The sequence below is a fragment of the Aotus nancymaae genome, unplaced genomic scaffold, assembly GCF_030222135.1.
Source record: "Aotus nancymaae isolate 86718 unplaced genomic scaffold, 86718_ANA_hifiasm-v0.15.2.pri h1tg000020l, whole genome shotgun sequence".
NCBI classification, from domain to species: Eukaryota; Metazoa; Chordata; class Mammalia; order Primates; family Aotidae; genus Aotus; species Aotus nancymaae.
This window is the reverse complement of record NW_026988432.1, coordinates 26,268,742-26,389,593: the sequence shown is the minus strand read 5'-3', so window position 1 is coordinate 26,389,593 and position 120,852 is coordinate 26,268,742. Positions and strand designations below refer to the sequence as shown.

The following is a 120,852-nucleotide window of genomic DNA, read 5'->3' as shown; positions in this document are numbered from 1 at the left end:
TATCTCCATCTAGAGCAGTGCCTGAAACAGTAGAAACTCAATAAATTTTTGTTGGATGAGAATTTTCATTTACATTTTAGGAAAAGAAAAATTTGAACAACTGTTATAATACCTACTTTTATAGCTGAAGCAACTGAAAGTGAGATAGGTTCAGTAACTTGCCAGGAGGGCACACAGATATAGCCAGGATTTGAATGCTTGTCCATTTGACTTCAAAGGTCATCCATTATCTTAGCCTCTATGCTACTGTCTCATAATGAAGTGGAATACATACACAAAAGACTACAAAATCAAGTGCCAGTGGAGTGGCTTGAGGTTGTTTGGATGAGATGAGCAGAGATGGAGTCATCAGAGGGAGGGGAGTTGGCCTCATGCATGAGTGAGATTTGTAAAGATGGAGGCAGGAGAGAGGGCAAACCTTGGGCCTGTGCCTGCAATTGTCCACTGTGGCTTTGTCCTTGGCTGAAGAAGCCAAGCCCATCTTCTCCTGGGAGAGCAGTGAGGATGGAGGGCCAGCTGTGGGGTCAGGACTGTGTGAGCCGCATTCCTGGGCCTTTGCGTCAAACCTACCAACAAAGAACACTTTCCGAGGAGCTTTTGTGGACCGTGGTTAGGCCTGCAATCAGGACCTGCATTCTAACTAACCAGTGTAGCCTCCAGCAAGTTCAGAGCCACTTTGCAGCTCCCTGGCAATGGGGATGATCTGTGTGCTGGGGAAGGCAGCTAGGCTGAGAGGGGCTTTTGAACCACAGCATATTTTTTAAAGAGAAGGGATGTTATTGTTGAACCAGGTAGGAGGTGACCTGGGAACTAGCCTCCCTGAAAAGGAGGAGGGAGGGAAACAGCTATGGCCAGGGTTATGTGGGACTCTTATTTCCTTCCTGATTAAAGATGTAGATGCCTTGGTACCCGAGTCCTGGAGGAGGCTCCCTCAACCTGAGAAAGCTCTGTGCCCCAGCTCATCCTGGGAGCCAGCTCCCCTGGGTGGTGCAGCACAGAGGGAAGGAAGGAGGTGGCAGTTCAAGGGCAGCAGCTGGGAGAAGCGTGTCAGGGTGCCAGGGAAGTGAAAGTCAGCCAGGAAAGGAAAGGGGAAGAAGGAAGAGCAGAGAGGCTGCAGCAGCCCTGGGAAAAAGGGACAGCAGACCCTCAGAGGGGCGGGATTTTCCATCTTTCCTTGGAGGAGGGGCTGGGTCTTGGAACACCCTCCCTTCGCTGCCCCTCACACACAGCTTGTCCAGAGGAGCAGATGTGAGGTCTGAGCCCACTCAAGCGCTCACAGTCTCCTTCTCTCTTCAATACCCATCTGCTGGGCCTAATTCTTACCTCAAAAAGGTAACTCTTGATTATCCTTGAAGTTCTAAAAAATAGGAACTGTGATTTTGGTCTAAGCTAAAGTTAATTATTTTTCCTCAAGGTTGTCTCCCAAGGAAAATGCTAAAAAAGTATGAAAAAAATTTGGTGTTATTTAGGTAGACTGTAAGCTAGAAATATTCATTAGATATTCATTAGATTTTATCACGGAAATGACACCATAGCACAAGTGCCAACTCTTTTTTTTGAACATTTAGTTTTTTGCTTTTTAAAAAATGTTAATTTTTATTTATTTATTTTTGAGGTGGAGTGTTGCTCTGTAGCCAAGGCTGGACTGCAGTGGTGCAATCTCAGCACACTGCAACCTCCGCCTCCCAGGCTTAAGTGATTCTACTGCCTCAGCCTCCCGAGTAGCTGGGATTACAGGCGCATGCCACCATACCTGGCTAATTTTTGTATTTTAGCAGAGGCGGGGTTTTGCCACGTTGGCCAGGCTAGTCTCGAGCTCCTGACCTCAAATGATCTGCCTCAGCCTCCCAAAGTGCTGGGATTACAGGTATGAGCCACTGCACCTGGCAGGTTTTTTGCTTTTGATGAACTTGTCATTTCCAGCACTCCCTGCTTGCAATGTTCTCTCTTGTACCTGTGACACTGAGGGAAACTGTTAGATGCCATCAACTGTTCACTTGATGGACTAAAAACTGTGTAGATGTAAGTCTGATCTGGAGTCTACTGGGGGAAGGGAAAGACTGGGTAAACCATAACCATTTCAGTTCATGTCCATTGCCATTCAATTCTTAATTCTAAGATATGGCACCCAGTAGGCTTACTCTACATGTTTATTGAATGGAAACAATGTCTGAAAAGTTCAACTTTTATCAAAAAGCCTTTTAGGTGGGTAGAATCATGACTGTGGACTGTCTTCCAAATAGTTTAGTGTTCCATTATTCCCCTCCCCAATATATTTTGGATTTTAGGCCCTACACAGGTCTGGGCCCTGAAGTCTAGGGCTTTGCCTCTGGAACCAGCAGTATTGGCCTCACTTGGGAGCTTATTAGAAATGTAGTCTCCAGCCCACCCTCAGATCCAAGGAATCAGGATCCACTTTTTAATATGATCTCCAAGTGATATGTGTGCATAAGTAGGACAAACACTACTCTGAGGCATCTGATCAGGAGGCCCTCCCAGGCCCTGGCTTCAGAGTAGAGCTATTTGCGTTTCAGGGTAGCACCACACCACACACTGGGCAGAGTTCAAATTCCAGCTCTGCTGCAAACTTCATCACAGGGACAAATGACCCAAAAACAAAAACCAAACTCACAAGGATAGTACAAAGAATTTCTGTATATACTTTACCTAGATTCATCAACTATTAGCATTTTGCAATGTATACTTCAATTTTTTTTTCTCTCTACCTATGTATGATGATTATTCCTGAATTCTTGGAGAGTTAATTGCATATACCTGCATGTCTTTACCCTCAATACTTCAGTGTGTAGCTCCTAAGACAAGGACATTTTCTTCACAACCACAACACCAGGGACAGAACTAGAGGGAGGCTAACAAGGCCTGAGAGTGGATGGCCCCTCAAGGGGGCTTCTTTCAACTTTGTACCTTACGAGCCTCTGTTGCCTCACCCTAGTTCTGGCCTGCATGCTATAGTTATCAAAATCAGGAAATCTAATGCTGACTCAATATTATTATCTAATCTATAGTCTATTATATCTATAGTCTAATCCATAATGTATTATATATGTATAGTCTAATCTATAAGCTATTTTCCAATTGTGTGTATTGTTCGATAAGGTCCTTTATAGCAACATTTTTTCCCCAGACTCAATTCAGTATCATGCATGACATTTAACTGTCCTGTCTATTTAGTTTCCTTCAATCTGGAACAGTTCCCCAGGCTTTGCTTTTATGACATTGACATTTTTGGAAATTACAGACTAGTTATGTTATAGACTGTCCCTCAATATGGGGACAAGTTACTTTTTAATCTCTTAACATCACTTGTAAATTGGGAATAGTCCCTCTTTCATGTTGAATCAAATAGGTGAAGACATGTAATGGACTTGACACATGGCAGGTGCAGGTGGATTAAACAAGAAGCTGCCACCGATCAGGCCCTTGTCAGCACCATGCCAAGTGCTCACACGTATTGTCTCATTTCATTTTTACTACAACTCCATGAGATGGGTTGTATTTCTACCCCTACTTCAAAGAAGAAGGATCTGAGACTTAAAATCTTTTGTCCGAGGTCTAATAGCTAGTAAGGAGTGACATGGGGATTTGACTCAAGTCAGACTGCAAAGATTATTCACTTAGTGACATGCTTGTGATGCTTGCTAAAATCTAACTTTTTAAAACGTAAAATTTTCCTAAAGTTCACCATTTTAACCATTTCAAAATGTATAATTTAGTGATTCTTAATATATTTACAATGTTGTACAACTCTCAGCACTAATTCCAGAACATTTCCATCACCTCATGAAGAAACCCAATACCTCCCAATTTCCCACTCCCCCATCCCCTGACAACCACTAATCTATTAATCTACCTCTGTTTCTGTGGATTTGCATATACATAAAATACTACTAAGCAATAAAAAGGAACTAATTACTGATATACAGTAGCATTCCAGATCTCAAAAACAATACAGAGTGAAGAACCCAAATACAAAAGACTGCATATGGAAAGATTCCATTTATGCGAAATTCTAGAAAAAACAAAGCCTTAGGAACAGACAGCATGGCAGTGGTTGCCTGGGGACAGGAGCATACGGTTGGGAGGTGGCACTGACTGCAAAGAGGCACAAGGGAACTTTTTGGAGGCAGAGAGGTGTTCTAATACTTGATTGTAGTGGTGGTTGCACATTGGATATATTTGCCCAAATGCATCAAATTGTCCACTGTGTAAAGTTTGTAATATGTAAATTATACCTCCATAAGATTGTAAAAAAGGAAGAAAAAAATCCCAAGCATATCTGGTCCTGAATGGAGTTCAATTCATCAGCATGGCTTCCTTCATTGTCTGGCTCGGATCTATCTTCCCAGCCTCATCTCCTGGTTCTCTGATGCTTGCCATGGGCAAGCCCAGTGTTGGGCACTCAGAGAACATGGGGGAAGGGGAGCCTCTATCTTCAGGGAACCCACAGCCTAATCTGAAAGCAGAAAGGGTGGCCAACTCTGACACAGCAGGGCACCATTCCTAGAGGACCACTGAGTCTTAAAGGACAAGAATAAGAATATTCCTGATAGGGCCTGCATTGCAGTCATTTTCAATCTCAATTTTGAATCGTTTCAATCTAAAATTTTGAATAGGTAATAATTCATTTCTATGGCTGTATACTTTAAGCCAAAAAGATGACAGAGTTTATTTTATTGTTTTTAGAAATGTGGGAATCACTTGTAATGTTCAGGTTAGTTGATGTTAAGTAATTTTCAGGAGCAACTGGGATTATTTTAAAAATCACTGGGTTAAACTGGGTGTGGTGATGCATGCCTGTACTCCCCAGCTGCTCAGGAGGCTGAGGCAGGAGGATCACTTGAATGCAGGAGTCTGAGTCCAGCCAAGGCAAAACAGCAAGACCCCATCTCTAAAAAACAAAACAAAACAAAACCTAAAACATTGGGTTGACACTAAAATACCACGATGCTAACTTGTGCCAGGAGGTCCTTTGCTGGAGGGAAGAGCATCCCACCCCTGGGATGAAAAGGTTAAAGTTCTATATTCTCCTCACCCTTGGAAAGCTCCCATTCATAGGAGGTGGAACCATTAAATAAAACAAAAGGAAAATAAAACCTTTCAAGCCTTTGCCTGCCCCTATCAGAGATGTATCTGAAAACTGGCAGTAGCTTGGCTCCCTTTGAGTGCTTTGAAACTATGGTCTTCAAGATTTCTTGCTTTTCTCCTAAAAGAAATTTGAAAAACTGTATTTTATTTTTCTTTCCTTCTTCCTTCCTTTCTTTTTTCTCTCTCTCTCCTTCCTTCCCTCTCTTTTCTTTCTTTTTTTTAATAACTGATCGGATTTTTCTGTCACTTAGGCTGGAGTGCAGTGGCATGACCATGGCCCACTGTAGCCTCAAACTCCTGGGCTCAGGGAATCCTCTCACCTCAGCCTCCTGAGTAGCTGAGATTACAGGCATGAGCCATCATGCCTGGCTAAAACTGTGTTTCTTCTTGTACCTTTTTTTTTTCAAAGAAAAATTTTTTTTATAGAGACAGGGTTTCACTATGTTAGTCAGGATTGTCTCGATCTCTTGACCTCGTGATTCGCCCGCCTCGGCCTCCCAAAGTACTGGGATTACAGGTGTGAGCCACCGTGCCCGGCCTCTTCTTGTACTTTTAAAGGTCATATCTAAAATGTTTCATCACAAGTTTAAATAATAGTAAGGTTTGTTATTTCTGGCATAAGTATTGGCATTTTAAAATAAGATTGTTACATCATTCTTTAAATGTATCCAAGGAAATTTAAAGATCATAATGCATCTATCATCCATTTAAAAAATACATGAACAAGCTTTTCTTTAAAAGAAATTTTACATCACTCTTTTTTTTCTTATCTTGTATTTCCATTCCACTTACCCCTGAGCATTTTAATATAATATTTTAAGCTGGAGAGTATTTTATTGATCAACCTAAAACATTTCCCTATAAAACAATTAAAAAAAAATTCTTGACTGAGTCTGATAAGCTTAAAAAGCTCATTTTGATTGTATAATTTTAATATCTAATTGATCTGAACAACATAAAATATTATATATTTTGGTATCTATTAAAATTCAAGTACAGGATATTTTTGTGGAATGAAATAGAATTGAGTCAAACCTAGTCCTAGTTTTCATTTCTATGGATGGAAGCACAAAACACCTTGTTCATTCATTTAACCAATATTTATTTAGCACCTCCTACATGTCAATAGCTACTCTAGGTACTTGGGATACATTGGTAAATACTACAGAGAAATCCTTGCCCTCATGGAGCTTACATTCTAGTTGGAGGGTAACAGGCAAAAAGCAATAAACACAGACATAAGTAAATCATATAGTATGTTACAAGTGCTACAGCAAAACAGAAAGCAGGGTAAAAGGGCTTTGGGTGTAATGAGAGAGTTAAGAGTCGGCTGCGATTTTTAAAAGGTCAGGGTAGGCTTCAAAGAGGTAACTTTTGACCAAAGGAGGTGAGATAGTTGGCAATGCAGATATCTGGGTGAAACATGTATAAGGCAGAAGGCACAGCCAGTGCAGAGGACCTAACTTGGGAGCATGACTAGCATCTTCTAGGGTCAAGAAAAGAGGTCAGGAAGGCTAGAACATATTGGAGAATGACTGATAGGAGACGAGATTTAGAGAGGTAATGCTGAGGGGTGGAGTGGTGGTGCTGATCTTACAGAACCCTTTAGATTATTGTAAGGATGTAGATTTTCACTCTAAGTGAAATGAGGATCATTTAATGCAGGAATTTAAGCAGACAGAAGACATCTGACTTACATTTTAAAAGGACCACTCTAGCTATCATGTTGGTAAGAGGAAAGCATGAGAATAGGGAGAGCTTTTAGAAGATGAATCCAAAGATGAGATGATGGTGGCTCAGACCAGGGAGTAGTAGTGGAGGTGGCTCCGACTGTGGACTAGACATGGGTGTGAGAAAACAAGGGAGTCCACAATTGCTGGACAGCACCAAGGATTTACTTGAGGTTCATGGTGATGAAATTAAAGACAAACTACTCAGGGTTTTTGGTCTGAGCAACTTGAACAATAGTTATCAAATGAGAGGAAAGCTAGTGGGTTCAACAAGTTTGAGAAAGAATATTGCTCAGTTTGTGACATGTTTGAGGATATCAGAATCTGGAGTTCAGGTAAGAGGTCTGAGCTGGATATATAAATTTAGGAGTTGTCATCATATATGATGATACCATATATCTTAGATGGTACTGAAATTCAGGAGACTGGTGACATCAAGGAAATGAGTATAGATTAAAAAGAGTTCAAGGGACTGGGTGTGGGAGGCTCACACCTGTAATCCCAGCACTTTGGGAGGCTGAGGCAGGTAGATCACCTGAGGTCAGGAGTTGGAGACCAGCTTGGCCAACATGGTAAAACCCTGTTTCTACTAAAAATGAGCCAGGTGTGGTGGCAGGCACCTGTGATCCCAGCTACTTGGGAGGTTGAAGCAGGGAGAATTTCTTGAATCTGGGAGGTGGAGGTAGCAGTGAGCAGAGATTGCACCACTGCACTCCAGCCTGGGCAACAGAGAGAGACTCTGTCTCAAAAAAAAAAAAAAAAAAGAATTCAAAGAATGAGCCCTGGTTAAGGGGTCTGAGAGAAGAGATGGAACCCAGCAAAGAAGACAGGGAAGGAGGAACCATGAATGAAGGAGGAAAACCAAGAGGATATGGTTAAAAAAAGTGAATTAAGTGATTAGCTGTGTCAGCTGTTACAGATATGTCAATCAAGACGAGAATTGAGACTAGATGATTGGGTTTAGCCAATGTGAAGTTCATTTTTGGCCTTCACAAGAATAGTTTTGGTAAGAGTGGTAAGGACAAAAGCACGAATGGAGTTTAAGAGAGGGTTGGAGACCTACCACTCAGCTGATGATCTATAATATGCCACGTATGTAACCTGGTGTGTAATGATTCTACTGCATATATATGGAGTCTTAAAATATGTATCATGCGTGACATGTTTTTGAACTTTATATAAATGGTGTTGTATGGTATGTATTCTGCTGTTGTGGAATGGGAGAACTGCAGACAAAGTATGGAAAACTCTTTTAGAAGGTTTGTTGCAAAGGAAGTAGAGAAATGGGTGATAGTTGACAATAGAAATAGGTCAAAGAGAAGAATCTGTAGGACTGGAAAAATCACAGCTGCTTGTAAGTTTATCAGAATGACCCAGTAGAGAAATACTGATAATATAGAATAGGGGGATAATTACTGGAGTGACGGTGAGGATCTTGATTAGGCAAGATAGGACTGGCATCTGTGTCTTGGTGACAATGCTCCTTTAGCTAGGAGCATGGCAATTCAACAATGTGAGGATGGGAAAGGCAGAGCAGAGGCTGGAATATGGGTGTGGGTGATGTTGAGATTCTGTGGAAGTTTTTCTCTTATTGCTTCAGTTTTCTCAAACAAGTGTATTAATTGAGGATGATCAAGGGGAGGACATGCAAGTTAGAGGACAGAGAAGGTACAAAATCCAGAAGAATGGAGGAGGGAAGTAGAATTGCTGGACAGCACAAAGGGTCTACCTGAGGTTCATAGTGATGAAATTAAAGTGAAAGTACTCAGTGTGATTGTGTTCTTCTCTAGCCACATTCAGATGCATGAGTGCTAGCTTGAATCAGGATCGTGGCTTTGCAAACAAGCAAACAAAACAAAGGGAGACAAAGGCAACAGGGCTGAGGGCATGTATAAGAGTGATTGTGATTGGCCAGGGGTTGAGGCTGGGTGAGAGCAGATATGAGGGTTCAAGAATTGTTGGAATTAGAGTACTACAGGGAGTGACCTGGAAGACTGAGGTGATGACTGGGGTGTGAGATGTTTGAAACCGAGATAATGAAGAAGTTGCAGTTTGATAAGGCTAATGTGATTATGACCATGGGAGTAAGTGGCTGAGTTAGGGTATGTGCAAGTTAGAGGTCAGAGAAGGTATAAAATCCAGAATGATCAAGGGGAGAATGTGCAACTTAGAGGACAGAGAAGGTACTAAATCCAGAAGAGTCGAGCGGGATGTATAACAGAATTGCTGAACAGCATTAAGGGTCTACCTGAGGTTCATGGTGAACAGCAAGGGTCTCCAGCCAATAGCCAGGAAGAGACTGAGGCCCTCAGCCCTGCAGCCTGCAAGGAACTGAATGTTGCCAATCACCACATGAGCTTGGAAGCAGATCCTCTGTCCCAGCCTCACTTTGTGGAGGACACAGCTAAGCCATGCCTTGACTCCTGACTCAGAGTAACTGTAAGATCCCTGAAGAAGAAAAGGAACTGAGAGCCCAGGGTACTAGGAAGATCTTATAACCACCTAGCACTAGGACAGAAGTGGCATTACAGTGACTGACAGGAGCAAATTGTGCAGAGATGAAGGGGAGTGAGGTCAGCGATAGAGGTACTGGATAGCAAGATTTAAAGCTGCTGGTTTAGAGGAGGAGGGGGATGATTTGAAAGCAATGTTGAGGAGCAAGAAGGAAACCTACCTCACCTCCAGGCACCGAGAGGCTGAAGGCTGAAAACACAGTTGCCACTACTTGAGAGGTGGAAGGAGGAGCAGTGTTCCAGGGCAAAGCTGGGGTTTCCCTTAAGTAAAAAGGTGAAGGGAACCTGAAGAGAAATTCTGAAAAGAGGCTGAGCTTATAGGGAATGCCATTTGCATAAATAAATAGATAGTGTTGTAGACAGAATCTAAAGGAGCCCCATATGATCCCCACCTCCTGGTGTTCATGCCTTTGTGTGTCTCCTTCCCCTTCAGTGTAGGTGGTGCCTGTGATTTGCTTCTGGCTGGCAACGTATGGCAAAAGTGACAGGGTATGAGTGACACTGTGTATGTGATGATGTTACATAAGATTGAAACCAGTGTCTTGCTGAGACTCTCCCCATTGCTGGCTTTGAAGAAACAAGCTGCCATATTGTTAGCTTCCCTATGGAGAGGACCACATGGCAAGGAACAGAGGGGGTCTCCAGCCAATAGCCTGTAAGGGACTGAGGCCCTCAGTCCTGCAGCCTGCAAGGAACTGAATGATGCCAACAACCACATGAGCTTGGAAGCAGATCCTGTGTTCCAGCCTCACTTTGTAGAGGACCCAGCTAAGCCATGCCTTGTCTCCTGACGCACAGAAACTGTAAGATCATAAATGTGTGTTGTTTTAAGCTTCTATATTTGTGCTGATATTGTTGTACAGCAATAGATAACTAATACAGACGGAATGGAAGAAGTTTAGTTATAACAATGTCTCTCAATTTTTTTTAAAACTTCTGAGGTGTATTACCTAAGAATCACATATTGAACTATTATTAAATCATGTTTAGTAATCTATTAGCTGACAGATCTTCCTTCAGTTTTGTTGACAGAAAAGATTGGAAAACTATCCGACTTGCAAAATAATTTAATGCCCTTCGCCTAAGGTCATTTACTTTCTCAGCATAGATACCGATATTTGAATTGCCCCTTTTGGATTCCTGGGGAGGTTCTGCATTGACTGAGTGCACCTTAGTAATGGGTGAGAATTCTGACTTTCTTTTGTAAGGTGGGAGGGAGAAGGACAGTTTTGAAAACAGGTGCTGTGTCCTTAGCACCCTTCTCAAGCTGGGCAATTTTAGAAAATAGAACATATAGCAATGAAGATATGGAAATGAAATCCCTTAAAACTGGTCTTCATAAACCCCAGTGGTAAGAGAACACCAGTTTGAAGCTTTAGGGACTTTCTGGTAAAAAAAGGGAATGGCCCAGGATGTGGAGGACAGAATGAGGCACTGAGGATACGTGGCGAAGGCGTGCGGTGGGTGTAGAGAGTTTCTGGGCTACGTGACCTAAGAAATGACTTTAGAACTGGCTCATCATTAGTTTTGGAGGGACTAAAACTAGTCTCAAAGTAGTTCCTGCTTGGTGAAAATATATCAGTAATGCGTTTTAAATTAAAAAAGAAATGCATGCGTCTTGTAAAAAATGAAATAAAAGAAGCATAAAGCCAAAAAGCAGAGCCTATGCCTTTCCCCACCGAACAAACAGATAACCTAGTTAATAGGTGTGTAGTAGGAGTCGAAGCTCCAGCTCCGAGAGTGCTCTACATCTCTTCCAGCAAAACCACTCACACTTGCAACGCCTGGCAAGGCTCTTCAGTAAGGGATTCCTTGACTGTCCTGTGCGTCTCTCGAGTTTAAACACCTCTGGGGCTCGTGATTCGAGGCTGCCGGAAAGGGAAGGTGCGGCCAGCGTCTCTGTCTTCCCGAAGTGAACTCCTACAACCTAGCCACTTTCTCCTCCGAGCTGTCGACTAGCTGTTGAAGGCCAATTTTTGTGCCTACGCAGGTCCTCAACACAAAACAAAACAAAAAAACCAACAAAGGCTAATCACTGTTTATAAACACTTACTGGACGCCCACTCAACGCCGAGCTCTCCTGCGCAGCTTAGGTACTTTTTTGCAAAGGGATGCCAATGTCCCCGGCGACCACTCCCTCAAGCAGGCCTTCGCCCTCCGCCCACGTCGCGGCCCAGGCCCAGGCCCTGGCCGAGACCGGGACGCAGAGCCTCCCGCCGGCTGGCGCTGCCCTGCAGGCGCCTGCGCAGAGCGACCCTCCCCGTCAGTCGGGGCGGAGGACGGAAGGCGGGGGCAGCCGGGAGAAAGGAAAGCTGCGGGGGAAAAGGGCCAAACCCTGAAATTACCCGGATGTGGTCCCCGCGCGCGCATGCTCAGTGCCCTCTCGACAAGTTGGCAGCAACAACACGGCCCTGGTCGTCGTCGCCGCAGCTGCGGTAACGGAGCGGCTCGGGTGGCGGAGCCTGCGTTCGCGCCCTCCTGTTCTCCTCGGGAGGCCTTTCTCGCCCTCCCCTCGGCTCTGCAGTCGCGCAGCGGGTGGGAGCGGGTGAGGGGAGCCGGGTGCCTCGCGAGAGAGGCCCCCCGCCGCGGGGCTGCCCGGGAGCTCGAGGCGGTCAGGTCGGCGCGGGCAGCGGTGCGGCGCTGAGGAGAAGCGGCCTGGACGGGACGCCTCGGGGCGGGGGCCGAGGAGCTCTCCGGGCCGCCGGGGAAAGCGACGGGCCCGGAGCGTCCGCGGACCAGCAGCGGCGGGAGAGTGGACTCCCCTCGCCACCGCCCGAGCCCAGGTAACCGCGCCATGTCCCCTCCCCTTCCCCCGGCCGGGCCCGCGCACCCCGCCCGCGGCTTCTCCGCCCCGGGGCGGGCTCCCGGCGGCGGCGGGGAGCGCGCGGATCCGCTGGGAAGGCGACCGCGGCTACCTGACGAGCCTGGCCGGGCGGGCTGGGTGAGTGCCGGGTGGCGGTGCCTCGCGTCCCTCCGGTCCCCAGCTCCGCTTGCAGCTCTTGGGAGAATCAAGTTAAACTCGGACGGGACTCCTGCCTCGGCCGCCGCTCCTCTTTGTTGTTCTGGAGTAGTTTCTCGGTCGCCCCGGCTGAGCGCGTTGGGTTGGCTGGAGTATGTTGCCTTACGGTCTAAATGAAAGTTGTAAATTGTCTGTCTTAATTTATTTTCTCCAGCCAATTTCTGTTTTCTCTTTGTCCTTTACTTTCTCTTCCTAGTCGTGTTAATGCCACTTTACGCTTCTGTCTTTGATATGTTTAGTTTTTGAGTACTGAGAGTGACGGTGGTATGCCGGACACATTCTTAGCACCTAACTGAACCCTTTCTTCCCCTTGTATAACATGCTTCCTAATAAAAGACACAGTTGATCTTACTGTTAGCATTACATGTACTGAGAGTGAAATGGGTGTAGGGTGGAGGGCGGTGGCTCCATCACTTACCCCAAACTGCTGTTAGGATCTCTCAAACTAGATTTTCAAAGACACGAGTGTGTTTAATTAACCTGAAAGGTTTATTTGCTGGTGCAGAGGTTTTACAAAGCCCTGCTGAAGATTGATAGCTGTTTCCCCTCAAAAACCTAAGTACATTTGTTTTTAATAAGACACACACACACACACAATTTATTTCCAAATTAGTTTCTTAATGCATTTAGTTTTTGCACCGTAGTTTAAGATGGAATTGCCAGTTATTTAGGAATAATAAATATAACAAGATAATAAGGGAATTAGCCTGAGTTGACTCTGCAGACATACAATCTTAGCTAATTTTTGTTAATAACTTTTGACTTTTGTCGGAATTAGAATCCTTTTAGTCTTAGTAGCAGCTTGGTTACTCGGGTATTTAAGAAGTAGGTTCACTACTTTTTGCTGGCAAAAAACATTTAGAGCCTCAAAAAAATGAAATGCATAATGTTGTAATTAGGTTTAGAACATGACATTTGAATAATTTTTATGGTGGATTTCATAAATTACTTTGCCATACTCTGCCGAGACTAGATATATATTTTTTAGTTGAAATATAGGAAGTTCTAAAGTATAACTTTTTTTTTTAATGCTAAGGACTTATTTTCTCTATATTGGAAAGTTCTGATGTGATTAGTACATAACATTCCAAACTGTAAATGATTAACATTTAAAAAAAACGGATTTTTTAAATTAATGTTTCTTCCATAATGCTGTCATGATTTTGTATACTTAAATGGGTTCCTTACAGAACAAATGTAATAGAGATAGGCCAAGCATTTGTAATTTGGAGTAGCTTTAGATCTAAAGATGGTGATGAATTATGTAGGCTTAAGTTGTTGGAATTAAAACTAAAAGCTTCTTTAGATAAAATTGTTATAACATTTAACTTTATTAATAGAAGTGGCTTTTTCTTTGCTTTCCAAGCTTTCGGGTGAGTTTTAAAGAAGTATTGCATCTTGGCTTTTTTATTTTTGAAGTGGGGGTGTATGTCTCTGTTTGGGTCAGTGCCTTTAGTGTAAATCTTGAGTTCAGAAAAAAACAAACTGCAAATCTGTTTTTCAGACTTAATGAAAATTTGTGCTGAGAAAGTCACTTTGAAATATTTTGGAATAAGTTTTACGTGGATGATTGACTTTTTATGATCGTTTTGCTCCTTGAAGCAATTCTGCCTATACTAAGAAGCAGCAAATCTTATTTTAGAAAACTTGTGCTTCACTTTCTTAAGCTACATTTTAGTCGAGTGATTGTGTGTGAATTCCTTTTCTGTATTCCCCTTCAGTTTTTCTTTTCCCCCCAAATTAAGGAGCAAGCATTAACCTAATTTATGCTGCCCAGTCACACTGCAGCTCTTCCATTTGGAAGCAGTTTCTTTCTGATTGAGCCAGTGTTATAGTAACATCATTAGACACTATTCTAATTGAGGTGTGAATTTCTGAGGCCTCTACTAGGGAGGTTAACCCTATAGAATCTGCAGGGTTCATTATATATAAAATTATATTTAGGTTTGTCTAAATTTTGCCTATTTTGGTGAAAACAGTTTTTGCTGATGTTTAAACTTAGTGCATTTTGTCCCTCTCTATTTCATACCTAACCTTTTTTTCCACTTTTAAATCAGTGATTTTGTTTTAGAGTGACTGGTTCTTTAAGCATCTTGTAATAGCCATTTCAGTGCTCATTATATATGTTCGGATTTCTTTTTGTTGTTGTTGTTGACCTGGAAGACTGTAGTTACGAAGAAATTTTTTTTTTTTTTTTTTGCTTAGATCGATGATGAATGGTGGCTCTGAGATGACTGTTAATTGTGTATAAAAGTAACCTGACAAAAAATCTTTTGTTATCTAGAGTTAAAGGACTTAGACCAGAATAACACAGCATTTTTTTTTTTTTTTGAGATTGAGGCTCGCTCTGTTGTCCAGGCTGGAGTCCAGCGATACAATCTCGGCTCACTGCAACCTCTGCCTCCCAGGTTCAAGCAGTTCTCTTGCCTCAGCCTCCCAGGTAGCTGGGCTTATGGGCATGTGCCACCACAGTGCCTGGCTAATTTTTGTATTTTTAGTAGAGACAGGGTTTCACCACGTTGGTCAGGCTGGTCTTGAACTCCTGACCTCAGGTGATCCACTTTGGCCTCCCAAAGTGCTGGGATTACAGGCATAAGCCTCTGTGCGTGGTCATAACACAGCATTTAATACAGTTTTGTAAAATTATCAAATTTTGGACTTTTTGTTCAACAGTTGATGAAGTCTCAATTGTTGCAAAATGAGAAATTCAGTTGACAAATATATCTAGATATATTCATTTGAGCTACTTGTAGAGTGATGCTCTTTGCATATGCCAGGTGTACACAATTGATCATAAGTCAGATTTAGAATTTTTGGATTTCTTTTTCTCTTTCTAAAATGTGTAATTTTGGTGATGGGAAATTTGACTGAATCCAGTTTCTCAGGAATAAAGTATTTTAGGTTGTGTCACCTTGACACTACTACCTGGTGTATTCGGCATCTGAGAATATTTGTTTTTAACTATGAAAGTGAGTGAAACCTAGGGTAGTGCTTACATATGTAAAACTAAGATGGTAGATAGTTGGATTCTTATAATTCTTATAAGGTTCTTATAATCTAAGTCTTGATAAGTTGCTACTGCAAATTATATCATAGATCAGACAGATAAGTATCAAAGACCAATCATAAAGAGGGTCTGTTGTTAACATTTTAATCAGCTTAAAATTAGCGATAATGGTAAAGACCTTTCGACTCAAAGACTATATTTCATTATTTACATTTCAAATGAGAATTTTTTGCAGTTTGGAAAACTTGTAAATGTGTTGAATTTATCTTTTTTTGAGACAAAGTCTCGCTCTTGTCCCCCAGGCTGGAGTGCAGTGGTATGAACTGAGCTCACTGGAACCTCTGCCTCCCGGGTTCAAGCCATTTTTCTGCCTCACCCTCCCAAGTAGCTGGGATTACAAGCACCTGCCACCACGCCTGGCTAATTTTTGCATTTTTAGGGGGGAAACGGGATTTCACCATGTTGGCCAGGCTGGTCTTGAACTCCTGACCTTAGGTGATCTGCCGGTCTCAGCCTCCCAAAGTGCTGGGACTAGACGTGGGAGCCATCTTGCCCAGCCGAATTTATCTTTTCATTGCCTTTTTTATTCCCAAGGTTTAGGGCAATGGTCTCTCCCTCTCTTTCACTTTCTTTCTCTCCCTTTCTTTCTTTCTCTCTCTCTCTTTCTCTTTCTTTCTCCCTTTCTCTCTCTTCTTTTTTTTTTTTTTTCTTTTCATCTTGCTCAGTGCCCCAGCCTAGAGTACAGTATTGCAATCATAGCTAACTGCAGCCTTACCTCCCAGGCTCAAGCAATCCCACCTCAACCTCCCTAGTAGCTGGAACTCCAGGCATGCACCATCACACCTGTCTAATTTTTTTGAAATTTTTTTTGTAGAGACAGGGTCTCCCTGTGTTGCCCAGGCTGGTCTTGAATTGTTGGGTTCAAGTGATCCTCCCACCTCGACCTCTCAAAGGTGCTGGGATTACAGGCATGAGCCACCATGCCTGGCCAGTAGTTTTCAATCTTGGTTGTACTTTTAGATATCTTGGGGAGTTTTACAAAATACTGATGCCCGAATTCCAGCCTCAGAAATTAATGTGATTTGGTTGGTCTGGGGTGCAGCCAGGTTAGCCCTCCACAGTGATTGTGTCATTAGGGTCCTCTGACTTTCTTTTGAACTGTTTCACTCGTGTTAGCTTTACATTCTTTAATACGGTGATATACACATGCACAGTATAGTCATTTCACACTTAATGGGTCTTTTGAGAGTATTGCCATATTTGTTTTGCTTCTGTGTCTGTCTCTTTTCTTTCTTTCTCTCCCCCTTCCTGTCACATACTCCTTTCTCCTCTGTTTCTTTCTTTACTTTCAGTTTATTTGAACCGTCTGGTAGTAAGTTTTAGGAAACTGTATTTCCCATTATGAGAAGTTAGTATATCATCACTCTTTTAAATAGAAAGTTGGTCTTCTTTTAAAGTATATTCTCAAATGCTTACTTGTACTCCTTTTGGAGACTAATTACTTTAAGTCCCTAAGTTAGCATCTAACTCCCGGTGGGCTTGATGTAATGGCTTACTCTTGTAGTCTCAGCACTACCTGAGGCTGAGGTGGGAGGATCACTGGAGCCCAGGATTTCAAGGCCAGCCTGGGCAACAAAGTGAGACCTTGACTCTTAAAAAATAAATAAATAAATAAAACTCCCAATGCAAATTGTCTTCTTAGGGGGTTAATCTACTTGGAAACCATAATGTTTTCTAGCCACCAGTTAACTAGTCACTTAACCGGTTTCTGAGACGCAGGTTGCATTGGGCTTTTTCTGTCAGGGCTTAACTTACACACTGCAAGACAGTTGCTCAACTAGGCCAGCTAGCTAGTACGTCTTCAGAGATCATGTAGGGCATGTTCAGGTCTCCATTTACATCACCTGAAGTAGGTCCCAAGTGCTGGGCTATGGAGTAGTTTCATCTCTGTCTCTGGAAAAGCTATTTTAAAAAATAAAAATATTTTTTCCCTGCCTGATTGCGACGCACATGCTGCTTCAGAATGGGAATGGAGTGGAGGAGACTTGGGAATCTGCATTTTTTAAAAAGTATCTCTTGATTCTAAAGGCTTTGTTTATTTTAGCATGCTTATCCTTGTTGCTTTATTTATCCATTTGTCTGTTTTTTTAGGACAGTTCACTCAGGCTGGAGTGCAGTGACACCATCATAGTCCACTGTAACCTTCAACTTCTGGGTTCAAGAGATCTTCCCGCCTCAGCCTCTAGAGTAGCTAGGACTACAGGCACGTACCACTATGCCTGGCTGATTTTTTAAAATTGTTTTGTAGAGATGGGGGTCTCGCTTTGTTGCCCATGCTGGGCAAATCTTATTTATGATTTACAGCTAGGACTGCTACTGAATATTTTTATAGTAAGGTATTATTTCTGTAACTTAATATAGATGAATGTATGCTATTCAGGTCTTTTCAAGTCAAATGTATTTCTAAATGTAAACTGAATTAAGGATATTTGTCAGTGATATTCGCTAGTGAATTCTAGAGCATATGATATCAGTAGATGGTCAGTCATTGTAAAAATTGAATCATCTAGTGAAAGGATGACCGGAAATAATATTTAATGGGGTAAGCTAAGCCAGGAATCAGTGTACATAAACATATTAGGTGTGTCTTATGTCGTAAATATGCCTTATAAAACTAGTTGAAGGAAGAATGTGCATAGATGTTGAAATAATGAAAGGGCTGGCTGATTGTAAAGAAAAATGATACAACTTGTATGTAATTAGTCTTTTTAATCAGTTGCATATATTCATAATATTTAATTTGTAAAGTAAAGATTGTAGACTAGATCAGTGCTTTGTAAAACTAACAGAACCTCTGACTTCCATAGTACTTTTTAAGGGTACAGCCCCACCCTTGATTGTAGTTAGTGGAGCTCGCCTAACCTGCAGGGGATTTTGATTCATCCCCTTTGAAGGAATAAGCTAGATGGCTTGATAGTCTCTTTCATTTAAGTTTTATGAAACACATTTTTCAGTTATCACTTACTAAAATTCAGTTTAGTTTCCACCATCTTTTAAAACAGTGGTTCCCAAAGTATTGTCCACAGACTCCTGGAGATCACTAGGATCTTTATATTTAAGGGGTTCACAAAATCAAAATTATTTTCATAATGAAACTGAGACATTATTTGCCCTTTCACTGTGAGGACATTTGTATGGATGGTGAAGGAGCAGTGGTGGGTAAACTGCCAGCACTTTAAAATGTATCTAGGCAGTTGTACCAACGGTATGAGTTCTTACTTTGTTCTTTATAGTCAAACACAATGTTAAGCATTTGAAAAAATGCCGGTTTCACTTAATCCCCTTTCTGCAGCAGTAAAAAGGTTTGATTTTAAAAATCTCTACCCTGGAGTACATCTCTTTTTAATATTCAGTGTGATTAAATGGGAAGTATGCATAAAGCATTTCTGCACATTGAAGTACAGTGTTCTTTTCTAGGAAAAGCACTTGTGTGATTTAGCTGCAAGCTGAACTAGCTGCTTTTTAATGGGACGCCATTTTTGTTTTTATATAACAGAATGACAGATAAGCCATAGCTATTTAGATTTGAGTATTTGGCAGGTAATTCCTTGGAAATGAAAAGTGAGACAGCCACTTCAAGGAAAACATTTATAGCCAGTGCTAAAATTAGATTTTTGGAAACACCTATCTGTCACTATGAACTTGCCAGTTTCTTAATACTTAAAGACTTTTCTGATAAGATGGGTGGTGATATTAAGGAATGTGATCCCCAAAAAAAATATGTTGGGCTGGGTACGGTGGTGCACACCTGTATTTCTAGCACTTTGGGAGGTGGAGGTGGGAAAATTGCTTTTGACCAAGAGTTCAAGACCCTGTTTCTACAAAAACATATAAAAAATTAGCCAAGTGTAATGGCATGTGCCTATAGTTCTAGCTGCTCAGGAGCTAGAGGTGAGAGTATTGCTTGAGCCAGGGAGTTCAAATCTGCATTAAGCTAGGATCATACCACTGCACTCCAGCCTGGGCTACAGAGCGAGACTGTGTTGTGTGTGTGTGTGTAAGGGGTGGAGGCGGGGGTGGGGGAGTATGAGGAAGTGTGTCAACATTAGGAAAATCTGTATAACTAATTGAACCAGTATTTTCCCGAATGACCAATTTATGTTACAAAATCATGAATGGGTAGGCGATCCATTCAAAGTACAGCATAGACAAATGGATTTTTATGTATCAGAGCCAAAAAGTTCATTGATACAGGTTCAGATTCCACATTGTAACTAACCTTTCAGAATTGCCACTTGAATTTTGGTGTTGAATAAAAGATGAATATCCATTATTTTCTGAAAAGGCTATTAAAATACTCCTCCAGTGAGCTATCCATGCTAGACACATTTTCTTCATGTACTTTAACCAAAACAACATATCATAACAGATTGGATGGAGAAGTAGATATGAGAATCCAACTGTCTCCTATTAAGCTAGGCATTAAGAGAAACTTGTGAAGATGTAAAACCATGTTACTCTTGATTCCTAACTTTTGTTGTAGAAAATTCTGTTTTTCATAAGATACATTATTTATGTTAACATGTAATGGGTTTATTATTTTAAATGAATTAACAAAGTGAATACCAAAAATTTTAGTAGTTTTATTTGTAATACGATAAATATCAATATATATAGCCCACATAAACAAAAGCTATTTGACGTCTTTAATAATTAATAATCCCAGCACTTTGGGAGGCCAAGGTGGGCGGATCACGAGGTCGGGAGATGGAGACCGTCCTGGCTAACACGGTGAAACCCCATCTCTACTAAAAATACAAAATTAGCTGGGCATGGTGGTGTGCTCCTGTAGTCCAGCTTCTTGAGAGGCTGAGGGAGGAGAATTGCTTGAACCCGGGAGGCGGAGGTTGCAGTGAGCCTAGATTGAGCCATGGCACTCCAGTCTGGGCGACAGAAAGACTCTGTCCCCAAAAATAAAAAATAAAAAAAATTAAGAATATAAATAAAGACTCAATTTGGCCAACATGGCAAAACCCTGTCTCTACTAAAAATACAAAAATTATCCAGGCATGCTGGCACATGTCTGTAATCCCAGCTACTTAGGAGGCTGAGGCACAAGAATCATTTGGACCCGGGAGGCGGAGGTTGCAGAGAGCTGAGAACATGTCACTGCAGTCTAGCCTGGGCAACAGAGTGAGACTGTGTCTCAGAAAAAGAATATGAATTAAGGGGTCCTGAGATCAGAGAGAGACAGGTGCTGTTTTAAAGTAACTAGTTCTAAATTACTGATTGATTTCATTATTTATGTAGTTTGTACTATATTGCTATTTTTTCTAAGGATGTTAGTCATTCAGTTTTTGTTCAGTTGTCAGGGAGCATGTAGCAGTCAGACTTAAGTAAAAAGGGAATTCATTGGCTTGGTCTGGAGATAGAGCTGGTCTCAGATTGCTGTATCCAGGGTTTCAAGCAGCATTACCAGGACTCTTGACTTTGCTTCCTATCTGTTTCTCAGGTAGTTTCCAGTCTAACTACTCCTAGCTTCAAGGAAGCATGAAGAGGGCTTTTTCTTTTCTCTGTAGTTCCATCAGAAGTGCTGGAGCTATGTCACTGGCCTGCCTTGGTTCTTTTTCATCTCTTAAACAACATTGTGGTCAGGGGGTGGCTCTCGTTAATTTGGGAATTGTCCCATCTGGTCAGATAGGAAGATTCTCCTTGGAAAATCAGACTGCGGTGTTACAAATGGGGAAATATATGCTGGTACACAAAAACTGATGTCCACCTATAGTACTTTATTGTTTCTTCTTTTAACAACTTTTAATTTATTAATCCAAAAAGGATAATTTTTAAATAAGATCATTTAAACTGAAGGTGTTATACCAAAATGACATTTAAATTTAAGACACATGAGTAAACAAGAAGCATACTTCTCAATTTATCCTGTGCAGTTCTCTTAAAAGTTAAAAAAAAATCTTTGTGTTGTTTTTATTGCTTTATAAACTCCTTGTGCTCTTGGAAGTTCTCCAACTGCCCTCAGTTTGAAGAACCTAAACTTGCTGTCTAGGATTTAGTGTTGAGCTTGTGCTACAGACTACCCCTTTTTTCCTGTTGGTAAACCTAAGTTTAGAGTTTCTTCCTAGTGATGTTTTACCAGGCCCAGCTTTTTTCTCCCTCCCCTAGATAAATTTAAGCACTTTTCTCAGATATTCCCAGAGTAAGTAGTTTATTGATCACTGACCAAAACACGTAACTTCTAGAAAATATATGTTTGACACATACAGTACAGTTAATTCAGAGGTAAACTAACATCTGAGAAATAAAAAATACCAACAATCATTACCTAAAATATATGAATTTATATGAGAGCCTCTCAGGCCAGTATTCAGCTTGTTTAATTTTAGAGAGTATCTTAATTAGTTTGGTTCTTTGGCTTTCTCGTCCACTGATTATTATACCTATGGTCAACGTTAGGTGACAGCTTACAATTAATAGCAAGGCTAGAGGAAAAAACAATAGGTATGTACAAGAATCAGCTGTCTCTTTTTCCTGACTCTTTACCTCTCATTACTCTTTACTTGACTGGATCTAATACCTGTATATGTTAGTGCCTTTCAGATAGGCTTCTCTACTAATCTCTTCAAACTCAAGATATCTAAAACTGAATTTGTTACATACCTCCTTTTAATTTTTTTGTTCTTTTTTAATCATTGAGTTAACTTATCTAGAAATGGGTCATCTTTTGACTATTCTCCCTTTTTCACCCTTCATATTCAGTTGGTTAAAGACACCAGTCTTTTCTACCTAGAAATATCTCACTGATTTTCTCCTCCTCTTCGTGGCCCATTGCCCATACCCCTAGTTTAGGATCTTATCACTATTCTGATAATTGTTTCCTAATTGGTTTTCTATTTCCTTTTCCAAAGCTATTTTCTATGCTCTCACTGAAGTTTTCTTTCTAATACAAATCTAATGCTGTTACTTCTCTTTTTCTACCATGAACCTACTGTAGACAAAGCTCATTCATCTCTGCTTTTCTCCATCGTTTTCCTTCAGCCTGGCAAATTCTTAATCACGTGTGGTAATCCATTAATACTATTCTACCACAATTCTGATAGTTCTCCCCTGGCATATGGTAGTATTGTGCTTCTTTGTCTCTCTCATCCCTACCTTGAAATTAGGTATGGCACAGAGTTTCTTGCATTGGCACTGTTGACATTTTAGGCTGGATAATTTGTTTTGGGGGTTGTCCTGTGCATTGCAGGGTACTTAGCAGCAACCATGGCCGTTAGCCACTAGCTGCCCAGTAGTATCCAGTTGTGACCATAAATTGCCTCCAGATATTGCCAAGTGTCCCCCTGATGGACAAAGTTGCTCCTGGTTGAGGACTTCTGGCATGGCCATATGACGTTGGCCAGTCAAACATGAGCAGAAGTGGTAGCCTTTAAAAGAAGATATATGAACTGTCCTGTCCCTTTTGCTGTTTAAGGACATATGTAGAAATGGAGCCCTTGTCAGTCTAATTTCTGAGAGATGACAGTTAGCAGTGCCCCCAGTTGATCTGTGATGAACGTGTATTATATCTTAAGCAGAAGATAAGCTTTTTTTTTAAAGTTACTTATCTTTTGGGGGTTGGTTGTCACTGCAGCATAGACTAGCCAACCCTGACTGAGCATTCTGCCAGGACTTAAGTTACCTATGAACTTTTCATGCTCCCTCATTTATAGTCCCAAATCACTTTATACCTGCTTCTTTTAGCATCTGTTACTTATGTAATAATATGTTTGGGTCTTCCAGATTAGTAGTTCTCAATGGAGTAAGTACTGCTCTTTAAGGGATGTTGTGGAAATTTGTGGATGGGTTTGGTGGGTTAGGGGCCAGGGATGCCATCCTGCAATGTGAGAGACTGAGTAGTTATCTTGCATCCCACAAGACTTTCAGATGCCTCAGAAATTTATGTAGGAGGAAAACATAATTAGCCCAGAACCTAACTCTATAATATATATTCACTTTACCAGGAATTAAATTTCTCTTAATTTATTTTTTTTCTTCACTGCCTGACTCCCTCCCTCCCTCCCTCCCTTCCTCCCTTCCTCCCTTCCTTCTCTTTCCCTCCCTCCCTCCCTTCTCTCTCCCTCCCTTTCCTTGGGCTCTATTGCCCAGGCTAAAGTGCAGTGGTGTGATCTTGGCTCATTGCAATCTCTGCCTTCTAGGCTCTGGCCATCCTCCCACCTCAGCCTCCTGAGTAGCTGGGACCATAGGCATGCGCCACTATGCCTGACTAATTCTTTGTATTTTTTGTGGAGGGGGGGGTCTCACTTGGTTGCCAGGCTGGTCCTGAGCTTAAGTGATCCAACCATGTCGGCCTCCCAAAGTGCTGGAATTACAGGCATGAGCCACTGTACCCAGCCTTTGTTTTTTTTTTTTTTTTTTTAACCAAATCTTACTCTGTCACTTGGGCTGTAGTGCAGTGGCTCAATCATAGCTTACTGCAGCCTCGGTCTCCCGGCTCAAGCAGTCCTCCTGCCTCAGCCTCTCATTAATTCATTTTCTTAATTGAAATTGTTTAAGAGTTCACCATTTGGGAAAATCCATGTTACTGACTGCAGTGCCAGTATGCTATTTGAGTTGCCAGTATAACACATTTGTCTTGGAAGGTCTGAATTTGTAGCTGTCATATTTGTGATGAGTCTATATATAAGTGCAAGCATCTAACTTCTATATTATACATTCTAACTTAGTTGGCATGCCTGAGTATTTATAGATGGAAATACACATTATATATTAAGGTTTTTTCTTTTTGTTATAGTTAGGGCATTGTTAAATTTTCAAAATATATGTAAGTAGTTTAGAATTTTGTTTCAGTAAAGCTAAGATGGTGATATAAATTATTTGTCAGAAAAAAATGGGATGTTGGTCTGAGAGAGTCCAGACCCACTTTCTTACTATGCGCCACCTGTTTTTGTATCTGTAGTGCTATGTACATACATTGTTTGTTGATTGATTAATTTATGGTTCCCAAATTGCTTTTATGTACATTGTTGCATCTAATTACCACAGTAAATCTGTAAAGTTGGCAGGGCAGGCGTTCCCATTTTATAGATTAGAGAATTGAAAGAGATATTAACATTCAGTTATGCTGCTAGACCTTTAATCAGAATATATAATTTTATTTATGTTGGTATTATGCCCTTGCCTACCATACTTCCATAATCTAGAACCATTTAATGTAGGAATACATCTGTATATTCCTCCTAGTATTATTTTTTATATGCAGAACTTTTAATTATGTTTCAGGCACTGTGCTCATAGGAATACAATAAAGAGAGAGATGAGAAAGCTATATTTGTTTAAGAAAGCAAGGTCATTATCATTTGTATTCAAAACAACTGGGCCTTAAAACAAACTTTGAGATACTATTAAGGCCACAGAATAGCATAAATTTTAGAAATGGTGACATGGTGAGATTGTGGTGAAATAGTTACACTTAAACAGTTTAATCGCATTGTAGATTGAGACACATCTTTTGGAATATATCAGAAAATGACTTCAAAAGCATCTGCACTCTTCTAATTTGTTTTAAGATAATTCCATAGAATAAAAAGCTGTAGTCAGTCCACAAATACTTGCCTGGTATATGTCAGGAACTGTGCATGGTGCTGGGAATTTCTAAAATGAGAGGGTTTTTGCTGTTTTCTTGGATTTCTAATTTGTGGCAACAATGTGGGACAGATATGTAATCAGATAAATGACTACTGTGAAAGCTGGAATTCTAATCCAGAGCTCTGACTCCAAAATCTCCCATGCAGGGAGTTATCAGATGTGTAATTCAACACATCTTTCTTTTTCCCTCTTTCCTGATTCCTTTTCTTTCTACGAGTCTCACTCTGTTGCCCAGGCTGGGGTGCAGTGGTAACTCACAGCAGCCTTGAACTCCTGACTCAAGCAATCCTTCTGCCTCAGCCTCCTGAGGAGTTGGGACTGCAAGCCCACACTACCATGCCTGGCTAATCTCCTACATTTTCTTAGACAGATTTTAATAGGAGAAAATACAGAAAAATGAGTAATGTATTTTAGGAAAAATCTCCTTATAAAACTATTACTTTTTTTTTTTTTTGAGGTAGAGTCTCACTCTGTTGCCCAGGCTGGAGTGCAGTGGCAAAATCATGGCTCACCACAGCCTTGACCTCCCAAGGCTCAGGTGATCTTCCAGCTTCAGCTCCCTAAGTAGCTAGGACAGCAGGTGTGCACCACCACACCTGGTTAATTTTTTTTATTTTGAGTAAAGATGGTGTTTTGCCATGTTGCCCAGTCTGGTCTCAAACTCCTGGGCTCAAGCGATCCACCTGCCTCAGCCTCCCAAAGTGCTGGAATTACAGGTGTGAGCCACAGTGCCTGGCCACAATTAAGCATTTTAATATTTTGACGGTAGCTTTTTTACTGAACACTGTGTGTCAGACATATTACGTATAATTTTTCCTTTGAGCTTCTGTAGACCCTCCTTTTAATCCAGATTCAGAGTAACTTCATTTTCTTATTACTGTGAAAGCTAGAATTCTAATCCAGATCTCTGACTCCAAAATCTCCCATGTAGGTTAACCTTGGTTATTCGGAAAGTATACCTTCAGCATATGTGTATTGAGCATGGGCAAGTGCTATAAGACATGAAAAACTGCTTCTCTGCATGGGGTTTATGAGTTGAGACAAACATTTGTGTAAAAGGATAACAGGGAGAAGCAAGTCTTAAATATCAAGTGATTGATGTGCATTCTCAAGAGGCTCAAAACTACAACAGTGGCAGGGAGAATGGGAGGAGAAATAGAAATGACTGAGGTAAAGAATCTTCTAACTATGAGGGAATGAATGTAGGGATAGTGAAAGAAAGAGGCAGAGCAAAGATCTTTTTTGCTAAGTTTTCCAAGACTGGGTAATTGAGTGTAATTGATACTTTAACAATAAAGGTCTTCAGAAGAGGAAGAGATTTTGGTAGAATGATGAGTTTTATTCATCTTGTGGGAGGGTTTAAGGATTCAAGTATACAGCAAAAGAAAATGAAAACAAAATAAATCTGGAATGCAAGTTCAGTGAACAAATAAAATACAAGCTAGCACATGAAGTACAGGCTTCAGTCTTGCTTTATTTTCTTTGTTCTTAGGCTAATGGCCTTTTCCTATTCTGTGTGGAGTCTTGGGATCAGATAAGTTACTTTAGTTTTCTACTTGTTGAATGGATTCTTTATTAATCTTCATTTATTTTATTTTTTTTTTTTGAAAGTAATTTACCCTGTTGCCTTTACAAATCTTTTGAGGAATTTAGTGATCTCTTTAAGAACAGCTGTATTGAGATATAATTCCTATACCATAAAATTAACTATTTCAAAGTGTACGTTTCAGTGGTTTTTACTATAGTCAGTTGTGCAACCATCACCATTATCAATTTTTAGGACTTTTCATTATAACAAAGAAACACCATACTCTTTAGCAGTCATTCCTCATATCCCTTCCTGCCAGGCCCTGGCAACCACTGATTTACTTTCTATCTCTGTGAATTTGCCTATTCTGTGTATTTCATATAAATGGGATTTTATAATATGTGACCTTTTGTGACTGACTGCTTTCACTTAGCATGTGTTTTTGAGGTTTATCCATGTTGTAACATGTATTAGTACTTTATTTTTTATGGTTGAAAAATATTCCATTGTATGGAATTTTATTTATACATTCATCAGTTGATGGACATTTGAGTTGTATCTATTATGAACAGTGTTGCAGTAAACATTCATGTACAGGTTTGTGTGGACATAGGTTTTCATTTCTCTCAAGTAGAATTGTGAAGAGGGGAATTGCTGGGTCATATGGTAACTGTGTTTAACATTTTGTATTAATACCAGACTGTTTTCCAAAGTACCTGTGCCATTTGTAATCCCAGCAGCAGTGAATGAGGGTCCAATTTATCTACTTCTTCAATACTTATTATTGTCTCTTTGATTTACCCATCTCAGTAGGTATGAAGCAGTAGCTCATTGTGGTTTTGATTTTCATTTCCATAATGACTAATGTTGAGCTTTCATGTGCTTATTGGCCATTATCTTTGGAGAAATGTCTTTTAGAATAAAAGAGACCCTTTTTTTAATTGGTTTCTTTTAACAAAGGTCAGCGTTAACTGCTAGGTAGCATTTCATACCAGGCGATGGTAACTTTTTCATAAATATTAGTGATAGACTTTTAGGTTTAGCTGGTTGTTAATCAAAACTATTTTAAAGTGCTAATCCTCATAAGTAATCCTTTAAAAAAAGTCCTGGTAAGATTTCCCGTTAGGGTGACTAGTACAGTCAGTAAGACTCAATTGAGCGTGACACTATCATAATGAGGAGACCTAATTTTTATAGTTTTGGAATGTCAAAAACAGTGACATTTTGATCAAGTAATTTTATTTTTAAAAATTATTTTTAACGGTTAATATTTTATAAGAATTTTAAGTAATTTTCAACTCTGAGCATCAAATTTTAATTATGTGCATTGAATCTCTGACTTAACCAGAGCAACTTCATCTTTTTCCAAGTATATTTAAATCTACTTTGTGAAATGTGTTCTGATGTGTGTCTTTTTTTTTTCTTTTTTAGGTTATCTTGGATACATGTGTAACAGTTTTACTTGCAACGTTACCTGTTGTTTTATACTGTTTCCAAAAGATCAAAATTGTTCTGGAAATTGGAGACATATTTGATTTAAAAGGAAAAACTTGAACAAATGGACAATATGTCTATTACGAATACACCAACAAGTAATGATGCCTGTCTGAGCATTGTGCATAGTTTGATGTGCCATAGACAAGGTGGAGAGAGTGAAACATTTGCAAAAAGAGCAATTGAAAGTTTGGTAAAGAAGCTGAAGGAAAAAAAAGATGAATTGGATTCTTTAATAACAGCTATAACTACGAATGGAGCTCATCCTAGTAAATGTGTTACCATACAAAGAACATTGGATGGGAGACTTCAGGTTAGTCTTACAAGACTTTTTATATACCCTCTATGGTGGCAGATTTAAAAACTTGCTAAGTTTCCTTTCAAGCCTCTATAGGGTAATTTAATGCATGCTTCATCTCTTCAGATACTGTCATCCAGTACAAATATGCATTATGGGAATATATGGAAGAATATGCAAAGATAAAATTTTAAAGTTTTTTATGTTCTCAGAAAAATGTTCAGTGGATGAAATTTGGAAAATAAAAATAAAAAGAAGAAAACCCACACTTTGCAAGAACTTCCTTTAGCACTTTGTTATTCATTTTTGTAGTCTGTTGTTTTCTTTTTCTTTCTTTTTTTTTTTTTTTTTTTTTTCCCGAGGCGGAGTCTCACTCTGTCACCCAGGCTGGGATGCAGTGGTGCAGTCTTGGCTCACTGCAGCCTCTGCCTCCCAGGTTCAAGCAATCCTTCTGCCTCAGCCTCCTAACTAGCTGGGACTACAGGTGAGTGCCACCATGCCCAGCTAATTTTTGTATTTTTAATAGAGATGGGGTTTCACCGTGTTGGTCAGGCTGGTTTCAAACTCCTGGCCTCAGGTGATCCACCCACCTTGGCCTCCCAAAGTGCTGGGATTACAGGTGTGAGCCACTGTGCCCGGCCATGTTTTCTTTTTTGATACTGTATGTACATTTAAACAATTGGATTATACTTAGTCCTTTTATAATTTAGAAATCTGGTATGTTTCACTGATATCAAATGTTTCATTGGTCACGTTTTTCATGTAGAACTTCGTAATACGTCTCCCTTGCTTAAGTAAATCTCATAGAAATTTTATGTCTTAGATTTTAAAGTTTTATTTCTAGACTTTATGTAGTTTCTACAACACAGTCTTTTTGCATATTTATTTATTTATTTCATTTTATTTCTTTGAGACATGGTCTCAATCTTGCCCATGCTGGAGTGCAGTGGTGCGAACATGGCTTACTGCAGCCTTGACCTGCTGGGCTTATTCAGTTCTCCTGCCTTAGCCGCCTGAGTAGCTAGGACTACAGGCACACACCACCATGCCTGGTTAATTTTTTATTTTTTGTGGAGACAAGGTCTTGCCATGTTGTCCACGCTGGTCTTGAATTCCTAGGTTCAAGAGATCCTTCCTTGGCCTCCCAAAGTGATAGGATTACAGGTGTGAGCGACCAGGCCCACCCACTTTTTGCATTTTTAAAACCTGAGCACAGACCTTGAAATTATACCAGTTTTTAAATTCTAGGTCTGATGTGTGACATGACCAAGTTAGTTATTTTGAATTTTAGTGTTCTCATTTGTAAAATGGGGATTGTAATACTGACTTGGTAGGATTGTGAGGATTAAATCAGAATATATGTAAAGTATCTTGCATAATGTGACACACGAATAAATGGTCATTTATTTTTCTAGGTGGCTGGCCGGAAAGGATTTCCTCATGTGATCTATGCCCGTCTCTGGAGGTGGCCTGATCTTCACAAAAATGAACTAAAACATGTTAAATATTGTCAGTATGCATTTGACTTAAAATGTGATAGTGTCTGTGTGAATCCATATCACTATGAACGAGTTGTATCACCTGGAATTGGTAAGTAGACTTTGCTTTTATCCTTAGAAACATAAAGGAAAAATGATGTCAGTAGTGTTTTAATTTTTGTAAGTTAAATTATAAATTTGGAAGATAACCCAGGACTTTAAATAAGGTTAAAGAATGAGATATTTTTAATATAAATATTTAAATTTGAACTCAGGAACAAACTTATATTTTGACTACTAAAACCCAGTATTATAGTTGACATTTTGCCCATTTAAAACATTGTTTTTGAGAAATAAGATGGAAAGCATTATAAGTTTGAATACTTAGTGTATGTATTGTTAGATAGCGTTTATGCTACTTCTGAATTGAAATGGTTCATGAACTTTTGTAATCTCTGGCTTAAATTTACATTCTCTGTTTTTAAATGGAAAATATTTTCATTGTAATGATTAATGTTTTATTTTTTTCCCCTCTTTAAACAATTAAGATCTCTCAGGATTAACACTGCAGAGTAATGGTAGGTAATCTGTTTCTTATTACATTCTCTTTCACGTGTTTTATCCTCTCTGTTTTTTTGTTGACCTAGAATTAATTAGTTTGTGTGAGTGGCAGTAACCTTAACAAGAAAATAACTTACTGCTTTGGAAATTTAGATTGGGGGGGGTGGCGTGTCAGCGTTTAAAACTGGATTTAAATTGACTATTTGCTGTTTGTATTTGAACTGCAATTTATGAATTAAAGTACTCTAAAAAATATGATAGGGGAATGAACCAAAAACAAATACAAAGACTGTTTTTGAAGTTAAGCACTGTTTTTGAAGAAAATCTCACAGAGCCAGTTTAAATGGATGTTAAGTACCCAGAATGTTTGGTAATTTAGAATCATGTATAACATATCCAGTAAAAATACCAGTATTCTAATGTTTCTCATTTCAGTCTAATTTATTTTTATATAATGTTGAGAATGGTTTAAAATTGCACTCATTTGTGTTTTTTCAGTCTTGTTACATTTTGAGTAAATAAATCAAGGCTACTTTAAAGCATATGCCCATCACAGCTTACCTTATTGAAAAAGTGTTTTAAGGTGAGAAAATGAAACACCAATGGGGGTGTATGTTTTTGTTTTTTAGTGTAATGTTTGAGAATGGAGTTTTATTAAATCTTTAGCTCTGTTACTTAGAACTTACTAAAATTTCTGTAAGAACTAATTAATTTGCAGAGAAACTCTTATAAAGAACCACTGTGAGCCAGGTGCAGTGATTCATGTCTGTAATCCCAGAACTTTGGGAGGCTGGCGGGTGGATCATGTGAGGTCAGGAGTTCAAGAGCAGCCTGGCCAACATAGTGAAACCCTGTCTCTACTAAAAATATAAAAAATTAGCCAGGGTGGGTGCCTGTAATCCCAGCTACTCAGGAGACTGAGGCAAGCGAATCACTTGAACCCGGGAGGTGGAGGTTGCAGTGAGCTGAGATCATGCCATTACCTGGGCAACAAGAGCAAAACTCCATCTCAAAAAAGAAGGAACCACTGTCATCTTAGAAACGTGTGCTATTGTACTGGAGGGAAATGAGTAGTAACTTGGAACCTTTTTTGTTTGCAGAATTTTAGAGATGGGTCAGAAATACTAGGTGACCTTAACCAAAATTTAGGAAGAGTTTGCAAGTCTTCTTGTTTTTATTTTCCACCTTTCTCCCATATTACTAACAGAGGAAGGAAGACTTAGTGCCTTGTGGTGCTTGTTAGTGATTAGTAGGTTTATGAGAAGTGTAGGTTTATTATTAGGAGCTGTTGTGGTGGTCTGGGAAGGGTTGCTTTAAGATTGGTTAAAGCTCTGCCTCTTTGCCATGCACACATTGATGTCATATAACTTCTTTATTTTGAAAGTAAACACACTTCATATCTTCATTTTCCATCCATGTTTTTGGAGAATTAAAACATTTGGCTGAGTAGGTATTAAAGGTTGGGAGACTGCAATGATAAGTGTATCTGAATCTCTCTATGGGGCTGTTTGTGAGGGGGTTCAAATTCTGAATGCTTATGACACACCTCCCCTATCCTAAAATTATTGATGCACTGTTATCAATGGGATTGTATGGGTTGATAGCCTTTCTTTAATGACTCTAGAGCTGTATTCAGCCTTGTAGATCCCCCTAGTGGTGGTTTTGTAAAGGGTGTCTTCAGTGTCTTATTTCCTCAGAAAACAAGGGGTATTTCTCACAGCTCCTTCTAGATTTCGACAAAGGAATAATACAAGACCAGGTAACTAAAAAGTTAAGAAAATGGGACATTTCCTTCATTTTTGAGTTAAAGTCTTGTGGTAATCATTTACAGCCTGCCTTTTATCTTTCATGAAACTTTCTATGACCAAGTTGACCTGTGTATTCATTTTAACAAATATTTAATAAGCATGTGTTGTTTGGTACTAGGTTCCAGGGATGCTAAGATAATAAGGTATGTCTTGTCTACTTAAGTGAGCTTATAGTCTAGTGGAGGAGAGAAAAAAATAGATAAGAGAGTGATAATACCATCAGACAAGTGCTGTGTCTTACCTGCTGGTGATGATAAAGAATACAGATGTAGGGTGGGCCCAGTGGTTTCAGCTTCTTTGTCACCTATAGAGAGTATATTATTTGACCTTCTTAGGACTTTTTTTTTTTTTTTTGAGACAGAGTTTCACTCTTGTTGCCGAGGCTGGAATGCAGTGGCACAATCTCGGCTCTCTGCAACCTCCACCTCCTGGGTTCAAGCGATTCTCCTGCCTCAGCCTCCCGAGTAGCTGGGATTACAGGTGCTCGCCACCACACCCAGCTAAAATTTTTTTTGTATTTTTAGTAGAGTTGGGGTTTCACCATGTTGTCCAGGCTGGTCTTGAACTACTGACCTCAGGAGATCCACCCACCTTGGCCTCCCAAGCTGCTGGGATTACAGGCATGTGCCACTGTGCCCAGCCCTCTTAGAACAGTTTGTGAACACTATATATATGTATGATTACTCTAAGAATATGGTGAAATAACCATAGGTAACACTTACTGAGTACTCATTTTGTGTCAGGTCAGATTGAGCTAACGATTTCTGAGTATTGTGTTATCATTCTCATGATACTTCTACATGGGAGGTGGGATTATTTATACTTTAACAGATGAAGGGACTGATACTTGGAGAGGTGAGGGAACTTGCCCAAGAATAGACAACTAGGAGAAGCTGGAGTAATGTTTGCTTGCTATTAGATATTTAAACAATGGAAAAATACTACAAAAGACTGCAAACTCCATGACAGCAGGGGTATTTGTTTTGTTTATGGGTGTATCCCAAGTACTAGAACAGTACCTGGAACATAGGTGCTTAGGAAATATCTTTTCAATGAATGAATTTGTTCAATGCTAGCCCATAAAGAGAAATATTTAACAATTTGGTGTCTGTTTTTCTGGACTATAAAAAATATATACTATATGTTTTTTTAATTTTATTTTTTTGAATAGGCAATACATGGTCCATAAATCAAAATACTATAAAAAGGTATACAGTGAAAAGAAGTGCTCCCACCCCTGCCCCCATTCCCCCCTACCTCAGGTAATCACTTTTATTAGTTTCTGGTGTTTCCTTCCAGGGTTTCTATATGCAAAAAATACATACCTCCTTTCTTACACAAAACGTATACTGTGCATACTATTCTGGACCTTGCTTTTTTACTTACAGTATATGATTTTTTAAACATGCATATGATTGTAGTGTACAATAGTGTTTTGTAACTTGTTTTTTTCTCTTGGCAAAAATATATTGCAGACTTTCTATTCTTGTTGATACCTTCAGTTTTACTAAAAAAGAGTTATTATAGAGTATCTGGTTAAAGAGATCTGTACACCAGTAGAAGTTTCAAACTTACATTTGGGAAGTTTAGCCGGCATATTTAAGGCAAGAAAAATTTATGAGTCATTACTGTTTAAAGGCAAAATACAGTTGGTACTTAAAGATGTTATGATTGCTGATAAAGCTGAAGAGTCACCTGAAAAGCTGAAGCAGTGAGTATCAAATTGACCAGCTGTATCCTCAGATCAGCTAGCAAAGCCAGTAGGTTGGTAAAAAGATCCCAGTCATTATAACAACAACAACAAAAAACCCTAAAATGTCCAGAAAGTAATTAGAGATGGCAGGATTTATATGAAGAAAATCATTGAACTTTGTTGAAGGGTATAATACAAGGCTGAATAAATGTAGACATACTGATTTTATGCTCCAAACATTTTTTTTCTTTTTAGCATTTTTTATAATTTGGCCAATGTTAGTGATGAGTGATTGGGTTCAGTTTTTTTTTTTATTGACACATAATTTGTTAAGCATCCTTTTGATTATCTTTTTGTTTCCATTAAATTCTAAAGAGGAACTTTGGAATGGGATTTATGGGTCTTCAGAATATCATCTTCATGACTTTTGATGCATGAACTTTTAAGAGGTTTTTAAGAAACTTGCACAATGGATGATTATTATGGCTGTGAAGTGTCTCAATTTAATAAAAAATAGCCATATAACTTAACTGATATTTTCATGTAGTAGATTTGTTTTCAAAGGTTGACAAAGGGAAAGGTAAGGGAAATGATAGGCTGGTTCTTAATGAATGCCTTTTTGTGGTCTACTAATTGACTGCTTTGTGAAGAGAACCTACTGTTAGTTCAGTGGATTGTTAAGTTCTGGAGTAGTGTTAGTTCAGAAGCAAAAAAGGATTGGTTGCTAAAGATAAAAAGCAAACCTTAAAACAATAATCTAAAAACAAATGGGAAGGTTCTGGGCAGAGAATTAACATTATTAATGCAATTCAGTTTCTAGTTTCTTTTTTCATACAACAGAGCAAATATTTCCTGGTTTGTTAATGGAAAGGTGTTATATCAGCTGGAATCTAGCTTTGCTTATAAAGGTGTAAGCACATAGGTGAAAGATATTGATTATTGAGTTTTCTCACACCATGTATTTATCAAATATTCTTATTTGGGTTGGGTTTCTAGAGGGAAGTTTCAGTTTGACTTTTCATTTAGAATTTTACCTTTTGGTTCTAAATCTGTAGGGGACATTTAATACACTTCATTTTTAAAGTGTATTAAAATACTGCTTAACAGTAATTCTAGATCATGGAATTGGATATCTATCAGATCCCAGTCATATCTCCACAGTGTGAAATTAGCAAAAAGATACACTTAAGTACCCATTCTCAATTTAGACTGAATAATTGGTTTTCTCAGCTGGATACACATTTTCCAGCCATTTGGTTTTTGCTTGCCTTATGTATTTAGGTGATTATTATTCAAGGATTATCAAAAAACTGAGGAGTACCTTTTAGGATTGTTGCTGGAGGCTGTTGGAACATAGACTAGTTTCAAATTTGAGAGTCAGATTGATTGATAAAATATATCTGATGCTATTACTGCTAAATAAGTGACTTTTGCTGGTAAAGTAGTATGCTTTTAAAGTAATATGAAAAAATTCTGAATTAAAGTTAGTTATTTACACTGTAATTGATTTTAGATGTTGTTATATTGCTAATAAGATTTTTTTTTTCTAGGAATAGAAGCTTATAAAAATTTAAAATATGTTTAATTTTCTACATAGCTCCATCAAGTATGATGGTGAAGGATGAATATGTTCATGATTTTGAGGGACAGCCATCGTTATCCACTGAAGGACATTCAATTCAAACCATCCAGCATCCACCAAGTAATCGTGCGTCAACAGAGACATACAGCACCCCAGCTCTGTTAGCCCCGTCTGAGTCTAATGCTACCAGCACTGCCAACTTTCCCAACATTCCTGTGGCTTCCACAAGTGAGTTCTAGAACCAGATGTAGTCAGCAAGTTGAGTTGTCCAGTCACTTGGAGGGACATGCCAATTAAGTAAACGTTAAAAGTAACTGTGGTATCTTTCATAGGTAAACAGGTATTAAATAGACGTATACAATCACTTTGAGTTTAAGTAATGGCTTTGACTATAATATTGATTTAAATTAATGATTTGATTACAATATTGATTTAAATTAATGATGTAATTTGTACTTTACTATTACATGTAGAAGTAGCATCTTCAGCTCTCAGATAGATTTTGGAGAAATATTTAAATAGTTAACAAGTAGTTTTGATCCAAGATGTTTATGAAGGTCTGTGTTAATGGAATTACAACCTTTCTTTTAATCCAGTATTCTTATTTTGCTTTATCTGGGAGAATATTACTTTATAATTGTCTGATTTTTCTCTTTGTGCAAAGGGATCTTGACAAATTTGTTATATATCCCTCAAGATAGACATTAAGTAATTTAGTCAATTTTGATATAAAGCTAAATTCTATATCTCTTTTAAAAATATATGTATATATATTTTTAAAAAGTCTGTTTCAGAAGGATCCTTCTTTTCTGCCATGTCACAGGAGGCAGAGGAGTTACTAGGTTCAGGTTTTTGGGGGCCTGATTATATGATCTGGTTCTGTTATTTTCACAGTAACCAAAGGTTTGATAGTTTGTTGCTTGGCAAATGAAGTAGCTTCCCCCTCCGCCCCACCCCAGTTAATCATAGAGCATTGTCTTGGCATGTGTCTGGTGTTAGCTGCATGCAGTTGCTAAGGGAATTGCATGTAAACCCACATCAGAACAGATTTTTGACAGCTCTGGGCTAATACTGTGTTAGTTGCTACCAAAATAGAATAGTTACCATTATTCTGTTTGCTTTACTATCAGATTAGATTCATCATAGAAATTTTGATCTTTAGAATAAATGGGGGCTGATTTCTGTAATTGTGAGTTTTCAAGTGAAGTATACCAAAATTTTCACCTCTTTCATTCATTATACCACTTTGAAGCAATATGTTTTTGGTTTGCTATATAAGAGATGACAATCTCAGTATGGGCAGCATATTCTAAATGGGTCATGTAGGTTAAGCACTTACCCAGATCCTTAATCACTTGGTGCTTCTGTTACCTGTCTACTTTTTATTTACCAAATTAGGAATATGGTTGACAAACAGTGAGTAGTGATAGAAAATAAAAGAAGGTACATTTTAGCCACTTGAATGTAGATTAGTGCTAGAGCACAGCTACCTACTTCTGTTGATATTATCTGGACACTGAATTTCTGTGCCTTTGTTAATTTTTACTAAAGTGACTTCATTTTGACTGTTTTGTTCCCTGAAGTTGAGTCCTATTCGAAGATTAGAAAAAGCAATATAAATGAAATGGAGCAAATTTTATCCTAGTATTTATTGGGTAGATTTTAATAATTGAATACTATAAATACTGTAAGTTTTAGAACTTGTGTCAAAATGTTTCCTTAGATTTCAAAAAGTATATTGATAAAATTAAATGAAAGAAAAGAAGTTGAACTAAAATAGAAGATTTGGAAGGCTGTTTTACATGAGCTGATTTAGTTGTATTAAATTGTTTAACCTTATTTTACATACTTAGAATTGTATAAGGAAGTATTCAGTATGGATAACTACAATGGGTCACTTTACAATTTATGTTCATTTGACACCTGAATATTTTAAGAATTTCCTTCTAAATGCCTGTAAAGTAAAATAATTTGTGTAGTTAGTGACAATTTTTGTAAGTTAGCTAAGAGTATGTAGCATGTAGAATTGTTAAAAACATGGACAAAACCATAATTAACCTTTAAAGATAACTTGCAGAATCTGGGGGATGAGTAGGAAGGGAGGTTGCTAAGATGTCATCTTTACAAATAAATAATTTGGGAGTGTTGAAATATTCTCTTTAGCTTTTGGTTTTGTAATTTTTAGCTTTAAGGAAATGTGATGTGTAGAGAAAAGAAAAATATTTCTTTTCTTTGTTACTTTGAGCAGTGGCGACATTTACTCTCTTCCATCAGATTATATTCCCATTTAGAAAAGAATGAGGTGATGCCAGTGAAAAAATAATTATAAATGTAGTGCTTTCCAAATGGGATAAACAGTTGACTTACATACCACTCTTTAAGAAATCAAGTTTGTTTTACTTTAAAAAAGAAGCCTTGAAAATGTAGGACATTAAGCAATATCATAGAATAGTTTTTGAATAGAATAGAAGCCAAGAGAGGCTTGGTTCTCTTGGTATATTACATACAGAGAATAGAAGCCAAGAGAGGCTTGGTTCTCTTGGTATATTACATACAGAGAGGGCAACTAATTTCTTATAAATCTAATATGATGGTGTTCTTGAAAAGAAATGATTCTTGGTTTATAAAAGCTCTTGAAAAAATTTCAAAGTATACTGATGGTTTTTTGTTTTGTTTTGTTTTTAACCAGTAAATGGTATATTGATTGGACAGCAGAGCTAGATCTTTTTAACTTCCTCATCTTCACCATCACATCCTATTTAAAATAATTTCCTGCTCGGCTTTTCTCTGTCAAACCCTAGCATTCTGCCATTACCAATGCCAGTGCTGATAATGATTAACTTTTGAGTTTTCAACATTTTCTTGAGCCTGGATTTTTGGGGTCCTAATCAGAAAGGTCCAGAGAGAGCTGATGGAGTGGCCAGGGATGAACTGATTACTTCTGAAGAAGTTAACATGATAGGCCAGACAGTGGTGTTTTGCCGGCATTTGAATTATGTTTGTGAAGAAATAAGCCACTAAAATTAGCGAGAAAATGACCTAAAATGGAATAATTTTGAGCTTCATCAAGTTAAGATTTGCTTTTATAGATAACTTTAGGTTTTTTACGTGACAGGCCATGGGTGAGTTACACTTTTTGCCCATCTTTATAATTGTGCATTATCAGATAAAATTGGTCCTTCATTTAGTATATGAAATCATAAGATGACATCTATGAATGTACCGTGTTAATGTCTTCTTGTTCCTCTAGGTCAGCCCACCAGTATACTGGGGGGCAGCCATAGTGAAGGACTGTTGCAGATAGCATCAGGGCCTCAGCCAGGACAGCAGCAGAATGGATTTACTGGTCAGCCAGCTACTTACCATCATAGTATGTACATACTTTAAAAAAAATCTTTTAAATAGTTGAGAAAAAAGTAGGCAGCCTTTATAAAAGCAAATTAACCCATGTGGGCCTTAATTTTTAGACAGCACTACCACCTGGACTGGAAGTAGGACTGCACCATACACACCTAATTTGCCTCACCACCAAAACGGCCATCTTCAGCACCACCCGCCTATGCCGCCCCATCCCGGACATTACTGTAAGCTCTTGTTTTTGTTGTAAGGGCTTTTTTTTTTTTTTTTTGGTAGGGCTTTGTTTTCTTTTCTTTTTTTTTTTTTTTAATGTTTTTACATCTTTTATTCATCCTGTGATTTTGTTTCATTAAATAGTGCTTTTCATTATTTTTTGTGAACAGTATTATTTTTCATAGTTATACCTTTTTATTTTAGAGGAGTAATGTTTGCTGAATACATTTATTTCTCTGTTGCTAATGTTTCATTAACATCACATTGATTTCCATTCATTTGTTTGTTTGCTTTGTATATGTTCTTAGATCTCATGTGTGTCTTGTATATCCACCCATAATGGATTGAAACCCTTTGAGCACTAAGTTCTCAAGGTTTCCCTCAGCATAGTATTCAGTGTACTTTGGATAATGTTGAATCTATCAATAACTCTGTGCCAGCATGATTGGGAGGAATACCCTACAGATAACCTCTAGTTTCAGGTGGAATAGGAGCACTGTTCATATGGCTTAGTAAAATCAATCTCATTATAATATTAATAGTACCAAAGAAAACTTAGACAATATAGAAAAGGGTAAATAAGAAAAGCAAAATTACTTTGAATCCTGCTACTCAAAAATAGCCACTTCTAATATTTTGTCGTTTTCCTTCCAGTCATATAAACAGGTATATGTAAATTGACAGAGGGCTCCTACTATATGTATATTGTATATATCTTGCTTCTTTTCAGTTATGTTACTATTTTTTCTATTTCTTAAGAGACCGTAATTTTTAATGGCTCCCTGGACCATCATAGCGGTTAAGGGTGTTGGGTTTGAACCTTTTACTGGCTTTGTGACCATTGACAAGTTATTTCACCTCATTAAGCCTCAAGAGTAATATTAGTAGTATCTACCTCAAGGGGTGTTTGTAAGAAGTAAATGTAATAATTTATGTGAGGTGTTTAGCACAGTGTCTTAACACATAACAAGTTTTCAATTATGTTAGCTACAATTTCATTATATTATATCCTTAATTAACATAAGCACTTGTTTTTAGGATAGACCTCACAGTTTATTATTATACATTGCACTATAAATTGTGTTGTATTGCACATTACATGAATAATTCATTTATATTCTATATTAAATACTGGATGTAAAATTATGTGTAAATTGTGTAATAGCACTTGGCAGGTAGCACTAAAATGTTAGTTATTAAATAGCCACAAAATTATTAATAGTTCAATATGATTTGCTTATTGTAAAGTAATTTAAACTTTTAAGTTCTTAGACGTTGCATAAGCTTGTTTTAAACAACTCTTAACCTATAATAGTTATATTTAAGTAAGATTTACCAAAAGTTTTAGCATTAGACAACTTTTAATAAATAAAAATGGAATTTTTGTTGTCTTTTCTTTAGGGCCTGTTCACAATGAGCTTGCATTCCAGCCTCCCATTTCCAATCATCCTGGTAAGTGTATTTAAAAATTGATTCCCTGTATTTAGATTGATTTAGTATTGATTGAAATTCCCAAACACAGGTTTTAATATAATTATAGGGTCACTTCTCAGATAAGTACAATACTCATCATGACATGAGTTAATCAAACAGAGGCTTTAATGTCAATGCATACTGCTATAAATGCATAACCTCAACTAGTTAATGCTATTTTCTAACCACCAGGAGATGTTGGGCCTAAACACTAGTTCTGCCGTGAAAAGAATGAATTAAGTTCTATCAAGAGGCCAAAGGCAACTGCTGAATCAAAAACAGGTCCAAATGACTAGCTAAATGGCCCCACCCCTATCCCCACCTATGATTCTATCTAGGGTATGTCTTTCTTCAGAGCCTTGACTACCCTCACTCCTGCAGACTATCTCCGACTAAGCTATACAAACACTGAGATCCCTAAGTTGCCAGGAGCCACTAATGACTCTCAAGGATGCTGCCAGCAAAAAAATTCTCATTCTTCAGACTCTAGATTTTCCTTCTTACCACAATATATTCATTCACATGAATCAAGATTCTGATACAGTAATTCCATTTATATAATTAAAAAAACAAGTAAATCCAGATTATTAAACTAGACTGTTTAGGAATATATTCATCACTTTAAAGAGCAAAAAAGGGCTGGGCACAGTGGCTCACGCCTGTAATCCAGCATTTTGGGAGGCCAAGGTGGGGCAGATCACTTGAGGTCAAGAGTTCGAGACCAGCCTGGCCAACATGATGAAATCCCATCTCTACTAAAAATACAAAAATTAGCTAGGTGTGGTGGCGGGTGCCTATAATCCCATCTATTCGGGAGGCTGAGGCAGGAGAATCGTTTGAACCCGGAGGTGGAGGTTGCAGTGAGCTGAATTGCACTTCTGCACTCTGCTTGGATGACAGAGCAAGAGTCCATCTCAAAAATATATATATAAATAAAAATTTAAAAATAAAACAAAAAAAGTGAATCCATAAAAAGCAGGACAGTGGCTACCTCTGGGGAGAAGGGAAGAGAAGGTCTTGACAGAGACAAAATTCATGGGGTAGGAGGGTTTCTGGGGTGCTGTAATGTTTTAGTTCTCAATCTGGGCTGGGTAGTGGTTACATGAGTATTAGTTTTAGTGAATTTAGACTTTATACTTACTTGTGTTATGTACTTTTTTGTATATTACATTTCTCAAAGTGTTTATGAAAAGGCTAGACCCCTTCACCTACAAAAATGTTTAAAATCACAATATACAATAAAACACAGAAAATCCATTAAAGAAGGTAAATATATATTGTTAAAAGAATGCTTCTGCCCCACTAGCCTCACTTTTTTCCTAACTAGAACAAATATTTGCCTCTTAAATCAGCAAAAAGTTTATTAAACTATCACATCTACTGCTAGTGAGCATGGTAAAACTGGTTCTCATACTCTGATGCCACTGTAATGTGGCCTTTCGATCTAGAAATTCTGTAAATCTCTTAAACTAAAATATGAGAAAAGTTATAAACACAGAGATACTGCCTTCTGTTTTTTTAAACAGCTAGAAGAAAAATTGAAACCAACATAAATAATAACAGAACATTATTTACACGAAGAAAATTATTAACAGAACAATTATTAAGAATAGTATGTTACCCTTTAAATTAATCATTATGGACACTGTGTTTATATTTTGGAAAACCTTTACTGGGAATATATACTAAGATACTTACATATAAAAACTATTATATAGGATTTGCTTCAAAGCAATATAGAATGAAGAAAGAATGTGAGAGTATGAATACAAAAATTAGCTAGACGTAGTGGTGGCCACCTATAATCCCAGCTACTCGGGAGGCTGGGAGGCGGAGGCTGCAGTGAGCCAAGATTGCACCACTGCACTCCAGCCCGGGCGACAAGAGCAAGACTCTGCCTCATAAAAAAAAAAAAAGAGTATGAGTGAAACAAGATTGGTCATTAGTTAGTAATGGCTGAAACTGAGGAATGAGTACAGTGGGGGAACTTCCTGTACCATTCTGGTATGCTTAAAATTCTTTAAGCTTGACTTATACACAGTGGAGTATTATTCAGCCATAAAAAATAATGAGATTTAGTCACTTGTGACAACATGAATGGAACTGGAGATATTATATTAAGTGAAATAAGCCAGGCAGAGAAAGACAAACATCACATGTTCTTATTTGTGGGATCTAGACATCAAAACAATTGAACCCATGGAGACAGAGGGTATTACCAGAGGCTGGGAAAGGCAGTGGTGAGTTCGGGAAGGTGTGGATGGTTAATAGTACAACAAGTAGTTAGAATGAATAAGGTCTAATATTTTAGAGCACAACAGGGTGACTGTAGTCAATAATTTAACTGTCCTTTTTAAAATAACTAACAGTATAATTAGATTATAACACAAAAGATAAATGCTTGAGGGGATGTGTACCCCATGTTCCAAGACATGATTATCATGTATTATGTGCCTGTATCAAAACATCTCATGTGCTTCATAAATATATACACCTCCTATGTACCCACAAAGATTAAAAATAAAATCACTTAAAAATATATTTTTTAAATTCTTCAAGCTTGGTGTGGTGACTCATGTCTGTAATCCCAGCACTTTGGGAGGCTGAGGCAGGAGGATCACTTGAGCCTAGGAGTTTGAAACCAGCCTGGACAACATAGTGGGATCTCTTGACCTCGTGATCTGCCCGCCTCAGCCTCCCAAAGTGCTAGGATTACAGGTGTGATCCACTGCGTCCAGCCCTCATTTTTTTTTTAACCTAGCATCATAAATATTTGTTTATAACAAAATTTAATATTTGGACTGATTGTGTAAAGACTACTTTTAAGTACTGTTACTGTTCCTTTTTTTTGGGGGGGGGTGCTTCCAAAACATTGGGTAATTGTTATCTTGTCTTAGATGATCTCTGTAGTTTTGGTTTAACCGGTATCCCTATCAGTTGTTTGCCGAAGCTTCTTGTCCATAGCATAATGTAATGTCTTCACATTACATTTTCTGTAGTAAAAACTTTAGTTTATATATAAACTAAAGATGTGTCCATCTGTAGTCCCAGCTACACGGGAGGCTGAGATGGGAGGATCACCTGAGTCTGGGAGGTCAGGGCTGCAGTGAGCCATAATGCCATTGTACTCCAGCCCAGGCCACAGACTGAGACCATGTCTCAAAAAATTTAAAAAAAAATATATATTTTAACATATGTATTTAAAAATATATATATATTTTTAAAAATTTTTGAGATATTTTTGAGATATATTTTTATATTTAAAAAATATAAAAATATATATTTTAAAAAAAATTTTTGAGGCAGGGTCTCGCTCTGTGGCCTGGGCTGGAGTGCAGTGGCATTATGGCTCACTGCAGCCCTGACCTCCCAGTCTTGGGTGATCCTCCCATCTCAGCCTCCTGTGTAGCTGGGACTACAGATGGACACAACTACACCCAGCCAATTTTTCTATTTTTCGTAAAGACAAGGTTTCACCATGTTGCCCAGGTTGGTCTCGAACTCCTGGGCTCATGTGATCTGCCCATTTCAGCCTCCCGAAGTGCTGGGATTACAGGCATGAACCACCATGCCTGGCTGAAAAGAATTTCATAAATACTTCAAAACTGTTTTTTTAAGAAGACACTCAGCGAAGACACTTAGTGTGGTTTTTATGTTCTAACCATAATAAAATATATTTAAACAAATATTTATCTTTGTGACAAATTCATTAGAGTGACATGGCAAAACATTTGAATTTTTAAGTTTTTGAATTATCCAACCTTCCTGTGATCTGTTTTATTAACTCTTCATTGGAAAGTACTTTATTGCTTGGCAGCATTTTGAAAAGCAATTAGGGTACATAGCTTTTACAAGTTCTTTTCTTTCTTTCTTTTTTTTTTTTGAGATGGAGTTTCGCTCTTATTGCCCAGGCTGGAGTGCAGTGGCACGATCTTGGCTCACTGCAACCTCTGCCTCCTGGGTTCAAGCGATTCTCCTGCCTCAGCTTCCAGAGTAGCTGGGATTACAGGAATCTGCCACCATGCCCAGCAAATTTTGTATTTTTAGTGGAGATGGAGTTTCTCTCTGTGTTGGTCAGACTGGTCTCGAAAACTCCTGACCTCAGGTGATCACCAACCTTGGCCTCCCCGAGTGCTGGGATTACAGGTGTGAGCCACCGTGCCCAGCCTGTTTTCTTTTTTTAAAAATGTTAAGCATCATTCATGCTTTTTTGAGGTTTTTTTCCCTTAAGATCTTGTCATTCTAAGTAACTTTGTTGAAAGTAAAATTGTTCGAAGTTTTATTGCTTCGAATTCTAGTTTAAAGTTCATAAATAGCATATTGAGATACAGATAAATGTTTTAAATATGTCAAACCCATTTCCACCCTAGGATCTTTGCTTTTGCTTCCTCTCTGAAATCTATTCACAGTCTTCACATGGATAGAAGGTTTTCAGATCTCATCTTTTCAGATAGGACGTCCCCCAATCATCTGCTGTTTCATGCCCTATCTTATTTTCTCCAAATAAGTGTTCATCATTATCTGAGTTATTTGTTTACTTGACTGCCCCGTACCTCTGTGAGAACAGGGACTGTAGTTGTTTTTTACTGTGTGTGCAGTGCCCAGAAAGGTCCCTAGATGCTCTATAGATATCTGTTAAATTAGTTAAAAAAGGAAAGCCAAATAATTTTTATGTATTTGGGCTTGATGTAATAATTGTTGTATTCAGATAAAAATTAGAAATGCTTGATCAGTTGTCTCTGCAAGTCAAACAAAGTAGCACCTCTTTTTTTATATTGTTCAAATACACAGTAGCACCTCTTTTTTTTGATTATTTAAAATTATATATTGTTCAAATACACTAAAATACATCATCAAACTTAGTTAACATGACCTGACTTTACTAAAACTATCTTTTGCTTTGGCATACATGGGACAAATGACCTTCTGTCCAAGAGACAGTTGAGAATCTGTGCGTACAACAACTGTGTGATTAGAGTATAATTAACCTTAACTCAGGGATGGGATAGCTGACCTGCTTATGCACTTTCTCTCAATTAGGGAATCTATAAAAATATGTCATGAATTGATGTTATTCAAGGACAGTTCCCTGGAATACATCTTAGGGTCAATGTGTTTTTAAAAAATAAAGGTTGAGGCCGGGTGCAGTGGCTCACGCCAGCACTTCGGGAAGCCGAGGCGAGTGGATCACGAGGTCAAGAGATTGAGACCATCCTGGTCAACAAGGTGAAACCCCATCTCTACTAAAAAATACAAAAATTCGCTGGGCATGGTGGTGCTCGCCTGAGTCCCAGCTACTCGGGAGGCTGAGGCAGGAGAATTGCTTGAACCCAGGAGGTGGAGGTTGCAGTGAGCTGAGATCGCGCTGTTGCATTCCAGCCTGGGTAACAAGAACGAAACTCCCTCTCAAAAAAAAAAAAATAAAAGTTGAGACTACATAGAGAATATGTGTAGTCAGATGAAACATGGTAAAATAACTTATTTTAGTTTCTGATGATTTATGTTCTTTAAATTCTCAGTTGACCTGGTCCTTTGAGGTAAGAATCAAATTCCAGATTTTAAAAAACAACTTTTTAGAACTTGAGGATGAGTGGTAATTAGAAATTTTAAACAACAACAAAACGGTGAAGGTGATATTTGGGTCAGGTGCCTTAGCAACCATTTAAGAACAGTGCTAGGTACTGAGTTAGAAAATAGAAGACTTGGAAATTCCTACTTTTTAATGCATTACGTTATTTTAATCCAGTTGTTTTGGGTGCATTACATTTCCCTCTCTCCTCCCTTCACCCTTTCTTTTAGGAAAAGCTTTGTCTTGTGGAGTGCAATGAAAGCCTTATATCTTTCTCTCATGGGAGAATGTTCTTTCCCATTTATTTCCTATAGCTCCTGAGTATTGGTGTTCCATTGCTTACTTTGAAATGGATGTTCAGGTAGGAGAGACGTTTAAGGTTCCTTCAAGCTGCCCTATTGTTACTGTTGATGGATACGTGGACCCTTCTGGAGGAGATCGCTTTTGTTTGGGTCAACTCTCCAATGTCCACAGGACAGAAGCCATTGAGAGAGCAAGGTATTGATTGTATAGTTAGATAGTTACTTTAAAAATTGAGCATAGTACATTGTCTTTTGTTCAAAGTTATGTTTTCCTACATATATGTGTTCTTAAATATAAATAAAGGAATAAAGGTCATGTTGAAAATTCAGAATTTGTAAACAAGAACGCCATCTTAATTGTAGATGTTTGTGTTGTTTAACATATAATGATAAAAGATGGCCTTTTTTATGTTAGGTTTCTGTGTTTTGAATAGTAAATATACCTTTTGGAATTCAGTTTGAAAATTTTCTGTGATCATACATTTCTACAAATTACTGAAAGGAAGTAATATTAAATGAGAACATGTTTCTCAAAGTTTTACTTATAATGTTAAACGTTGGTAATAAAAGGGAAATGGTTAATACAAATTTTTCATTTTTTATATAGTCATTAAAATGTTTATAACTTTGTATGATGAGACCAGGCGCAGTGGCTCACGCCTATAATCCCAGCACTTTGGGAGGCCGAGTTGAGCAGATCACTTGAGGTCAGGAGTTCAAGACCAGCCTAACCAACATGGTGAAACCCCATCTCTACTAAAAATACAAAAATTAGCCAGACGTATTAGTGCACACCTGTAATCCCAGCTATTCAGCAGGCTGAGATAGGAGAATTGCGTGAACCCGGGAGGCGGATATTTCAGTGAGCTGCGATTGTGTCGCTGCATCCCAACCTGGATGACAGAGCAAGACTCAATTTCCAAAAAAAAAAAAAGTTTATATACTGAAATGGAAATGCTTACAGTGAAATATTACAGGAAAATACCAGTTTAGCTATTGTATGATCTCAGCTTTTTAAGGATGTGTGTGCCTAAGCACATAATCTTGGCTCTTTCACTTGCCGTGTGACTTTGGCAAATTAATCTCTAAGCCAGTTCTGGCTAATAGAATTTTCTGTGATAAGGGAAATGATTCATATTTGCACTGCCCAGTTCAGTAGCCCCTAGCCACATGTAGCTATTGAGTACTTAAATTATAGCTGACATAATTGACTAATCAGATTTCTAATTAGTTTCAATTTAATTTAAATAGTCACATGTGGCTAGTGACTATCAATTAGGCAGTATGCCTTAGTTTCCTTATCTAAAAAAATGAGAATAATAGTACTTATTGAGTTGTAAGGGTTTAATGAGAATTCATACTGCATGCTCCTGACACATAGTAAGCACTGTATATATATGCATCATTATTACATATGAACAGGAAAAGAAAAAAGGAAATATACCAAAGTGTTAATAGCTATCTTTTGGTTTTATATGACGTCCTTTTTTTTTTTTAATTTTTCAATATTAAGCATGCTATATAGTGTGAACTAAAACTTAATTTAAAATACTTACCAAGATGAATTGTAATTTCTTTTTTCTTCCTAAGGTTGCACATAGGCAAAGGTGTGCAGTTGGAATGTAAAGGTGAAGGTGATGTTTGGGTCAGGTGCCTTAGCGACCATGCGGTCTTTGTACAGAGTTACTACTTAGACAGAGAAGCCGGACGTGCACCTGGAGATGCTGTTCATAAGATCTACCCAAGTGCATATATAAAGGTTAGTTACAATTTTATTTGAATATTTTAGAGTTAAAGCTTTATTTGTTGTGAAAAGAATTGAAATCCAGGTGGAAGGAATAGAAAGATATTTTATGTATGAAATAATAAGAAATTGTGTTTAAGTATAAAGCACATTTTCTGAGGTTGTATGTCAACATTATCAGTAATCTGGTTTTGTGGTTGCAAATTGTTACATGTTTTATTATTTATTTATTTATTTATTTTTGAAACAGAGTCTTGCTCTTGTCACCCAGGCTGGAGTGCAGTGGTGTGATCTCGGCTCACTGCCAACCTCAGCCTCCTGGGTTCAAGCAATTTTTGTGCTTCAGCCTCCCGAGTAGCTGGGATTATAGGCATACACCACTGTGCTGGCTAATTTTTGTGTTTTTAGTAGAGATGGGGTTTCACCATGTTGGCCAGGCTGGTCTCAAACTCCTGACCTCAAGTGATCCACCCAACTCAGTCTCCCAAAGTGCTGGAATTATAGGTGTTAGCCCCTGCACCCAGTCTATTAACACATTTTAGAGTAATACAGAGGCTCTTGAAAATACAGAGTGAAACCTCCAAACTTATCTTCCTTTGACTTGAAATTTGTAACAATCAGACTCTGGATTTTCATTTTAGCCAATCTTTAGGATTTTACGGAAGGGAAGTCTAAAATTAATAGCTTTTCAAATTAAGAACCTGATAAGCGTGAAATATTTTCACTAGTTATTATATATTCAACCTATTTGAATTTTACTTTATAATATAACCTTTTTTTTTGAGGTGGAATCTTACTCACCCAGGCTGGAGTAGTGGTACAATCTTTGCTCACTGCAACCTCTGCCTCCTGGGCTCACACAATTCTCCTGCCTCACCCTCCTGAGTAGCTGGGACTACAGGCTCGTGCCACCATGCCCGGCTAATTTTTGTATTTTTGGTACTGACAGGGTTTTAGCTTATTGGTCAGGTTGGTCTTGAACTCCTGACCTTGTGATCCACCCGCCTCGGCCTCCCAAAGTGCTAGGATTATAGGCGTGAGCCACCATGCCCGGCATATAACCTGTTTTTGAAAGAGAAAGATAATTTTAATTAGATAGCCTAAATATATTTCTAATTTTGGGTCATCTTCAACATTTTCATTGTCAGTGATTGTAAACTGGTAGAATTAACTGTATCTCATAACTTGTTCCCTGGAAGTTGCTTACGATAAAAATAATACAGCTCCATAACATTTATAAAAATGGAATTGCCTGATTGCCTTACAATAGCAAACTCAGTTTCTCATTTCCAGTTATAGTTCAGTTAAAGAATATTGGAATTTTTTATATGACACTTTCAAACATACCAAGTATAGAGAAAATAATAAACCACCTATCATCCAGCTTCAACAATTATCAGCATTTTACCAATCTTTAATTTGTTTTTACTCCCTCCTTTTTTTTTCTTGGAGTCATTTAAAGCCAATTCCAAATATGATAGTAACTCATAAAATATTCCTGAGTCGCTCATAAAATACTCCTGTGTGACTCACAAATCTATACAGACTTCTGAAAAACATAATCACGGTGCTATTACGCTTAATAAAATTAGCGTCAATTCTCTGTTAAAATTTTCAATAATAGCATCAGTTACAGTTTTGGTCTTTCAGAACAATAGAATAAAACAACAAAATATTTATTGATAGGATATTCATGGTGTAGAAAAGTTAGTTATTAAACAATACATGAGGCCAGATTCAGTGGCTCATGCCTGTAATCTTAGCACTTTGGGAGGCCGAGGTTGGAGGATTACTTGAGGCCAGGAGTTCAAGACCAACCTGAACCACAAAGTGATACCCCGCCATCTACGAAAAAAATAAAAATTAGCTGGGTGTGGTGGTAGTTTTAGCTACTTGGGAGGCTGAAATGGGAGGGTTGCTTGAACCCAGGAGTTCAAGGCTGCAGAGAGCTGTGATCATGTCACTATGGTCCAGACTAGGTGATAGAGTGAGACCCTGTCTTATAAATAGATACATACATAAATAAAACATAGACTATGATCCCATTTTTGTTAAATGATGTCATGATATTTGTATTTGTTTATATGTACTGATAAGTCTAGAGTGGTATGTATAATGGAATTGTCTCTGTGAGGTGGAAATTGTATTTTGCAATGTTTTCCACAAGGAACTTTTGTAGTGGGTATTTGTGCTTTGTTATTATTATTATTTTTGAGACAAAGTTTTGCTCCATCGCCCAGGCTGGAGTGCAGTGGTATCATCTCAGCTCACTGCAACTTCTGCCTCCAGGGTTCAGGTGATTCTCATGTCTCAGCCTGTAGTTCTCTCCAGTAGCTGGGATTATAGGTGCACGCCACCATGCCTGGCTAATTTTTGTATTTTTAGTAGAGACAGGTTTCACCATGTTGGCCAGGCAGGTCTCGTACACCCGACCTCAAGTGATCTGCCCAACTCAGCCTCCCAAAGTGCTGGGATTACAGATGTGAGCTTGGGATGTAAAACCTTTTGTCCAGCATAGCCATGCTGTCTCCACTACTCACCTTAAGGTCAACCTTAAGTAGCAACTTGAGTTATCAGATTGACTGTCATGATCTCACAGTACCTGGTCTGTTGTTATTTTTTAATGGCTTTGGATTTCCTTATGTTTTGTAGTCCATTTTGTATTTGTTGGCTAAGTTTGTTTTGAGAAAATTCATTCATTTTATTTTGTATTTTTTCATCCTGTCATTGCTTCACCCTAAGGGGCAATTTTGCCTTACCCTGGCATTTGGGATTCACATCTCAGAACCATATCTTACAAATTTAGGACGTGGGGGACTCTGTTCCTGAGGAAATTGAGTTCTGTTCTGCAGGTATGCTCAGGGCCTAATTCCTGATTACATAGATTTCTCTGAAACATATCCCTGCCATGGGCAAATATTTTATTCCTAGGTGTACTTATTTCTGAATTGACTGTATTTTACCAGCACTTGATTTATGGGCAGGTGCCCAGTTGTAGCTCCCAGAGAGTTTGGCTGTCGTCTGTCTCCATATTATTCCAAGAAGTCAAATTCCTGTCCCCTGCCCTTTGTATATGGTCTTGGCACTCCTAGTACCTCCTATCTTTAGTCTCTGCTTTCCACTGTGGGTTTTATTTATCATCAGTTTGGACATATGGATTGTTTCCATATGAATTTCATGATCAGTTTGGAGAGGATGACTGTTTTAAATAGTTTTTCTGTTATTGGTATGTGCCTGGAGCAGAGAGAGGAGGTGATTATGTATACCCACTTACTCATCTTGATTGAGAAGTCTCTTACATGTTACGTAATTTAAAGTGACTGGATAGAGAACTACAGTGTTGAATATATACTATGTGCCAGATAGTATTTATGAACCTGTTTAGATATGGAGCTGTATTTAAAACAATTGAGCTTAAATAATGTGGAGTCTTGCAAATGTAATTTGGATTGTCAAATAAATATATTGTAACTTTACTTACATTTTGGTACAGATGGTCTTTGAAAAGCCCCCAAGGTGTGTGAGACAAGTCATCACTTGATAAACCACTGTCTTGGACAGATCTTAGTAGTGATCTCTTACTTTTGCTATGAACAGTAGATAAATATCTTGTTGGACAAGATATTTGGAGTTAGAAAACTGTATCTCATTTTGTTACATTAACTGTCTAAGATTTTAAAAGGATTATTTCTATTTACCAAGTATATGACTGTTCTTCAGAATAGTCTTCCTGGTCAGAAAGAGACAATTACAAGTACAACCCCTATCCACAGTTTCACTTTCCGTGGCTTCAGGTATCCATGGTCAACCACAGTCCAAAAATATTAAATGAAAAATTCTGGAAACAAACATTTCATAAATTTTAAAATGTGCACTGTTCTGAGAAGCATGATGAAATCTCACTCCATTCTGCTTGGGATGTAAAACCTTTTGTCCAGCGTAGCCATGCTGTCTCCACTACCCACCTTAAGGTCAACCTTAAGTAGCAACTTGAGTTATCAGATTGACTGTCATGGTCTCACAGTGCTTGTCTTCCAGTATCCTTTAGTTAATAATGGTCCCAAAGTGCTGGGATATCGTCAAAATTATTCTGTTTTATTATTAGCTATTATTGTTAATCTCTTACTGTGTCTAATTTGTAAGTTAAACTTTATTATTAGGTATGTATGTATAGGAAAAAACAGTATATGCAGGGTTCAGTACTATCTAAAGTTTCATGCATCCACTGGAAGTCTTGGAACATATCCGCCATGGATAAGGGAGGACTACTGTATACCTTGAAATTAACCACTGGCATTTTCTTCATTCATTTTTTGGGTAGCAGTGACTGAGAGATTTGTAGGTTATCAGATTATCACAGGAGATGATATTACTGGGGTAAATTGTATGTAGATAACATGCACCCCTGGAAGGAGTGTCCACACTTCGAATACACTCATGCGTGTGCACACCCACGCTTTTCCCTTTTTAATTAAAATGAGGAAAACAGACTGGGAGAGCCATAATTTCATTTTATAAGCCAAGAACCTAGGACCAAATTGTAGTTTTTTTCCTAAGTTGTTGGCTTTTTTTCCTGCTTCTCTCATGACATAGTAATCATCTTACACTTACGAAAATCTGGTGTAATAAAAATGACATTTTACAAGCTTCACATGAAGCAAATGTTTGAATTCTCTTTAAGTGGCCTTGTTCTTTTGCTTTCCCAAGTAAAATCTGTTTTGTTTTGTGTTGTTTGGTGTTGGGCATTTTTTAATAGCTTTATTGAGATTTTGAGAGAGAATTCATATGACATACAAGTCACCCATTTCACGTGTACATTTTGATGATTTTTAGTATACTCACAACATGGTACAGTCATTACTACTCTCCATTTTGGAGCATTTTTATGACTGTGGAAACTCCATACCCTTTTAACTATCACCCCTAAATCTCCATTCCCAGTAGCTCTAGACAACCACTATTCTGCTCTCTGTCTCTATAGATTTGCTTATTCAGGGCATTTTATATAGATTAGAATTATATAATGTAGTCTTTCATGACTTCTTTTCACTAAGTATAATGTTTCAAGCTTCATCCATGTAGAATACCAATACTTCACTCCTTTCTATGGCTTAGTAGTACTCCACATACATTTTGTTCATGAATTTATTCGTTGATGGACATAATTTCCACTTTTTGGCTATATTATGAAGGATACTGCTATGAACATTTGTGTATAAGTATTCGTGTGTTTTTGTTTCTTCTGGGTACATACCCAAGTGGAATTGCTGGATCGTAAGGTAACTCACTTTTTGAGAAACTGCTAGACTGTATGTAAAATGGCTGTACCACTTTACATTCTCACTAGCAGGGTATAGAGTTCCAGTTTCTGCACATTCTCATTACTTGTTATCTGTCTTTTTAATTTTAGCCATTGTAGTATATGTGAAGTATAACCTTATTATAGTAGTTTTGATTTGGAAACTTTCTCCAGTAATAATGAGTTGAGTTCATTTTTGAACACATTTATGTTAGAGGAAGGGACAGCAGATGCTTCTAAATTACCGGTGGGCTAGGTCAGAGAGTATTATGAACCTCATTTAATTTATTCCCAATTACCACATATTGTGATTCCCTAAGTCAGGTAACTTAGCATGTCCTTATTACAATCTTACTTAAGTTCAGGTGCATTTCTTATTCTGGATTACTGTTTCTACTGTTAATTTAAGATTATATAGTATTGCAGTTAAAGCCTTGTCAAAGGAAAATGGCAAAATTTGACTCCTGGATGTTGACAGTGATCTTTATGAGATACTCATCTTTGTTAAGTAATGGATTTGTAATAAATTTATAGACTGACCACAGAAAACATGGTTAAATAAATTAAAGCAGAAATTAGCTCAGGAGTGGCGGTCAGAAATATTTTTTGGATCTGAGCCAAAAAGACGATTTAAAGCCTTTGATTACTTTGAATTGCCTTTGTCAACAATTTAGTCAGATTATGAAAGAAAGACAGTCGCATTTCAATAATAACTTTAATTTTATCATCCAGTATAACAAATGGAATCTATTATGGTATCAGTTATCAGTGGATTAGTTACAGTGTGAAGTCAGGAGGCAACACAGGTTTTAGTTAGTAGTGAGCCTAACTGAATAATTATAAGTCTTCTGGTTTGAGCACTGTAATTACATAAATAATCTGTGGAAGGGAGGTTTGCTGAGGTGCGTGCCTAATGAATTATTTTTACTATGTCTGCAGATGCAGGTCATAAAGTTTAATCCATGTGGATAACCTGTAATATGTGCTGCTGACGTTAGCATAGATTCCGGCTGAAATAATCCTAATTGCAATTATTTACAACACATTGGAAAAAGCCTATGTGTGATGTATTACTTTTTTTTTAAAATGACTCGTGGGGTGGGGAAGTGTTAATGTTAAAGGCATGCTTGAATCTTGGAGATTATAATTAAGTTTTATTCCCTACTTCTAGGTAAGAAGATTATGTACATACCATACTTGGTTAGTGATGGTTAAATAAAAAGTGGTTGTAGAGACCTAAATGTAAAACATAAAACTATAAAACTTTTAGAAGATAATATAAGAGGAAAAAGTGAGAACTTTTAAGATACAACATCAAAGACATGATCCATGAAGGAAAGACCTGATAGGCCAGACTTCATTGAAATGAGACATTTCTGCTCTGTGAAAGACAGGCTTAGAGAACGAAAAGACAAGCCACCGACTGGGTGAAAATATTTGCAAAAGACACATCTAATAAAGGATTGTTATCCAAAATTACAAATAACTCCTAAAACTCAACAATAAAATGAACAGCACAGTTAAGAAATGGGAAAAATAGACTGGGCATAGTGATTAACTCCTATAATCCCAGCACTCTGGGAGGTCAAGGCCAGAGGATTGCTTGAGCCCAGGAGTTCAAGACCAGCCTGGGCAACAGAGCACGACCTCATCTTTACCAAAAAAAAAAAAAAAAAAAAAAAAAAAGCCAGGCATGGTGGCATGTGCCTGTAGTCCCACCTAGTTGGTAGGCTGATCTGGGAGGATCCTTCAGCCCAAGTGTTCAAGACCAGCTTGGGCAACATAGCAAGACCCCATCTTAACAAAAAACAATAAATAAATGGGCAAAAGATGTAAACAGACACTTCACAGAAGATATACAGATGGCAGACAAGCATATGAAAAGATGTTCAGCGTCATAAATGTGTACAAAGCCATAGAATGTATAACACCGAGAGTGAACCTTTATGTAAACTGGATTTTGGGTGATAGTGATATGTCAGTGTAAATTCATTGATTGTAACAAATGTGCCACGGTAGTGAGGCTGTTAATAGTGGGGGAAGGTTGTGTGTGGGGACAGGGACTCTGTACTTTCTGCTTAACTGTGCTGTGAACCTAAAACTGCTCTAAAAATGAAGTTCATTAATTTCCTTCTTTAAAAAAAAGTGGTTGTAGAGCTATTCACCATTTCAAATATTTTGAGTCTTTGCTTTGTTCTGTGCTGGGTAATGCCTTCCAAATGTCATAGCCCAGAAGTTTTGAAATAAATGAACTGTTGATAAATTTGAGAAAGTAGTAGTTTCAGTTTTGGGTATTGTGGGCTTTTTGATTTCTAGAACCTGACTTTGTCATGCTTTCTTTCATTTAAATTTAAAATTTTTTTGTGGAACTGGGGTTACAACTCGTCTTGAACTCCTGGACTCAAGTGATCCTCCCACCTGGGCCTCCCAAAGTGCTGGGATTACAGGCATCTGTCACCATGCCCCTGTCATGCTTTCTTTACTGAAGTATTTTAGGACCTAATAGTTAGTCCAGGAAATACATACATGTGTATTTGACAAATTCATATCTCTAAGTGTTGTCCTTCACTGGTGCTAATTGGGAAAGGTTTTTTGAGGATATGGACACTGAGTAGAGAAATAGGAATAAGTAGGAGTGTGATTTGCTGTTTGGAGTGAATATATTATTGTATGCTTTTGTGGTTCATGTACATATCATGGTTGAAGGTGATCAGAATTTTTTCAAGCATCTGAAAATTTATGGTTTAAGTTTTAAAACTATTATTTATCATCAACTAATTCTGTATTCTCCGATTTCGCTTATTTTCAAGGATAATTATGCTTGCTCATATTGGGTCCTTTATGTACATAATAGGACTTTAAAAAATATACATGTCCCTTTAGAGTAGGGAATATAGCCACATGGTTCAGAAATTAAAGTGACTTTAAAACAGCAGCCTGTTTTAAAATTGAGCAACCTTCTACCCTGTCTTTGTCTTCCTTTCTTACAAATTATTTTTGTGTAATCTTCCAGTGCTTTTTAAAAATGCAAATAAGCAAATATTTTAGGAAGATTTTTTCCCCCAGAAAAAAAAAGGTGATGTGATTTATTATCTGTAATTTGTTGCTTATTAAAAGAACATTCCAGTACTTTCATGAGCATAAGGGTAGATATGGCTACCCCTTCCTTACTATGCCAGTTTTCCACTTGGTTGATAAAACTGAAATCATTTATTAACTCTTTAACTCATCCTGAAAGGTAAATGACTACAGAGGAGGCCAAAAACAAAATAAGTAACTCTATACTATACCAACTTTGCAGCAGCTTCATCTAAGTATGTACAGTTGGCATTCCCGTTTTATAGATAAAAGAAACTCAACCCACATAATTAGCAGATATCACTGTTGGGATTTAAAACTAGGCTTTTTTTTTCTTTAAAAATTATGAACATTTTCAAACATAAAGAAATGTAGAGAGAAAGTAATGAAATCCCATGTACCTGTCACACAGATTAAGTAGTTATGATTTTATATTTGCTTGATCTAGTCTTTTTTTTTTTTTTTTTTTTTGGTTTCTTAAGTATTTTAAAACAAGTCCTGGATATTATTTTGCTTCTATTTGCTGAAGTATGCATCTCTGAAAAATATTGATGTCTCTCATGTAGCAACAATGCCATTTTGTTAAACTCCAAATAAGCAAGAATGATAACACAAAAAGTTGGCCAGGTGACCAAAGCTATCAACTCCAGCCTAAGGAAAACTCAGCAATTTGGTTATGAAAGGGGGAAGGGGACTTATCAATTGTTCATTTTACACAGATTTTCACAAGGACAATAACAGCTGACCCACATTGATCTAAAAGATACAGAGGCGTGTGACAGACAAAGCCATCGTGATGTTAACATGATCTTGGTGAGCTCCAAGCCACCTTTCCTAACTAGTTTTATACCAGTCACAATGTACAGAAAAATCTACATGTTTTAATTAATTCTTTTTATATGAGAAGTAAAATGAAACTGAGTTTTAAATAAGTCAAGCATTGGTTTTTGATGTATGAAATTTTTCTTTATGGACTCATAATATGAAATTTTTTCTTAAAAGGTCTTTGATTTGCGTCAGTGTCATCGACAGATGCAGCAGCAGGCGGCCACTGCACAAGCTGCAGCAGCCGCCCAGGCAGCAGCCGTGGCAGGAAACATCCCTGGCCCGGGATCAGTAGGTGGAATAGCTCCAGCTATCAGTAAGTATGCTTTTGATTTTTTTTAGAAAGAAAAAATAGTTGATATTTTTATGTTGATTTACTCAGTTGACTAGTTTCTTTGAGCAATAATAGAAATTAAAGTTCTTTTTACTGGGATGATTACATTTTTGAATTGGTAAAATCCGTTCTGTAATAGTTGCTTTTTGCCTGTGACCCTGTTTGCATTCTTTTTGTATCAAAAATGGAGTATGGGATAAAGGAGAAAGGGGATGATTATTACATTATACTATTCCATCTCCTCTTCTTTTTTTGCTGATGCCTATTATAATTCCTGCCTCACCAGCCAGGGTGGGTTGTAATTACTGAAGTGCTTGGCTTTATTCTAGTAAGGAAAGGATATTTCAATTTCAGAATTGGACACCTCTCCAGTTTTTTTTTTTAAAGTGTGCTAAACATGGAGAGAAAACTAAGTAAGAGTGGTATTTTGATAACTTGTAGACTTTTTTTTAATTTTAGGGTAAAATTGAACTGTGTGCCAGGTTTCACACTGATGGGGAATTTTTTACTGCAGAGTTAAACTCCTGACTATAGACTTTTATGATGGAAACACGTGGCACCCATCTTCCACGTCTGAAGGCATAACTAGTGATTCATTCAACCCCTGTTCTTAACCTCTTCAGTGTGGTAAGCAAATCACACTGGCTAAGAAAACTGCAGTGGCCCTGCAGGTTTCTCTACAGTACATGCAAATTCCTCCCATTAGTTTCATTGTAATATTGATGAATGCAGATGGACTATATGACTGTATGTTCTGACTGGAAAATTAGATGCAGTCTCTATTGTGACTTATGTTCAGGAGTTTACAATTTAGAGGTAGATAAGGCATATTCATTGAGAGAATTTGATTTTTTAAAATTTGGGGATCTAAACCATTTATTTGCTAGTTTCAGTGTTATAAACATGCTTTTACTGAAGAATCCAGAACTATTATTAAATTTCATATTCTTATCAGTTGCCACCACTGAGTAATAGTGTATTACTCTGTTATACTTTGAAATTGAGAGACTTCATCTGGGTCATCTAAGAGGTCTTAGTGGAACTAGGAATATTAACTTCCCCTTATTAGTTATGTCTTATTCTGAACTAGACTGTTTAGATAGTAAGGCTTTTAGAACCAACATGTGGACACATACTATCTCTTAAAAACAAATTGTTTCTTTTCCCTTCACCTCCACTTCTAAAGAGAAAAATAGGTGAGGTGTTGGTGGATTGTGGTAATTTACTTTATAATTGGTTGTAGCTAGAAGACACATGTGGAATGTAAAGTTCCTTAACCAAAAGTTTTCAGCTTGTTGATGAAGTTTAGATCTAAAGTTACTTCTTGGTACTTTAGCAGAGAAGTTATATGCTGAGGAGAATGAAATATTGAAAGCTGGTCTCTTTATTAATTTAGAATGTAGGGAGGATGGGAAGAGATAACCCTGTCCCTCTGATGTCTTCCAAATATTTTCTGTTAGGTCTGTCAGCTGCTGCTGGAATCGGTGTTGATGACCTTCGTCGTTTATGCATACTCAGGATGAGTTTTGTGAAAGGCTGGGGACCGGATTACCCAAGACAGAGCATCAAAGAAACGCCTTGCTGGATTGAGATTCACTTACACCGTGCCCTCCAGCTCCTAGATGAAGTACTTCACACCATGCCGATTGCAGACCCACAACCTTTAGACTGAGGTCTTGGGGCCCTTAACCTTATCAGGATGGTGGACTATAAAATACAATCCTGTTTATAATCTGAAGATATATTTCACTTTTGTTCTGCTTTATCTTTTCATAAAGGGTTGAAAATGTGTTTGCTGCCTTGCTCCTAGCAGACAGAAACTGGATTAAAACATTTTTTTTTTCCTATTTAGAACTTTTCAGGCATGGCTCAGAGCTTGAAGATTGAGAGAAACACATTCTTATTAATTCTTCACCCATTATGTATGAAGGAATCATTCCAGTGCTAGAAAATTTAGCCCTTTAAAACGTCTTAGAGCCTTTTATCTGCAGAACATCAATATGGTATATTATTCTACAGAATAAATCCAGTATTGCTGATTTTAAAGGCAGAGAAGTTCTCAAAGTTAATTCACCTATGTTATTTTGTGTACAAGTTGTTATTGTTGAACATACTTACTTCAAAAATAATGTGCCATGTGGGTGAGTTAATTTTACGAAGAGTAACTTTACTGTTTTTAAAAAGTAAAATAATGTATTGTAACCTTTCATCCAAAATATTTTTTGCAAGTTTTATTAGTGAAGATGATTTCATTTCAGATTGTCTTGCAACTTCAGTTTTATTTTTGCCAAGGCAAAAAACACTAATCTGTATGTATATTGAGAATCCTTTAAAATTACCAGACAAAAAAAAAGTCATTTAAAATTACATTTGTTATTCCTGATGGATGACTGTTTATCAAGAAGTATACTTTTCCCCTCTTAAACAGTAGATGCATTCTTCTGTATTTCTAGGCACAAGATTGGTTGCTAAAAAGCCTAGAAGAGGAATTTCTTTTCCTTCATTAATTCACAGGGGAAGGTTTTGTATTTTTTAAAACACTAAAAGCAGTGTCACTCTACCTAGTGTCTCACTGTTCTGCAAAGGTGGCAGTGCTTAAACTAAATAATGAGTATTTTGGAAACTGCTAAATTCTATGTTAAATACTGTGCAGAATAATGGAAACATTACAGTTCATAATAGGTAGTTTGGATATTTTTGTACTTGATTTGATGTGACTTTTTTTCGTATAATGTTTAAATCATGTATGTTATGGTATTGTTTAAAATTCAGTTTTTGTATCTTGGGGCAAGACTGCAAACTTTTTTATATCTTTTGGTTATTCTAAGCCCTTGCCATCAATGATCATATCAGTTGGCAGTGACTTTGTATAGAAAATTTAAGTAGAAAAGTTGCAGATGTATTGACTGTACCACAGACACAATATGTATGCTTTTTACCTAGCTGGTAGCATAAATAAAACTGAATCTCAACATACAAAGTTGAATTCTAGGTTTGATTTTTAAGATTTTTTGTCTTTTGCACTTTTGAGTCCAATCTCAGTGGTGAGGTACCTTCTACTAAATGACAGGCAACAGCCAGTTCTATTGGGCAGCTTTGTTTTTTCCCTCACACTCTACCAGGACTTCCCCATGGACATTGTGTATCATGTGTAGAGTTGGTTATTTTTTTGAATTTTTATTTTACTGTAGCAGAAATAGGACTGATTGTCTACAAGATGATAAATAGATTGTCTACAGAGTAGGGTGAAATAAAATCAAGGATTATCTTTCAGATGCTTTTACTTTTGCTTGGAGGACTTTTAGCTATAGAAACACTTGTGTGATAGTCCTCCTGATATCACCTGGAAGGAACACAGTTTCTACTGCCTTGCTCAGAAGGTCTTTTAAATAGACCATCCTGAAAACCACTGAGTTTGCTTGTTTCTGTGATTTAAACATAGATGTTGATCCAAGCTACATGACCTTTGTTTTTAAATAACTTATCTACCAGCTCATTTGTACTCTTGAGTACTTATAAATTCTTTCAGTAAAGACCTAATTTTCTTCTGTAAAAGTTTAATAATTTAAGTTTTATTGGCAGTTTTTTAAAAAGACATCTTCTCTAGAAATTGCTAACTTTAGGTCCATTTTACTGTGAATGAGGAATAGGAGTGAGTTTTAGAATAACAGATTTTTAAAAATCCAGATGATTTGATTAAAACTGTAATCATACATTGATATAATTCATTGCTTCCTTTTTTTTTTTGACAGAGTCTCTCTGTGTTGCCCAACTGGGAGTGCAGTAGCGCAATCTCAGCTCACTGCAACCTCCGCCTCCCAGGTTCAACTGATTCTCCTGCCTCAGCCTCCTGGGTAGCTGAGATTACAGATGCCCGCCACTACGCCTGACTAATTTTTATATTTTTAGTAGAGATGGGGTTTTGCCATGTTGGCCAGGCTGGTCTTGAACTCCTGACCTCAAGTGATCCATCTGCCTCGGCCTCCCAAAGTGCTGGGATTACAGGCTTGAGCCACCGTGTCTGGCCTCATTGCTTCCTTTTCTACTTTAAGGAGTTTTCATGTTTAATCATCTAGGGAAAGTGGAAAATACTTGTTAAGAAGTATCTCTTTGGAGCCAAGCCACCTGTCTTGGTTTCTTTCTACTAAGAGCCATAAAGTATAGAAATACTTCTAGTTGTTAAGTGCTTATATTTGTACCTAGATTAGTCACATGCTTTTGAGAAAACATCTAGTATGTTATGTTCAGCTATTCCTGAGAGCTTGGTTGTTAATATATATTTCTATTTCTTAGCGGTAGTCATCTTCGATGAATAAGACTAAAGATTCTCACAGGTTTAAAATTTTTGTCTACTTTTAGGGTAAAATTATGATGAGGCTATGGTTCTGGGTGGGTTTTCTCTAGCTAATTCATATCTTAAAGACTCAAGATATTGAATTTCAGTGCAAGCTGAATGAGAGATGAGCCATGTACACCCAGCGTGAGACCTCATTCCACGTTTGTCCAGTGCCTTTCAGTGCATTATCAAAGGGAATCCTTCATGGTGTTGCCTTTATTTTCCAGGGAGTAGATCCTTTTGTGGGATATAGTCTATCTCATTTTTAATAGTTTACTGCCCCTGGCATACAAAGATAATGACAATAAATCACTGCCATATAACCTTGCTTTTTCCAGAGACATGGCTCATTTGTATTGCTGTAACCACTAAATAGGTTGCCTATTCCCATTCCTCCTGTGAACAGTACAGATTTACAGGTTGCATCATCTGGCTTAAGGAGAGCCATACTTGAGACATCCAAGTAAACTGAACACATATTAGCTGTGCTACATTTCAGACTTAAAATCCATTTTTATGGGGCAGGGTGTGGTGTGTAAAGGGGATGTTTGTAATACAAGTTTTGAAGGCAAAATAAAATGTCCTCTGTTTCCCAGATGATACATATCTTCTTATTTTAAAAGTTTATTGCTAATTGTAGGAAGGTGAGTTGTGGTCATCTGGGGAAGGAAAGTTTTGCATTTTACCATAATGCTCCTTAAGTGTCTATGGAGGTTAACGTATAAAATGGTAAAGAAATGTTTCTATGCCTGGTTTGATGGTAATTGGTTAATAGTTACTCACTATTTTATTCAGAGTCACATTAGTTTACACCCTTTCTGAGAACCTTTTGGGAGAAGCAGTTTTATTGTCTGAGTGGAATAGAGTTCTTTTTGTTGATAATTTCTATAGTTTGCTCCTTTCGTTATTGCCAATTTTATTGGCATTTTATTTAATGATAGCAGATTGGGAAAATGGTACATTTAGGTTACTGAGGTAAATGAGTATATGAAAGCAATTACCTATAAAGCCAATTAACAACTTGTTTGTAGGTGGGGTGCACTCAGCTTGAAGAAATGCGTTTTTTTGTTGTTTTTCTGTAAAGGCAGAATCCATCTTGTTGCAGATAGCTATCTAAATAATCTCCTAAATCCTCTTTTGCAAAGACTATAGAGAATAGGCTATGAGAATCTTGTGCAACCCTTTCCATTTTTTTTTTCCCTGATAACTAAGTAATTTCTTTGAATATATCAAGAAGTATGTAAAAAGTCCATGGCCTTATTCATCCAAAAAGCATCCTAGGCCCAGCCTCATCTCTAGCAGTTGTTGCAGTGCTGCTAAGTTGCTTATCTTGTTTATCTGGTATCACTGTGGAATGAAATTTTCCACATAATCCAAAATTGCCCTATTTAAGCAGTAAAATGTTTTAATTTTTAGCCTTTTATTTTTTTTGGTGGAGTTATTTAATATGTGTATCAGAGGATATACTAGATGTAACATTTCTTTTTGTGCTTAGCTATCTTTGTGGACTTCAGGGGCTCTTAAAACATGCAGGACTGTGTTGCCTTTACTAAATGGTCTCAGACAACTATGGTTTTGAATTTTCAGTTTTTTTTTAACCGGCTTCTTCCCTCTTCGTTTTTTTCTCTCTCTGATAGCTACCATTTATATGTGGGTGTTAGTGTATCTCCTTTTAGCATTTTCTTGTTCTCTTTCTGATTCTTCATTTCTGACTGCTTAGGCAAGGAAACTGGATAACCAAACTTACTAGAACTTTCTTTAAAACACAAGTACAAATTCTGGGACAGGACCCAAGACACTTTGCTCTGAAGTGCTGAAAAGGACCTCATTGCATTGGCATTTGATATCAGTTTGACTGCTTAGAGTGCTTTCTGATTCTTGCTGAGCTTCAGGTAGTTGAGAGAGAGAAGTGAGTCATATTCATATTTTCCCCCTTAGAATATTTTGCAAGGTTTCATTGCTTCCACTTGAATGCTACAAAAACTGGGGTTTTAAGGGTTACTAAATTGGATCAATAGCCAGAGGCAATACCATTGCCTAGAGGACACCAGCAAACAACACACAACAAAACAAAACAAACTTTGGGAAACTAAGGCCATTTGTTTTGTTTTGGTGTCCCCTTTTAAGCCCTGCCTTCTGGCCTTAGTCCTGTACAGATATTTTTGACCTATAGGTGCCTTTATGAGAATTGAGGGTCTGATATCCTGCCCCAAGGAGTAGCTAAAATAATTGCTGGTGTTTTCAGGGATTTTAACATCAGACTTGAATGAATAAATGAATGAATGAAGCTTTGTTTTCCTTTTTTTTTTTTTAAAATGTAGTAAGGACTAAGGAAAACCTTTGGTGAAGACAATCGCTTCTCTCTGTTGATGTGGATACTTTTCACACAGTTTACTTAAATGCTTTCTCAATAGGTCCAGAGCCAGTGTTCTTGTTCAACCTGAAAGTAGTGACTCTGGGTTGGGCCAGACAGTTGCTCTCTCTAGTTTGCCCTCTGCCATGAATTTGATGTGTGACCTTGGGCAAGTCATTTATCTTCTCTGGGCCTTAGTTGCCTCATCTGTAAAATGAGGGAGTTGGAGTAGATTAATTATTCCAGCTCTGAAATTCTAAGTGACCTTGGCTACCTTGCAGCAGTTTTGGATTTCTTCCTTATCTTTGCTCTGCTGTTTGAAGGGGCTTTTTACTTATTTCCATGTTATTCAAAGGAGTCTAGGCTTGGTATTTTATTACTCTTCTTTTATGGACAAAAAGTTACATAGTATGTCCTTAAGGCTTAATTTTAACCAAAGGCCTAGCACCACCTTAGGGGCTGCAATAAACACTTTACACACACACACACACACACACACACACACACACACGAGAGGGAAAAGCCTTCATTTTTCTGTTATCTCTGGTCAGAGTTTCTTAAGGCTTTCTTTGAGTCATGACATTCTGGCTTTTGAGTTTGTATGTGTGTGACACCACCCTCCTAAGTGGTGTGCTGGTAATTTTTTTTTTTTTTTTTGTAGTGAAAATGGATTGAAAACCTGTTGTTAATGCCTAGTGATATTATGCTCAAAACAAGGAAATTCCCCTGAACTGCATCAATTAAACTGGTTTATATGACTCAAGAAAACAATACCAGTAGATGATTATTAACTTTATTCTTGGCTCTTTTTAGGTCCATTTTGATTAAGTGACTTTTGGCTGGATCATTCAGAGCTCTCTTCTAGCCTACCCTTGGATGAGTATAATGAATGAACTCAATAGTTTCAAGGACCTGGGGGCCTTCCTTGGGGCTGGGTTGAGGGTGGGGGGTTGGGGAGTCCTGGTAGAGGCCAGCTTTGTGGTAGCTGGAGAAGAAGGGATGAAATCAGCTGCTGTTGCAAAGGCTGCTTGTCATTGATAGAAGGACTCATGGGCTTGGATTGATTAAGACTAAATATGGAGTTGGCAAACTTTCTTCAAGTATTGGGTTCTGTTCAATGCATTGCACATGTGACTTAAGGGAAAAGTGTGAATGCTTATAGACAATGAAAACCTGGTGGGCTGCAGAGCCCAGTCAGAAGTGAATGGGGGATTGGGGACAGATTTGGTGGTGGTAGTCCCCAACTGTTTCCTCCCCTAAATTCAGAGGAATGCAGCTATGCCAGAAACCAGAGAAGAGCCATTCTTAGCTTCTGCTTTGGGGACAACTGGTCAGTTGAAAGTCCCAGGAGTTCCTTTGTGGCTTTCTGTATACTTTTGCCTGGTTAAAGTCTGTGGCTAAAAAATAGTTGAACCTTTCTTGAGAACTCTGTAACAAAGTATGTTTTTGATTAAAAGAGAAAGCCAACTAAATCATTATGTGCTCATTCTTTTTCTTAAGCTTGTGGATGTCTTGGATCTGGAAAGAGTTTCTAATCACTTAGAAAATTTTCAAGCTTTAGGTCAACATTTTCCTTTATTGCTTTTTGGCCATTGAAATAGGAAATGTGACATTTAAAATATGACCCTGAACAGTCCCTATTCTTTTCTCATCTAAAAGGAGAAGGTGGAGTGATCAGAGAGATGGGTGCTAGAGGATTATAAGAACCAGGTTGCTTAAAGGAGAGGCACAGATTAGAAATTGGAGACCCTCTCATTGCTCATCTAAGGGATAAGAAAAGCTATTTCTCTCCCATCTGCCTTCTCTATGAAATGGGGGTCAACGGGAGGGGAGTGGTGGTCATGTAAGGTGCTTCTATGGCCATGGCTTGTAAATAGCGTGACCACATCAACATTTTCTTTCTAAGCTTGCTGACATGAGTTTTAGAGAGTTTATCAGGCTGAAAGATTTCTTCTCACCTGTTTGCTAACCTGAAATTTATAATATTTTAGGCTAGAACTTGAAGAGGGTAGTAGATTAGCATTCAGTTGAGAAAAAGGAAAAACATTCCTTTGTGGAACACTTCGGGAGAAAGGGCAGTTGTGTGTCTTTGTCTCCCTTTTGCTCTTGACCCTTAATTCTTTGTGCTTAATTCCATCTCCTCCTGCATCACAACTCTCCCATAAATGGCAATCTCAAAACTTAGGACATCTCCATCATTTCTTCAAACCTTTCCACCCTTGTTATCTCACTGCTAAATTGTAATGCCCTTTCTCCTCAGCCCTTTGTGTTCTAAAAGAATAATGTCACTAGTTCTGGCCCTACTTTTGGAGTAGCATCCACATCTATACTTTGATAGTTTTGTTGGGCTACCACTAGGTCTCAAACAGATGCATAGGAGGGGTTCAGGGAGAACAGAGAATCCATTGCCAGCAGACCTACCTTAATTGAATGGTAGTAAAGGAAGTTCCCTAAGCAGAAAAGAAATAATGATAGAAGGAAAGTGGGACCACTAGGAAGGAAAAATCAAAACAAAAACCCAAAAAACCATGATAAGCAAAAATGTGGGTAAGTAGGATTTCCTTCTCATCTTGAGTTTTCTGAATTACATTTGATAGTTGAAACAAAAATTACAACACTGCCTGTGGTGGTTCAAAATGTATATAGAGGAAATATTTAAAATAATTATAAACGGAAGAGTAAAGGAACCTATAGGAATATAGATTTTCTACATTTCACTCAAACTAGTAAAATGACAATAGTAGACTGATATGAATATATAATGAAATTTCTAGTCTGACTACTGAAAAAAGTATACAAAGATGTATACACAAAATCATTACAGATAAAATGAAATTCTCAAAAATGTTGAGAATTCTCAAAAACTAACTCAGGATAAGGCATGAAAAAGAACACAGAAAACAGAACAGAGGTAAAAGGAAAGTGGGAGACTTACCTGCTAACATATCAGTAATTATATTAAATATAAATGATCTATGCTAATTAAAAGAAATGCTGGCAGAATGGATCGAGAAATGTGACCCAACTGTATACTGTCTACAAGAAACTCACTTCACTTAATAATAAAGGCAAGCTGAAAGAAGTATAGAAAGATACATATCAGGTAAACATTAAAAGAAAACTGTAATGGGCTATACTAATATCAAAATAGATTTCAGAGCAAAGAAAATACCAAAGAGGGACATATAATAATGAAAGGGTCAGTCCATGAGGAAGACATAAGAATCCTAAATGTATATGCACCAAACAACAGAGCAGCAAAATATGTGAAGAAAAAAAAGAATAGATAAATTCACAACTATATTTGAGGACTACAGTACTTCTCTTTCAGCAATCAATAGAATTAAACATAAAATCAAGACTATGGAAGAACTTAATACTATTGGCCAGTAAAATCTAATTTATAGTATAAGCCATCCAACATTCAGGAACATTCATATACCTTTCAAATGTGAACACGACGTAAATCAAGATAAATCATATCATGGGCCATAAAACAAAACTCAAAAAGTGTAAAAGAAGTGTATAATCAAACTAGGAATCATCAACAGAAAACAGGAAAATCTCCAAACAGTATACTTACAAGTAATCTGTGGGTCAAAGAACTCTCAAGGGAAATTAACCAAGTCATGAACTGAATGAAAATAAAACACCAATGTTTGTGGAATATGGCCAAAGCAGTGCTGAAAGAGATCTTTGTAGCACTAAATGCAAACCTTAGGGAAACAAGGGGGATGTCTCAATACTCTAAGCTCCCACTTCAAGCACCTAGAAAAAGGAGAGCAAAATAAAAAGAAAGCAGGCCAAAAGATGGAAATTAAGATAGGAGCAGAAATCAACAAAATTGAAGCAAAAACAGTAGAGAAAACCAATGAAATAGCTGGTTATTTGGAAAGATTAAAATTGGAAAAACCTTTAGTAAGACCCACAAAGAAGAAGACAAATCCAATATGAGGAATGGAACAGAAGATCACCAGACTCTGCAGACATCAAAAGAGTAACAAGAGAATGCTACAAACAACTCTACACACATGAATTGACAAACTAGTTGAAACAGACCTATTTCTTGAAAACCTACCATAACTCATTCAATATGAAATAGATCATTTGAGTATGTCTATAGTTATTAAGGAGATTAGTTTCATAATTTTAAAATCTCAAAAAACAAGTATCAGGCTTAGATGGTTTTACTGGAGAATTCTTAACAAATAACACCGATTCTGTAGTCTTCCAGAAAACAGAAGAGAAGTAAACATTTCCCACATTGTTTTATGATACTAGTATTCTGTTTACAGAATGTTCTTGAAATGACAAAATTACAGAAATGGAGAACAGATTAGTAGTTGCCAAGGGAGGGCATGGGATGGGAGGTATGTGGGTGTGAATCTAAAAGGTAACAATTTGTTCCAATGGAACAAAAGAGAACCCAGAAACTGATCCACACAAATACACACAACTGATTTTTGACAAAGATGCAAAAGCAGTTCAATGGAGGAAAGCTAGCCTTTTCTCCAAATGATGATGGAGAAACTGGACACACATAAAAATGAATGTTGACTCAAGTCTTACACCTTGTACAAAAACAAACTAAAAATGGACTACATACTGAAAATATAAAACTTTTAGAAAATAACCAAAATCTTTGGGATCTAGAAATAAGCAAGAAGTTCTTAGACTTGACACCAAAAGCTCAATTCGGCAATGGGAAAATTGATCAATTTTATTTCATCAAAAGGGAAAACTTCTGCTCTGTGAATGACCCTATTAAGAGGATAAAAAGACAAGTTTTGGACTGGGAGAAAACATTTGCAAACCACATATTCAATTAAGGCCTCCTGTCTAGAATATATAAAGAATTCTCAAAACTCAATAAAATCCAATTAGAAAATGGGCAAAAGGGGCTGAGGGGAGGAAAAAAAAGAAAATGGGCAAAAGATAAAAAGAGACAGTTCTCTAAAAAGGATATGCAAATGACAAGCACATAAAAAGATGTTCAACATCACTAGCTATTAGAAAAACGCAAATTAAAACCACAGTGATGTATCATAGCACATAAAAAGGCTAAAATAAAATATAGTGGCAGCACCAACTGCTAGTGTCGATGCAGAGAAAATGGATCACATATACACATTGCTAGGGGCATGTGAAATGGTACATCCACTCTGGAAAAGACTGGCAGTTCCTTTTAAAAAAAACTAAACATGTACCTACCATATAACCCACTAATTGCAATCCTGGGCATTTATCCCAGAGAAATATGAAAACTATCTGAAATGTTTATAGCAGCTTTATTTATACCAACTAAAAACTAGAAACAGCACAGATGTCCTTCACAGATAAATGGTTGAATAAACTGTATACATGAATACATGTATGGAATACTACTCAGCCATAAAAAGGAACAAATTATTAATACATCCAGTAACCTCGATGAATCTTTAGAGTATTATGTTGAGTGAAAAAACAGCCATTCCCAAAAGATTATGGATTATTCTGTTTACAAAATGTTCTTGAAATGATAAAATTACAAAAATGGAGAACAGATTAGTAGTTGCCAAGGGAGGGCATGAGATGGGAGGTAGGTGGGTGTGAATCTAAAAAGGTAACAGATTCTGCTAGGGATGGAAATGTTGTCTATCTTGACTCTATTAATGTGGATATCTTGGTGTGATATTGTACTATCATTTAGCAAGATCTGACTCTGGGGGAAAACTGTGTTAAGGGTATATGGGGTTTCTCTGTGTCATTTCTTAGAACTGCATGTGAATCTATATCTCAAAGTTTTAATTTAAAAAAGTCATTACTATGAGGCTTATGATGAAAGACAACAGTTTCTTACCTCCCCATTTTCCACTCCCATTCCTGTTTCTTAGCTGTTTTTTCTGGGTTTACCCACATCTTTCTAAATAGCATACTCATATTGCCATATCTTTCTTTCTCTTTTATTTTTAAATGTAGACATCTACTGACTTCCGACTCTGGAAAATGATGAGTTAGCTCTCTCATACCACTACTACCACCATTATTACCCATTCACCGAAGAGAGTAAATCATAACTTTGATTAATTCATTATTCACAGTTGGGCCATTCTGTAAATTTTCTTATATAGTCTTTTTTTCCTTTTTTGCCTTTTTCTGGAAGTTAATTGCCTCAATATATTCATTTGCTTGTTTTTCTGTGTAGCTCTCATTTGAGCCCCCAACTTCGCAACAGAATAATAAAATTCTTTCATTATGGTGAGTCACATCAGACAACCTTTCAGTTCCATTAATTAATTGACTCTTCTGGAGGTGGCCTCTGACTTAGCGCTCCAGTCAGGACTAGCATTTCTCTAGGGCTGCCTCATAGTTGTCATCTGTGGACATCTCTTCATCATCAGTGATACCATTCTTGAGGATTCCTTCTTTTTTTTTTTTGAGGCGGAGTTTCGCTCTTGTTACCCAGGCTGGAGTGCAATGGCGCGATCTCGGCTCATCGCAACCTCCACCTCCTGGGTTCAAGCAATTCTCCTGCCTCAGCCTCCCGAGTAGCTGGGATTACAGGCGCGCACCACCATGCCCAGCGAATTTTTGTATTTTTAGTAGAGACGGGGTTTCACCATGTTGACCAGGATGGTCTCGATCTCTTGACCTTGTGATCCACCCGCCTCGGCCTCCCAAAGTGCTGGGATTAAAGGCATGAGCCACTGCGCCCGGCCTGAGGATTCCTTCTTTGGAACCAAAAAGGTGAAAGCAAGAGCTGGAGCATGCGACCTTAGTGAGTTGCCAGTGAAAACCTATAGAAATGGGCAAAGCTAAAAACATCCCTGAAACAGAAATGCAACAGCAGGTATGGTAAGTATAGGGGATTTAAATTAGGGAAGGCAGCCAAGCCTCTCCACAGGTATCTACCTGATGGGCCCAGGAAGCAGGAGTTCAGCAGGGACAGAATCAGTCTCACTGGTCCTGGCGGCAGGGACAGCTGGCATCATCTGACTCAGGCTACAAGCAGGAGTCGATGACAGGCAGGAGGATCAGCCACGAGAGCTCCAGTGCTAAGAGTGTGCGTTGCAAAATTCCTTAGAACCTTGCAAACAACCCCTTTGGACATAATTATTGGAATTTAAAACAATTAAAACAATACTGGGCCTGGTGTGATGGCTCATGCCTGTAATCCCAGCACTTTGGGAGGCCAAGTCGGGTGGATTGCTTGGGACCAGAAGTTTGAAACCAGCCTGGCCAACATAGTGAAACCCTGTCTCTACAAAAAATACAAAAAAATTAGCTGGGTGTGGTGGTGTGCTCCTGTAATCCCAGCTACCTGAGAGGCTGAGGTAGGAGAATCACTTGAACCCAGGAGGTGGAGGTTGCAGTGAGCCAAGATCATACCACTGCACTCCAGCCTGGGCAACTCAGCAAGACTCCATCTCAAAATAATAAATACATACATACGTACTATGTAGTACTTGATAAATGAAAATGAACATAATACATAAGATATGCAGTGTAATAATGAGCACCCACAAACCCACTCCCACCTTCAGAACTAGAATGGCTGTGACAGTAACAACCTTTTACAAATCTCTTGTGGGTTTGGGGACCTAGGGCTGCTGGGCCATTGGGAAAACCTTCACTTGAAGAAAACCTGCAGCGCTGCCATGGTCAACTCAACAGCAGCCGCCACAGTGCTGCTTCCGTGAGAAGTCAGGGGCAGTGCAGGTCATGGAAGCACAGGAAGAGGGCAGGGCTGGGGACACCTGTGACTGCTGTCATGCCCATGGTGTCCCTATAGGATAGAACTCTGGGAAAGCCCATGTCGACCATGAAGCAGCCTGCAGAGCTCTTCCGAGCCTCCTTTAACTCCTGTTTTGTATAGTGGGCTTGTTGTTAGGTAAACCACCTCTCTCTCCAACCCCTGAGTTCTCGGAGAGCATGGAATGTACTTTACACTTCATGTTAAAATAAAAATCTTTTTTTTTTCCCTTTGAGACGGGGCTCACTCCGTTGCCCAAGCTGGAGTGCAGTGGTGCAGTCACAGCTCACTGCAGCCTTGACTTCCCAGGCTCAAGTGATCCTACCTACTTCACCCTCCCAGGTAGCTGGGATTACAGGTTTGCACCTTGCCAGGCTAATATTTTGTGTTTTTTGTGGGGACAAGGTTTTGCCACGTTACCCAGGCTATTTTTTTTCTTTTTGAGACAGACTCTTTCTGTCTCCAAAAACCCAGGCTGGAGTGCAGCAGTGGTACAACCCCTGCCTCCCGGGTTCAAGCAATTCTTCCTGCCTCAGCCTCCTGAGTAGCTGGGATTATAGGTGTGCACCACCACACCCAGCTAATTTTTGTATTTTTTGGTAGACAGGGTTTCACCATGTTGGCCAGGCTGGTCTCAAACTCCTAACCTCAAGTGATCCACCCTCCTCAGCTTCCCAGAGTGCTGGGATTATAGGGGTGAGCCACTGCACCCAGCTGGAGGCTGGTCTTGAGCTGCTGGGCACAAGCAATCCTCCCTCCTCCTGCCTTGCCCTCCCAAAGTGCTGGGATTATAGGCTAAAATTAAAAAACAAACAAACACAAAACTTTACTTACTCACACAACTCTCCTGGCACCAAACCCCATTGTTCAGCGTTTTTACCAAGATTTTTCATTACTTGATTTTATAAAAGTTACTTGGTTCTCTGGATCTGTGTTGAGCAGTCCAGGGCTGTGGTGCCCATACAATGCCAATGGGAGGGCTGCCATCATTCTCAGGACTGAAGACCCTTTCATAGTCCTCAGGTTCTCATCACCACTTCCCATTATGCTGCCATTTGAGATTTATAGATCTGTGGTCCAGATCTTATTTGACTTCACTTCAGTTTTTCATTGATAACGCCCGTTCAAGGTAGTAGCATCCTGCACTGGACGGGAGGGGCAGGGTGTGAACTGGATCGGAGGATGTACTGGTTTCCAGACAGTGGACAGTGGATGTGGGGGATGGCAGCAGTGCTGGTGCAGGGCTGATGGCACTCGAATGTCCCAGGAGTTCAAGGAGCTTTATACAAATGCAGATTTCCTGGTATCCCAACAGACTTACTAAATCAGACTCTCTGGGGCCTAATATGTATTTTTCAAAGTTCCCTGGGGGATTCTGTTTCACAGCCTGGTTACAGACCCCTGAACCAAGTGATGTATTTATAAGATTTGTTCAAACTCTAAATTTGCCTGACATCATCTTCATTTTATTTATCCAAAACTTACCTCACTGCAAATAATAAACAGAATCTCGGGTACACTCCTATTTTAAGATTTAGTGAATGTGGTTGATTTTATTGTTGTTAAAAAAAATCCACTGCCCATCCATGGAGGGAATGATATGGGAGGGGGACAGGTAAGTCCCGGGTATAGAAGCACGGGGTCCCTGTGTCCATAGACCTGAGTGAGAACAGGCACTCCTGTTTTTACACCCAAATGTTGCATTTTCCAAGACCACTCTGGCCCTCCATATCCCCCTTCCTGTGCCGATATAAACCCAGGAGTTCAGCCAGCACACACACAAGTGGCTGAATGTCAAGACCAGCAGACCAGCAAGCGTAGAACAACACAGCAGAGAGAGAATGATACAGGCACCTAATGATACATGCACGAGATCTTTTCACGTTAGTCCATTTAGAGCTACCTTGTTTTAAAACGCTGCATGAAAACTGTAGTATTCCCAGTATGATTCTACCACAACTGGTCTAATCACTGTTCTAGTGATAGGTCTCTAACTTGTTTCTAAATAGTATCAAATGGTACAATAAATAGATTTCACATGCCTCTGAGTGTATTTCTCTAGGACAGATACTGAGAAGTGGAGTTGCTGGATTGAAGGGTATGCCCACGTAAACTTTTTAATTGTCTCCCAGAAGCCTTTATCATTTTGCAATCCCACCAAATGTGTATTCAAGTGTTTATATATTCCATCACCCTTGTCCACATTGGATATTATATATTTAGGAATCTGTGTCAATCACACTGGGTTAAGAGTGATGCTATCATGTTATTTTACTTTGCATTTTCTGGACTGGTATTATGGTGAGAAGATTTTAACATGCAGAGCAGATTAAAATACTCCTCCCCACCAACTTATTGGCTCAGTGTTCCATGGGTCAGGAATACAGCCTTTATTAAAAAAAAAAAATAGAGATGAGGTCTCACCATGTTGCCCAGACTGGAGTGCAGTGGCTACTCACAGGTGCAGTCTCACTACTGATCAGCATGAGTTTTGACTTGCTCTGTTTCCAAGTTGGGCCAATTCACCCTCCTTGAGCAACCTGGTGGCTCCACTCCCAGGAGGTCACATTATTGATGCCAAACAGTCCAGACACATGATGGGCATAGTGTACTACAGCCTAGAACTCCTGGGCTCAAGCGATCCTCCTGCCTCAGCCTCCCAAGTAGTTGGGATGATGAGGGTGAACCTGCATGTCCAGGAGGAGGTCAGCATATAATAACTGGGTCCTCTACTCAGCATCTCATAAGGCTGAAACCAAGGTGCTGGCCAGGCGCGTCCTCATCTGGAGGCTTGATCCGCTTCCAAGCTTCCTCGGGCTGTTGGCAGAATTCACTTCCTTACGGTTGGAGGATTGAGGTCCTTTTGTCTTGCTGGCTGTTGGTTGGGGACTGTTCTCAAATCCTAGAGGCCACACTCTCAGGTGCTTGCCACGTGACTTCCTCCAGCTCAGTCACGGGACCCACCCACCGTCAAGTCCCTCTCATGCTTTGAAGCTCTCAGAGTTCCCCTTCTGTGACCCATGGAAGAAAACCATCTGCTTTCAAAGGGCTCACGTGATTAGGTCAGGGCCACCCAGATCATCTCCCTATTTTAGGTCAACTGTACCATCTGAATCACAGGAGTAAAACCCATGATATTCACAGTCCCAGGGATTTTTCAAGGCATAGGCGCTCAGGGCACAGGAACCTTTGGAGGCCACCTTAGAATTCTGCCCACCACATCACCAAAGAGGGTGCAAAAGAGAGACTTTCACATCAGACAGGAGCTTGTATGTGGGCACAGCTTGTGCTAGGAACAGGGATGCGTGCATGTGTGCATGCATGTGTGTGTGTGCATGCATGTGTGCATGCGTGTGTGTGTGTGCATGCATTTGTGTGTGTGTGTGTGTGTGTAAAAGACCTCCAAAGAAGCCCAGGTAGAGTTTCCATGAGGAGCTCAAAGTGTGATGGATGATTAGCAGTTGAAGGAATCTTAGGGCACATGACTCATGACTCCAGGAAGTGTTCTCTTTTTCAGTGAAACATCCCTGGCAGCTGCAGAGACTTCTTCTATGTGTGGTCTGCAGATGCTCTCCATTACTGCTGTGTTGGAGTAGGAAGAAGTGTGAGGGACATAAATTTACTTCAGACCAAAGCAGCACAGACCTACAGCAGGTTGGTGCCTGCACTGAAGGTCAGCCTTCTCAGGAGAAAGCTGGAGGATCAGGGAAGGCTTCCTGGAGGAGATGACCTTTGAACCTGGCATTGAAGATTGGGGAGAATTCCAACAGGATGGACCGGATATGGAAAGGGGCTTCCAGGAAAGACACAGCTAAGTGTGGAAGGCTGAGGAGCATTTCAGGAAGGGCGAGCAGCCCGTGTGTAGAGCTGAGAATGGAGGATCAGCAGCAGGAAAGAGCTGGGGCTGGATTGGGATGAGGGGTAAGGACCAGGCAGAGGAGTGTGGACTTCAGTAAAAATGCAAGGTCAGCTTGACTTATCTTGACATTAGAATATTCTTGCCAATTCCCAGGAGGGAGAGGCTATATTCCAAGTTAATAGTCCATTTTAACACCTAACACGAAAGAGAGAGAGAGAGAAACAGAGGCACTTAAGCCTGGAGTAAACACAGTCATTACAGTGACCACAAAAGCATCACTGATGGACCAATAAAAAGCGAAAGGAGTCACAGGAGAAACCAGTACATCGCTGCAGTGTGTAAAGCAATGCAACCTCATAAATGCTGCTGACCTTTCCTGTGACAAACCAAGCCTGGAGAGCTTTCGTTGTAATTGACGGTGAGACCACAGACACATTGCCCTTCACTGCTGTTACAGGTTGAATTGTGTCCCCCTAAAAGAGATGTTCTAACCCTTGGTACCTGTGAATGTGACATTATTTGGGAACAGGGTCTTTGCAGAGGTAATCAAGTTAAGACGAGGTCATTAGCGTGGGCCTTAATTCAGTATGACTGGTCCCCTTAGAAAAAGAAAAGACACAGATTGACGCCAGGGAGAGCACCATGGGAAGATGGAGGCAGAGACTGGAGTGATGTAACTGCAAGTCAAGGAACGTCCAGGATTCTGGCCACCGCCAGCAGCATGGGGAGAGGCCAGGAAGGACCTTCCCTCCCAGTGCCAGAGGGCATGTGGCCCTGCCGACACCGTGATTTTGGACTTCTGGTCTCCAGAACTGTGAGAAGATAAATTTCCATGGTTTAAGTCACCTGGTTTGCGGTACTTTGTACGGCAACCCTGGAAAATGGGTATAGCATCCATTCATTTGTTCATTTTTGTTTGTTTTTGCTCTGTCGCCCAGGCTGGACTGCAGTGGTGCCGTCTCAGCTCACTGCAATCTCCACTTCCTAGGTTTAAGCGATTCTCATGCTTCAACCTCCCAAGTAGCTGAGAATACAGGTGTTTGCCACCATGCCCAGCTAATTTTTTGTATTTTCAGTGGAGATGGGGTTTCCCTATGTTGGCCAGGCTGGTTTTGAACTCCTGGTCCCATGATCCACCCTTCTTGACCTCCTAAAGTGCGAGGATTACAGGCGTGAGCCATCACACCTGGCATCATTCATTCTTCAAATGTGCAGCATGTGCCCACCATGATCCAGGCTTTGTGCTGGGGACTGCAGGTGGACTCTCTGCTGAGCAAAGTGGTGGCTGGCTTCAGGCCCTGGCAGGCTGCTTTATTTAAGGAGAAGTTATTATTACTGGGCCAGGCCGTGTTGCAATGTTCTTAAGGGAATCTGCTGGGAATGCAGAGCCTTGGTCTGGGGAGACCACGGTTGAGGGGCATATGGGATGGGATCAGAGCAAGTTGGAGGAGCACCCAGGGCAGAGGTGGGGCAGGATGACTTAGTGTCACCTCTGGTGAATTGGATGGACCTGTCCTTGGTACATTGAAAACCAGCCAAAGGACTACTTAGACAGGAGGGGCAGTAAAGGTGCAAAATATTCCACCGCCGGTGACCACACTACAGTAACACATCTTCCTACAGGCTTACAGGAATCAGTAACTGAACGTTCAGATGTCAGGTTAGAGGCTCTGGCATCCGTCCCTCCCGGGGTCAAATCGTAGCTCTGTTACTGCATGTTGGAACTTTACAACGTTTTTAACTTCTGAAAAGCCTCTATATCTTTATCTGCAAAACGCTGATGGAAATACCTAACTTCTTAGGTTTGGTGTGGGCATAACGTGAGAAAATGCATGTAACGTTCTTAACGATATGCCTGGTGCCTGGAAAGGCATTCCTAAGGCCTCGCTACTGACAGTGACAGTGGCGCATAGAAGAGCGCAAGTCTGGGAGATGTCGGTGGCCTTTGAAGTGGACACGCTGATCAGAAACTTGGCGTGTTCTGTATCCCGTTTGGGGAATGATGGTCTCCTCCAAGGCTCGCCACCGCAGCAGGTGTGGTCCTGGCTCAGCGGGTGGAGACAGCTCCAGATTTTAGCTGTGGAGCAAGCCCTTTGCGAGGTGACAGCCCGAGGTCCCCTGAGTGCCCTGGGGAGGCGGATTTTCCCAGCGAGAAGGGGCTGGCCTGGCAGGAGCAGCGTTTACTGCTAAGTCCCACAGGTAACCGGGCCGAGCACCCTGGGGCGAGACTGGAGTTAAAGGTGTGTGGCAGTCCCTGGTATTCAGGGTCCCCTGGACGGTGGACCCTGGGAAGGAGCCGGGGTGCCTCCGCCCTGGACAGGGTTTGCCCCTTTGCGGGGCAGAGGGAGCCTGGGCGGCAGCACTGATGGCAACTTGGGAACGGGGCGAGGGTCTGCGGGGCGGGCGGGGGCGCTGGGAGCCGGCCAGGAGGGAGGGGACGGAAGAGGGCAGCGGGGGTGGGAGGGCCCCGGTGCCTGCCCCGCGCTGGGGAAGCCGCGCGCCCAAGTTCCTGCGGCCACCACTGGGTGTCGCCCTTGCCCCGCGAAGGGAGAGGGCGCGCGTCCCCGGCGGCGCCTCAACCCTCCCAGCGCCTCCGGGTTAGACAGTGTCCTGGGACCCAGGTGGGCGTAGTGGTCCCAGCCCGGAGTCGCCCACCGCGGACCCGAGTGGCCGGGGCCCGGGCCGCCGCCTACAGAGAGCCTGCCGGGCCCAGCCTCGCGGACGCCCTCCCAGCACCTGGATTCTGCGGAGTCCGGATCCTCACTGCGAAGCTGCGGGGGGCCCCCAGGAGACGTCCTGTGACCGCTGTGGATTTAGGGCCTCAAGAGCCTCCATCTTGCAGAAGGACCACGCCAGGGCCTCACCCGCCCAGAATCAGCAGGGGACGGAGTCCACCTCCCCAGGACAGAGGCCCCGCCCGACCCTGGTGGCCTCAGGCCTCCGCGACCCGTCCCCTCCAGGGGGCCTAGGAGACAGCGGCTCCCAGAGCATCCCTGGGAAAGTCGTTCTTGGGTCTTCACCCCGCACCCCGGCTCAGCTCTCCAACAGTCCCTGTTACTGAAAGGCTGGGGGAGCCCCCAGCATCAGGAGCAAAAGCAGAAATTCTAGAACCAGACTCAAGAGGCACGAAAATAATGAACAGCAGCAACAGCTCACACCTGGCACTAACCCGTGCCCGGCGCTGTGCTACGTACTTTACAAGTAATTATTCAATTCTCAAGAGTCTTTAGGGGGATATTTATCACTGTGGTACAACTGAGGAAAGTGAGGCACACAGATCTTAAATCTCTCTGGGTCTCAGTTTCCTGAAACTTAAACTGTTTGAAGGAAAGTGCCCTGGAAGTCTGCATGTGAATGGGCTCAGAGGACCTGTGACCCGGGAGGACCTGTGACCCGGGAGGACCTGTGACCCCGGAGGACCTGTGACCCGGGAGGACCTGTGACCCCGGAGGACCTGTGACTCGGGAGGACTTGTGACTCGGGAGGACCTGTGACCCGGGAGGACCTGTGACTTGGGAGGACCTGTGACCCCGAAGGACCTGTGACTCGGGAGGACCTGTGACTCGGGAGGACCTGTGACCCCGGAGGACCTGTGACTCCGGCGGACCTGTGACCCCGGAGGACCTGTGACCCCGAAGGACCTGTGACCCCGGAGGACCTGTGACCCGGGAGGACCTGTGATCTGGGAGGACCTGTGACTCCGGAGGACCTGTGATCCGGGAGGACCTGTGACTCGGGAGGACTTGTGACTCGGGAGGACCTGTGACCCCGGAGGACCTGTGACTCCGGAGGACCTGTGACTCCGGAGGACCTGTGACCCCGGAGGACCTGTGACTTGGGAGGACCTGTGACCTGGGAGGACCTGTGACCCTGAAGGACCTGTGACCTGGGAGGACCTGTGACCTGGAAGGACCTGTGACTCTGGAGGACCTGTGATCCGGGAGGACCTGTGACTCGGGAGGACTTGTGACTCGGGAGGGAGGCTCTCCACCCTCCACATGTTAGGGATGCATCGTTTTATGGAAATGGGAGGGAATTTCATGGTGAGAGTCAAAGTGTAGGGGCCGGCCAGGAGAACGGATTTTTGGACATGCTGGGGACAAGAACATTAGAAAAACGGCAGCTGATGGGCTGGAGTGCAGTGGTGCTATCACAACTCACTGCAGCCTCAACCTCCTGGCCTTGCGCAATGCTCCCACCTGGGCCTGCTGGTGGTCTTGATGGTGGGGAAGGAAAACTACGTGCGATTGAGGAGAGGACGAAAAGAACACCCATCACGGGTCTATCCCTAATGGAGACAGAGGCAGCCGCGACGCCTGAGTCTTCAGTTCCTGGCCCAGCATGGTTCCAGAGTCCAGCGCTGCCCTCCCGGTGCCATCTTGTCCCAAGGCCCAGCTGCCTGGCCTTTGGGGACACTGTAAGGTGCCACTGCCCACCCTTGCTGCGGTCCTCTGCCTGACCTGTTCCCCCATGAAGGCGCCCCTCCGGGTGCCCTATTTGGAATCACAGGAGAGGGAATGTGGGAGGGAAACTGTTTTAAATAACAAAAGCTAACACTCTTGAGGACAGCCTGAAAAGGCTTTCTTTGATGATGAAGCCTGGGAGAGTTAAGACTGAAGGAAGGACTGGAGGAAGGAAAATGAGGATTTGGATGAGGCAATGGGTGAATTTCCTGCAGATGGAAGCACTAGAGAGGGAGACCAATGAGCTCTGCTGTGCCCATCAGCGGGAAACCAGGCAGGCTGGGCCTCCGTCCATGGGGCCTCGGGCTGCCCATCTGTGCAGCCGGGCAGCCATCACCCCTCACAGAGCTGTTATGAGGCTCAAAGGAATCACTGTGTATGAATCACTCAGCACAGTGCCTGCCTTGTAGTTAGTGCTCTATTTTAGTATTATTCTTCCTTTGAAATAAAAACTTGCAGAAAATTAGGGAAAAGAACAGGGAGAGTCCATGGAAACATCCAGCCTGACTGCTTCCCTTTAAGGTGAGGAGACAGCACAGAGAGCTACTCTCCCAGCCGGCACCTGAGTGGACGCTCTTCTGGGGCCTCCTGCCTGCCAGCTGCCCCCTCCTTTCTTAGCTGGTGAGACACAGTCAGGACGGTCCCACAGCACTCCTGGGGGCTGAGTCTGACCACAGCGCAGCGCCTGGGTCATCCATACAGACTGTCTGCATATCAGTCAGGGTGCTAGGGATAGACAATCCAACTCAAAATAGTTTAAGCCAACTCCCCAGCCAAGAAATGTACTTGTTCATTTAACTAAGACGTCTGAGATTGGTAGATTCAGGACCTGAAATGACTCCATCAGGACACTGTTGCCCCTGTGTTCTTTGTTTTCTTTCTTCCTTTCCTTCGTCTCCTTCCTCCCTTCCTCCCTCCCTCCTTTCTTCCCTCCCTCCCTCCCCTTTTCTTTCTTGACAGGGTCTCACTCTGTCACCCATGCTGGAGTGCAGTGGCACAATCATGGTTCACTGTAGCCTGGAAGTCCTGGGCTCAAATGATACTCTGATACTCCAGAAACCGGAAGGGTTCCCCTGTCCCCCTCACAGGGTGTGTGATCTGGGGAGTGGCTCACTTCTTCAGTGTCCCACTGCTCAAATGTCTAGGTGAGCATACAGACAGGCAAGCTGTGGGTCTTCGACCCCATGGCAGTGTCTAGGGGTGAATGTTTACGGCTCCTGAAGCCCCAGTGGGTGTGTGTTGCCGGGTCTCTTAGTTTGCTGTCTGTAGGTGGTTTGTGTTAACCAGCTCGGTTAGACCCTCTACCTTGTTGCAAGGACAGAAGGCTTTCTGTATCCTGGGTTCTTGCCTTGGTGTACTGGAAGAATCAGATCACATGTGGGCTTGGAGAATGAGTGTAAAGTTTTGAGTGGAAGCACTCTTAGCCAATGGCAAAGCCAAAAGGGAGATGGTTTGCCCCTGGAGTTGGGCTGCTTGGTGGCCGAGCTCTCCTCCAACTGCCCTGGCCAAACTCCACATCCTTTCACTGGTTAATGGCCTGCCTGGCCTGCCTTCCATAGCTGGCCTGCTTGCCTTCCTACCGGGCGGCCGGCTCTCAATGACCAGCTGCTTGTGTCTTCCACCCATGTGTTCCTCATGACGTCCAGCACATCTGTGTCTGCCCGCTAGGGTCACAGGTTTTTACAGGCGCAGGATGGGGGCATGGCAGGCCAGGGTGGTCTTGGGAAATGCAACATTTGAGTAGGAAATGCCTGTCCTCACATAGGTCTGTGGGGGTGGAGCCGTATCCAGGGACCACACCCTCTACCCAGCACTTCCCTTCCCCTTTTCCGTATCATTTAAAGGGACCATGCCCTTCCCTTCCCAGCATTTCACTATCACTCCCACCTCAGCCTCCTGAGTAGCTGGAACCACAGGCACGCGCCACCACACCTGGCTAAATTTATTTAATTTTTTTGTAGAGACAGGGGTCTCACCATGTTACCCAGGCTGGTCTTGAACTCCTGGACTCAAGGAATCCTCCCACCTCAGCCTCCCAAAATGCTGGGATCCTCTACATTTCTTTGGGTTTGTTCTCAGTAGGTTCTCCTCATGTGGGGTAAGGTGGCCACCAACAACTACAGGCTTACGTGGTCCTCGTGTTTTAAAACGCAGGTTTTTTTTTTTTTGAGACGGAGTTTCGCTCGTGACCCAGGCTGGAGTGCAATGGCGCGATCTCGGCTCACCGCAACCTCCGCCTCCTGGGTTTAGGCAATTCTCCTGCCTCAGCCTCCTGAGTACCTGGGATTACAGGCACGCGCCACCATGCCCAGCTAATTTTTTTGTATTTTTAGTAGAGACGGGGTTTCACCATGTTGACCAGGATGGTCTCGATCCCTTGACCTCGTGATCCACCCGCCTCGGCCTCCCAAAGTGCTGGGATTACAGGCGTGAGCCACCGTGCCCGGCCACTCAGGTTTTATTATTAGTATTCAGGTATGGTGAGGCCAACAGATCAGGAGACAGCTGCCGTTGGAGAGATTGTTACCCACGGTTCCCAAGAGGAGGGGGCACACTGCACCACACAGGGCACCTGGGGAAGCAGGAGTTGGTCAGGAGGCAGAGGACATGAGGGGAAAATGTGGGCAAGAGTCATCGTTGTGGTTGTCATGGGAAGGAATGGTCAAGGTAGGTAAGCAAGTTTAGCAGGTATAGGATTGGCCAGCTTGAATAATCTCAGCAGGCTCTAGGATGCAGGGGCTGCCCTAACTGTCCGATGTCTGTAAATTGGGAGAGTTCCCTGACCCCCTTCACAGGATGTGTGACAAGGGTGTGGTTCATGTGTTTGGCCACCGTGCTCTCAAACCCCTTATGAGATGGGGAGTACACAGACAGGCAGGCTCAGGAGTGTGTGTGACAGTGTGATATTTTAGCTTTGCTGTCTACAGATGGCTTAAGTGTTAACCAGTTCAGTGGACCCTCTGCTTTTTCACAAGGGCAGAGGGCCAGTGTGACAGGTTTCTGTGTCCCAAACTCTCATCCAGTATCACTGAAGAATCAGTTCACACATGGACTTGAAGGTTGGTGAATGCAGGGGTTTTATTGGGTGGTGGAGGTGGCTCTCAGCAGGATGGATAGGGAGCTAGAAAGGGGATGGAGTGGGAAGATGATCTCCTGGAGTTTAGTCATCCAGTGGCTGAACTCCTCTCTAACTGCCTCTAGCCAAACTCCTCTTGGCGTTTAGACACTCCTTCTCTTCTCTCTGCCACACCATTCTGCTGTTCTTCTGCTCTTCTGTTTGTCTTCTCATCTCCTTCTGGAGCCTGGGGTCTGGGGTTTATATGGGTACAGGATAGTCAGGTGTCGTGGGCCAAAAGACAACTTTTTGGGTGTGAAAACAGGAATGTCTGTTTCCATTTAGGGCTCAGGTATCCAGGCTTCAGGGTGGGGCCTTTGCTGGGGAACTGCCCTCTTCTACCCAGTATTTCCCTGTCTCCTGTCCATAATCTGGGCCTGAGTGAGCAAAGCAGGTCAGTAGTGCCCCAAGTATGAGAGCCCAATAAAGGCGGCTGATGGGGAGTATGGAGTCTGGACTGGTTCATGTGCACATGAAGGCACACCAACAGGAGAATCTTTTGCTATTTATAGGAATTAACTATCCCTGGGAGGGCAGTCTCTTCAAGGTCAGCAAGGCTTCAGATGTTAAAGTATCAAAAATATAGAAAACAAAAAGTCATACTTAACACATCTCACAATTAGCCACCCCAGTAAAGAATTTGCCTCTCTTAGCTGGGTGTGGTGGCTCATGCCTATAATCCCAGCACTTTGTGAGGCTGAGGCAGAAGGATTGCTTGAGGCCAGGAGTTTGAGACCAGCCTGGGCAACAAAGCAAGGGGATTCCCCATCTATCCAAAAAGTTTTTATAATATCAGCCTGACGTGGTGATGCAGCCTGTAGTCCTAACTTCTTAGGAGGCTGAGGCAGGAGGATTGCTGAGTCCAGGAGTTAGAGGCAGCAATGAGCTACAGTCATGCTGTTGCACTCCAGCCTGGGTGATAGAGTTAGATCCTGTCTCAAAAACAAAAAACAAACAAACAAAAGTCCGGGGAGGCTCTGATTGGTTTATGTGTGTCATATGCTCAATTACCAAATGCTGGCAAGAATGTGGAGAGGCTGGATCTCTCATCCATTATTAGTGGGAATATAAAATGTACTGACACTCAGGAAAATTGTTTGGTAGTTTGTTTAAAAACTAAGCAGTCACTTCCCATATGACACAACAATGCCATTCCGGGGTATTTATCCCAGAAAAATGGAAGCTTACATCCACACAAAAACCTGTACACAAATGTTCATAATAGTTTCATTTGTAATAGTTCCCAAAAAGCCAATCTTAAAACATCATCTATTTTATGATTCTACTTATACAACATTGTTGAAATGAGAAAATTAGAGAAGAGGAGGAGCGATTACAAATTGCCAGGGGTTAGGGATGGTGGGGGTGGGCAGGGTGGCATGCAGGAGATCTTTGTGGGCTGGAATAGTGTTTTATCTTGATGGGTGGTGGTTACAGGAAGCTGCACACTGAGGAAATGGCACAGCACTGCACACACATTGTATCAATGTCAATTTCCTGGGTTGATGTACTATACTTATATAAGAAGTAACCATTGGGCATGGGGAGGGGTGAAGGTTACTTGGAACCTCTCTATACTATTTTTGTAACTTGCAATCTGTATTTATTTCAAACTAAAAATATACCATTCTGTGGGGGCTCAGGCAGTGCTAGGTGAATGAATAAATCCCAGTTACCCTGGGGGAAGAGTGTGAACACAGCTGGCTCTATTTCTGCCTGTGCACTGAGAAAAGAGGGTCTGTTCTGTTCTCCCATCAACCCCAGCTGCAGCCATAACTGTACTAGGTGATAAGCTTCAGACTCATCCACCTGGGTCTCCCCCCACCACTCTTAGCTCAGGGTGGAAAGAGAGGCCCACAGTCCCACCTCCAGGTGCATGCATCATCACTTGCATAGGGGAGGAGTCTTAAAGGCACCATCAGCCTTTAGAAATGAGTATGTTCACCAGGCACAGTGGCTCACGCCTAGAGTCCCAGCTACTCAGGAGGCTAGAGCAGAAGGATTGCTTGAGGCCAGGAGTTCGAGGCTGCAGTGAGCTATGATTGCACCACTGCATTCCAGCCTAGGCAACAGAGGGAGACGTGAAGAAGTTGATGGAATTTTATTTTATTCAGCCAGCTAAAATGAATCCGATGTGACCACTTAGGATGGTCAGAGAAACAGGAGACAGTTTTATGTGCTCCATGTCTGTACCTATATATAAAATATAAGTATCTGGATAAAAACAGGAAGAGAATATGTCAAAATGAACACACTGTATCACGCTTTTATGGCAGTAGGATTAAGGGTGGGTTTTCCTCTTTTGCTTTTCAAACTATTCATGAAGTTGCTTGTGGTACTTTCTTTTTTAGTTTTTAAATGTATAACTTGAGACATTCTTTCTAACCTGTCCCCATCTACCTGGTTCCCAACAACCACTTTTGTTAGTTTCTTGTATATCCTTTCACATTTTCTTTCTTTTTTTTTTTTTTTTTGAGATGCTCTGTTGCCCAGGCTGGAGCGATCTCAGCTCACTGCAACCTCTGCCTCCCAGGTTCAAGCAATTCTCCTGTCTCAGCCTTCTGAGTAGCTGTGATTACAGGCACCCACTACCACACCTGGCTAATTTTTGTATTTTTTGTAGAGACAGGGTTTCACTATGTCAGCCAGGCTGATCTCAAACTCCTGACCTCAGGTGATTCACCCGCCGTGGCCTCCCAAAGTGTTGGGATTACAGGTGTGAGCCACCCGCATCTGGCCATCCTTCTACATTTTCTTGATGCAAATATAAGCCACCCTGAAAAATATATGTGTGTATACATATATACATATGTATATATATTTTGGGGAGAGGATCTCCCTTTGTTGCCCAGTCTAGAGTGCAGTGGTGCTACCACGGCTCCATGCAGCCTCAACCTCCCAGGCTCAAGTGATCGTCCAGCCTCAGTCTCTGGAGTAGCAGGGACTACAGGCACGTGCAACCACACTTGGCTACGTTTTTTTTTTTTTTTTAAGTAGACACAGGGGATCTCACTAAGTTTCCCAGGCTGATCTCAAACTCCTGGGCTCAAGCAATCCTCTCAGCTCAGCCACCTGAAGTGCTGGGATTGCAGATACAAGCCGCTGCACCTGGTGCCTAAACAATATTATTTCCCCTCATTTGAACATAAAAGCAGCATTCTAAATGCAGTTTTTGCCCACCCCCCCACCTTTTTAAAATTACTTTTTCTTTCTGTATCGGTACATGATACTTTAAAAAAACAAACAAAGGCAAAAATCCCAAACAAATAAGCAAATGGATGTGTGAATGCTGTGATTTCCAAACAAGCAGGCAAATGAGAATCCTGCGGGCAGAGGCTCACCTGGTCCCGGCCAGCTCCCTCACCTTAAGTCTGTCTCCCCACTCACTTCCTAGTAAAACGAAGGACTTACCTCCCTGGCCACTTCCCAAGCATTGCTCTGCAGTCCAGGCTGGTAGGCAAGTTTCTGTTCCATGTTGGTGAAACAGTTTTGGGAACAGATCTGAATGGGTTTCTGTTAGCAGCTAGGGGCATCTCCTGCTCTGCTCTTGTCACTTAACTGTCCTGTTTCCTCCCAATAAAATAGACTATTTTATTCTTGTTGCTTTAAAATTTTCAGTTGACGTGTAATAATTGCACATGTTTATGGGGTACTGAGTGATACTTCCATACATGTCTACACTGTGTAATAAACACCTCAAACACTCATTATTTCTTTGTGTTGGAAACACAAAATCCTCTCCTAGCTATTTGAAAACTTAAATACATAAATGACTGTTAATTCTAGTCATTCTGCAGTACTAGAACATTAGAACTTGTTCTTATCTCACTGCAACTTTGTATTCATTAACTAACCTCTCTCCACCCTCCCCTCCCCTCTACCCTTCCCACACTCTTGTAACCACAATTCTTAAAGTGGGCTAATTCTTAACAATACAGGCAACTTCAGTTGTAACTAAAGCCCAGTTCCCTCCCCTGCAGAGGTAGCCTGCCCTGTCCTGCCTGCCCTGTCCTGCCTGCCCTGTCCAGCCTGCCCTGTCCAGCCTGCCCATTTGCAAATAAGATGAAATCCCTGAGTCTCTTGGGACAATTAAGAGCTTCCAAGGCCTGCAGCGGGAAGCTGAGAGGCGCCCCTGGCTGTGAGGGCTGCCCAGTTCCAGTCCGGGTCCCACCCTTGTTTGGCACCCTGCCTTGCCTGTTTTGAAAGCTGGAAGCATCTGGGTGTGGCTGGCCCCAGACACCATGGGAGACAGGACTGTGCTCCAGGACGCCAAAGGTAGGATGCCGTCAGGGACAGAGGATGCATCAGCGGCAGAAAAGGAGTAGGTGAACATTTGCCAGAGGCCACTGCTCTCTCGAATGTTTTCTGTCATTGGTTTAGCTTAAACTGTGCCCCTTTCTTTTCTGGGCCTGGATGTGGCTCCTGAGAATCCACCCCCAAGGCGGGGCAGAGCCTGGTGACTTGGCTCTACGATGTTAGAAAGCTGGGAAGAAGTCCCATATCTCAGGACGCCCTCTCCCTGGGTACCACACTCGAGCTGGGTCCTTGTATTTGGTGGATGGCAACTTCTCAGTGCCTCAGTTTCCCCATGGGAGATTGGTACAAGGACCACCTTCTCTTTCATTATGGGATGCAATAAAAAAGTCAGATCAGTATAGCAAACTCAGGTGCCTCGAATAAGCAAATGGGGGAAGCAGCTGAGTAAAAACAAGTAATAGATTTCTTTCCTTATTTTTTTTTCTTCTGAGGTGCAGTCTCATGTGTCGCCTAGGCGGGAGTGCAGTGGCATGATCGCGGCCCACTGCAACCTCTGCCTCCCAGGTTCAGGCGATTCTCCTGTCTCAGCTTCCCGAGTAGCTGGTATTACAGGTGTCCACCACCACACCCGGCTAATTGTTTCTGCCTCCCAGGTTCAGGCGATTCTCCTGTCTCAGCTTCCCGAGTAGCTGGTATTACAGGTGTCCACCACCACACCCGGCTAATTGTTTCTATTTTTAGTAGAGATGGTATTTTGCCATGTTGGCCAAGCTAGTCTCTAACTCCTGACCTCAGTTGATCTGCTCACCTTGGTCTCCCAAAGTGCTGGGATTACAGGCATGAGCCACCATGCCCAGGCTCTAGATTTCTTTTCTTGAAACATGAAACTCTTTTGGCTTAGTTTAGATTTCCTAGCCTTCTGGTAGAAACATAGGTATAAAAAAACACGACTTCCCTTCTCAACTCTGCTCTAAGGGAAACTAGAGACCCAGTTGACTGTAGCTGCCAACTGCTTCAGGCCTCTGTGTGGGCAGAGTGGGGCCGTGGGGATGGAGGGAGCAATGCCACTTCCAAGGGGCAGCAGCAGGCCACGGACAGGAAGGCAAGCAAGCCTCACGCCGCCAGGGCAAATTTTTCAAGAGAAGTCAGAAACCTGTTTTTTGTTTTGTTTTGTTTTTTTACATTTCTCAATGTTTAAATGCTGGCAAATGATTGAAAAAAACTGTCAAACACTTTGGGCCAATCAAAACAGGTCTGAGGGCCAGATTTCAGTCTCAGGCTGCCAGTTCACTGACCTCAGACCCAGACCTCTTTGGAGCCACGTGCCGATGGCTGGCAGTTGGCCTGCTGTTTCCGCAGGCTGTGGGGAAAGTCTGCAGACCAGCCCTCCCACCCCGCAGCTGTCATTCTGTGGGAGACACTGAAAGATTTCATTTTGAAATATAAATGTACTAAGGATTTTCTGCAAGTTTGTCACCCACCTTTTCCGTGTTTCTCGGCAACAGCTTGACATAGCTGAAGCGCTCTGCAGTGACACATGGGTGACTGCAAACTGGGCAGGTCATTCCTCTCTAGTCCTCAGATCCAACTAGACATGCATCCAGCTCAAATCTTCACTGGCTCTAAGACCAATTTTGGGGGCTGCGGAAGGAGTTTTTCTAACATGGTATCAAAAGGTAACAACTTCACTCATGGTTTTAGCTGAGTCTCTACCAGTGCACTGCAGAGGTAATTTAAAATCTTCTAGTAGTCACATTAAAAAATTAAAAATTAGCTGGGTGCGGTAGTGGGTGCCTGTAGTTCCAGCTACTCAGGAGGCTGAGGTGGGAGGATTGCTTGAGGCTGGCACGCAGAGGTGACAGTGAATTAGATCATGCCACTGCACTCCAGCCTGGGCAACAGAGAGAGACCCTGTCTCAAAAAATATAAAAAATTTAAAAAATTTAAAAAAATAGGTAAGGTTAATGTTAATAATGCATTTTATTTAATGTAACATATGAACACATCAGTTCAATATGTGATCAATGTAACATCATAATGGGATATCTTACATTATTTTTCACCCCAAGTTTTGGAACTCCAGTGTGTGTCTTACACTCACAGCACATTTCAGGTGCTCTGTGGCCACCTGTGGCTAGTGGCTACCACATCAGAAAGTCCAGTTCCAAGGCAAGAAGTGCCAGCAATTGCCACATTCCCAAGTGAGACACTAGATTGCCTAAGCAGGAAGAGAATCCTGCATCTCCTCGAGTAGGCAAAACAATACATATTCTCCCCCACCTTCCCCTCTGCCACATTTTTCTGTCCACTGAGAAAATGTCTTCATCGGCCTGGTTCAGTGGCTCACGCCTGTCATCCCGAGGTGGGTGGATCACTTGAGGTCAGGAGTTTGAGACCCTGTCTCTACTAGAAATATAAAAATTAGCCTGGCGTGGTGGTGTACGCCTGTAGTCCCAGCTGCTTGGGAGGCTGAGGCACAAGAGTGATTTGAACCCGGGAGGTGGAGTTGCAGTGAGCTGAGATCTCACTACTGCACTCCAGCCTGGGTGACAGAGCAAGACTCCATCTCCAAAACAAAAAAAACCCAAAAAAGTCTTCACGGTGAAGGACAACCACACCGTGCTCAGCTTACCTGGCACACACTGCTGTCCAGCCCAGCAATCAGACAGGACAGTAGTACCCCTTATCCACACACGGTTTCAGTTACCCGAGATCAGCCTCAGTCCGAAAATACCAAATAGAAATTCCACTAATAAACAATTGGTAAGTTTTAAATTGTGGCTGTTCTGAGTAGCGTGAAGAGCGTGATGAAATGCTGTGCTGTCCTGCTCTGTCCTGCCCGGGATGTGAATCATCACTTTTCCAGCATGTCCACAATGCAGGCACTCCCCAACTGTTAGTCACTTAGAGATGCCTCAGTTATCAGATCGACATCACAGAGTCACAGTGCTTGTGTGCCAGTACCTCTTCTTTGACTTAATAATGCCCTGAAAAGTGCAAGAGTAGTGATATTGGCATATTGTTACAACTGTTCTATTTTATTATTGTTGTTGTTAATCTCTTACTGTGGCTAATTTATCAATTAACCTCCATCATAGGTATGTATGTATAGGAAAAAACAAACCTTATAGGATAGTAGGGTAGTAACCCTACCCTATAGGATGGTAGAGTTCCATACTATCTGTGGTTTCAAGTATTCACTAGGGGGCTTCAAACATATGCCCTGCAGGTAAGGGGGGACTCCCATATCTGCTTCTACCATCAGCAGTCAGACTTCCCCCTTACCTGGGGCTCAGCTTGCTCTGCATGTACTGTTGTCCAGCCCAGCAGTCAGCTCTGGAGGCAGCTCTGAGTAGGCAAGACTGATGGAGCAGAGAGTAAGAGCCTGCTCTGGGACTTGTAGCTGACACTGCCACCAGCTGGTCAGGGCCAGTGGGAATACCGCCCCTCTCCACTCTCCCACCAATGTTGACCCTGAAGGAGCCATAGGCAACTGTGAGGGCGAGGAAGAGAAACTTGGGGTGGGGAATGCAGGCAACACCCATCCAGGTCCCCTGCTGACAGGTAGGTTCCCAGGCTGCGGCAGCCTGGCCCTGGGTGGGAGAGTAAGCTTTGGCGGGAAATGAAGTTTGAAAGTCCTGGATCATTCTGCTGGAGTGGATTTACTCACTGTTGAACTAAGGCGGTTTGTGTTTCTAAATTAATTAGAGAGTTTTCTTTAAAACGTTCCAGAGGCCTGGTGTGGTGGCTCATGCCTGTAATCCTTGCACTTTGGGAGGCTGAGGCGGGCGGATCACGAGGTCAGGAGATCGACACCATCCTGGCCAACATAGTAAAACCCTGTCTCTGGTAAAATGCAAAAAATTAGCCGGGCATGATGGTGCATACCTGTAGTCCCAGGTACTCAGTAGGCTGAGGCAGGGGAATTGCTTGAACCCAGGAGGCGGAGGTTGCAGTGAGCCGAGATTGTGCCACTGCACTCCAGCCTGGTGACAGAGCAAGACTCCATGTCAAAAAAAAAAATTTTTTTTTGTTTCAGAAAAAAAATGTGTCGGGGGGAGGTGGGAATTCATGTAACAACATGGCTGTAATTTCTTACATGGCAGCCCACTATGCCATTGTCTTTTTTTCTGGTGATGTGTGAAAATTTCCATAATGAAAAATTTTAAACAGTGGCTAGAGGACTTTTTAAAATTGGGAGTGAGCAGGAGAGATACAGAACCTGCTGGAAATTCACGCATGGGTGGGATCAGAGCTATCTTCAGAGCAGGTTTCAGTGGGCAAACTATAGAGGGAAATGAAAAAATAATCCAGTCGTTTTCTGAGTATACCCTGTGAGATCCACTTGTCCAATGTTCTTCTTATTTTTTCTGGGTAGTTGAACTGATGCGTTCCATCCTCCATTCCCAGGGAGCGCCTTCTGGCCAAGACTTCCCCAGTGCTCACCCCAGCAGGATCTGGGCAGTTCTGTGGCTCCCTGGCTTTTTTGGGCAATCTGATGACATGGCAGCTCCTTGCCACAGACACCAAGATAGATGTTCCCGGAGCGCAGAGCCCTGGGGATGCGGAAGGACAGCCTCTGTGAAGATAGTCACCACGGCAGGGGCCATTAGTCACTAAGGATCATTTGACATTTTGAAATGAACTCCTGGGCTCTCTTAAGTAAGCTGGAATACTGAATCATGCCTAGAGCAGTGGCTGTGTCGTGGGCTGGGGGTCCCCGCCAGGAGGGGAGGGAGGCTGGGTGCAGTGCCTCAATGCGGAGAAGTGAGCAGCACAGCGCATGCGCAGGAACCTCCCCGGGCTGCCTGTGGTCCCTCCGCTGGGGCCGCAGCCAACAGCAGCTTTGGCGGTGTGGGTGGGTGACCTCGCTTATCATCGACCTTTGTGACAAGCCTTACTGGCTCCTCTGCAGGAACTTACCACCGAATGTCAGCCGAAACCTGAGTCGGCTGAGGCCTAGGCCAAAGGCCCCTCTAGCTGTCCTTTCTCAGGCCCAGAGGATGCTCATGGAGAAAAGCCATCAATCAGTTGAGCCCATCTCAGGCACCAAAGCTCACAATGAGGCTATGCCGAGGAAACTGGCTTTTCATAGTTAGATTTGGTTTTCTTCCCTGAGCGTGACAAACAGTACTTTATGAAGACTCCCTAAATGCTGGGCATTGTTCAATGCTTGGAATCATGTAATCCTCACAGCCACCCTGTGAGGAGGGGCTTTCTGTGTCCCTATCGTATGGATGAGAAACGGAAGGCTTGCAGAGACTGCCTTGAGGTGACTTGCCCAGAGGGGCACAGCGAGCGAGTTGTGACTAGGACTCAACGCAGCCACAAAAGATTGGCTCTCAACCACGGATCCTGCCACCCCCAGAGCTTTAGGAAACCAGGCTCATTACAGGTTCCAATTGAGTGAGGGACGGGCGGGGCTTGCAGCTGAGGCCCTGGAGCAGCCGGGCAGCCTTACATTTCTTACAGCCAGCTACATATGGGACATTCCAGTCCAGGTGTGGTCAAGTGAGCCTCTGTCACGCAGGGGTTCCTGGGCGACCTAGGGGAAGAATGATTTTTTTTTTTTTGAGACAGGGTCTTGCTTGGTGGCTCAGGCTGGAGTGCAGTGGCTCGATCATGGCTCACCGCAGCCTCAACTTCCCGGGATCAAGCTCCCATCTCAGCCTCCAGAGTAGCCAGGGTCACACGGGTCCAAGAGGTAAACCCAGATTTTCTGTTATAATCCCAAGGTCATTCTACTCCAGCCCTAACCTAAGGTACCTCCCTCTTTCACTCCTGCAGCCTGTGCTTTTTTAAGACAGAATCTCATTCTGTCACCCAGGCCAGAGTGCAGTGGCATGTACTCAGCTCACTGCAACCTCTGCCTCCCAGGTTGAAGTGATTCTCATGCCCCAGCCTCCCAAGTATCTGGGATTACAAGCACCCACCACCATGCCTGGCTAATTTTTGTATCTTTAGTAGTGATGGGGTTTCACCATGTTGGTCAGGCTGGTCTCAAACTCCTGGCCTCAAGTGATCTGCCCACCCTGCCTCCCGAAGTGCTGAGTTTACAGGCGTGAACCACCGCACCCAGCCTGTGTGGTCTTTTAAGATTCATTGGTGAATGGGTACATTCATTTGCTAGGAATACTTAGATGTTTGTTTACAAATGGATATCTCCCCAACCAGATTCTGAGCTCTTTTAATCAACTCAATACATTATTAAACAAACAACAGCAATACAAGCAGACTAAAAAAAAAAAAAAAAGTGCATCTTGTCCCCAGGTAGGAGCTTCCCCATAAATCTCCTCATCATCCAATACCCCCCTTCTCCCCTGCACGGCTAGCATGGGCTATGGGGTAGGGTTTATGTTTCCAAAAGTGCCTAATAGGAACTTGCCTATCATTAGTTCTCCAAATCTGGGGAATGCTCATTTGTTTGCTTGTGTGAAAATGAATGTATATTTTACCCAGTTCACACACAGATACATACAGACACACGTGTGAATGCGCATACATACACGTGTGTGTATATATCATACATATATATATATATATATATAAACAGATATATAATACATATGTTAGTCAAGCACAGAGAACAAAATTTGGAGAAGTGCCAGATCATGAAGAGTGTTTAATCCCGGGGAAGGCCAAAATGTCATTATAGGCAATTTTCATCTTTCGTGCATGCTTGCAGCTTATCCACAAAACATTTTCAAAATAAAATATTGAGTATGTATAAAAGAATATCAGTAAAATGTAAGTAAGGTATGAAGAGACACTCATATACTCACCACCTGGGCAAAGAAGTAGAACACATTGCTATTCCTCTGAAGTCCCCTGTTAGTCCTTCCCAATGCCATCCCTGTCCCTTAGCCTTCAGAGGTAACCGTGTCCCTGAATTCTGTGTTTAACTGTCTACTTTTCTTTGAGTTTTACTGTATATGTTTGCAGCCCAGAAGAGCTGTTTCATTTTGCATTTTTACATTTTCAATAAATGGAAACATACTGTAAGTACTTTCCTGCAACTTGGCAGATTAATCCATGTTGCTGCATATAGTTCATTCATTTTCAGTGAGTAAAGTTTATTCGTTTTCAATGCTATATAGTATTTCATTGTTTGAATGTATTATAAAGTATTTAACTATTTTATCATTCTTGGACAGCTACCTTGTTTATAGTTTTTATTTTTAATGTTATAAGCGAGGCTATTACGAACATTTTTGTACAATTCTCATGGTGTTACACATTGCCATTGAGAAAAATATCCGAGAGGAATTTCTGGTCATAGAGTATGTACGTATTTAACTTTACTAGATGATGTCAGTCTTCCAAAGTGGTTGTACAAACTTATACTCCCACCACCGTCTTTGGAAGTTTCCATTGATCCTCTTCCTCATCAACACTCAGCAATTCTTGTTAGGCTTCTTAATTTTAGCTGCTGGGTGGGTGAGTAATAGTGTCTCATTGTAGCTGTAATTTGCATTTTGCTGATTACCAATGAGGTTTAGCACATTTTCATGTTTATCGGCCATTCAGAAATCTTTTCTGAAGTGCCTGTTTGATTAATTTTTTTTTCTTTTTGTCCTCTGATGCTGAAACTGAAAACCTGTTCAATACTTTAGTCTATTTTTCTATTGGGTTTTTTTTTTTATTACATTTTAGGTTTTGGGGTACATGTGAAGAGCATGCAAGATTGTTGCATAGGTACACACATGGCAGTGTGATTTGCTGCCTTTCTCCCCATCACCTATATCTGGCATTTCTCCCCATGCTATCTCTCCCCAACTTCCCACCCCCTGCTGTCCCTCCCCTGTTTCCCCCTGACAGACCCCAGTGTGTGATGCTCCCCTTCCTGTGTCCATACGTTCTCATTGTTCAACACCCACCTATGAGTGAGAACATGCGGTGTTTGATTTTCTGTTCTTGTGTCAGTTTGCTGAGATGATGGTTTCCAGGTTCATCTATGTCCCTACAAAGGACGCGAGCTCATCATTTTTGATGGCTGCATAATATTCCATGGTGTTTATGTGCCACATTTTCCCTGTCCAGTCTATCATCGATGGGCATTTGGGTTGGTTCCAGGTCTTTGCTATTGTGAACAGTGCTGCAGTGAACATTCGTGTGCGTGTATCCTTATAGTAGAACGATTTATAATCCTTTGGATATATACCCAGTAATGGGATTGCTGGGTCAAATGGAATTTCTATTTCTAGGTCCTTGAGGGATCGCCACACTGTCTTCCACAATGGTTGAACTAATTTACACTCCCACCAACAGTGTAAAAGTGTTACTATTTCTCCACATCCTCTCCAGCATCTGTTATCTCTAGATTTTTTAATGATCACCATTCTAACTGGAGCGAGATGGTATCTCAATGTAGTTTTGATTTGCATTTCTCTAATGACCAGTGATGATGAGCATTTTTTCATATGTTTGTTGGCCTCATGTATGTCTTCTTTTGTAAAGTGTCTGTTCATATCCTTTGCCCACTTTTGAATGGGCTTGTTTGTTTTGTTCTTGTAAATCTGTTTTAGTTCTTTGTAAATTCTGGATATCAGCCCTTTGTCAGATGGGTAGACTGCAAAAATTTTTTCCATTCTGCTGGTTGCCAATTCACTCTAATGACTGTTTCTTTTGCTGTGCAGAAGCTGTGGAGTTTGATTCGCTCCCATTTGTCTATTTTGGCTTTTGTTGCCAATGCTTTTGGTGTTTTGGTCATGAAGTCCTTGCCTACGCCTATGTCCTGAATGGTTTTGCCTAGATTTTCTTCTAGGGTTTTTATGGTGTTAGGTCTTATGTTTAAGTCTTTAATCCATCTGGAGTTAATTTTAGTGTAAGGTGTCAGGAAGGGGTCCAGTTTCTGCTTTCTGCACATGGCTAGCCAGTTTTCCCAACACCATTTATTAAACATGGAATCCTTTCCCCATTGCTTGTTTTTGTCAGGTTTGTCAAAGATCAGATGGTTGTAGATGTGTTGTGTTGCCTCTGAGTCCTCTGTTCTGTTCCATTGGTCTATATCTCTGTTTTGGTACCAGTACAATGCTGTTTTGATTACTGTAGCCTTGTAGTATAGTTTGAAGTCCGGTAGTGTGATGCCTCTAGCTTTGTTCTTTTTGCTTAGAATTGACTTGGCTATGTGGGCTCTCTTTTGGTTCCATATGAAGCTTAAGATGGTTTTTTCCAGTTCTGTGAAGAAGGTCTTTGGTAGCTTGATGGGGATATTATTGAATCTGTAAATTACTTTGGGCAGTATGACCATTTTCACAATATTGATTCTTCCTAACCATGAATATGGAATGTTTTTCCATCTGTTTGTGTCCTCTCTTATTTCGTTGAGCAGTGGTTTGTAGTTCTCCTTGAAGAGGTCCTTAGGTTCCTTGTTAGTTGTATTCCTAGGTATTTTATTCTCTTTGTAGCAATTGTGAATGGCAATTCGGTCTTGATTTGGCTCTCTTTAAGTCTGTTATTGGTGTATAGGAATGCTTGTGATTTTTGCACATTGATTTTGTATCCTGAGACTTTGCTGAAGTTGTTTATCAGTTTCAGGAGAGTTTGGGCTGAGATGATGGGGTCTTCTAGATATACAATCATGTCATCTGCAAATAGAGACAATTTGACTTCCTCCTTTCCTAATTGAATGCCCTTTATTTCTTTTTCTTGCCTGATTGCTCTGGCTAGAACTTCCAATACTATATTGAACAGGAGTGGTGAGAGAGGGCATCCTTGTCTAGTGCCAGATTTCAAAGGGAATGCTTCCAGTTTTTGCCCATTCAGTACAATATTGGCTGTTTGTTTGTCGTAAATAGCTTTTATTATTTTGAGATACATTCTGTCAATACCTAGTTTATTGAAGGTTTTTAGCATAAAGGGCTGTTGAATTTTGTCAAAGGCCTTCTCTGCCATCAATTGAGATAATCATGTAGTTTTTGTCTTTGGTTCTGTTTATGTGGTGGATTAGGTTTATAGACTTGCGTATGTTGAACCAGCCTTGCATCCCCGGGATGAAGCCTACTTGATCATGGTGGATAAGCTTTTTGATGTGCTGTTGCAATCGGTTTGCCAGTATTTTATTGAAGATTTTTGCATCTATGTTCATCCTGGATATTGGCCTGAAGTTTTCTTTTCTTGTTGAGTCTCTGCCGGGTTTTGGTATCAGGATGATGTCGGTCTCATAAAATGATTTGGAAAGGATTCCCTCTTTTTGGATTGTTTGGAATAGTTTCAGAAGTAATGGTACTACCAGCTCTTCTTTGTTTGTCTGGTAGAATTCAGCTGTGAACCCATCTGGTCCTGGGCTTTTTTTGGGTGGCAGGCTCTTAATTGCTGCCTCAACTTCAGCCCTTGTTATTGGTCTATTCAGGGTTTCAACTTCTTCCTGGTTTAGGCTTGCGAGGAGGCAAGCGTCCAGGAATTTATCTATTTCTTCCAGGTTTACTAGTTTATGTGCATAGAGTTGTTTGTGTGAGGTGAACATGATAACCACTACACTACAGAAACCCGCTGAGAGTTGTTTGTAATAATCTCTGATAATGGTTTGTATTTCTGTGGAATCTGTGGTGATATCCCCTTTATCATTTTTTATTGTATCTATTTGATTCTTCTTTCTTTTCTTTTTTATTGATCTGGCTAGTAGTCTATTTTGTTGATCTTTTCAAAAAACCAGCTCCTGGATTTATTGATTTTTTGAAGGGTTTTTTGTGTCTCTATCTCCTTCAGTTCTGCTCTGATCTTAGTTATTTCTTGTCTTCTGCTAGATTTTGAGTTTTTTTTGATCTTCTCCTCTAGCTCTTTCAATTTTGACGATAGGGTGTCAATTTTAGATCTTTCCTTGCTTCTTATGTGGGCATTTATTGCTATATTTTTTCCTCTAGACACTGCTTTAAATGTGTCCCAGAGATTCTGGTATGTTGTGTCTTCGTTCTCATTGGTTTTGAAGAACATCTTTATTTCTGCCTTCATTTCATTGTTTATCCAGTCAACATTCAAGAGCCAATTGTTCAGTTTCCATGAAGCTGTGGAGTTCTGAGGTAGTTTCTGAATTCTGAGTTCTAACTTGATTGCACTCTGGTCTGAGAGACTGTTTGTTATGATTTCCGTTCTTTTGCATTTGCTGAGGAGTGATTTACTTCCCATTATGTGGTCAATTTTAGAGTAGGTGTGATGTGGTGCTGAGAAGAATGTATATTCTGTGGATTTGGGGTGGAGAGTTCTGTAAATGTCTATTAGGTTTGCTTGTTCCAGATCTGAGTTCAAGTCCTGGATATCCTTGTTAATTTTCTGTCTCGATCTGTCTAATATTGACAATGGGGTGTTAAAATCTCCCACTATTATTGTGTGGGAGTCTAAGTCTCTTTGTAAGTCATTAAGAACTTGCCTTATGTATCTGGGTGCTCCTGTATTGGGTGTGTATATATTTAGGATTGTTAGCTCTTCTTGTTGCATGGATCCTTTTACCATTATGTAATGTCCTTTGTCTCTTTTGATCTTTGTTGGTTTAAAGTCTATTTTATCAGAGACGAGAATTGCAACTCCTGCTTTTTTTTGCTCTCCATTTGCTTGGTAAATCTTCCTCCATCCTTTTATTTTGAGCCTTTGTGTATCCTTGCATGTGAGATGGGTTTCCTGGATACAGCACACCGATGGGTTTTGGCTTTTTATCCAATTTGCCAGTCTGTGTCTTTTGATTGGGACATTTCGTCCATTTACATTTAGGGTTAATATTGTTATGTGTGAATTTGATCCTGCCATTTTGATGCTATTGGGCTGTTTTTCCTGTTAGTTGATGCCGTTTCTTCATTGTGTTGATGCTCTTTACCATTTGGTATGTTTTTGGAGTGGCTGGTACTGGTTGTTCCTTTCTATGTTTAGTGCCTCTTTCAGGAGCTCTTGTAAAGCAGGCCTGGTGGTGATGAAATCTCTGAGTACTTGCTTGTTTGCAAAGGATTTTATTTTTCCTTCACTTATGAAGCTTAGTTTGGCTGGATATGAAATTCTGGGTTGAAAGTTCTTTTCTTTAAGGATGTTGAATATTGGCCCCCACTCTCTTCTGGCTTGTAGGGTTTCTGCTGAGAGATCTGCTGTGAGTCTGAGGGGCTTCCCTTTGTGGGTAACCTGACCTTTCTCTCTGGCTGCCCTTAGCATTTTCTCCTTCATTTCAACCCTAGTGAATCTGACGATAATGTGCCTTGGGGTTGCTCTTCTTGAGGAATATCTTTGTGGTGTTCTCTGTATTTCCTGGACTTGAATATTGGCCTGCTTTGCTAGGTTGGGGAAGTTTTCCTAGATAATATCCTGAAGAGTATTTTCCAGCTTGGATTCATTCTCTCCATCACATTCAGGTACACCTATCAAACGTAGATTAGGTCTTCTCACATAGTCCCATATTTCTTGGAGACTTTGTTCATTCCTTTTTACCCTTTTTTTTCTAATCTTGCCTTCTCATTTTATTTCATTGAGTTGATCTTCGACCTCTGATATCCATTTTTCTGCTTGGTCAATTCGGCTATTGACACTTGTGTATGCTTCGCGAAGTTCTCATGTTGTGTTTTCCAGCTCCATCAATTCAGTTATATTCCTCTTTAAGTTGTTTATTCTCATTATCGTTTCGTCAAATCTGTTTTCAAGGTTCTTAGTTTCTTTGCATTGGGTTAGAACATGTTCTTTTAGCTCGCAGAAGTTTCTTATTACCCACCTTCTGAAGCCTGATTCTGTCAATTCATCACACTCATTCTCCATCCAGCCTTGTTCCCTTGCTGGTGAGGATTTGTGATCCCTTGTAGGAGGAGAGGCGTTCTGGTTTTGGGTGTTTTCATCCTTTTAGCGCTGATTTCTTCTCATCTTTGTGTATTTATCAACCTGTCATCTTTGTAGTTGTTGACTGTCAGATTGGGTCTCTGAGTGGATGTCCAGTTTGTTGATGATGAAGTTATTTCTTTCTGTTTCTTAGTTTTCCTTCTACCAGTCAGGCCCCTCTGCTGTAGGACTACTGAGGTCCACTCCAGGCCCTGCTTGCCTGGGGATCACTTGCAGCAGCTGCAGAACAGTAAGGGTTGCTGCTAGTTTCTTCTTCTGCTATCTTTGTCCCAGAAGGATACCTGCCAGATGTCAGTCTGAGCTCTCCTTTATGAGGTGACTCTTTGGATATACGGGGGTCAGGGTGCTGCTTGAGGAGACAGTCTGTCTTTTATAGGAGCTCGAGTGCTGAGCTGTGAGCTCCGTTGTTCATTCAGAGTTGCTGGGCAGGTACATTTAAGTCTGCTGCAGCTGAACTCATAAATCCTCCCCCTTTTTTTCCCCAGGTGCTCTGTTCTGGGGAGTTAGGGCTTTATTTATGAGTTTCTGTTGTGCTGCTCCCTTTTTTCAGGGCTACCCTGCCCAGCGAGGAGGCAGCCTAGTCACTGTCTGCCTGCAGAGGCTTTGCTGAGCTGCTGTGGGCTCCGCCCAGCTGCCGTGTGAACTTCCCTGCAGTCCTGTTTATACGGGTGTAGTTAGAACTGCCTTGGCAATGGTGGCCCACCTCTATAATGGCAGACTCTCTCTGTAATGGCGGGCTGCCTCGGCACTGGGGGGCTGCCTCAGCAATGACAAATTACCTCCATAGTGATGGACTGCCTCGGTAATGGCAGATGCCCCTCTCCCACAGAGCTGGACCATCCCGGGTTCAGCTGTGCTTGCTGTGAAACTCTCAATCCAGAGCGTTTCAGATTGCTGTTTTTTTGTGGGGGTGGGACCAGCCGAGCCTGATCACCTGGCTCCCTGCCTCAGAGCCCTTTTTTTTCTTTTTCTTTTTAGTTAAACTGTCGACTCTCTCCCAGGTGTTCCAATCACCTGTTGAAAAGGTGCTGGGATCTGTGTGATTTCCCATGCAGCGACCCACTGCGTCAGCTGAAACAGCTGCGCTGAGATTCGTGGCGCTTTTTTGCCCAGGAATCTCCTGGCCTGGCTCCCTGTTTCGGTCCCCTTTTTAATCAAATGAATGGGCGACTCTGTCTCCCAGGAGCTCCAATCACCAGCTAAAATGGTGCCCGGACCCATGTATTTTGTATGGAGAACTGCTGCGCCGGGGCACCGGCAAAACAGCTGTGCCGGCAAAAACAGCCACGCTGGCCAAAACAGCCCCAGGGGCCAAACCAGCTGCGCTAGCGACCAGTGGGGCTCCTCCACCTGGGAATCTCCTGGTCTGTGGGCAATAAAAATCCATCTGGAAATGTGGCATCCACTCACCCTCCGCACTTTCACTGGGAGCTGCAATCCTGAACTGTTCGTAATCGGCCATCTTGGATCTTCTCTCTATTGAGTTTTTTATATCAGTGTGTGGTAATGCTCCCTGTATCCTAGAGATGGGCCCTTTAATTTGTTCAGCAATGATTACCGCCAGTTCCATGGCTTGCCTTTTCATTCTCTTCATGGTGTCTTTTGATGAACAGGAGTTCCTAAGTGTAATGCACTCAAACTTAGCAACCATTTTCTTTATGTTCAGTACTTTTTGTGTTTTAAGTTCCCCTACCCTGACAGCATGAAGATATTTTCCTATATTATTTTCTGTAAGCAATCTTGTTTTGCCTTTCATCTTTAGATCTGTCATCTAGATTGATTTTTGTGTATGTTGTGTGGTAGGGTGACATTTCTTTTTCTTCTTCATATGGATATCCATGGAGCTATTGAAGAGAAGTGAACATCCTTTCCCCACTGCCCTGCAGTACTGCCTTTTCTATAGATCTGTGCCTATCCATTGGTGTATGAGTCTGTTCTCACATTGCTATAAAGAACTACCTGAGTCTGGGTAGTTTATAAAGAAAAGAGGTTTAATTGACTCACAGTTCCACAGGCTGTACAGGAAGCATGGTTGGGGAGGCCTCAGAAAACTTAAAAAATCGTGGCAGAAAGTGAAGAGGAAGCCAACACATCTTACCATAGTAGAGCAGGAGAGAGAGCAAAGGGGGATATGCCACACACTTTTCAACAACCAGATTTTGTGAGAACTCACTCACTATCACAAGAACAGCAAGGGGGAAATCTGCCCCCATGATCTGATCACCTCCCTCCAGGTCCCTCCCCCAACACTGAGAATTACGATTAGACATGAGATTGGGGTGGGAACACAGAACCGAACCATATCAATTGGTCAGTCTATGTTTGTTATACAGTATAATAGGAGAATGTCTTATTTTAGCTTTCTAATGAATCTTGCTTCCTGACAGAGGAGATCTTCTTCAAGATGATGTTAGCTACTCTTGACCTTTTGTATTTCCTTAAGAATTTTAAAATCACCTTATCTGGGCTGGGCGTGGTGGCTCACATCTGTAATCCCAACCTTTTGGGAGGCCAAGGTGGGTGGACACCTCAGGTCAAGAGTTCGAGACCAGCCTGGCCAACATGGTGAAACCCCCCTCTACTAAAAATACAAAAATCACCCAGGTGTGGTGGCAGGTGCCTATAATTCCAGTTACTAGAGAGGCTGAGGCAGGAGAACCGCTTGAACACGGGAGGCAAAGTTTGCAGTGAGTCAAGATCGAGCCATTCTACTCCACCTGGGTGATAAGAGTGAGACTTTGTCTTAAAAAAAAAAACACCTTGTTTGTTTCCACAAAAATCGAACTTTGATTTGGCTTGCATTGAATCTGTAGATTGGTTTTGGAAGAATTTACATCTTTACAACATTTAGTCTTCCAATATCTGAGCAGATATAATTATTTAGTTAGATTTTTTTCAGTAATGTTTTATAGTTTTAAACATAGGCATTTTGAACATCTTTTGTTAGAGTTTCTTTTGATGCTGTTTTAAAATTTCATTTCCAAACTACTGCTGGACCCTAGAGATGCAACTGATTTTTATACTGACCTTGTATTTCAAAACCTTGCTGTACTGGCCCTGTCTGCATTTATTGAGATATGATTTTTCACTTTCATTATGAAAGTGTGGTAAGTTATAATGATTGATTTTCAAAAGCTATCACTTTTGCAGTCTAGAAATACACTCCATTTAGCCATGATACATTATCCTTTTTATATTATATATAATTGGATTTGGCTTGCTAATTTTTAAAAGGATTTCAAAAATTGATATTAATGACACTGGACTTACATTTTCCCTTTTTGTGATTTTGCTGTCACGTTTGGTATCAAGGCTATGTTTTAAAAAGTAGGTTTGGCGTAGTGGTTCATGCCTGTAATTTCAGCACTTTGGGAGGCTGAGGTGGGTGGATCACCTGAGGTCTGGAGTTCAAGAACAGGTTGGCCAACATGGCAAAACCCCATCTCTACTAAAAATACAAAAATTTGCCGGGCATGGTGGTGCCTGCTGGTAATCCCAGCTACTCAGGAGGCTGAGGCACAAGAATTGCTTGAACTCAGGAGGCAGAGGTTGCAGTGAGCGGAGATCACGCCACTGCATTCCAGCCTGGGAGACAGAGTGAGACTCCATCTCAGTAAGTAAATAAATAAAAATAAAAAGTTTGTGATTATTCCTGGTTTTCTATTATCTGGAAAAGTTGTGTAAGATTAGTGTAAGGATTTTCCTAAAAGTAAAATCTTACCACTTAAGCTGTCTGGAAGTGTTCTTTGTAGGGAAGGATTTAGTAAAAATTTAATCTCTTTGATAGATATGGACTATTTAGATTTTCTATTCTTGTGTCAGTTTTGGTTAAGTGATATTTTTGTTAAGAATTTGTTCATTGTCAGTTTTCCAAAGTTGTCATAATATCCCCTTATCATCTTTTTCCTTTTCTTTTTTATGTGAGACAGAGTCTCTTTCTTGCCCAGGCTGGAGTGCAGTGGCAGGATCTTGGCTCACTTTAACCTGTCTCCAGGGTTGAAGTGATTCTTGTGCCTCAGCCTTCTGAGTAGCTGGGATTATAGGCGTGTACCACCACACCCAGCTAATTTTTGCGTTTTTAGTAGAGCTGGGGTTTCACCACGTTGGCCAGGATGGTTTCGATCTCTTGATGTCATGATCCCCCTGCCTCGGCCTCCCAAGGTGCTTGGATTACAGGTGTGAGCCACTGTGCCCAGCTGCTTATTATCTTTTGAATGTGTGTGGGATCTGCAGTGATGGCTTCTCTTTCATTCCTCACACTGGTTTGAATTTCACTCTAAGTCAGCAGCTTATTGATAGATTTCTTTCTTTTTTTTTTTTTTTTGAGACAGAGTCTCACTTTGTCACCAGGCTGGAGTACAGTGGCATGATCCCAGCTCACTGCAACCTCTGCCTCCCAGGTTAAAGAGATTCTCCTACCTCAGCCTCCTGAGTAGCTGGGATCACAGTTGTGTGCCACCATGCCCAGCTAATTTTGTATTTGTAGTAGATATGGGTTTTCACCATGTTAGCCAGGCTGGTCTTGAACTCCCAACCTCAGGTGATCCACTGGGTATATAGGGATGAGCACTGCACCCAGCCATTGATTGATTTATTTAACAAAGAACCAATTTTCAGCATTGTTGAATTCTCTATTATATTTGTTTTCTGTTTTATTAGTTTTGTTCTTATCATTACTATTTTTTTCCTTCTACTTTTTTGGGAGGTTAATTTGCCTTCTTTGAAAAAAAGTTTTTTTATAATAATGCTTAGATAATCCACTGTTAGTATTTCTCCTTTTCAGTTGTGCAATTTAAGGTATCTATGTCTCTCTAGGCATAGTTTTGGATGCATACCTCATAGGTTTAGAGATTTATATTACATATTATTATTTGGTTCAGAAATACTTGGTTCTAAGTTACTTTTTGATACTGTCTTTGATGTAAGTATTATTTAGAAGTTTATGAATTTCCAAACACATGGAGATTTTATAGGATTTTTAAATTGATAAAAATTTCATTTCTACAGTGTTCAAAGAATGTATCTGTGACTTCATTTTTTTTTGCATTTGTTGCAAATTAATGGCCCAAAACATGATATATATTTGTAAATTGCCTGTGTTCTTAAAACAAACATGTGTTCTGTAGTTGTTGGGTTCAGTATTTTCTCTCTCTCTCTATGTATATATGTATCAGTTAGGTCAAATTTGTGAATCATGTTGTTTACAATTTTGACTTTTAAAAACTTTTTTTTTTTAGTTTTTTTATTTTTTGAAATGGAGCTTCACTCTGTAGCCCAGGCTAGAGTGCAGTGGTGCAATCTTGGCTCATTGCAACCTCCGCCTCCCGGGTCCCGGTTCAAGCAATTCTCCTACCTCAGCTTCCCAGGTAGCTGGGATATCAGGCACAAGCCACCATGCCTAGCTAATTTTTGTATTTTTTTTTTTTTTAGTAGATATGGGGTTTCACTATGTTGGCCAATCTGGTCTTGAACTCCTGACCTTGTGATCCACCCGCCTCAGCCTCCCAAAGTGCTGGGATTACAGGCATGAGCCACCGCGACTGGCCCTAAAACTTTATTTTTAAATATAATACACCTTCAGAAAATCACATAAAACAACATACTGCTTTATGAATTTTTATAAGGTGAATATTTTTGCAACCACCACCATGTAAGAAGATAGACGCTTGCAAACAAGTGCCCTCTGCTAATCATAGCCAGCCTCTTACCCCACTCAAATATCTACTCTTCTGACTTTTATGGTAATTACCTTCTTGTCTTCATGATTTTGTCATCCAAGTGTAAATACCTAAACACTACAGTTTAATTTTAACTTTTCAGAACTGTCTTTATATGTCTCTTAATTTGTAGTTTTCCTCTTCCTCTGTCTCTCTCATAATTTGTTTTAAAAAACCATGTCATTTGTAGAGTTTCTCTTATTCTGGATTTGTTTCTTCTTCTTCTTTTTTGGTTTTTCTTTTGAGACAGGCTCTGTTGCCCAGGCTGGAATGCAGTGGCACGATCTTGGCTCACTGCTGCTTCAGCCTCTTGGGCTCAGGTGATCCCCCTCAACCTCCTAAGTAGCTGCAACTACAGGCGCACCACTGTGCCCAGCTAATTTTTGTATTGTTTTTGGAGACAGAGCTTAACCATGTTGCCCAGTCTGGTGTTGAAGTCCCAGGCTGAAGCAGTCTGCTCGCCTCAGCCTCCAAGGGTGCTAGGATTACAGGTCTGAGCCACTGCACCCGGCCATATTCTGGATTTTGCTGATTACATTTCCATGGCATAATTTAATGTATTCCTTTATCCTCTGTATTTCTTGTAGATTGGTAGTTGACACTAGAGGACTGATCAGAATCAGGTTGGTTTTGTTGTTGCTTTTTGACAAGAGTCTTCATGAATACTTGCTTTTTTTTTTTTTTATATCAGAAGGCATAAAATGTCTGGCATTCCCTCTTTTTGAGATTTAGAAGGTATTGGTGTTTAATGTCTAGGTACATTAATTCATTCAAGGTTGCAAAATAGTGATATTATAGTTCTATCATTCCTTCTTCATTCATTTGCTGGAATACTTCTAGAAAGAGAAAATTTATCTCATCTACTATTTAATTCCCAATTGTACAATTCAATAGAAAAAGCCAGATAAATGCTAATGATTTCTTTTTCCAACCAGTTTTCCAAATAAAGAGTTGATTTCTCAGCATCCTCCAAGGGTAACCAATTTGTATTTTATTTTCTGTGTTATAATGAACCAATGGATTTAAACATATTTGATGTGTTTCATCCACTGCAATAAATACCCTGGATGTTCAAATTGTCCCGTATTTGGGCAGTTGGAGTACTAGTTGTCTCCTGTGTTTCTGAAAGCTTCTTTTTCATCTGGTATAACGAGATACTCCAGGCTTGTCTTGTACAATTCTTGTCCCAGACATTTTTCCCTGAAGCAGTGGTTTCTTTTCTTTTCTGAGACAGAGTCTTGCTCTGTTGCCCAGGTGGCAGTGCAGTGGCACAGTCTCAGCTCACTGCAACCTCCACTCACTTCAACCTCCACCTCCTGGGTTCTAGCGATTCTCCTGCCTCAGCCTCCTGAGTAGCTGGGATTACAGGCGCACACCACCATGCCTGGCTAATTTTTGTATTTTTAGTAGAGATGGGGTTTCATCATGTCGGTCAGGCTGGTCTCAAATTCCTGACCTCGTGATCTGCCTGCCTCAGCCTCCCAAAGTTTTGGGATTGCAGGTGTTAGCCACCATGCCCGGCCAAAGCAGTGGTTTCTTTTAGTGGAAAACGATATGCTACTATCCAAATTTGGTTACTGAAAACAGTTGGAAAGGTTATTTTGTGAGTATTCTCCACCCATTCTACTTCACGCTTCTCTTGCTCTTCCTCTTCTAGGGAGCATACAGTTAATATCATATGTGTATTTTTTATATCCCTCATGCAGTCTCAGTTTTATACACACACACACACACACACGCACACACACATATGTTGTCAAAATGTCATTCCTTAGCAGTTTCCTAAGAAAAGGCTATAGATTAATATCTCCTGAGTTTTTGAATGTTTTGCATGTAATTCTTCTGCAATATTCATATTAAAAGTTAATTTTGGGCTGGGCACAATGGCTCACACCTGTAATTCCAACACTTTGGGAGGCCGAGGCAGGCAGATTACTTGAGGTCAGGAGTTCGAGACCAGACTGGCTAACATGGTGAAACTCCATCTCTACTAAAAATACAAAACATTAGCCGGGCATTGTGTCGGGTACCTGTAATCCCAGCTACTCAGTAGACTGAGGCAGGAGAATCGCTTGAACCGGGGAGGTGGAGGTTGCAGTGAGCAGAGGTTGCAGGAGCCAAGATTGTGCCACTGCACTCTAGCCTGGGTGACAGAGCGAGACTCCGTCTCAAACAAACAAATAAAAGTTAATTTGGCTAGGTAAAAAAAAAAAATCTTGTCCTTTATCTTCTTTCCTTGAGTGTCTAAAATATCTTACTCATTTTCTTCTGACATAAAACGTTGCTATCAAAATGTTTTTTAACAAGCGCATTTTCTTTCCCTTGTAAGTTACTTGGTCTTTTTGCCTGGATATCCAAAAGATTTCTCTCTTTTTTTTCTAAAGTCTAATATTTTACTAGAATTTCTGATATTTCTCGGTATTGGTTATTGGGGGTCAGTTTCTCCAGTTCTGGTGTGCCCTTTAGATTCCTTTCGTATTGTTTATTTTCCTCAAAGTTTTAGGAAAAAATGCGTTATTATATTTAATATGATTATGATTCACTTGAGTGTAAATGTTACTGTTTACTCGCTTTTTGCCCCAATTAGTCTATGTTCCCTTTTTTTCTTGCCTTTTAAATAATTATTCAATTTTCTCATCTCTTAATAGTTACATATTTTTAAAAATAAGATCTTTAGTGGTCAAACAGATATTGCAACATACTTGAGTTATCAAAGTCTAAGAGGGATTAGTTTGTTTACTTCTTCCCAGACAACATGAGTGCCTTAGAAAGACATTGATTCCTGTATCTCGATCAAGACAGTTGCAGGTGGGCACAAAAGAAAAAGAAAAAAAAAAAAGAAAGACATTAATTCCATTCACTCCACTTCTGATTTCTATGCTATTCTGATTTATACGCTATTATTATTGTTACACACCCCTGCCCGGCAGCCTGTGAAGCTTGCAAAAGCCATGCTCAGGCTTAATCAACTGTCTGTACAATCAGTAAATGCATCCAGGTCCCAGGAACCTGCCTTATCTGCTTGAGTTTCTGCTCTCCAGAGATCTTGGCTCAGTACTTTTCACTCTCATCTGAGCTCTTTGATGCCTTCAATAATTTTCATATTTAGTTCAGCTTTTCCAGTTGTTCTTTGTGGGACAGTTGTTCTGGTTTACCTATTCTAACATTAGGGGAAGTAGAAGCTCCATGTACTAACTATGCTTGATGAAGACCATTGAGCGGCAGAGAGGAGTATAGCTGCCAGCAAAGCAGTCGAAGTCCCACAGCTCCTGAGAATCTGCAGTGTCTGGGAGAGGCGACTCATGGCCCGGCATGTGATGTTGCACCTGGAGTCAGACATGTGTGCTAGCCAGGCCTGGGAGCTGCCCATATTGCTTAGCTGTCTCAGTAAACATCATCCAAAAGGGCACCTGAGGCAGCCTGTGCTGTGCTGAGAGTTTGGATCTATGCCTAGGGCCCAGTGCCATGGAGGTCTACCTAGAAAATAGTTTCTGTTCCACCTTCACCAGGATAGATACAGTGAGCGCTTGGTGTGGGTTCAATGCCCTGTAATCCAAAGACAGGAGTCTGGGCCAAAGGTCAGCATTACCACATCCTTGCCAGGGGCGATGGGCCACTCCTGGAGCTACTGCTCATCTTCTCATGAAGGTGAATGAAGCTGTCACTGCAGGTGGGGTCTCAGTAAGGACGGAGCTCCAGCCTAGGACCTCCACACCTCATACAACGCCATTTTATCAGCGTTATGGACTGAATTGTCTCCCCCTGAAATTCCTATACTGAGATCTGAACTCCCAATACCTCAGCATGTGACTATATTTGGAATCAGACCTTTATCTATTTAGTTAGTTTTTTTTCCCCCTAAGATGGGGTCTTGCTCTTTCACCCAGGCTGGGAGTGCAGTGGTGCGATCTTGGCTCACTGCAACTTCCACCTTCTGGGTTCAAGCAATTCTTCTGCCTCAGCCTCCTGAGTAGCTGGGGTTATACGTGACTGCCACCATGCCCGGCTAACTTTGGTATTTTTAGTGGAGATGGGGTTTCACCATGTTGGCCAGGCTGGTCTTGAACTCTTCTTGACCTTGCGATCTGCCCACTTTGGCCTCCAAAAGTGCTGGGATTACAGGCGTGAGCTACTGCACCCAGCTATTATATTTATTTATTTATTTATTAAGACAGAGTCTTACTTTGTCACCCAGGTTAGACTGCAGTGGCGCGATCTCAGCTCACTGCAACCTCCGCCTCCCCGGTTCAGGTGATTCTCCTGCCTCAGCCTTCCCAGTAGCTGGGATTACAGGCACGCACCACCATGCCCAGCTAATTGTATTTTTGGTAGAGATGGAGCTTAGCCATGTTGGCCAGGCTGGTCCCAATCACCTGACTTCAAGTGATCTGCTGATCTCTGCCTCCCAAAGTGCTGGGATTACAGGTGTGAGCCACTGCACCTGGCCTGGAAATCAGACGTTTAAAGAGGCAATTTGTTTTTTTTGGGGGGACGGAGTTTCACTCTTGTCATCCAGGCTGGAGTGCAGTGGCACGATCTTGGCTCACTGCAACCTCAGCCTCCTGGATACAGGTGCCTGCCACCACGCCTGGCTAATTTTTAATTTTTATTTTGTATTTTTAGTAGAGACAGGGTTTTGCCATGTTGGTCTCGAACTCCTGACCTCAGGTAATCCACCACCTCAGCTTCCCAAAGTACTGGGATCACAGGCGTGAGCCACCGTACCCGGCTAAAGATAAAATTAAGGTTAAGTGAGGTCATAAAGGTCTGGCTCCCCTCCTATGGTGGCACGATGTGTTTATAAGAGGAGGAGGAGATGCTGCATATGCACAGAGCAAAGCCCACGTGAAGGCTCTGCAGAAGGCAGCCATCTGTGAGCTGAGGAGAGGAGCTGCAGGAGAAACCAACCCTGCAACACCTTGATCTTGGACTTCCAGCCTCTAGAACTGTGAGAGAATGAATGTCTATTGGTATTTTGTTCTGGCAGTCCTAGTACACAAATACACTTGGGTGGGGTCAGACACTCTCAGTTGACAGGAAGGTGATGGTGAAAGTTTCTGTCCTCCCTGGAAACACCCCACCCACGTGGTCCTGAGGCATCTGGCTTTCAGAAAGTGACTCTCCCCAGTGCTTCATTTGCTCCATTTGTTTCTAAGTGTGTCTGGGTCTGTTTCCAGTCTTACTTTGTCTTTCTTTACCAATCACCTCCTTCCAAATGAGAAGATTCGAGCAGGTCCAGTTTCAGAGGGCAGAAAACCCAGATCTGTGGAGTTTCTGTCCCGGGAGGTCCTGATACGTGACTTCCTGGCTCAAGTGCTAGAGGGACCCGGAGGACAGCTGATGAGACTGGCTCCTCCATCGGGTCCCCACACTGAGGGTGGCAGAACTAGAGCCTTGCGGCATTACAGGTTTCTTTATTGGCTAGCATGAATTTGGCCGCCTCTGGCTGTAAACATCTCGCACAGCTGTGCTTCTTGTTTTGCTCCTGTGGACACTGTGGTTTCTGGGACGTCTAAGCAACAACCTGAACAAAGCTGTGGCCCTTGCCCTCCTGACCGTGACAGCCCAGACCTAATCCCTGAGACCCCCGATCCACTGGCGAGGGGAAGCCAGTGAGCGCCTGAAGTGTCACACGCTCCCCTGCCCCCAAGGCAGTGGAACAGGTGAGGAGCCAGTCTGTCACTCCCAGGGCGATGACCTCACTTGGCTCCTGTTGCCTTGGGGGCTGTGTGCACCTGTGTGGGTGTGTGTTACTGGTAGTGAACATGCCCTCTGGTGGCATGTTCCCTAGATGTTAGCCTCGCCTCTTTTTTTTAACCTCTTCTGCATCTGCTTAACCTCAGCTCCCAGTAAACACGCAAGGGACAACAGACTTCCTTGGGGCCCCCTCTCTTTGCTAGTCCTAAGCCCTAAAAGACCTCGCCTTAATTCTTCCAGCACGAGCCTTTGTTGTAGATAATTCTAGCTATCTGATTCATACATGAGAGTAGTGGTTTTTACATCTGAGTCATGTACAAACCTATGTTACACAAAGGAAACCAGAAGTCGAATGATCCTCCAGGGATGACTTCAATTATTTTGCTTATCATATCACTTAAATAAGTACAAACAAAAATTATTTAAACTCTGTATACTTTAATGAGTCTTACGTAATTCTAAAACCAAAATCAGTGTACAAAGAAAACATCAGAAGTCCCTGAAAAACCACCCAAACTCGTTAGCACATTCATGTGACTTGCTATGTTGTTTTTCTGAACCCAAACACCGTGAATACAGCGCTCCGTGGTACCCCGACTGTGTGGTGTGATGATGGTGCTCTTCCAAATCTTGCCTCTATTGGAAAAATTGTAACATTTCACTCATACGGAACACCATCGTGACATTTACAAATGAAATCCTCTGCTCTGTTCTATTAAACTACTACTATTTGGCTCTGAAATCTCTAGAGTACCTGGCTGTGAGATGATCTTTCATCTGATGTCAGATGTGTTTACATTATTTTTTAAGGCTTTCATTCGGATGAAAACTAAAAGTCTTCTAGGGGGGTCATGGACCTCCTGAATGTATCTGGTGAGTCTCAGGGTGTTTGGAGACTCCATCCAGATCAAAAATTGCCAGATTTGAGATCCTAGTATTTCACTTAAGAAGCTCTTTACCTGCCTCTCCCTAGCCCAGGGTTTGACTCCAGCCACTCTCAATGCCCTGTGGGGCTGAGGTTCCCCCAAGCAGGCGCTGGGGGCCTGGCTTGTTTTTGTTTTGCTTCTTCTGGGCAGGGCAGGTGCACACTACATGTTCGATGAGAACCGAAACACAAAGTGCTGGGTGGCCGCTCAGCGGATGGTGCTCCCTGCTCCCCTGTGGCTCTCCAGCTCAGTCTGTGAAGGGTCCCCATTCCCTCAGGCTGGGGCTGGCTGAGGTGGGGGTCTTCTACCCAACTGATCCTGGCTGGGGGACCAGCTGCTCACTGTGCTTCCACCAGAGGAAAAAATAGCAGTTCAGTCTTTGGAAAAAACTAGCGACTCACACGACCAGAATAGCAACTGAAGACACTCTAAAAAACAGAAACACCTGCTTCAGAATTATGGCAGGAAATTAGATTTCAGAAATGCCACAAGAAGCTAGTGTCGCAGCCACCCCTCCCTCGTATTCCCCCAGCCTTCGCCCACCAGCTGGGGCTGCCCACAGGGAAAGCCCCTTGGCCCAGTGCCCATGGTAGCCGCTGGGCAGGGCCTGGCATGTGGGGTCAGGGCCCAGTGCGGCCCGCCTGAGGCTGTCTAGCAGCTGCCCCTGCCATGCTGGCTGCAGGCAAGACTCCACACTCCTGTGTCTGAACCTCTTGAGTGGTAACAGAAACTCAGGGTGGACTGGTCATGGAGGAAAGAGGGACATCCGGTCTCCTGAGAGCCCCCTGGACTGAGCCTTTCTTACGCAAACTGTGCACCTGTAGGCAGAGCCCGTGGATTGATGAAACCTCTTGAGGGACTCCACGGGGCTTTCAAGGGAAGTGGAGGGTGATGTGTTCAGTCTGGAGCAGGGATCTCCAAAGTGGGGTACACACATCCCAGGAGGGCTCAAGGAAAGAAAAATCATAGTGTATCTGCTTAGATTAATGTTTTGCTTCCAACATGAAAGAAAAGGCTCTGCAATGTTAGTAATTTTGAATGTTGAGGGACTCACGTGCCTTAGACGGCTGTGTGGGAGGAGTGCTTTGTGGGAGGGAAAAGCGGGGATTTCAGCAAATTGTAACTTATATAGTGCCCACCAGAGGGTATTTAGATATTCTGTTATCTATTTTTAAGTCAACTAAGGCTCCCAAGAAAAGGATAAGTGGCTTTAAAACAATGTTGAAAAGAAATCTTGGACTAAAGATAACGCTAGTATGGAAATGACATCAGGCAGTCCCCACGTGGCAGAGCTGACCCTCCCTCCTCCTGCCCCCAGCCACGTTATGAAATGAAAACAGCAGCACTTTCCTCAGACCTTGCAGAGTTGGCTGAAATTGCAATCACCCAGAAGACTATTTGAATGGCTTTACATCCATAACCATTCTGGTTGAATGTTGCCTGAAGTTTGTATTGTGCCAAGAAAGGGTAATAAGACATCTGAAATATTAATTTTACCTTTATCTCATCCTTTTTACTCTTCTTTTTTGGATGTTTTAAAATAATAGCATGGTAATAGTATATAGAAGTAATTTCTAACGTTAAATAATTAGAATGTCTGGGCACATGAACAACTTTGTGTCCCGTGGTCGAGGCGGGTGGATCACGAGGTCAAGAGATCGAGACCATCCTGGTCAACATGGTGAAACCCCGTCTCTACTAAAAATGCAAAAAATTAGCTGGGTGCGGTGGCGTGCGCCTGTAGTCCCAGCTACTCGGGAGGCTGAGGCAGGAGAATTGCCTGAACCCAGGAGGCAGAGGTTGCGGTGAGCCGAGATCGTGCCATTGCACTCCAGCCTGTGTAACAAGAGCAAAACTCCGTCTCAAAAAAAACTCAGTGACCCCTCATCCAGCCCAGCGGATCTCAGGCCCACCTCCAGAGTTTCTGATCCACTGGGTCTGGAATGGAACAGATAATTTGCCTTTCTTTCTTTCTTTTTTTTTTTTTTTTGAGATGGAGTTTCACTTTTGTTGCCCAGGCTGAGTGCAATTGCACAATTTTGGCTCACTACAACCTCCACCTCGTGGGTTCAAACAATTCTCCTGCCTCAGCCTCCCAAGTAGCTGGGATTACAGGCCTGTGCTGCCACATCCGGCTAATTTTTGTATTTTTTAGTAGAGACAGAGTTTTGCCATGTTAGTCAGGCTGGTCTTGAACTCCTGACCTCAGGTGATCTACCAATCTCAGCCTCTCAAATTGCTGGGATTACAGTTGTGAGCCACCAAGCCCGGCTTTATTTTTTCTTTCTAGTTAACCATTATTTCCTTCATTTTGTTTTTATTATAGCATGTTTGCTATTTTACAGCAAGCAGAAAATAAGCTTTGATCCAAACCTTGATGTTTTAAAGGCTGTACACAATATTTCCTAAAAAAACACAAAAAAGTACTTTTTAGAAGCTTCTATAAGAAAGAAAATATGAAGTTTAACCTGCAATTTTTCTCTTTGCTGTAACTTGAAACTACTGCTACGGTTTTAAATAGACTTTTTGTTGTTTAAACCATATATCCAGGAAAATCTTAAAAAACTATAGAAACGTGAATATAAATGACTGCATAGTAGAACTTGAACATTAACTGCAAACAGTAAAGAAATGAAAGTTAGAAACACTATCAAATATACAAATGTTCTAGAACCAATCCTTTATAAACACATTCCACAAACAATATTTAAAAGCCACATTTTTGTTCTTTACAGGCAAAGTCCAGATTACTAAAACCAAAATTGAAAAAAGTAATCCTTTAAAAGGAATTCTTTCCCTAAGATAATTCCTACTTAAATATGTAAGCAAGCATCTGAGATTTTAAAAGATGCTAGCTTTCTTTTTTTTTTTTTTTTTTTTTTATTTTATTTTTTTTTTTTTTATTTATTTATTTATTTTTTTTTTATTGCATTTTAGGTTTTGGGGTACATGTGAAAAACATGCAAGGTTGTTGCTTAGGTGCATACGTGGCAGTGTGATTTGCTGCCTTCCTCCCCTTCACCCATATCTGGCATTTCTCCCCATGCTATCCCTCCCCAATTCCCCACCCCCCCGCTGTCCCCCCCACTCCCCCACAACAGACCCCCATGTATAGTGCTCCCCTCCCTGTGTCCATGTGTTCTCCTTGTTCAACACCCGCCTATGAGTGAGAACATGTGGTGTTTGATTTTGTGTTCTTGTGTCAGTTTGCTGAGAATGATGTTTTCCAGGTTCATCCATGTCCCTACAAAGGACGCGAACTCCTCGTTTTTAATGGCTGCATAATATTCCATGGTGTATATGTGCCACATTTTTCCTGTCCAGTCTATCATCGATGGGCATTTGGGTTGGTTCCAGGTCTTTGCTATTGTAAACTGTGCTGCAATGAACATTCGTGTGCATGTGTCCTTATAGTAGAACGATTTATAATCCTTTGGATATATGCCCAGTAATGGGATTGCTGGGTCAAATGGAATTTCTATTTCTAGGTCCTTGAGGAATCGCCACACTGTTTTCCACAATGGTTGAACTAATTTACACTCCCACCAACAGTGTAAAAGTGTTCCTATTTCTCCACATCCTCTCCAGCATCTGTTGTCTCCAGATTTTTTAATGATTGCCATTCTAACTGGTGTGAGATGGTATCTCAATGTAGTTTTGATTTGCATTTCTCTAATGGCCAGTGATGATGAGCATTTTTTCATATGCTTGTTGGCCTCATGTATGTCTTCTTTTGTAAAGTATCTGTTCATGTCCTTCGCCCACTTTTGAATGGGCTTGTTTGTTTTTTTCTTGTAAATCTTTTTTAGCTCGTTGTAAATTCTGGATATCAGCCCTTTGTCAGATGGGTAGGCTGCAAAAATTTTTTCCCATTCTGTTGGTTGCCGATTCACTCTATTGACTGTTTCTTTTGCTGTGCAGAAGCTGTGGAGTTTGATTAGGTCCCATTTGTCTATTTTGGCTTTTGTTGCCAATGCTTTTGGTGTTTTGGTCATGAAGTCCTTGCCTACGCCTATGTCCTGAATGGTTTTGCCTAGGTTTCCTTCTAGTGTTTTTATGGTGTTAGGTCTTATGTTTAAGTCTTTAATCCATCTGGAGTCAATTTTAGTGTAAGGTGTCAGGAAGGGGTCCATTTTCTGCTTTCTGCATATGGCTAGCCAGTTTTCCCAACACCACTTATTGAACAGGGAATCCTTTCCCCATTGCTTGTTTTTATCAGGTTTGTCAAAGATCAGGTGGTTGTAGATATGTTGTGTTGCCTCCGATGCCTCTGTTCTGTTCCATTGGTCTATATCTCTGTTTTGGTACCAGTACCATGCTGTTTTGATTACTGTAGCCTTGTAGTAGAGTTTGATGTCTGGTAGTGTGATGCCTCCTGCTTTGTTCTTTTTGCTTAGAATTGACTTGGCTATGCGGGCTCTCTTTTGGTTCCATATGAAGTTTAAGGTGGTTTTTTCCAGTTCTGTGAAGAAGGTCATTGGTAGCTTGATGGGGATAGCATTGAATCTGTATATTACTTTGGGCAGTATGGCCATTTTCACGATATTAATTCTTCCTAACCATGAACATGGAATGTTTCTCCATCTGTTTGTGTCCTCTCTTATTTCGTTGAGCAGTGATTTGTAGTTCTCCTTGAAGAGGTCCTTTACATTCCTTGTTAGTTGTATTCCTAGGTATTTTATTCTCTTTGTAGCGATTGTGAATGGCAGTTCGTTCTTGATTTGGCTCTCTTTAAGTCTGTTATTGGTGTATAGGAACGCTTGTGATTTTTGCACATTGATTTTGTATCCTGAGACTTTGCTGAAGTTGCTTATCAGTTTCAGGAGCTTTTGGGCTGAGATGAGGGGGTCTTCTAGATATACAATCATGTCGTCTGCAAATAGAGACAATTTGACTTCCTCCTTTCCTAATTGAATACCCTTTATTTCTTTTTCTTGCCTGATTGCTCTGGCTAGAACTTCCAGTACTATATTGAATAGGAGTGGTGAGAGAGGGCATCCTTGTCTAGTGCCAGATTTCAAAGGGAATGCTTCCAGTTTTTGCCCGTTCAGTATGATATTGGCTGTCGGTTTGTCGTAAATAGCTTTTATTATTTTGAGATACGTTCCATCGATACCTAGTTTATTGAGGGTTTTTAGCATAAAGGGCTGTTGAATTTTGTCGAAGGCCTTCTCTGCATCAATTGAGATAATCATGTGGTTTTTGTCTTTGGTTCTGTTTATGTGGTGAATTACATTTATAGACTTGCGTATATTGAACCAGCCTTGCATCCCCGGGATGAATCCTACTTGATCATGGTGGATAAGCTTTTTGATGTGCTGTTGTAATCGGCTTGCCATTATTTTATTGAAGATTTTTGCATCTATGTTCATCATGGATATTGGCCTGTAGTTTTCTTTTCTTGTTGAGTCTCTGCCAGGTTTTGGTATTAGGATGATGTTGGTCTCATAAAATGATTTGGGAAGGATTCCCTCTTTTTGGATTATTTGGAATAGTTTCAGTAGGAATGGTATCAGTTCCTCTTTGTATGTCTGGTAGAATTCGGCTGTGAACCCATCTGGGCCTGGGCTTTTTTTGGGTGGTAGGCTCTTAATTGCTGCCTCGACTTCAGACCTTGTTATTGGTCTATTCAGGGTTTCGACTTCTTCCTGGTTTAGGCTTGGCAGGAGGCAGCTGTCCAGGAATTTATCCATTTCCTCCAGGTTTTCTAATTTATGTGCATAGAGTTGTTTGTAATAATCTCTGATGATGGTTTGAATTTCTGTGGAATCTGTGGTGATATCGCCTTTGTCATTTTTTATTGCATCTATTTGGTTATTCTCTCTTTTCTTTTTTATTAGTCTGGCTAGTGGTCTGTCTATTTTGTTGATCTTTTCAAAAAACCAGCTCCTGGATTTATTGATTTTTTGTAGGGTTTTTCGTGTCTCTATCTCCTTCAATTCTGCTTTGATCTTAGTTATTTCTTGTCTTCTGCTAGGTTTTGAGTTTTTTTGATCTTGCTCCTCTAGCTCTTTCAATTTTGACGATAGGGTGTCAATTTTAGATCTCTCCTTTCTTCTCATGTGGGCACTTATTGCTATATATTTTCCTCTAGAGACTGCTTTAAATGTGTCCCAGAGATTCTGGTATGTGGTGTCTTCATTCTCGTTGGTTTCAAAGAACGTCTTTATTTCTGCCTTCATTTCATTGTTTATCCAGTCAACATTCAGGAGAAAGTTGTTCATTTTCCATGAGGCTGTGCGGTTCTGGGTTGGTTTCTGAATTCTGAGTTCTAACTTGATTGCACTGTGGTCTGAGAGACTGTTTGTTATGGTTTCCGTTCTTTTGCATTTGCTGAGGAGTGATTTACTTCCAATTATGTGGTCAATTTTAGAGTAGGTGTGATGTGGTGCTGAGAAGAATGTATATTCTGTGGATTTGGGGTGGAGAGTTCTGTAAATGTCTATTAGGTTTGCTTGTTCCAGGTCTGAGTTCAAGTCCTGGATATCCTTGTTAATTTTCTGTCTCGTTGATCTGTCTAATATTGACAGTGGTGTGTTGAAGTCTCCCACTATTATTGTGTGGGAGTCTAAGTCTCTTTGTAAGTCTTTAAGAACTTGCCTTATGTATCTGGGTGCTCCTGTATTAGGTGCATATATATTTAGGATCGTTAGCTCTTCTTGCTGCATTGATCCTTTTACCATTATGTAATGTCCTTCTTTGTCTCTTTTGATCTTTGTTGCTTTAAAGTCTATTTTATCAGAGATGAGAATTGCAACTCCTGCTTTTTTTTGCTCTCCATTTGCTTGGTAAATCTTCCTCCATCCCTTTATTTTGAGCCTTTGTGTATCCTTGCATGTGAGATGGGTTTCCTGGATACAGCACACTGATGGGTTTTGGCTTTTTATCCAATTTGCCAGTCTGTGTCTTTTGATTGGGGCATTTAGTCCGTTTACATTTAGGGTTAATATTGTTATGTGTGAATTCAATCCTGTCATTTTGGTGCTAGGTGGCTGTTTTGCCCTTTGGTTGATGCAGATTCTTCATTGTGTTGATGCTCTTTACCTTTTCGTGTGTTTTTGGAGTGGCTGGTACTGGTTGTTCTTTTCTATGTGTAGTGCCTCCTTCAGGAGCTCTTGTAGAGCTGGTCTGGTGGTGATGAACTCTCTGAGTTCTTGCTTGTTCACAAAGGATTTTATTTTTCCTTCACTTATGAAGCTTAGTTTGGCTGGATACGAAATTCTGGGTTGAAAGTTCTTTTCCTTAAGGATGTTGAATATCGGCCCCCACTCTCTTCTGGCCTGTAGGGTTTCTGCTGAGAGATCTGCAGTGAGTCTGATGGGCTTCCCTTTGTGGGTAACCCGACCTTTCTCTCTGGCTGCCCTTAGTATTTTCTCCTTCATTTCAACCCTGGTGAATCTGATGATTATGTGTCTTGGGGTTGCTCTTCTAGAGGAGTATCTTTGTGGTGTTCTCTGTATTTCCTGGACTTGAATCTCGGCCTGCCTTGTTAGGTTGGGGAAGTTTTCCTGGATAATATCCTGAAGAGTATTTTCCAGCTTGGATGCATTCTCTTCGTCACATTCAGGTACACCTATCAAACGTAGATTAGGTCTTTTCACATAGTCCCATATTTCTTGTTGACTTTGTTCATTCCTTTTTACCCTGTTTTCTCTAATCTTGCCTTCTCGTTTTATTTCATTGAGTTGATCTTCGACCTCTGATATCCTTTCTTCAGCTTGGTCAATTCGGCTGTTGAAACTTGTGCATGCTTCACGAAGTTCTCGTGTTGTGTTTTTCAGCTCCATCAATTCGCTCATATTCCTCTCTAAGTTGTCCATTCTTGTTAGCATTTCGTCAAGTCTTTTTTCAAGGTTCTTAGTTTCTTTGCATTGGGTTAGAACATGTTCTTTTAGCTCACGGAAGTTTCTTATTATCCACTTTCT

At 41.0% G+C, this 120,852-nt stretch overlaps 1 protein-coding gene across 2 annotated transcripts; it reads left to right on the top strand.

The window, feature by feature from the left end:
• The first annotated feature begins 11,717 nt into the window (after nucleotides 1–11,717).
• Nucleotides 11,718–65,829, top strand: SMAD4 (SMAD family member 4). 2 transcript variants are annotated; one of them, XM_012464276.2, is made up of 12 exons: nucleotides 11,718–12,132; nucleotides 27,992–28,367; nucleotides 29,768–29,942; nucleotides 30,379–30,408; nucleotides 35,490–35,702; nucleotides 38,725–38,844; nucleotides 38,942–39,058; nucleotides 40,446–40,496; nucleotides 46,401–46,584; nucleotides 47,979–48,147; nucleotides 57,512–57,650; nucleotides 59,129–65,829. In XM_012464276.2, exons 2-12 carry the CDS (start codon nucleotides 28,119–28,121, stop codon nucleotides 59,338–59,340), a joined length of 1,659 nt encoding a protein of 552 aa, XP_012319699.1. In that variant the 5' UTR covers nucleotides 11,718–12,132; nucleotides 27,992–28,118; the 3' UTR covers nucleotides 59,341–65,829. The 2 variants fall into 2 exon arrangements, with proteins under 2 accessions (XP_012319699.1, XP_064235221.1); XM_064379151.1 differs by having other exon boundaries at nucleotides 58,183–59,222.
• The last annotated feature ends 55,023 nt before the right edge of the window (nucleotides 65,830–120,852 follow it).

Coding starts and splice junctions, on each gene's coding strand:
- SMAD4 (XM_012464276.2), top strand. CDS start 28,119: ATGGACAATATGTCTATTACGAATACACCAACAAGTAATGATGCCTGT. Junction 29,943..30,378: donor AGTTGTATCACCTGGAATTG/GTAAGTAGACTT, acceptor TAAACAATTAAG/ATCTCTCAGGATTAACACTG. Junction 30,409..35,489: donor ATTAACACTGCAGAGTAATG/GTAGGTAATCTG, acceptor TTTTCTACATAG/CTCCATCAAGTATGATGGTG.